The sequence below is a fragment of the Desmodus rotundus genome, chromosome 4, assembly GCF_022682495.2.
Source record: "Desmodus rotundus isolate HL8 chromosome 4, HLdesRot8A.1, whole genome shotgun sequence".
Taxonomy (NCBI): Eukaryota; Metazoa; Chordata; class Mammalia; order Chiroptera; family Phyllostomidae; genus Desmodus; species Desmodus rotundus.
In genome coordinates, this window is record NC_071390.1 from 173,685,209 (window position 1) to 173,799,491 (window position 114,283).

The 114,283-nt window shown below is 44.8% G+C and overlaps 2 protein-coding genes and 1 long non-coding RNA gene across 3 annotated transcripts; 1 reads left to right on the forward strand and 2 right to left on the reverse strand.

The window, feature by feature from the left end:
* Positions 1-5,020: 5,020 nt before the first annotated feature.
* On the reverse strand, positions 5,021-65,096 carry CD38 (CD38 molecule). The gene is made up of 10 exons (XM_053923488.2): positions 65,022-65,096; positions 64,723-64,902; positions 39,416-39,726; positions 15,055-15,184; positions 13,398-13,533; positions 11,540-11,625; positions 8,658-8,731; positions 7,111-7,203; positions 6,681-6,767; positions 5,021-6,144 (listed from the first exon to the last, which is right to left on the reverse strand). Exons 1-10 carry the CDS (start codon positions 65,094-65,096, stop codon positions 6,081-6,083), a joined length of 1,236 nt encoding a protein of 411 aa, XP_053779463.1. The 3' UTR covers positions 5,021-6,080.
* A 1,051-nt stretch (positions 65,097-66,147) lies between these two features.
* BST1 (bone marrow stromal cell antigen 1) lies at positions 66,148-95,099 on the reverse strand. Its single transcript, XM_045182832.2, is given in 11 exon segments — positions 66,148-71,572; positions 71,999-72,148; positions 73,592-73,650; positions 76,560-76,646; positions 79,912-80,004; positions 80,335-80,411; positions 81,697-81,779; positions 85,587-85,722; positions 88,419-88,545; positions 89,741-90,012; positions 95,034-95,099. Coding segments are annotated over 10 exon segments (1,032 nt in total). The 3' UTR covers positions 66,148-71,572; positions 71,999-72,116.
* Positions 95,100-96,495: 1,396 nt separating this feature from the next.
* Positions 96,496-102,885, forward strand: LOC123477983 (uncharacterized). The gene is made up of 3 exons (XR_006653071.3): positions 96,496-96,780; positions 101,095-101,190; positions 102,691-102,885. It is a non-coding gene; the product is annotated as an uncharacterized lncRNA (long non-coding RNA).
* The last annotated feature ends 11,398 nt before the right edge of the window (positions 102,886-114,283 follow it).

Consider the following 114,283-nt stretch of genomic DNA (forward strand, 5'->3'; position numbering starts at 1 on the left):
TAGAAGCTGGCAGCCGGAACAACACCCACCTTTGGCCCCTTGCTCCCAGCTCATCAGTCCAGGCAAGCTGTGCCCGGGCAGCACTGAGTTCCATGGCCCAGGGCCAGACGGTCATTCACTCTGAGCAACCAAGAGTGATCTGAGACTAAGGGGCTCCCTAAAAGGCGCTCTCCCTCCCACACTCTCCTTGGGTCTGATGACTCCGCCCATTCAGGGACACCCCTGGAAGGCAGCTCTGTGGAAACTGAGCTGATGATTAGGTAGCATTCACAAAGGGAGATTTGTTCTTGCACCAAGGGCTTGGGTTAGCAACCTGGTTTCTTCTCAGTCTTATCCTTCTCCAATGTTCTTTCGGGAGTACTTCAGACTGTTGTACCTTCTGATGTCATTCTGTGCAGGAGAGCCACACACCTTCACCTTCACCAGAGTGGCAGGCCCTGGTCACCAAGAAGGGCTTGGACTGGCCACGCCAGGGGAAGTTGTTGAACTCACGATGGGCGGCGAAACGATAATTACAAATGTCAAATTCGTAGATTTGGTGGTGAGGTGGGGGGAGGGCATCCGTGGATACCGTTTGTCAATATCCAGCTTGGGAAGGAAGCCGGTTCTTAGTGAAAGGTCTCAGGAGAATACCTGGCCCAGTCCCCTCAGGTGGACAAGTCCTAACCTTCCAAGGCCACTCAGACCTTGTGAGAGAGTGTGTCTGACCCCACTGAGTGCCAATCCTTACCCTCTTCTCCATTACTCCCAGGGTCTCAGCTTCTAAACCAAGTAAGCTTGTCAGGGAATTTCCTCTAGAATAAAAACAGGTTCCAACATTTTTTTTAATTTAAAAAATTAACCATAATAGAGCTCTTCCTAAGTATCAAGCACTATCCTGAGATTTATACTTCTACCATCTTGCTTAATGCCCAAGACAACTCAGAGGTGGGCACTATCACCACCCCATTTCACAGGTAGAAACACTGAGCTCTGTTCTAAGACTTTCCATGTGTCAAGCCCTGCACATCAGGTGGCTCTCTATAGCCATGAACCTGAGGCTTCACGTGCCATCCACCAAGAACTATGCACCATCCACTTTGCTTACTTGTAGTCTCAGAAACAGCAGTGGCCACATCTCCCAGTGACAAAGTGACAGCTGAGTGTCCTTGGGATAGGAACGACTTCTCTAAGAGCCTTCCAAACCTGTACTGCCCTTCTGGAGAACTTGTAAGCTCCTGATATTCTCTGGAAAGTGTATTTCCAGCCAGAGTTGTGTTCTGTCGCTGCAGCTGAGATCACCAGCTGACACTTGTGTGCAGTGCCCAGTGCGATGCGTGTTAGGGTTCTCTTCTTTGCACGTCTGCACTTTGCATCAAGACCTCAAGTGTTTCACGTTTATGTACCAATTGAGACTTGTACATTTCACTGTGTCCTCACAGACGCCCGGGGCGGGGGGTTGGGGTCTCAAGGTGTGTTTCTCAGTACAGAACAGAGGTGTGTGTTGTGATTCCCAAAGCTGAGTTTCTTTTTTAAAAAATATTATTTATTTTTAGAGAGATGGAAAGAGAGGGAGAGAGAGGGAGAGAATCATCGATGTGAGAGAGAAATATTAATCAATTGCCTCTCGCACAAGCCCTGACCAGGGACCAACCCCACAACCCAGGTATGTGCCCTGATCAGGAATCGAACCACCAACCTTTTGCTGTGTAGGACAAGGCCCAACCAATTGAGCCACACCGGTCAGGGCTGAGATTCTTAATAAAAAGCAAACAGCGTTAATCCTTCTTTGATTTTGATGTCTTAAAAGATAAAGAGGGGTTAGTGAGAATTTTGGGGTCTTCAACAGACTGTAAGATGGGGCCACCTCCCCCACCCACAAGACATGCCCAGGACAATGGCCCATTGTCTCCCCAGATGCCCAATCACCTGATCTTGGGGTGGGGTCAGTGAGAGGACCTGCTGCCTTCGGCATGTCATCACCGACTTATTTAGTTCTTCCTTCAACTCCAGAGATAACTGTTGTGGAGCTTTTTCCCCAGCTTTATTGAGGTATGATTGACAAATAAATACATATTTAAGGTGTACAGTGTGATATTTCAGCATATGTACACTCTGTGAAATGATTACCAAAAGTAAGCTAATTAGCATATCCATCACTTCACAGAGTTGCCTGTGGCGTGTGTGTGGTGAGAACACAGAGATCCACCCTCCTAGCACATGTCAAGTATGTAATACAGACCTACTCGCTACAGTCCCCATGCTGAACATTGGGGCTCCAGAGCTTAGCCATCTTATAGCTGAAAGTTTGTACCCTTTGGCCAGCATCTCCTCAGCTTCTCCCAGAGCCTGCAAGTGAGATCGTGAGGTATTTGCAGAGGGAACTGTTTTTTAAAAAATGACTCCGCACAGTCTTTTTATTATTCTTTTATTGTTTATATGATTCATTTATGTCTACTATAAGCATATTCCAAACTGGAGATTCACAGGTGTTAAGGAACTTGCCTCATGGGTCACCTGTCTCTTGACTCCATGGGTTTCACTACCTTGTGCTGCTGGCGCTTCACTCAGAAGATGAGCACGGCAATGTGCAATGATGTGAATCAAGTTCAAGAATAAATTCCTTGTGAGGCATCCGTTCAAAACCTTCCGTGCTTTGTGAGTGTGAACTGCGGGCCAGCTAGCCACTGCCTCTCAGGGAGACACCCAGCTCTGATTCCTTGATGGGTCATTAAAATATATGCCTACATTGAAACGATGACTCTTAGTCATATAAATAATTGTTTTGTTATTTAAAAACTGTAGAAAATATCTGTTAACACTGCATTTATAAAATGCCTTTTATAGTTATATCATACTCTAGGTTTACTTTAACATTTTACTTTATACAATTTAAATTTGCCACACATAACATTTATCCAATGCATGTAACTGCTGTTTAAAAACCCACAGAAACAGTATGGATTCTCCCTGAGATACTCAAGTCACAGTCTTAGGAATTGTTTTAAGGAGAATGGGATGCCAGGAGGTAAGTGGACACCTCTCCTGCTGTGTCCAGGGCTATGAACAACACGCGACGAGCATGTTTCAACAAAAGCGAAGGGCACAGAAAGCTACCAAGCCAAAGAAAGAATGCATTTTGCCACAATATACACCAAGCTTTGTCTGCCAGGTATATAAGAGACATGGATATGGTACTAAATATGTCTACACCACAGTGACCCTGGGCAAGTGACAAGAAAGACCCACTGAAATCAGAATCACTGTGGACTCAGACATGGTTTTTGTATCATGGAAGTGTATATGTATACACGATATGCACACACATGTGTGTGTATACCTTTTCAAGTATTCAGCCTAAAGTTCCAGAGCTGTGTTGAAAAGCATGTCTCAAAAATAAGGTCAAGAAGCATTACAGAAGGAAAATAGTGAGCCTTCAGGAGTTAGAAAAGGGAAATTAGGTCCTGAATTATTCCCACAGCCTCCAGGTCAAGTATGATAGTGAGTGTACATTGGGATAATCCAAGGGTTTTCTGGAGCAAACAAGAATGCAGTGTGGAGACGGGGGTAGAAGGCTTATGAGTAAACTCTGAGGTTTATGACCAATCGGTAATTCAGTAAAGATGTCACTTATAGAAAGAAGGACATAGAGGATCTATTTATATATGTAAGCCTGAAAGGCCATAGAGCTAGAGATGGCTGCACGGTCAATGGCAAAGATACACAAGTTGGAACTACAGAGAGAGAGGAGACAGAGATGGGGATCATAATAACAAAGATACAGAGGTAGTGCCATGAGGAAAGAGCTCCCCAGCCCTCAGCCACCCCCAGAGCTCCAGGGCCCTCTGCAGCCCGTTGTGAAGACCATGGGACCAGCCTCCCTTAGTCTCCACCAACTTTGACTTGAACACTCAAATGAGTCTTCTTGGAAGAAGCCTCTTGCAAATTGATTTCTCCCCTACCCATTTCGTCTTTGCCAGAGGATATAAAGAACAAAATTGTTCTGACATAGGCAGCTACTTCCTGGTAGATCCTGGTGAACAAGAAACGTACATTTAGAGAGTCCAGAAATCACCAAGCAAGCCTAACAATAAGGCTGGCACTGTCCAGAGAGGAAGACAGTCTGGTCACCCAGTGGATTAGCAGGGACTTGTTGCTGAAGGCACTCTGCAGGTGGAGTTCATTGAAATTTGGGGCAAGTCTGAATCTTAATCAGAGCTGGTCCCAAGCACCTAGCCTCAGGGCCAGCCAACACTACATCGCACGAGGTTGGAGGTTGTATTTAAGTGGAGAAGGGGCTGCTGAGGAATCTGTGGACTGACCACAGTGGCTGTAGCTACAAGGGCTCCTGAGGGAAACAGGATTGCCAACCAGTGGCAGGCAGAAAGAAGTCAACCTTGGTTGAGTACTCATTTACATAGGAGGCACAGTGCCTTGTCAATTTTTGTCCTCTCCTTTAGTTCTTACCACACTTTAATGGGACTAAATTTATAATCCTTATTTGAGAGGCCAGGATACTAAACTTCAGAAACATTAAGTATTTCATTCAAGATCACAGAGTGATGCCAAAATACGAACCCAGAAATGCCTTACTCCAAAATGTATGCTGTTTTCAGCAATCCTAGTGGGTTCCCTCAAGGAGCCTCAAATTAGTTTAATAATTTTTTATTCAATGCATCTATATTTAAAATAAAACTAAAAAATCTCCAGATGTTTGAAAATTAAGTAACACATTTCTAAATAAAAATTAAATCAGAAAATATTTTTTAAATAATTGATAATGAAGAGAGACAAATCCAAACTTAAGAACTTCAGCTAAAGCAGTACTCAGAGGAAAATGTATAGTACTGAATATATGTATCAGAAAAGAAAATGAGCTGGAAAAAAATCAACGATCTAAACTTCCATTACAAGACGCTGAGTTTAAAAATCCAAAGATATTTTAAGGAATTTCTTTATCTTTAATAATAAAGATAAGAACAAAAACCAATAGAAAGACAAAATTTACAAAGCTAAAGGTTGGTTCTTTGAGAGAATAATAAAAGTGATAATTCCTGATCAAGGCTGACCAAGAAAAAGAGAGAAAGGGACAAACCGAACTGCCAGTGTCAGGTACAACACGTATTTTAACTACCGACTACATGGGTAAGATACTGAGCATGAGGAGCAGGAGGAAAAGGAAGAGGAGGAAAAAAATGTAACATTTTGAAGCCATCCAGAACAATTACATTCCAGATTCTATTGTATTTAATTTAATCCACCATGCGTTTACTAAGAGAGAACATAAGGCACTTCCAGTTTAGTATTATAGGCCTAGAAAGAGAAAGTGCATGTGGTTTGGAGTCAGACAAAGCTGAGTTCAAATTGGCCTCTACCTTGAACTCAGTGTATGACTTTAGGTGAATTTATTACCTCTCTTCCACTTTTCCTCTAACAAATGGGAGATAATAATATCAACCTCACAGAACTATTAGAAGGGTTAGAAGTAAAGAGCCAAGCACATGAGTGGCATACAGCCTACAGAACATTTTCCGCAACATGACCCATAACCATAGCAGGATAGTTTATCTGTAAAAAGGGTACAAAAACATATCCTAATACAAGGTCATTCATTTGGAAATGTAACATTTTCTGAAAAGCTGAGGTATCTACCTTTCTTTGCTTACATGGTCCAATAAGAGAGGACTGGTGTGGTCATTCTTCAACAGAAAAGATGTTACCAACACACAAACAACATAAAAGCAACAGCTGAAAATCACAATCAGATAACTTAAGAGAGTGTTTGAGATCTTGCTCCCCAACATGTCTTCAGGGTTCAAATAAACTCTTACAAATTTTTTAAAAAATAAAATAATATAAAACTTTAATTTTAATTGTATATAATAATTCATCTTTTCTTGAATGTTAAGAGATCAAAATAAAACTATTCCAGTAACACAAGTTATTTTAAGACTTTGGCGGGGAAAGGCTTCCATCTCCGGTGTTGACATGGTGACAGAGGAGCCCCCAGGTCCCCACCTTTCTGCCAGCACGTCTCCGGCATCGCGCACGGCCACGTACACCACAAGGGCTCAAAGATCCAAAACCGCCATGCCGATGGCTCACATTACAGAGCTGCAAAACCGATGGTCCGGATGTCTCACACACTGGAGCAACTTGACAGGCCTGCGAGACAAAAGTGAAAAAGATCTAGTGGCAGTGTGGTCCACCCGCAGCCCAGTTCATCCAGGGAAGGAGGTGTTTCTCCAGCAACAACAGTGTGCGTGGACCCCTCCGCACTCCCACAGCTCATCTCCTGCCGTGACAGCCTGGGGAAGGGCAAGTCCAGGAGTGAATGACTTGGAGTGGGGCCCAGTTTAGTTTTATTGCACTTGTGAGGCCATAAAAGTAAACACCAAGAAGGGGTGTTTGTTGGTGGTATGTGGAGATGAAAACAAATATCCAGCTCTAACATGGCCTAGCTATGGGCTACGAGTGTCAGCTGACAATCAAGAAAGAGCAGAAGCAGCAACCTGAGGAGCGAGCCCCATATTTTCTTCATAAGGTCACTGGCCGTGAACACTTCTGGGTTAGGCTGGGGGCATGGGTGGAAAGGAACAGAGGTCACCATAGGTCACCATCCCAGGTCACCATCAGGGCCCAAAGGAAAACGCCTGCAGATGGTAAGAAGGCTATTTCTTCTTCAAGAACAAATCAATTACCTGTAGTCGTCCTGGCAGGTAAATGCAATATTCCTCCTTTCTAAAATCAATTTCAGATCATTGATGAGGGAACTCGAGCATGTGTGACTAGGAAGGAAAGAAGAAAGTGTTAGAACAACAAGATCTGGCAAACATTTCCTGAATCCGTTCCTTCTAGGTAGCAGGCCTCTACAAAGCCCTGGGATAAGGAGGCGAAGCAGAGCTGCCTCTCAGAGGTCACAGGCCAGCGGGGAGCCAAAGGTGCAAAGTGGGTCGATATCTGTCATGGAGATAAAATTGAGCAGTTGTTGGGATGGGCTAAGTGTAACTAAAGCCCCATCCCTTTCTGGAGCCGGTCTTTTCGTCAGTGCCTTCCTGTAACTGTGAAATCTTTTGTGGACTGATTCCTAAAATGACCCTGAGAATATACGGGTACAAAGTAGTAACACACCTGTGAGCTCCTTCCAGGTCATGCATCACCCAGGCTTGTAGTGTGGGAACCTTCTCTGGATGCAAATTATGGATTTCCACACGTCCAAAAGTGCTAAGATAGAAGGATAGAGAGCATTGTTAACCCCAACCCAAACCGTTCGGGTGCCCAAAGCCCCTGGGAAAAGTCGGCAGGTCGGGTGCCGTTGTTTAGAACCCACCCTCTGGAACTGACGCTTTACTCTTTCCGTGTGACCCTCCATGAATTAAGATCCTCTAAATAAGATTCTTAATCTGTTGATGTTAATTCTTTAAGTACTTGCTCATTCAAGAGTGGGCCTCAGACCAACATAAGGACATCTCCTGGGCACTAGTTAGAACTAGTTAGAATCTCAGTCCAGCACCCCCTGCCACACCAGAAGCTGAAGCTGGGCAATCCCGGTGTGATCCGCACACGCGGGCAAGTGGGAGCGCAGCTTTGAGAGTCCCTGATGCCCGGCTCTACCCCCACGCCTAAACTCTTCCCCCTTAGTCTCTGGCACCTGGCACTCCTATTGCAAGTACTTAGGTCCCTCATAGCAGATTATAAAATTCTGGAATGTTAGCACTTTCACCCAAAAGCCCACATACAACGTTGAGGTTAAAAGAAGACAAAAGGACAAATGCTTCTTTGTACAATTAAATATTAAAGCAGGAGAGAAGGAAATTTAATTTGAAGCACCTAGAGGGTTCCTTCCTCTTCATCTAGCCCTGTCCAGGGAAAGTTTGGAGAACAAAGACTCCAAAGCTAATGCATGTGGTGAAAACCTAAGTATTGAAGCCAGCAGGGAAGGAAGGCGTTGGCGTGGCCAGTGGTGTGGATTAACTGAGACAATCATAGCTGATACTCGTTGAGCACTTTCTTTTTGTCAGGCACAGAGCTCAGCATTTTTCATACATTATTTCAGCTCATCATGCTGTCACCATCACCCCAGCAGGTACATATACTACAGGGGCAAAGAGGTTAAGTGCACCGCCTAGCCTAAAGTCACCTACGGAATCCATGGTGAGCTCTGGAGTCCCACCTTTAACTAAATCACTTGCTGACAGTGTCTGCAGAGATAATGAAGGTCAAGAGCACAGCACAGCTCCTGGTGCTCCCAACAGTGGTTGTAGTGCTGAACTGGGGCTCACGTGTTCATGCAGGAGACAGGGGCAAGGGCAGGTTTTCGTGGGTGGTAATGATTTAGGCAGAAGGCGGGAGGGGGCAGGTTATATGGGAAGCAGTGTGAACAGAGGGAGGAAACAGGCAGCATGGAGTGTCATGGAAGACGAAGCTGAGAAAATTCCACCAGGCCTCAAAAAGTCAAGATGGGGAGCTGGACAAGTGCAAGGACCATTCAGACCTCTAGAGGATTATACACGACCAAGAAAACAGACAGAAACATTCACTTAGAAAGACAAAAATTTTACCCTTTTTTAGCCCAAATCTTTATTACCTTAAATGTGAGATGTGTATTTTTCTGTAGCTGAACTATCAAATAGGAGGCTGAGCTAACCCGTGCAAATAGAATGCAAAGAAATAAGTACCTGTTTTTATCAAAGGTGTTACTGATGGACCCATTGAGCACCACCTGGACCATACCACAGGCATTTTCTGCAAACTTAAAAAAAGAAAGAAAGAAAGCCCACAATGCCGCAGCATGCAAACTTAACCAGCACACCCCGCAGGTGCACCCCTAATAGCTCTTAGCTTTGGCTGGCTGAGGGGGAAGAGCCCGCGTGGTGCAGCTCAGCATTGCCCCGTCTATGCACTTCCATCCCAAACCACCAGAGGGATTATGCATCATGTGAGCGCTCTGGAAGCAGCTGCTTTGATCTGTGCTTGCAATGAAGTCCCACATCTGAACTCCAAGGTGAGAAGTTCAGATGAGTAAGAGGAATGTCGCTGGAGGAGGAAGATAAAAGCTCTTTCTTGGTGCCATTAAACTCAGACACTGCATATTTCATTTAGGGAGAGGGGTAGATGATTTGGGGATAAGGGAAACGGGGACCCCAAAAAGGCAACATTGAGGCCTGCACAGGTACAAAAAGAAATGGGGGCCCCGGCTGGTGTGGCTCAGTGGATTGAGTGTTGGCCTGCAAACCAAAGGGTCGCTGGTTCAATTCCTAGTCAGGGCACATGCCTGGGTTGCAGGCTAGGTCCCCGGTGCGGGGGGCACACAAGAGACAACCACACACTGATGTTTCTCTCGTTCTCCCTCCCTTCCCCTCTCTCTAAAAATAAATAAATAAAAATATTTTTTTTAAAAGAGAGACATGGGGAATGAATGAGTGAATGAATGAATGACTATTGTTAAGCAGAGTTTTATTTCCTCATGCAACCAACATTCAGCCAGACTCTTTGCAAGGCACTGGAGAAAACAAAACGAGCAAAACAAAGCAATCTACCCGCTTCCTCCAGGAAGCTCATTCCCAGGTCTCCTTCTCATTTTATGCCACCATCTCACACGACAAGCATGAGCTTCATGTGAGTTTGGTCTCCGGTGCTGGGAGCTCTGTGAGCCTGGCTGCGTTGCATGGCACGGAGTGGGCGCCCCATGCACATTGGTGAAAGGAGGAGGGGAGGAAGAGAGGACGCAAGAAGTCCAAAGGCTCTGTGAGGGAGATTGGGAAAGAAATAGAGAAAACAAAACAGAGAGCTATGAAAGCTGGGGGATGGACAGGATCTCCCCTGGTGAAGGCTGAGGCGGTGCGAACTGGAAGGCCTAGGGGCTTGGGAGAATGGTGGTGCTTGGGGGCAAACTGCGGTGGATTCTGAGGTTGGATAGGTACGTTAGTTCAAGGAAGGCCATGTGTGCTTTGCCAAGAAGTCTGGCCTTTAGTCTGCACGTGATAAAATGCCACTGAACAATCTGAAAGGGAATTGCTGGGGGGTGATGAGCAGAGGCCCGAGGCCCAGTTACCATCAGTCACAAGTGCTAACTCAATCGAGCACTTACAGGGTGGCAAGCACTGACCCCACAATACCACAGTACCGTGTAATCCGCAAGAGTCCCTGCAGAATCAGTATTGGATCTATTTACCCCAAGGTCACTTGGAAGTGAGAAACTGGGATGGGTTTCAAACCCCAAGGGGCAGAGCCTCCATTGTCAGAAAAAGAAAGGATCTAGGCTGATAAAAGAAGGCTGCCTGTGTACACGGGCAGGTGAGTGAGTGGCCACCACGGAGGTGCAGTCACTACAGTTGGTCAGGTGCACCTTCAATCCCCATCACCACTGTGCACCTAGCTCTGAGGACCATATGGGGAACATAAGCAGGTGCTGGCCACATATGTAAAATGTGACTTGGCTTTAAAAGTTTTTAGCAACAGCACTGCCTCCAAACGTATCATAGAGTGATAAAATAGTTTTCTCAGAAAAAGCAAGAAGCTTTTCTCAAAAACACAACAAAAAACTATATGGTGCTTCTGATTTTTCACAGCACACAGTAGGTACTCAACAAATGCTTGTTAAAGGAACGTATTCTTAGTTACCGGGACAGTAGTATCATTTTAAAATATTGCAGTAACCCCAGGGGGCAGGCACTACTTGTATCCCCGTTTGACAAATGAGGAATGGGAAGGTCAGACAGATGGTTAGAGTCTGTCCAAGTTGAAGTGGTCTCCTCCCTTCAAATCCCAGACTACCTCCTTTGTCTCTGCCAGGGTCTACCTGAATCTCCTCGAGGTGGGCTGGGCTCTCGCTCCAGACTAGCCCACTGATTTGGATGAGTCCCTTACTTAGCCTCTGAGCCTTCATTTCCGCACCTGTAACCTTCCCTCAGCACTAATTGTGAGGACTAATGAGGACTGGCAAGCCAGCTTAGAGTGACATCAGAAATAGAGAGAAGGGGATGGGGAAGATGGCAACTACTTCCTGGCCTGGATTCTGGATCTGGAGTCGGACAATTTGGGATCCACTCCCAGACTTACCTGCCCCTCACTGTGTACACTGAGTACATGGTTCACTTACCTCAGCTCTATTTTTGTCATCTGTAAAATGCTGTCATTCTCATGGCCCCTACTTTAGAGGGTTCTTGTGAAGATGAAAGGTTTTGATCCCTGTGCCTGGCACACAGGAAGTGGTCTGCAGCTATAACTTAGTAAGACGGTTCCAGGAATCTATGGTTGGTCAATACCTGGACCAGAGGATTAAACCGAGCAGGAGATGCCTAGCAGCCAAAGCCAAAACATGGGTAAGAGCAGGAGTTCTTCAACTGGTGCCCTCGGGCCCTCCACGCATGCCCTAAAGTTACACATGAAAATCTTCTAGAATGTACTCAGGAATATTTTCCTCAGGGAAGGATTCCCATACTTTTGTTCCTAAAAGGATCTGTGATCCACCAAAAAAAGAATTCAAGCCAACCACTGGCTAGAAGACCTCTTCCTTCTTTGGTCTCCGAAATTCTAGAATGTCACTTTGGGCACTCACCCGCTTGGACACCGTGTCCCAGAACACAGACACTGTGTTGTTGCGGCAGTCTTTCCTCCAGTGGGGGCAGGACTGATAGTTTATTTCTGAAAAGGACAGTTTACGGGAAATAATTAAAGTGCAAAATCAAAGATTTAATTAAGCTGCACTCTCCCCTGGCTGTTTGATCATAGTGGAGGCGTCATCAGCCGGCCTCCCTGCCAAGGCGGAGGGGGGACAATGGACACGCCTGGACCCAATTTAACTAAGTGCCCCCTGAATCCCGTCCAAGTCCTTACCTTACCCTCCAAATCCCAGACGGGAACACAGTGACCAGCTTTGAGTCATCGTTCTGGGAAATTGCAGAAAGCTCATCTGACAGAGACAAGCCCCCACTATGGTCCTGGCATGCTGGAAAAATCAGTGATAACACTGGGCCCTGGGGCAGAGGGGGGTTCTCCCGGACCAGCCCTGGGTTTCTGGCCAACAGCCCCCTGCAGACAGCTTTCCTCTCCTCCCCCCTTGACCCGCACCCTCAGGCTCTGGCTGCCTCTGAGCCATCCTCCACTCCGGGCCAGGCCGGGCCGGGCGGGCAGCTAGCTACAGCAGGTACAGAGCAGGAGTACATGCTTTCTACGTCACTCCTCCCCAGGATGCCTGCCTTCGTGCGCAGACTCTTCCCAGTTCTTTTTGATGTAGAATCGACCAATAAGATAGTGAGATATTTAAAGTGTGCAATGGGATGACTCGATACACGTATGTACCTTGTGGGAAGATTTCCCTATGTGAAGAACACACCCATCACCTCACATATTTATCTGTGTGCATGTGTGTGTCCATGAGAGAACACGCAGGGTCTGCCGTCCGAGAAAATTTCAATTATGCTGCCAGTGTTTTCAACTGTAGTCGTCATGCTGTACACAAGACCCTTGGACCCTTACTCCTCTTATAAGTGAATGTCTGTACCCTTTTACCAACCTCTCCACATCGCCCCCACCCCTGCCCCTGGCAACCACTTTCTACTCTGCTTCCTAAGCTCATTTTTTTAAGATTCCACCTTTAAGGGACACCACACGGTGTTTGTTTTTCGCTAAGGAAGCTGACCAACCAAACCACACCCTACAACACGAGACATACAAACACATATATGTGCCACATGTTCTTCACCCGTTGCCCCTGACTGCACAAACACGTGAGTGTTACATCCTGGGGACAAAGAGGAGTTAGACAGAGCCCTGCCTTCCGAGATCGCGTGATTCGGCAGAATCGAACAAAGCAGAGAAAGGTCAGTTTGGGTTGGGGGCAGGGGTAGCCCCCTTAGGGAAGGAAGGTTGATGTTGAACTTGATTGGGAAGGGTGAATAAGCGTCTTCAGATGGATGAGACAGGGGAACGTGCTCCATGCAGAGGTGTGACACAGCCCTGCGGGTTTAGACTAGTAGCAGAAGAGCGGAAGGATGAGGGAGGGAGCTGGAAGATGAGAATCTGAAAGACAGAGGCCAGGCCATGCTAAGGAGTTTTAACCTTATCCTAGAAGCAAAAGACAGCTGTTTAGATTTTAGGTTAGAGACAGAACCAGTCCCACTGAGGCGGCCAGTGGGGGCTGACCGGCGGGAAGACAGGACAGTCTGAACCAGACGAGGTGCATTAGTGGCCTGGACACAGGGAGTGGGGGCGGGGAGAGGGAGGGAAGGATGAACACATGCACTGGTCCGAAGAACAGATTTTACATCGGGCTGGTTGTCAGCGGGGCACAGATGGCATTAGGGTGGGTACCTGGGGCCACGTCCACCACACGGATCTCTCCGGGCCCCTAGCAGAGCCCACGGCTCCTTCACGCCACATGTCCCCGGACGACCCCAAACGGCCCAGACCCTCACCAGAGGAGCCTGCGTCTCCGCACCACCTGAGGCCGTCAGCCAGGTAGCCCAGCAGCGTGTCCTCCAGCGTGAACATCTCCTGCTGTACCTGTGTGTACTGATGTGCCAGCTCGCTGGACTTGCTCCAAAAGACGGCCTGAGAGGGAGGACACACAACCTGTTACGGAGATCGATGCAGCGAGCCCAAACAAACCAAAACGCCAAATCCACACCCTTCTAAATGGAAGGCAAACACGGGAAACAGAGTGAATCACAGGTAGTCAGGGTAGGGGTTGCTCAGTTCATGGCTGTGTGTGCGTGCGTGTGCATTCTAGGTCACAGTGTAAAAGGAGCCTATTGTTCTGGGTTGCCGTGAAAAGAAGTCTGAACCACTGATCAAAATCTTGTACCAAACAGAGGACCGGAACACATCTGGAGAAGCCATTTGGAAGTTGCGATTATCTGCCGAACAATTTTGTCTCTGTGCGATTTACTGGGTGAGAAGTGCCCTTTGTTTCTTAAAGAGCTCCATACCCTCTGCTTCCTTTCCCAAATCTACCCCACCCTCACAAAAAAAAGAAAAGAGCAAATACAGGGAGTTTTTCAGGGTCCCTGGTAAAGGTACAAAAAGTCAAATTTCAGAACACTCTTCAGCTCCAGGGATCTCCTCCTTCTGACTCGGAGGCTGTGGAGGGCGTGTTTGGGAGCCTGGGTCCTGGAGTCACAATGCCTTACGAGGCCCGGAGTCACTGCTTATTAGTTGTCACTGCTTATAGGTGCCTGACCCGGGACAACCAGAGCGTTGTCGCAAAGCCTCCCTTTTCCCATCTGTGAAATGGTAACAAGAATAATTGTAAGAAACTCTTGCGATGCTGAGGAGATTGAATGAGACATGCAAATAAAGTGCACAGTCCCCTGTCTGGGCCACAGCCCCGTGTCTTTGTTTACCAAGCCGCTCTGGGGTGCAGGGCCTGTGCTTGGTGCACCCAGCAGGAGCTCCTTAGGGACTCCAGCTCCCTAGTGACAGGATGAGAGGCTGTAACAGGGCTTGGGGGCTCCACACAGATGACTCAGGGCACGCTGCATGCCGGCTTTAGACAAGATTCACCCCATCGCAGACTTCTTCCAGTATAATCAGCGTATGAAAACCCAGGCCTCTCTGGCTCCAAACCTTATGCCAGTTCAACTGGTCGCTTTCAACAGCAACAAACTTGAGGAGTCGCTGGTCACCTAAACTCCCCAGGGTTCACTTTCCTCAGTGGTGACAGGGGGATGGTGACACCCGACCTGGCAAATGCAACTTGGTGGTGTTGTCGTTATTGTTGTCACCAGAGGTCAAAGGCGACTTTTGTAATTACACAAAAATAAACAATAAAGTTGGGTTATTTTTGTTTGGGTGGGATTGGGTTTCCTGTTAGGTTTGTACTGCCTGATTTTTAATCAAGTGTCCTTTCCTCTTTCGGAATCCCCATTTTTCTCTCCCCTCCCCTCCTCCAACGTCCTAAACCCGAGTCATACCCTGGTCTCCCACTAGCCCCACACACTCCATCCCCACCAACCACACCTACACCCTCACGTCCCGATTATTCTTCCTTCCTCCTGGCCAAAATCCGGACCTGTGACCTCTTCCCGCTGGCTTCCAGCCTCAGTTTTAAAATCAAGACCTTGACCCAGTTACCTTGTTGCAAGGTGTGTCTTGACTGGTCAGCTTCATCAGTGGATGGTAGTCTTGTTCCCTAGAGCTACAGGGGTCCTTAGAAAGAAAGGCATTCTGGAACGCCTTCGCTATCTCTTGGCAGTCTTTGTGGCTGTGAGATAAAACATGGAAAATAAAACCAAGCACGAATGATGAGATTTCAAATATATTTTTGGAGCATAATTACCCTTCCCCCCTCAAAATCTCACGTAGGACGCATGTACTGAGGGCCACACAGTTCACACACATGGCCTCATCTCGTTACACATTTTCACAGGTGAGCACTACTGTGTCTGCCCTGCAAAGCCCCTGCCCCTCAGGGAGCTCACTCTCTGGTTAGAGAGACAGGTAGGATGCAAACAGGCAAACAAGTTAACGAAATAAGTGCAGATGATTATAACTACGCAGGAAACCAGCTGGGGATGGATGAGAGCAAAATACCAAAGCAATGACCACTTTAAGGAGGCTGGTGAGGAGCAGCCTCCTTGAGAGGTCATTTAAGCTGCGACTAAGTGATGAGAAAAAGTGTCTTCCAGACCAAGGGTGTTGCATGTGCAAAGGCTCTGAGGCAGAAAGGAACTCGCTGATTTCGTGGAACAGAGAGACGAACAGCAACACCACAGTGTAAGGAAGCAAGGGGGGCAGGGCGTGGTGGCCGTCAAGTCAGAAAAAGAATCGAGAGGCAGGCCACTTAGGCCTTTTGGACCAAGGAAAAGATGTCTAATTTTATTCTAATTACAGTGGGAAGCCACTGGATGGTTCAAAGCACAGAAATGGCCTCATCTGATTGTTGACTTTTAAAAATCACTCTGGGAAACTCTGAGTGGGCCTCATAGAAGGGGAAAAATATCTGAAACAGAAATTTTAACTCCAGGTCCCCTGCAAACAGGCCCTGGCAGGGGGGAAGCAGCAGGCCAGGAAGAATAGATGGGGGGACATGGACAGCCGGGGGGACTTTCCTTGTGTGTCTGTGTTAAACAACTGCTCATAAGCCCATCAGTTTCTCGGGGCAAAGAAGCAGGTTCCCCTGGGAGCGTTCGGTTATCAATGTCAGGACAAACTCCAGTCCTCAGAGTGGGACCCCAGGTGCAGCGCCGGGTCAGGCAGCTTGACCTGGGGACCGAAAGACAAAACCTGTTTTCTACTCCCTCTGAGCCTGCTCTCCCACCACAGAGCACAAGCAACTTGGGCCACGGCAGAGGGGCCCCTGCCCCCCCGACTCAGACTGGCTGCCCCCGTAAGCCAAGAATCGGAGAGTGTCAGCATGGCACAGGCCCTTCCACGGAAGCGACCCTGCCCACCTGCTCTTTTGGGGACAGGAAACAGGTCAAAGCCCTTTTGTTGATGACAAGAATGAAGGCCCATGTGTCCTTGGGAAAGTCACCCAACCCCCTCTCTGCCTATTTCCTCATCTGTGGAGTAGCTACCTAACACAGATGTTCTGGGATTGAATAAAACACATGTTAAGGCCTTTCACAACAGCTCCCAAAACAGAATAGGGGCTCAATCAGCATCAACATTCTCTCTCCTTCCTTCATTTTTGTGCCCCTTCCTAGACCTTCCTGAGGCGAGCCGTCATGCCCAGCCAGCAGGGATGGGCATGGCCTGTGCCACCATCTCATGCTAACCTGAGAATGTGGCTCCTCCCCACAGGGCCCTGGAGGACCATCAGTACGCTCCATGCCTGGGGTGGTAAGAACGCACAGCTGCTTGGGGTCAGATGTAGGGCACAGACCCAAGCCACAGGATGACACCCCTGCTTGTCTCCTTGTCCACAGGCAATGTAAGTTTCTCCATGCCCTCAGTTTTAGATGACACACACCCTCACCTTAGTAAGAATCAGCCTAGAAAATGTAACTGCTTTGATGTGAAGCAGCCAAGGGACAAAATGCCAGACTATCACCCACTGGCTGGGTAGAGTGGAGTAATAATAACAACAACAACAACAACAATAGGTAACACTTATTGAGGGTTTAATATATGCTTTACATGTATATCTCACTAAACCTCGTAATGCTTCTATAAGCCAGTATATCAGGATTTTATTTAAGTTAATAAGACCAAAAATTGCAAGAATTTAAATATGATAGAATGTTATTTCTTGTTCAGATATCAATCTGGAGGTCAGTATCTGGGACTTGCATGACATTCCACATATCAGAGACCCATCTGTTCACTCCAGAATGGCTGCTCTAGTTCCAGCCATCACAACTATCTTCCAGTCTAGAGGAAAGATTACAGAAAAGAAAAATGAAGAAAAAGAAGAAGGAAGAGGAGGAAAAAGCAGCAGCAAAGGGCATGTGCCAGCTGCCTTTTAATAACAGAAACTAAAAAATGTTCTTACTATTTGCTCTTATCTCATTTGCTAAAATGTACTCACATGGCCACACGCAGCTGCAGGGGAAGATGAGAAATGCAATCTTTAACCACACTGCTAGCATCGCCCTACAAGGCAGCCTATTCAACTGCTCCAGCCTCAGTTTCTTCATCTATAAAAGGAGATGGTAACACTTGACAAGTGGGAGGTTTGCGAGGATTAAACGAGGCAACACATGGCAACCGCCTGGCGCCCGGGAGAGCTTTCTTCCTGGACGCCCCTCAACTTCCCCAGTCTGCACAGGACATTTCCACTGAGTCCCTGCCTGACTTCAAAGCTGTGCCAGGACCCCATTGTCCACCTGGGTTTCTCTAAACGTTATACACCTAAAGAAAAAAGTTGCCCATTTTGTACTCTGGGTCAGTCAAAATCAACGGGGCGCCATCCTGGGATATTGAGAGAAAAGCTGTCTGGTGGCTGTTTCACTTCAGGGGATCATGTTTGAATTCCATTCATCAATTCAGTGGCCTCATCAGCAAGTCCCTGTTCTGGATTCCAACTCCCTCCTAAATAAAATTCTTCCACCTCTGTCCTTAGCTGCCTCTGCGGGCTTGAGGTTGGACCAAGTGTAGAGAAGAGTGATCTCCCTGAGTTGAAAGAGAAAGAGATCCCTGGCTGGTGCTGCTCAGTGGATTGAGTGCCAGCCTGTGAACCAAAGGGTTGCTGGTTCGATTTCCAGTCAGGCCACATACCTAGGTTGCAGACCAGGTCTCCAGTAGGGGGTGTACAAGAGGCAACCACACATTGATGTTTTTCTGCCTCTCTTTTTCCCACCCTTCCCCTCTCTCTAAAAAAAATAATAAATTAAAAAGAAAGAACAAGAGAAAACTTTGCACAACAAAAAATCTGGCAGAAAAGAAATTAACATGCACTGAATACCTACCATGTACCTGATGCTTCCGTGAGCCTCTTCTCACCCAATCACCCAAGACTCGATGGAGTCTCACAGACAACTCCCAAACCTCCAACGTTATTTTTGTGCTTCTCTGATACATGGACCCCAGTTCAAAAACATTACCTTCAGTGATCAAAAACCCTCAGGTTAAAAAGTTAACGAGTCCCTGGTTTAGAAGGAGCAAAGGTATAGAACAGCGGAGCTGAAACAGACCTTGGAAGAGTTTATTACCCAGCTGTCTTCCCTTCCTCTGTCTTAGAGATCAGAGACTCCTCTGGCCCCACAGGTAAGGAAAAAAATGGACAAAGACAATGAGAAGTTTGGGGCAGGCTTTATGAAGCTCCTTTTTATCCTTAAAATGAAAAGCAAACATTTCACCCTGGATAGGCGAGTCAGCATTTCTACTGGCATAGATAGATTGATAGGTAGAAGTTGAGTTAATACTAAAATGATAGATAGACAGACAGACAGACAGACACAAAGGAATTAGGATGGCAGTGTGCAGAGATGCCTGCAGTACTCATTCATACATGTCATCGCAGCAACGGGCCTCAAGATCCCAAGTTTGGCTCTAAAACAGGAGAGGCTTTCACTCAGACATTTGCAAAAGTCCACAGTCCTCATTTTGTCCCCCTGGGCAGAGCAGGGTTCCATCAAATCAAATGGCAGCCAAGCAAAAGCCGTTTTGAGCCAGTAGGTCGGGGCCTTGGGATTCTGTGTCCAGCAGGGATGGAAGTGGGTCTCTCTGACTGGAGAGGCATCATGGGAGGAGTCAGGCCCATTTCTGCAAGGTCAACATTTTGTTTTTCTTCAGTGGTTCCTTCATTCCAAGATTAGAGGCCTTGGCGGTGCCACTTTTAGGAAGACCTGCTGCTGAGGGCAGGGACTGGGAGGTGGCAGTTGTTAGTCCAGGGACTAGTCCCCAGAGCTCAGTGTGTGCCGGTGGCCCATCCTCAGGGCCCACCTGAACCAGAGGGGCTGTTGAAGGTCCCCTCAGTTCTGGCCACGGCTGAGGACCACCTGCAGCGCTTGGGAAAAGATACAAGGCCATGACTCCGGACCCACAAAGTCACAGTGAGAGTAGTGGAAAGAGTAGAGCCTGCCACTTCCCCACAGCTCCCATTCCCATCCCGCCAGCCCCTGGACGTGGCCCTTCCGCCTTCTGCCTCATGAGTTTGACTGTTGGGGGTACCTCGTGTAAGCAGAGTCATATGGAATTTTTCCTTCTGTGTCTGGTTTATTTCACTTAGCACCATGTCCTCAGGGCTCTTCCACATCATGGCACGTGCCAGGACTTCCTTCCTTTGTAAGGCTGAGTAATTCCATGTAGGTGTCCACTACACTGGGTCATCCATTCGTCGGCCAAGGACACTTGGCTGCTTCCCGCATCCATTCTTCTGTTCCACGGATCCTACTTATCAAGGGCCCACTATCAGCCTCACAACAGGCACAGGACTGTAAAGAGAAGTAAGTACTATTTCTACCCTCAAAGTACTCACATTAGGGTACAGGACAGAGAAAGAACAAAATTAACTTCAATTAGAGGGCTGGTGACTTGCCCGAGGCACTAAAAGGTGAAAACAATAAACAGAAGATAGAAACAGGATTAAACAAAACAAACAAAAAAACCCCCACTAAGTGCCTCCTCATCCTCCTTTCAAAAACGGCTTCCCTTTGTTTGCTCCACCAGTCGCTGGGACAGGCGAACCCTCTCTGTGGCTGTGAGTTACCATCGATCCCTCTCCGGCTGTGCTTCCTTGGGTGTGGTCCAGAACAGTTAGAGAGGTGGAGCCAAGAAGAAGGGGGGTGGCTTCATAGCGGGGGCTCTGCCCAGTGGAATACAAAGCCCCCTTTAAATGAGGCATCTATACACAGCTTGGAATAGCTTGGGGAACGGTTATTTTCTGGGGAATGAAAAACTAGACTTCAACTTAACAGAAAACAGAAAAAAGGAGGCATATCACACAGGTACTGGGGTTGTCTCTGGGAAGAGGAATAAAGGGGAACTTCCACTTTTGCCTTGCATTGCTCTTTATTGTTGGTTTAGAACTAAAATGGATTCATGTATGATCCAAAAAGGAGGGTTAAATTTTTTAATTACAAATAGAGTATGATCACAACCAACTTTTAAAAACCGAAGGAAGAAACCCAGAGTAATCAAACCATGTTATAAAAAGAGTTGTATTTAGCTGCTCTGGGACCTGACATGTTGTATTTTCTATAAAAAGCATATATTAGATCAGGGTTCAAAACAAAACTTTCATTTTCTTAAGTTGCTCGAGCAATTAAATCACAAAAGTTTGAGAATCTTGGAAGGTCTTAGAACGTGGGAACCTCAGGCCCAAGCCCCCTAGGTCGCCACCTGTTACTTTTGGGCCCTACCCATGTCTCTGTCTACAAGGTGTCTCTTCTCATCCCTCATCCAGTGAAAGTCAGTCACCAGGCAAGACGGCGTTGGTGCCCCAGCCCCAGTAGCCAAGGCCTGACGTTGTAAAGTAAGGGTTGGGGTGGGGTGGGGGTAGGGCCGCAGACTTCTCCCAGCAGAGTCTTCTCTCCGCTTCAAACACTTGCTCTAGCAAGATCTCATTGTCAACTCACCCGGCACAGATCATACCCAGAATCAAACTGCATGAAAACTGTCAAGCAGACAGGTCACTGAGAGGCACAGACAGAGCACGGAAAAGACAGCACAGCCTACATATCCCGCTGGTGCTGCCTGCCTTTCTGCAGGGGACACACCCCGCCTGGCCCAGAACAACAGGTAAGGCCACTAAGTGAGGCTGGGTAGGGTTCCTCACACAGCTGCAAGGACTGAAGGGAGGACCCGCCTCCGCTGTGTTCCCCAGAGAGCTCTCTACAGGTTCTGTGCTCTTCCAGGAGCTCATGTCTCCCAGACCCTGAATTTACTTTCTATAAGGAATCCTTGGCCCAAAGACCTCCTGTGGAGGTAGTCAAGAGACAGGGCTCATTGTTCTAGTAACTATCTTTAGTGGAAATACGTGGAAGCCCAGCTGATAAGAAGACTAGCCCGACTCCCTTGCCTCCCTTTCTTTCCCCAGGATCCGCCCTTTTTACAAGTTAAGTAAAGCCTCGCAGGCCAGCTGCTTGCTCCTTCCTCCCAGGGACCGAGAGTGCGCAAGGTGGTATAAGGAGAGGCTGGAGAGGCGAGAGGGAAATGCAGCCCCTGACACTCTGGAGCCGGCCTGGCACTCACCACAAGGCCTTGGTGTTCTATTGAACATAATTCACGAGCACCAGTGTCGGAAAAGGCCACTGTGTGACCACGATAGACCGCAATGTCAACAGATAAAAGCAACGTCCAAATGACAAAAAATGACCAAACATCCTTTTATCATAACAGATGGCGCCTGCTGCTTCCTTACCAATGACAGCGTCAGCTTCGTCTCATCCCTCCAGCCTGGTGGACACAAATTACTGAGATACCCTATCACATCCCTTCTCCTTCCTGGCAGCATCTATGCAAAAGCAGCCTCCGTGAACCTTCCTCAAAAGTCTCCTAAAACAAGTTCAAAGCCTGTAAGTCCTTTCTAACATCCTTGGACTGAACCCTCCCCACCCCAGTGAGTCCCCATAGTGAGTGCTCAGCCTTCTTTCAAAGAGCCGGGAAACCCTCCCTCATTCAACTGCAGTGTGTTCCTGGCGGCCTTAGGTTGGACGCATTGGTGGTAACCAGCAATCTCAAATGGGGTGGTTCACAAAGGCCCGTGGAAACCAGCGTGCTTGGCAGACGCTCCAGTAACAGCTTCTGAAAGCCTCGATTTGTTAGTAAGTTTTCTTGTTGAGCTGGAGTCTTAGCCTGATATCAGTTTTCTGCTTGCAGAGTGGGCTGGGCACAAATATCAAGATTCCAGGTCAATGGCCTATCTACCCCTTCCTGCTGCTCTGCTCCTTCCCACAGACCCCAGACAGTTCCTCATTTACCCTGTTCCCCATGAGGCATGCCCTCTTATTCACATCTCACCCCTTCTCCATTCCTCTGGCCTTCCAGGCAGGTTGTGTTCAGGAGCCAGAGGCAAGAGGTAGGAGCAGAAGGAGGAAGGGAGTGTGCTGGGCAGGTGCTAAGTGAGTGATTTACACTCATCCCGTCTCCATCCCACACTAGCCCTCTGGGGAGGATGCTAGCACTACTCCTGTTCCACAGCCGCTAATGCTCGGAGAGTTTCGAAACGGGTCCAAGACGAACAACAGCCTTCCATTCCAAACTCGGCTCTTTCTTCCCACCAATGGTGCCTCCCACTGGAAATGTAAACTCATGGCCCCACTCTTACAGTGAGGTCGTTCCTAACAGACCTAGATCACAGGAGAGGCTGAAGACCAAAAGAGGGCATAGGGTTCCCAGGTGATGGATGGAGTGAACAGGTTAAGAGGGGATGGGGCAGAAAGGGTGAAAAGGCAGATTATTTGGTGGTTAAATCCATTTGGTATGTTGTCGGCCTACGTCAGGGTTCACAGCAGTATGCTGTCATTTCTCTAAACCTACACCCTTCCCACAAGTAATTATATTTCAGTCCCTGTCATTAAAGCAACACCACCTTCATAATGTGCTGCTCACCAGGGAAAGCTCGCACACCCTAAATCCTCGTCCCTAAGGGCACGTAGGTCTTGAGGGGTAATTCCATTCATTCGATGAACTTTTCCGCTGACAAGTCCTGCACTGCCCCGTTGTCTTGGCCCGAAGAAAACAAGCAAGTTCACTCAATTCCCATTATTTCTCAAATTTGAGGCTGCGGAGGTGGGTACTGAAGGCGAAGACTGCCACCTAGTGGTAGAGGTGAGTGATTGGTGAGACTCGTGGAGGCACTTGGGATTTTTTCAGCCGCCTTAAAATCAGAAGACTCTTCAGGCCTAAGGAAAGCTTAGGCTGCATTAATTCATTAATTCTGAAAATATCCACTAAGAGTCTAGCATGTGCTAGGCACATTTATGAACATGTGGGATGTACCAGTAACTAAAACAGACAAAGGTCCCTGTCCTCGCGGGAGTTCACGTTCTACCAGAGCAGCACTCACACTGAACAGGAAGCCATAGAGCCCCTTAGACGATTTCAAGTTCCACGGAAAAAAATAAAACCAGAGTGAGATAAGTGTGTCCGGAGTGATACAGAGGAGGTGGCAGGGTTCGGCATTGAACAGGGTGGATGGTAGGTGATATTTCAGCAAAGAATTGAAGGAAGAAAGGGACGACGTAGCCATAGAGACATGCAAGGGAACAGCATTCTGGGCAGAAGGAACAGCCAGTTCAAATGGGAATGATGTCCATAAGAACCACTTACAGTGAGGACATCACTTTAAGGGGGTATATATCTTCCTTTTGTGAATCTCCTTACTTTTTTTGTTAATTGTGGCCTAGTCCACTATTCAGAATTCCACTTTGGGGTTAAGTGATTTTGTTTTCTTTTGTATAGTTTTTTACTTTCCCCAGTGCCTGGTTTACTTTCCTACAAGGGGCATGTTTTACTTTTATAATTAGGGGAAAAAAAGAGTCATAGAAAGGAAACAGAATGTTATTCTCTTGCTCCAAGTATTCTTCAATTTTGTGACCCAGTTTTCACTTTCTTTATTGTCTTCAAACACAAGATTCTCATTATCCCCTGTTCCAGAGTGAACATTTACGAGTGATACTTTTTTGAAAAAGATAATCCCTTACTCCGCCTCTCGTATCAACTACAAAATTCCATGACTATTGTCATTCCTCTCCTTCCAAACTCTTTAAAACACTCATACACACACACACAACTCAATCAACTCGATTTCATCTGTCATCCTGTTTTGTTCTCAGAATCCTCTCCATTCATTCTTCCCACCATCCTTTAGTTAAAGAAAAGTTTGCCTTGCTAATTTTCTGACATTTCTAAGGGATTCCTTTAATGACAAGAAAAAACATGCCTGACCAATTCTGAATTTATTTATTGCAAAAAAACCCCTCAACTAACCTGTATTTAACTGAGTCACTGTATAAACCAAGACTCCGTTCTGTCGGCGCATTTGCTTGTCTTTTATGTACTTAACAGGCTGCTCTCTGGTATACCCGGGAACTTTCTGTTCTCCTGACTTGGCTGTTAGCTACCTATTTGTTATGCTTGTTTTTTAATTATATAATGTAATTAAAGTGTACATAAACAAATTGAATAAGTGGAAAAAGAACCACTATGTTTCCCAAGTTGAATGTCCTGTAAAAATGACCACAGGTGGGTCACTTTAAAAAGTGTGACTGGATTTGATACCGGTAAACCAGTTGTGAAAGACCACAGGATACTCTACAAATCTAGACGTATTCTTCACTTAAACGACTTCTCAGCCTGCTTGAAAAAAGCTACCCCTCAAACAAGCCCTGATTTCTTCCACCACGGACCTCTCCTTACCCACCCAGCCACTATCCCGTTTCTGTTCTCTTTTCCAGTAAAACCCTCTGGGGAAAGAAAGTGAGGAGATGGTGAAATAGCATGCTGTCGATCCTCATGGAGGCTGGGTAACAGGTAAATGGGGGCTGATGTGTTTTCTCTAGTTTTACACGTTTGCAAATTTTTGTTACAGAAAGTTCCAACCCTACCTGCATTTTCACTGCTTTTCATCGCCTTTGCACAAGGTCCTCCTTTCTCCCAGGATGCTCTCTTCCCCAGACATTTCTGGGCTTTGTTCTCCCTCTGCCTACAGGTCTTTGCTAAAATGCCAGCATGCAGTGAAGCCCTCTTTCTTTTATTACCGTATTAAAACTCTAAACACTCCCCTACCCCCAGCTCTCTCCTAGCACTTCCCATCACTCACCAAGCTGTCTGTTGTTTTGTTTCCTTTCCTGTCCTCCCCACCCTGACATTAGAATAGGAGCTCCTTGTGAGCAAGAATTCTGTCTGGTTTGTGCACTACTAGATCCCCAGGATCTAGAAGAGTTTGTGGGGCATAATAGGAGCTCAATAAATGCTTACCGAATAACAAAGATATTTAAAACTTGGAAACAAGGCAAGAAGATGAGCTGCATGTCCCTCCAACAACGTATTGGAGCATTATTTGACTGGTTATCCAAGAATTCGTTATCTAGCAGAACAGATCTTTGTTTGTCTTTGATACTTACTATCGAACTTTACAGAGTTAGTTGGTAACTTGGAGATCTTGTCTGTTGGAGATGCAAATAATTCCTGAGTGGCAGAAAAATATCCCCAAAGGCTTTTACTGCCCTGTAGAACATTGACCTGTTTTACAGCTAACCAATAAATGCGATTGTAACATTCCCTTTTAAATACTTATAAATACTCAGTGCCTCCAAATGTTCTTTGGACTGACTTTCTCATTCATTGACTCATAAATCTTTGACATATTGATTCCGTATGTTATGAAAGACGTGCTCTTAACTTTGTGAAACTTCTGCTTCAATAAATGAATTCAGATTGTGATGAGCTTTGGCTGCTATTTCAGACCCTTTGCTATCTGGGGCTCTGACTCTGCCTTGTACAGCTACACAACGCACATCTGACCCTCTTGCGACAGGACCTTTCTTGAATCAGTGAGGGACACTTGCACACCTGTAATATCTCCCGTCAGATTTCTCCAAGCCAAGCAACCTCAGGCCCTTGAACTTCTTCATCGAGCTTCTCATCCTGCTGCCCCTGTAACAGGGTGCACTCAAGGGGCCCCCCAAAGAAGGATTTATAATGGGGTCCAGGACTCAGGGTGCCCAGGAAATATTAAAATATATATAGGATGTCCTCACCCCTGCAAGTCTGAACCCGGGGATGGGACACAAGGAGCAGGGCCATGGAGTTATTTTGCATATCAACAGTTTTGCAGATAACCTCTAGAACGGTTATTTAACATATCCATAACTTTTGACTGGTTTCATGGATATGTTAAATGGCTGTGACTGTACTTGGAGCCAGGGGGAGGGGAGTGACTTCCACCCAGGATGTAACTGGGAGGCAGCTCCTCCGGGTTCCAGTGCCTGCGTGAGAGCTTTCAGGTAACTCTCTTCATACCAGGGAGCCATGCCTGCCGGGACTCACTACGTAGTAGCCCAGAAAAGCTGGAAAAATAGGGAATGCTGGCAGATGCAGCCAATTGTGGGAGGAGTCAGAAATGGGGCTGCAGAGGAAGATTGGCGCTGGGATTTAAACCCAGGTGCTGCAGCTGTGAAAGGGGGCCCATGCAGCTTTGGCGAGAGGAGAGAACCACATAGCTTTGGGGCTCTTTGCCACTAGAAAGCAAGACATAGCAGCAATGTAGGACTCTCTCTTAGCAGTTTGGAAGAATGCAGGGAAGATGCTGCGGGAAGGAAAGGGGTGAAAGGACCCTTGCTGGTGGGCCATGAGAAGGTGCCATGTGGGTTTGGATTAAGAACTGGAGATCCTGGCAACACAGCTGATGGTGCTGGGAACCCAGGGAGGCTGCCTGCTGAGCACGGATTACTGGGAAGAACTGGGGGCTACCTGAGCCACAGGCTTCTATTTCCTTTCCTGAGATAAGGTACGCCAGACTGGGCAAAGCGGGGAAGGGAGGACTGTGTGTGTTTGTGGGTATTTTAAGAGACTTCGGAATTTTAATGAAGACATTAAGTCATTACTCTTAAATCTGTATAACCTTTGAATAAATAATTCCTTTCCTTTTCACCAATCTCTGACATTGAGAGCTATAATTTCCTGGTGGTGGGCAAGGCCAACATAGTACAGGGGGACCCCAGGAGAAGGGGGATCCATCCGGTAATAGTATCTCTTTCCCCCACCCAGTCTGTTTGGTAACACCCCTACTTCCTGACCTGCTCCTGACCAGGATTCTGAAGCAGCATCGCAAATAGATGTCACTTCTTGGAACAGCTCCAATAAATGAGTAGCGTCTACGGGCCGGGCTGTCAAGGGTTTTAAGGCTGAACCCTGGCTCACCCACGGTGCTGTGAAGAATCAGCAAAGCCTCCCACTGACACAGGATTGGGGGCACAGCATGGGCACTCCGTCCCTCCTGACTTAGTTCTAAGAGGTGAGATAAACCACAAAGAACATGTCCTCGTGACCAGGCTACCTGCAGGGACCTGAAACACTAAGTCCCATTGTCCCAGGAAGAAAGTCGTCCTAAAGTCCTATGAAAAAGCACTGCGCTTTGGCACATTGTCTCCCTAAAAGGAAGAGCCGAGTGACCGCACTGCAGCCTCTGGGAGACAGAAAGAGTAGCCTCTGCCTCCCCTGGAGACTGCGGACGTGCTAACGGAGCTGGAGGGGCTTGCCCCAGGCCCTGAGGGCTGCGTAGAGCACACTCTTTTGAAAGCCACGTGACACAGTGGCCCCAGGCTGTGTTGTCAGTTCAGAAACATGCCCTACCACTTTCCAGTTCTGGACCTTGGGCAATCACTCCACGCCTCAGTTTTCTCATCCGCCCATCGGGTCTGCTGAGTCCAAGGACAGGAAGAGTTGACTTTCAGTCCCCACTGTGCCAAACTACAAGACTGGCCTCCTGGACATAGGACCAATGCAGCCACACAGGGACCCGGCCCCAAAGGCCCCGTGTTTGGAGTTCAGTGCTCTGCATTTGCTGTTCTTTCTTTTTTGAAATTCTTTCTTTTTTGAAATTCTTTTATGCCTTTATTTTCAGACACATTAGCTTGTGTCTTTTTAAAAAATTTTACTTGGGTGACATTGGTTAATAAATTTATACAGGTTTCAGGTATACAATTCTATAATACATCATCTGTATATTGTGTTGTGTGTTCACCTCCCAAAGTCAAGTCTCCTTCCATCACCATTTATCCCCCTTTACCCTCTTCCACTGCCCCCACCCCCTCTCCCTCTGGTAATCACCGTACTATTGTCTGTATCTATGGGTTTGTTTTTCTTTAATCCTTTCACAGTTTTCACCCAGCCCCCCAACCCACTACCCCCTCTGAAAGCTGTCAGTCTCTTCTCTGTATCTATGAGTTTCTATTCTGTTAGTTTATTTTGTTCATCAGATTCCACATATGAAAGGATTCATATGGTACTTGTCTTTCTCTATTTTTCACTTAGCATGATACTCTCCAGTTCCATCCATGCAATAGCAAAAGGTAAGATTTCCTTTTTTATGGCTGAGTAGTATTCCATTGTGTAAATGTATCACAACTTTTTTATCCACTCATCTACTGATGGGCACTTGGGCTGCTTCCTAATGTTGGCTATTGTAAATAACACTACAATGGACATAGGAATGCATATATTCTTTTGAATCAGTGTTTTGATTTTCTTTGGATATATTCCCTAAAGTGGAATTGCTGGGTCATAAGTCAGATCCATTTTTATCAAGTTTTAATAATAGACTTGTTTCTTTTGCTTTTCTTTTTTAACTTTATTTTTATTGATGACACTATTACATATGTCCCCATCTTTTCCCCCTTTGCCCCCTCCACCCGACCTCCACTCCCCCTTCCTTCTAGCCATCACCACGCTGTTGTCTGTGTCTGTGGGTATTCACATATTCCCTCATTTGTTTATTGTTTCTTTTGTTTCCCTTGCCCAAGGAGATACATCAGAAAAAATATTGGGGTATTTGGGGTTCTCTGTATACAGCATCATGTCATCTGCAAATCATGACAGTTTTACTTCTTCCTTTTCAATTTGGATGCCTCTTATTTCTACTCATTGTCTGATCACTGTGGCTAGAACTTCCAGGACTGTGTTGACTAAGAGGTGAAAGTGGTCATCCTTGTCTTACTCCTGATCTCAAAGGAAAACAAGCTTAGTTTTTGCCCACTGAGTATAATGCCGGCAGTGGGTTTGTCATATATGGCCTTTATCATGTTGAGGTATGTTTCCTTGCTGATAGTTTTTTATCATAAAAGGGTGCTGAATTTTATCAAATGCTTTTTCTGCATCTATTGATGTAACTATGTGATTTTTAGTAAATGTGGTGTATCACGTTTATACATTTGTAAATATTGTACCAACCCTGCATCCCCAGAATAAAGCCCACTTGATCATGGTGTATGATCTTTTTAATGTATTGCTGAATCTGGTTTGCTAGTATTTTGGTGAGGATTTTAGCATCTATGTTCATCAGGGATATTGGCCTATAATATTCTTTCCTTGTAGTGTCCTTATCTGGTTTTAGAATTAGGATAATGCTGGTCTCATAAAATGAGTTTGGGAGTCTTCCTTCTTCCAGAATTTTTTTTTTTTTGGAATAGTATGAGAAGGATAGGTATTGGTTTTTCTTTAAGTGTTTGGTAAAATTCACCTGTGAATCCATCTGGTCCAGGACTTTTGTTTGTTGGGAGTTTTTGATTACTGCTTCAATTTCATTAGTTGTAATCAGCCTATTCAGGTGTTCACATTCTCCCTGATTCAGCTTGGAAAGATTGTACGTTTCTAGGAATTTAACCATTTCATGCAGATTGTCCAATTTGTTGGCCTATAGTTGTTTGTAATATTTTCTTACAATCTCTTGTTCCTTCTGTGGAGTCAATTGTTACTTCCCCTCTTTCATTTCTGATTTTACTTATTTGGGTCCTCTCTCTTTTTTTCTTGATAAGTCTGGTTAAAGGTTTGTCAATCTTATTTATCTTAAAGAAAAAACAAAAACAAAAACTCTTGGTTTCATTGATCTCGTAATTTTTAGACTATTTTATTTATTTCTACTCTGATTTTTATTATTTCCTTTCTTCTACTCACTTTGGGCTTTATTTTTTTCTAGTTCCTTGAAGTGTAAAGTGAGACTGTTTATTTGACATTTTCTTGTTTCTTGAAGTAGGCCTGGAATGCTATGAATGTCCCCTTTAGGACTGATTTCCCTGTGTCCCATAGGTTTGGGGTTATGTTTTCATTTTCCTTTTTTTCAAGATAGCTTTTGTTTTCTTCCTTAATTTCATTGTTGACCCATTCATTTTCACTAACATGGTATTTAGCCTCCATGTCTTTGTGTGTTTTCCTGTTTTTTTTCCTTGTGATTGATTTCTAGTTTCGTACCATTATGGTCAGAGAAGATACTTGATGTGATTTCAGTCTTCTTAAATTTATTGAGGCTTGCTTTGTGTCCTAACATAGTTTATCCTAGAAAATGTTTCATGTGCACTTAAAAAGGATGTATATTCTGCTGCTTGGGGGTGAATGTTGGGGAATTCTCAATAACTTTATCTTTGCTTTCGTGTTTTGGGAGAGAAGTCCAGCTGGACACTGATGTGTACACCAGGGGCTGGACACCTTGGCTCATACATGGTCTCACCTGGACCTGTTTCTCCACCTTCCTGGAAAGGTTATCTGCCACCTAATGACCACTGCCACCATCTGCCACCATCAGGAGCCCAAGAGCAGGAGGGTGGGGGTCAGGCACACCTTCCTCATGTGCTGAATTGCAGGGTGCAACCCCGGGCATCTCTGGGGGTCTGCTCTGTTCCTGCAAGTACCACTGTGCCCAAGGGAACATGACATTAGATATCAAGTAAAAACCACCTGGCAGGTGAAGCAAAAGACCTCAGAAAGAAGGAAAAGCTTTCTCCTGCTTTTCGAACAATGAGTCCTGTGTTTTCATACACGCATGGCCCCACAAATCACCTTGCCAGCCCTGACTCGCTGAAGGATATTGCCAAATTTTCTAACCCCTCTCAGCCTCCATTTCTCCATCCATGAGATGTGTCCAGACCTTCCTGACAGGATTGTGATCAAATTTTTAAAAAGCCAATTATACAAAGACATTGTACACAACCCATAAACATTGATTCCCAGCCTATCTTCCTTCAAAATTTCTCAGTGAACTTCAGCAGCTGTTTTCCAAGGATTTTCCCTCCAAGCAGGAAAGGAGGAGGCAGAGGAGGCACCAGTGCTCCCTGTGATGAAAAACAAAAGTTTTCTCTGGGGAAGACCCCACCTCTTCTCTGGGCTCTTAATCACGGTACCACAGCAAGGCTGGCAGCCAGACTTCAGCAGGGAACACCATGGACCTTTCTAGGAACAACATACCCACCAAAGAACACAGAAATTGCATTTCTCCTTCTTCCTCTCCTTTATTCTCTGCTCTCTCTCCCTCAGCCATTGGACATGCTTGCTCCAAGACTTCCAGCTAATCTCTCCTTCTAGAAGATCCTATCCTCAGAGCTACATTTGTTCAAATGTTTTGGTAGCACCCCAGGTCCCGCAGGCCCCAAACTCAGTTGATTGGCATGTGTGCTCTACTCCACCCTTCCTTCTACAAATAAGTCAGCTCTGGGGTTGACTTCCCTCTTGTACCCACAGCAGCACCCAGGCCCCATGGCTTGGAGCCTTGTTTCACTTTCCTTATTTACCTTCCACATTTAGTCAGGTGCATCTCAGACTCTCCAGCCTCTGGTGTCTGTCTTCGAAACCCAGAATGCAAGATGGGATTGAAGGAAGGTTGATGATCACAGAACTGATCACTGAGGATGCACAGGTGAGCGTGAGGCCATGCAAAGCTCTGATGGAGTTCAGGGTCTAACTGGGAATAGACGTTGAGCAGGTGGCCATTCCATCCCTCCCAAAAGAAAACACGCTGGAATTTTGTCCTGTGCAAGTATGGTCACCCTCACAGTCCCTTGTGTGCTGAGAAAGTCCAGGTAGTGAGTGGTCCAACCAGAGGTCCAGACCCTCCCACCAATGGGACATTCCCGAGGTCCCACAACCTTTAAAGAGTGTTGGTCAATCAAGTGGCCCAATCTCCACCCCCCACCAAAAGTAGCATCTTATCCATCTCTCGGGCTCTGTTCAACAGGATAACACGCACTATTCAGAACACACCATAGCTGAAATTCTGTTGTAAAAGGAAGACCTCAGATGCTACTTCTTTCATGGAGTCCTTCCTGGCTCTGCCCCACCAGCTGGTGATGCTCATTTCCGAATCTGTGTAGCAATGTGCTGGCACTTGGCTCACAGAGGTTCACATATTTTCTTGCTTGATAGGTACCTGCATGTATCTGAGACATCCCTATAGGATCTAGCAAAGAGCTAACAGCACAGAAGCACCCCACTCCTGCTCCCTGGGGCTCCTCTCGTCCATGTACAAGCTATTTGCTGTCATAGATCATGCTGTCCTGCAGTATTCAGTTTCCAGGCCAGTCCTCCCCCACCACCCCTCCAGGACCCTGGGGAGCAGGACCTGTGTTTTCTTCCTCCCTGAAACCCCCATGCCTAGCCCCAGCACCAGGCACCCAGTAAGTCTTTACTAAGTGTTTGCTTTTTTGTACATCTTGCACTAATAAATTGCAGTGAGTAGAGGTTAATAAAATGCTAAAGTCATTAAAATGAGAGACACAAGGAAGTAAAATTGAAGAACTGGCCCCAAGAAATCTTGCTAGAAACTTTGAAGAGGAAAGAGAAGCAAAAAGAAACTGTGAAATGAAGACACGGGAATCAAAGATTCTGTGTGAGCACAGAAATGATCACTACAAGACAGGGTGAGATGGATGAAGAGTTTGTTCTGATTAAGTGTCTCACTGTGCATTTGTTTCAACCAGCACAATGTGGACCTTATTTCAATTAAGCAAGCACCTTTTAAGAGACTATAATGTGATGAGCAATGTGCCAGACAACGAGGGGCACAGAATTGAATGAAACAGTCCCTGCCCTCCAGGGCCCTATCACCTCCCGGGGCAGGAATGAAGAGAGCTGTCGTAGAAGGGCGGGCTCCCGCCCCCAGACAGACAACAGCTATCAGGACGGAAGCCTGCAATTCATGGACAGGGCTGGGTTTCCCCAAGGAGAGAAGGTTCATGCAAATGAAGGCACATCATCTAGGTGCCTCCCTTGAGGCCCTCGTTACTCTGGGCGCTGGCTCTCCATTTCTTCCTTCAGGCTCCACCTCACTCTTCCATATCCCCTTGGTCCTGATATTGCCCGGATACTTGGTACTCCCCACAGTATCAATTTGCTTTCGTGAGTCTTGGGCCACATGTCTTTCAGGTTGCATATGCCCAGGGCCATCTTGGTCAGAAGGTAGCTCCTGTGTGTGAAGCTTTAGACAAGATGGCCAGGTGTGATCTCTTCAGGAGTTTTTGGTATTTAATGCTCATGGTTTAATTCAAAAAGGGCTCAGCTTGCCAACAAGAGACAAATTTCAACACTAAAAAGTTGGTAGAAAGTGAGTTCTGTGGGAGTTAGAGATCCTGGGACAGGAAAACCAAAGAAAAGGAACGTGCAAAGGAGAGGAAGTTCTACAGCCTACAAAAAACAAAACAAACAAAGAAACAGACAGGATACCACAAAGCCATTAACACAAAAGCAAAAAAAACAATCCAAGTGCCCAAAAGAGAAACTGAGGGATTTCAGAAGTGATGGTATTGAAAAGTTTATCGAGGAGATACATTAATTATGGGTTTCTTTATTTCTATTACTTGTAATATACTAGCTTGTATGCCATTCATTTAATTCAACCCCATATTTCAGCTTATTATATTCCAGGCACTATTTCAGGTCCGGCAGGTATTATCACTCAACAAACGCCCTGTAGACTCCAGGAGCTTAGACTCCAGGTGACATGTGGCAGGTATTTGTCATTTGTTTAATCATTTTTAAAAATTTCATTGTTCTTCAGTTACTGTTGTCCCCATTTGTCCCCCATTACTCTCCCCTGCCCTACCCACCCCCACCACCCACATTCAATCCTTCCCCACCCCATTGTCTTTGTCCATGGGTCCTTCATACATGTTCCTTGACTTGACCCTTCCCCTTCTTCACCCCCCCCACTCCTTATCACCTTCCCCCTCCCCTCTGGTTACTGCCAGTTTGTTCTTTATTTCTATGTCTCTGGTTCTATTTTGCTCACTTGTTTGTTTTGTTGATTAGGTTCCACTTATAGGTGAGATCACATTTTTAAATACAGTTAATGAAAGGTAATCAAGTAGAAAGAGCAACAGATATAGCAAGAAAAAAAAAACAAAACTGAGAAAACAAACATGAAGAAGGGGTAAGGCCACCCTCAAAATCTATGCTACTCCCCTGTCTAGGGCTGGTGCTTCCGCATCTTTTGAGTCTGGGCTGAACTCGTGACTGTTTCACCAATACAATGTGATGGAAGTAAGTGCCAGTTATGGGTCTAAAGCTTTAGGAAGACCTGCCAGCCCCCACTTTTAAGAGTTTAGGAACTCTGAAGGCATCCAGCTGCACCAGAGAGAGACCACATGGTGAGGTCACAGGAGATGGGAAGCCCGGAGATGATGCAAAGAGAAAGAGAGGCATGACCATCCAGCTGAGCCCAGGTGCCACGGCTGCATCCTGTGTGATCTTTGAATGTTCCAGCCAAGTTAGTCCTTCAGATGCCCACCGCCCCAGCTGACACCATGTGAGGCAGGCCTCTGTGCTGATTCCAAACACCCCACAGACCCATGAGAGATAATAAATGCTTGTTTTAAGTCACCACATTTTAGGGTAGTTAATGATGCAGCCATAGACAATCAAAATAGGAAGGGGTTCCTGGGGTGAGGTGCTACATAACAAAAACCTAAAACATGTGCATGATGGTTCCTTTTATGTGTCAGCTGGGCTAGGCCATGGTACCTAGATATTTGGTCCAACACTTCTGGATGTCTCTGTGAATGTATTCTTAGATGAGATTAAATTTAAATCAACAGACTTTGAGTAAAGCCGATTACTCCTCATAACATGGGTGGGCCTCATTCAATCAGCAGAAGGCATTAAGGAAAATGACTGACACTGCCCACCCCCCACCACCAGAAAAGGGAATTCTGCGAGCAAATGGGCGTCAGACTTGAGCTGCAGCGGGAACTCTTCTCGGGGTCGCGAGCCCGCTTGCCTCCCCCACAGATTTGGGACTTGTCAGCCCCCACCATCACATGAGCTGATTCCTTAAAGTCAGTCAGGATTTCTCTCTCTCTGTCACTCTGGAGAACCCTGACTACCATAGTGTGGCGCTAACACTGGGGACTGAGTAGCAGGCATAAGCAAGGCCTCAAGGACACTGTTTATGAAGGCTGGACAGCCACAGAGGGAAGTGTCATCGGAGGCTAGGAGAAAGATGACCCATGTTATGTAGTGGTGGAAAGTTTAGTAACACTGTTGCCTGCACTAATGGAGCAAAAAGAATTTACAAATTTGGCTAAGGAGATTTCCAAGAAGATTGTTGAAAGCGTCCACTTATTCTTTTCAGCTGTGTATGATAAGGTACAGAGAAAAAGAGAAAAATGAACTAAAGAAGAAAGAACTGTTCTTTTTTTTAGCAGAATCAAGAGAAATTATTTCCAAGTGAGGTACTGCTGAGTTGGAAAATAAAACTGCTTGTCATCCCCCATAGTTCGCGATAAAAGAATATCAAAATAAGCAATGGCCTCAAGGCAAAGATCACATCCAGGGCACTGAGAGCAAAACACGTTCACAGAGTCAAGACTTCAAGGGCGTGAGTGTAAGCCTCTGAGATATCAAGGAGAAAGAGCAAGACCCAGCCTGTTCGGCGTCCCAGTTGACACCAGCCTTTCAGCTGACCCCTCCTAGGTGTCATTCCCTCGAGTGACATCCGACCTATCTGGATACGACAGCTTCGTTGGGCGCTCAGATGACTTCAGCCCCAGTCAACATCGCAGACAGCAGAGGAGCCGCCTACTCAAGCCCAACCAACCTACGGCGTCATGTGAAATCACCACATGGTTTATGTTGTAAGCCACTAAGTTTTGGGGTGACTTCTTACACAGTAATAGATAAGAAAACTACCAATTATGGATCCTGAAGAATAACAAGGAAGGAGGCCTATGATAATTCCGTTATTAACCCAGCAGTGCCATAGTTTACTATCTGTTATCTGTACATTCAGTTTTACTGTATGTAGTTACAATTATTATATCTGTGACTTTTATGCTGGTTTTGTTTTGCTTGGTAATACATAACTATCTCATTTTATATATAGTTTAGATAAAGACCTACAAAGGTTAAAAGAACTGGGTCAAAGTAGAAATACCAGGTTAAATAATTGACATAAATTGCTTTAGCCCAATATAAAAAACTAGGCAGGAGAGAGTAATCTGGCAAGGTATAGATTTCCTAATTTATCAGGGATAAGATTGCTGATGTTAAGAGGGTATGATTACAAGGGCAATAGTGTGCCAAAGTTTCAACAACATAGAAGGACGGAAGAAATTATTCATCAGTCATGACCTTGAGGTTAAAGTCTCCCAGGAGACAACAAATTAAATTTGATTTAAGGACAACAGGCAGAGAGAAAGAAAAAACCATATATACATATATATATAACAATATATAAAGAACTCCCATAAAAAGAAACAAGCAAGTAGCTCAGTAGAAATTAGTAAGAATCTGAACAAGAAATACACGCACACACAAACTCTCTCTATATATGGCCGATAACGGTATAGAACGTGCTAAGACTCACTGGCAATCAGGGAACAATTAGACGTTACTTTTTTCATAAGGAAACATTGTTGGTACTACCCAGCGATGATGAGACTTTGGGAAAGCATGTCCTCTGGCAGATGGTGAGGGGAGTATAAAGTGGCACAGTCATTTTGGAGGGAATTTAGAAATACTTATCAAAATTGTAAATACACATAATTCTCCCTTTGATCCAGCAATTCCACCAGAAATCTGTCCTACAGAAACATAAGTACACAAAATATCTGCATGAAGACGTATGTGGAGACTTGTCTCTCCCAACGAGGATGGTAGCTTCGTGATACTGCGAACTTTGTATTGGATTCTATATTGTTGGTGGCTAGGGCACTTCCTGAAACATGGCAGACGCTCCACAAATATTTGTTGAATCAGTGAATGGGACTGAAAATTGGAAATTAATTTTCTGTCACTAGGAAATGTTTACAACTACCTTATGGAATACTACGAGCTATTAAAAAAATATGAAGTAAACCTATGTGTACCAGCTTTGGAATGTCTCTAAGACCAAGTGTTAAGTTAAAAAAAAAAGAATAGTAAAAAGTTAAAAATAACATAAATTCCACCATTAGAGAACTGATTTACTAGATTGTGATTTAAATAAATGTAAGTACAAGGCAACCATTTAGAAGTTGGCCTTGATCTACATTCATTGTTGAAAGATGTCTGTCATGTTGCATTTCCAAAAAATTTTAGCATTTTCACCACTTAGTACATATCAGGATAATTGCTCCTAGTCCTCATAATCGCTCCGTGTGGTAGGTATCTCATTCCATTTTATAGTTAAGACCGCCATGTGCAGCACAGAGAAAGTGAGTTCATTGCCCAGAGTTCCTTTGTGACAGAGCCAAGCCGTGGGACTCCAGAGCTCCTTGCCCAAGCCGCACAAGGATGAGTTGCCCGTATGCTCAGGGTTAAGCCTGGTGACTCAGCATAACTATGAATAGCATCCTCTTTCTTTTCAGAATGCCCCCAGACAGGGACAATGACTGCTATGGTCGCTCTGCCACGGCAGGGACTGAGTTCATTCTTCGGAGCCAGGTTTTTGCAATGTGCTCCAACTCCCTACCTCTGTCTGCTCATGTGGAAAAGGGACAGCGATAGTCTCTGCCTCACATGTTGTTAAGGATAAACGATTTGATGTTTTTAAGTGCCTGGCACATAGTATCATATACAAGTACTAACCCATTTATAGTACGTGTGCATGTACATGACATATCTGCATGTTCAAAAAATACTAGCAGAAGATATCCCGTTAACATTTTAAATGCATGTGCATGCATACGTGTGCACATGCTGAACATATGTTTTTGCCTATGTGTACACACACGTGCTTGAAGGTGAGCGAGCATCCCGACAAACATTAAAAAGCCACATGGCTTCTATGGTGCATCCTGCCTACCATGTGGATGTGCCGACCAAAGACGACTGAACAGCAAACACTTCTAAACGTTAAATTAGGGCGAAAATAAAAAGATGGCTTTTTTCATTAACAATTTAGATTGGATATCACTTAATTTCGCTGGTACAGTGTCACAAGCTGAAGGAACACCTCAACTTCTAGTTTCTCTATCAATTAACTAACTAATTATTTGTAAACAAAACTTAAGGGACCCTGGCAACCGTTGGACTTGAACAGTTGGATGAAGACCTGGGGTATCTGCATTAGAACCCAACCCTTGAGCGCAAGCAGGGAGGTGGAGAGGCTGGGGGATGGTGGGGGGGAGGGGAGATCTCACTGCTCCCAGCCCTGAACTGCAGGTGTCTCGGTGGCAAAATTGTGCAGTCTCTTAACTCGACAGCTTAAAATTGCGGCTCTCCCTGCCGCCTTCGGCAGGCTGAGAAGTAGCTGTGACTTGCCAGCGTGTTGTACTCTCTGTGCAACTTCACAAATGCGCGCTGCCGCTGAAGCCGTGCGCTGGGAATGGCACTCAGGAAAGTGGTTCGCTTTGGAGAGAGATCAGCAGCTAGCTGGGAGGGGGCACGAGGAACCTTCGGAAAGGTCCCATCACTTGGTGTGGGCGGTGTTTTGAGGGTTTGGACAGATTCATCGAGCTGATTAACATAATCATCGTGTAAATGATAGCTCAGTTTTTGAAGGTGTTATTGCTTTGTTTTGTCTTGTTAATGAGTCCGTAGTTACATTCACTGCACGATGCGCAAGAGGCATCCGGGTGCTGTTTTCTATCAATGAATGAAACTCTTTTCAGAGCGGCCCTGCTGACGCTATCCCGCCACCGCAAGCTCCAGAAGCTGCTTAAGGAGATGTCATCTATTACGGTGCTCAGAGACAGTGAACGGAAACCCCAACGAAGTAGAAAATGTCACCAAACCCCCATCCGACCCCCCACACACATCTGCGGTGGTTTTCCGTCCCTGTAGTGGGACCGGGAGCCCTGAGGCGGGCTACGGGTCAGGACTGCCCGGGCTCTGGGCACCTCGCCCAGAGAGCAGGCATCTCTGCCAAGTGTTCACAGCTGAGCTTGCCGGGCCAGCGAGCTGCGCTCACCGCAGCACGCTCGGTGCCACTGTCCCCCACCGCGCACCCAGCTCCTGCAAGGGATGTGAGGAATTGCAAGCTGGGTGCTTGGTGAGCAGCACTGCCCAGCAGGCAGGCTCTCAGCTACCCGAAACAGAAGATGCTTTGTTTCAGCAATCCAGACAGCTCCCCAGCGCCCGGTGCCCAGCCGTGCGCAGTAACCACCGCACGGTGCCCAGCCGCGCGCCACTGACGCCAACTCACCTCAGCTCTGGCCGCTTGACTTGAGTGTAGGTGTAGCATCGCCCCAGAATGATCTCGGGAAAATGCGGGGTGGTGCCCGTCCCGTTCCACTCCTTGTGCGTGGGCACCTGGCCCAGCTTCAGGACTCCGACCACCGCGGTGACCGTCACCACCACAACCAGGACGCACAGAAGGACGCCCACCCGGATCTTGGCTTTCTTGGTGAGATTGCAGCAGGGCTTCTCCCCTGGCACGGGGCTGAGTCTGTGGTCGGGCTCTGGGTCCATTGCAGGGTCGGTCGGGCGAAGTCGGAGGACAGGACCTGCCAGAGGCTGGGCAGGAAAAGGGAAGAGAGCTGCCCCTTTGGGAAACTGCACCTCCCCTTTTATCTTTCACTTGCCTTTTCTGCGCTTCCTTTCCCACCCTACCCCCTCCTTCAAACTTCCCTGGCCAGCTGGACCAATAAGAATTTAAAGGACTTCAGACGACTTTAACAAAAGGGGAGAGGCAGCCACCTGAAGCTTGCCCTGCAGATGCCTGCAAACACCCTGTGCTCCTGCACCTTTCCGCCAGCTCCTTTGTCAGACTTGGACTTCACCCTTCGGATGCACTGCTTCCTGGGAAAGGTGAAGGCTGGCTGCCTTCCTATGTACCTATGAACCAGCAGTACCTTCCACCTGCCAGGGATGCTGTACCTCTGCTTCGTAGCATTGACTATGCCTGCTCAGCCCCCTTTAAAGGCTCCACCTAAGCCTGAGCACTTCCCTCAAGTGGCATCTTGGTAAAGGTCTGGGTTCAAACTTAGCTCCATCACCCAGTTGCTGGGCGAGGTAGGGCAAGTCACTTGACCTCTCTGTGCTTCAGATGTAAAGTGGGTCAATGGTGTTACCCACTTCACAAGGTTGTGTGAGGTTTAAGTGAGTTCATATCTGCGGCATGTTTAGTGTCATGCCTGGCACATGGGAAGCATTCAGTAAATGTGTGTTATTCTTACTTGCTCTGTGAGCGTGTGGAGGGGATGTCATTCTGTCATCCATGGGTCGTCCTTAGAAAAGTGTCTGGCGTGCAGGGAGCACTCTCAGTAGTGATTCCATAAATAACCGAGTGGCTTTTTCCCAGACTTCCTCTGCTTCCCCACTCTCAAGGTTCCTTAGCACGGGGAGACCCAGACACTGGGGTCGTGCGGGGGTGGGGGGAGAACTCTGCCACCTCACAGAGCGAAGGTAGAGAGCATAGCTTTAGGGATGGGCAGGGTAATGGATTTGCTGAGAGTGACATGTGGACATTCTCTTTTGACTACTTCTCAGTGAAACGAGAAGGTCCCCTGCTGAGAGTGTGTGGGGTGCTGGGGAAGCCACAGGAGGCGGAAAGAGCAGATGGGTGGGAAATGAGAGAGGTTCTCCAGGTGTCATGAAGCGGTCAGGAAGCTTAACAAAGGCCGGACAGTGAGGGCGTGTTTTTTGTCCAGCCACTTCTGCTTAGAAGAAAAGGCAAGAGTAGGCAGAGAGTTCATTTTCATGGGGCGGGGTTTGCCTGCTTATTGAGAGTTGACCAGGGTGCCGAAACGAAGCCGCAGAGTCTGTTGAGGCTTAAATAACAGAAATTTGTTGCCCCGCAGTCTTGGAGGCTAGAGATCTGAGGTCAGGAAGTCAGCGAGGCTGATTCCTCTGAGGCCTGTCTCCATGGTAACAGATGGCTGCCTCCGTTCTGGACACACATGGTCTTTTCTTCACGGGTCTGCACACCTGTGCTCCCATGTCCTCTTCTTGTAATGACACCAGTTACGTTGGCTAGGGCCCACCCTAGAGACCTCGTGTGAACTTCATGGCCTCTTTAAAGGCTCTGTCTCCAAACCCTGTCGCATTCTGAGGTCCTGGGAGTTAGAACTTCAACACGTAAATTTGAGGGTGGGGACACAATCTGGCCCAAGGCACCGGGCAAGGACAACACAGTGAGAGACAGGCAAGGGGGGTGAAGGTTTAAGCATAGATGGAGTTTCAATAATGGAATGTGGCACCGAAGTCCCACAGCAACTGAAGTGAAGACAAAAGAAAGGTGACAGTAAAAGAGGAGGAGGTCCCGAGGGGGCCAAAGAATTGATAAGAGGAGGGAATAGCTCCACTTGCAAATCGCTCCGTCCGAAACTGAACTGCTGATCTTTTCCTGGTCTTCCAAACTGCAGTGAACGGAGCCTCCATCCCTCCAGTTGCTCACGCTATGACTTTCTGAGTCTTTGAACCCTTCCTCCTCCCTCATCCCACACATCCACCTAGAAGTTGGTTCTTTCTGTCTGATGTTAATGGTATTTGATATTTAATACTAATGGTAATTAATGACATTGAATATTCATTATATATCCACTTTACTCGCCTCCACTGCCACCAGCTATTCCAAGAGAAAGTTATCCTCTCTCTCACCTAGGCAGAGCTCACCTGGACCTGAACTTTCTTTTATATTAAAGGATATGCAAGGACCAACCTCAGTCACTGTGTAACAAAGCTTGTCGGCCATTTCTTAATGAACTGGGCTGTCTGATATGAATAGTTTTCTGGTTTGTAGAACAAAACACTGAAGACCTGCCACAAAAACAACCCCTTTAGAAAGGGTATTTGTCTTTGGTAATAAATATAATAAATACACATGGAGTAAATACACATGGAGTAGAAGTCAAATAGGACAAAGTGAATATGTGGAACATTATTCTTTCTCCTGCTCTGGACTCTCCTCTTACTTTACTAATGAACAGGCAGCCTACCTGTGAGTACCCATGGATGGAGAGATACACTTTCATTGCTTCATAAAAATTACGGCGTATTGCCGACCCAGCTGTGTGCCTGGCTTTCTTATAGAGTGAAGTACTTAGAGGATCTTACCTATCAGCACATAGCGCTCTACCTCATCTCTCTAAGTGGCCCCTGGTACTCCATCGTCCATACCACGGTTTATTTAACTAGACCCATATCAATGGGCACCTAGGTTTTCTACTCGTTTGTTACCACATTAAATACTGGAATAAACATTCTTGCATCTACATATTTCTTCACGTGTCCAAGTGCGTACAGTCCTCAAAGTCTTCCTGGGTCAAAGGGCACAAACTTTTAAAATTTTGCAAGATACAGTCAACCAAAGACGTTGCACCAAGAGACACTCGCACCCAGACAGTTACACTTTCGGTTTTGTTTTGTCTTAATTTCTGGTTATGAATCAGTAGTAACTTGGGAGCACTTCAGCTTTTACTCTCTCCTTGTGTTCAGTGTTCCTTTATTTTCTCAAGTCTCTGTTCGACTTGAGAAAATGAAATCTCAGAGGACCCTGCAATCCTTTGCCCTGCCAAAGTCACTTGGTTGGTGAGCCCGCTCACTGTGCTCCGTCTTTCTGCAAGTTCAACTACAAAGGCCCAGAGTCCTGGTGTGCCTTGGCAAAGAAGACTGCAAATGCACAAGTAACCCCATCCCTGCACTCCCTCTGGCTGTGGCATGATTCAGGGAAAGTTCCATTTTTCAATTGGCTTTCTCATTTGTCCAATGAATTCAGTATAATGCTTCCTCAGCAGGTTCAGGTGGGGAGTAACTGGGATAATACACACACTGAGGACAGGCTGGGCACTCGACACGTGGTCACGTTGTTATTGTGAACTTATTTGCACATAGCTACAATACACTGGGGCTCAGAAAAATGGCCTAATCTGGTGTACATTCAACACATATTAAGACCCAGCCCATGCCAGGCACCGTGGTAGCTTGCTGGGGGCACAGAAGGACACTGTCCACGAGGAAGCCGGTTAGGTGTCAGGGCTTTCTGGTCAGGTGGCCCTGAGTGGGCTCTGCCACCTGGACAAGGAACAGACCTTCTCAGAAGGACAAGTTTCTCTGCTGCAGAGTGGGCTTAAAATTTTCTGCAGGCATCACTGAATTTGAGGATTGACTCAGGTGATGTACACAGAGAACTTAAGCTGAGTGTCTGACTGCTAACAAGTGTCCAACAAACAAGCACCAATACTGGGACGGCTGTGTACAGGCAGGAGAGAGCCAATATGTCAGAGAGGATTTCCGAAGGTCCTGCAGAAGATGGTGACACTAGATTGGGGGTTGACAGGCAAGCAAGGATTGCAAAACGTGGGAAAAGGCATTTAAACACCACAGCGGGGAGAATTGCAGGCTGGATGTTGAGACGTCTAGGGCACAGAGAAGTGCCTTCCTCCCCGTCACACAGCCAGTTAGTGGAAGTGCTGGCTCTTGAATGACCTTTCCTTGGTCAATTTCATTAGCTATTTTCAAATCATTCAAGTAATACAATCACATTTTAAACATGGGAAACGGAGAAAAGAAGAAAAATGCCCCCCACATCCTGTTCCAAAACCCAAAATCAACTACCATTAACATTTTGGTATCTCCTTTCACAATCTTTTTTCTCATCTTTGACAGCTGTATAAGTGGTTATAATATATACTATTTGATGATATGTATATATTTCATACATATGTGTGAATATATAAATTATGCTCTTTCCACTTCACTGTGCGTACATGACCCCTGCCGGGCCATGTCTCCTCGCCCAGAACACCGAGCCCAGGCCCAAATCCCAACTCTCCCACTTAGCAGCTCTTCGAGCCTGAGCATCTTATCCTGCATTCTCCCCGTGTCTCAGGCTTGCTGTTAGCACCTGCGAGTGTAAGGGTAAGACAAAGAGCTGCCCACTTCCCTGGTAAAGCCCTAGAAATGGGGGCTCCTCCTGTCCTCAAGCCTCCCACTCGTAGGTGAGCTCCGTGAGAATAAGGCCGCTGCCCTTCTTCGTGCACAGAGCTCCGAGCATGGACCAGTGCCTGGTGTGCTGTTAGCACTCAGGCAACGGCTGCAGATTGAACAACTCCCTCTCCCACATGCACACCCAGCAACTACAGACTGACCATCCCCCAGGGGCAGAGAAACTAACATGTCCAGGGTCTTCATCACATTCAGCAGCTACAACCCAAACATCAGCAAGGCCCTACTGCTCATCTGCTGGGCAGCGAACCACAGTTTTGAAGGGAGAAGAGGACAGAGGCACAATTCTGTAATGCTGCTTTTCCCTCCTTCCACAATAGTTGCCCGCGTCATTGAATGGCAAATACTTTGTGCACAACACCCTACAAAAAGGCCATCATGTACACACTTTCTTATTCCCATATTGCAGATGAGGAATCAGAGGCTTACGCTGGCCACCGTTGGTTGATACAGAGGGTTTTGAAGCCAGACAACCTTATTTCAAACCTGACCAGCTAACCCTACCTCTCTGCCATTAAGCAGCGGAGAGTTAGTGGGCACCCACCATGTGCTGGCCAAGAGTTGACAGAATTCAACTCTTCTTGCAGAGGATTTATGGTCCAAAGCAGACGCTTCTGGAAACATGTTCTCGGGCATGAATCCATGGTAGCCTTAGGCTCTGAGCAGCACTGGGAAGCTGGGGGCGGACTTGTTTTCCTAGGAACGCGTTTGTCTACACAACACGTTTTGTACCTCCGCACGTCAGAGTGCCACCAACAGACAGTGAGTAGATGTTGAATATAAAAAAAACCTCAGGAAAGTGTACTCATTGAATCAAGCCTAGCACAGCCTGCAATCTGTTTTTTATTTTGTTTTGTTTTGTTTTCTAGCGGTCTTATGGAAAGGAAAGCTGCGTGATTTCTCCTCCCACATCCTCATCAAGGAGACAGACATCGTGAGAGGCTTTACAAATATGGACTTCTTCAATCTCCACAGCAAACCCATGAGGTAGGGAGTATTCTTGGCCCCATTTTACAGGGGGAGATTGAGAGCCAGAGAGAATGAGTGACTTACCTAATGTTACTTGGCTTGTAGATGGTGAAACTGGGGAACTGAGGTTCAAACCCAAGCAACAGGCTCCAGAATACGTCCTCTTCTCAACCATGCTGCCTCTGGGCTGAGCAAATGCAAACACACAAACTCCACTGAATTTCCGTCACTTCAGAAAGTCTTTTCCATGAGCTCTGAGCCAATCGCCTTGGCCTGGGGCTGGCTCACTCTGATTAGATTAGGTCTCAGTCTTCTGCTGCCTGAACTGGGGAGTGGGAGGTAGACCCTCACGAGGGCTTAGAGTGGTGCAGGGGAAGTTTTCCAGAGAAAAATCAGGATATTATCACCCAAAAAGGGTAAATAGATGCTGACTTTCAACAACAGAAAAGCATACTCACTGATGTCAAATTTAGCCCATTCATAGCAACTTGGGCAAAATTTATATATTAGTCATTTCATACACACATTTCAAACATTCCAGAACACCCCCAAATTCATGCTAAGATTTGCTCAACAGCTTTTCTTTTTTGATTATGTTTTATCGATGATGCTATCACGGTTGTCCTGGTTTTCCCACTTTGCCCCCCTCCACCCAGCACCCCCCACTCCCTCAGGCAATCCTTCCATTGTTCATGTCCATGGGTCATGCATATAAGTTCTTTGGCAACTCCATTTCCTACACTGTACTTTACATCCTGCGTGGCTACTCTGTAACTGCCTATTTGTACTTCTTAATCCCCTCACCTCTTCAACCATTCCCCCACACCCCTGCCATCTGGCAACCCCAAAACACTCTCTGTATCAATGATCAACAGGTTTTCATATGGGGTGTTTACTTGACTCACTGGGACATTTGTGCTTTCCATTTTTATATTCCAACACAAAGAGACTAAAGGTCAAATATCTCAGCTGGGGGGAGGAGCACATACTTGAATATCTAAGAGGCAACCTTTCAATGTGTCCCCAACCCAGCATTCTTCAGAGCAGACTAACAACAAAACAAAAAACTCAAAAAAAAGCCCCAAGGAGAATTCACTGAAAGTAAGGATACTGAATATCATTCACTGATTTTATTTTGCTTTTTAAAAAAATAAACAAGTTTTTAGAGCAGTTTTAGGCTTACAGCAAAACTGAACGAATGTAGAGTGTTTCCATGTCCCCTGCCCCTACACATGCGCCACCTCCATCACTACGGACATCCCCAACCACAGAAGTACGCTCGGTATCATCGATGAACCTGCACTGACACATCATAGTCCACCAAAGTCCACAGTTTGCAGCAGGGCTCACCCTTGGCATGGCACATTGTATGGGCTCTGACAAATGTATAACGGCATGTATCCACCATTGCAGTGTTATATAGAATAGTTTCACTGCCCTGAACATCCTCTGTGTTCCACCTACTCATCACTCCTCTCCCCCTAACTCCTAGCAACCACTGACCTATTTACTACCTGCCTGGCTTTGCTCTTCCAGAATGTCATAGAGTCAGAACCACATAGTATGAAGCCTTCTCAGACTGGCTTCTCTCACTCGTAATGTGCATTTGTCTCCTCCCTGTCTTTTCGGGGCTGGCTAGGCCATTTTAGCGCCAAGTGATATGCCACAGTCTGAATGTACCACAGTGTTTTAGCCATTCACTTGCTGATGGACATTGTGGTTATTTTGTTTTGTTTCTGAGACTAGAGTGATTTCAACCTGATAAATTTTAGAATTCTGCTTATTTTGCTAATTCATGAGTAGTCAAAGCAAAGTTCAAACTTATATTTTAGAAAGACACCCCTTTTTGCAAAATAAGAACTCTACAAATAATTTTTCAAGTTATAGAGATTTTGTTCTCCTATGTAATTTTAAAATTACTTGTGACTGCATCACTCAGAAATAAATGTCATAAATGTTAATAATTTGGTATGATATATGCGCATATCATTTTCCCAGAATTTTTATCCTAGCATTTAAACTTTATATTACATGATATTTTACTTACCTTTAAGTGTTTTTCATATATAGTTTTCTAATAATGCATATCTTCCACATTATCATCATACCATAGTTTATTTCATCATTATTCTGATTTCAAATATGTCCAGTCTTCTCCTGTGTTTTGATTACATCCTAAAAAAATCCACTGGGCACAGCTCTTATGATTTTTTCAATAAATTTCTGGAATTTGAATGTAAATATTATTATTGATGTTAGAATAAAAAGGACAAAATCAAAAGAAATTGGAAATTAAAACATATCTAAAGCTATAATCATTAAAACTCATACAGGATAAAAGCAGCTCAGCTCTCCAAGTTACATTAATTATTGAGAACACTATCAAGAATCTAGAAATAAGTTCTTTTCTTTTTTTAATTTTAATTTTGTATTGTTATTCAATTACAGTTGCGTGCCTTTTCTCCCCATCCCTCCACCCTTCTTTTCTTTTTTAAAATGCATTTATTACATAGTTTTTTTCTGATCAAAAGTGTAATGCATGCCTTTTACAAAATAATTTGAAAATATACACAATATACAAATTTGTACTTATAGTTATCCTTATTATCACATATATACATACATATAATATATAGTTGCATACATACACACACATATACATACTAGTTTAGATTTAAGTTCTTAAAACCATCCACATAAAAGAAAATGGATTATTAGCACCAAAACAATGTCACAAAGGTTCACTCACTCATTCAGGTACACATTCCCAAACTGGGCACTGCGCCTGTGCTATGCGCCCAGCTGTGGGCCAGATGCAGGAATGTAAAAGACCTTCAAGATACTGGCGTCTGCCCTGCACAGCCCACAGTCTGTTCTGGAGGAGTTCTTACTACCTAAGGATAACTGATCGCAGTGCCTGCCGTGAAACAAGCCTAGGGGCAGAGGTGTGGCAGCCCGAGGGAGGGACTGCTGAATGAACGAAAGATGGAACTTCACTCAGGTCCTCATTTCTAATTTTCTCATATTTTAGATAGTCTCAAAGCTTGGTTTTTTAGCTACCAAGCCATGAGCAGCCTAAGATAAGGGTAAAGAAATTACTTTATTTTTTTTAGTACTTTAATGCATAGCTGTTTTAAGCCAAACGTGTATTATCTTATACAGTATATTCTCATTTGAATTTCACACTGAGTTAATTGGTTTTTCTCTTAGAGCAAAAGAGTGGCACAGGACCCCTAAAAGACCTCTTTCTCAGAATTACACAAGGCAGAGTAAAATTTCAAAATCCCATTTTTAATAAGCATCCATTACCAAGAAAGGAAAGAAAGAACTGCTTGTCATACTTAATGTTCCAAAAAAATATTTTATGCATGTTTACATACATAAGAAAAAATTATGTTTTCACCAGACAAGCATATTCATTTATTCAATTTGTTTAATTAACATTCACGTTGATTCACCGTATGCCGCACTGTGTCAGCAGCGAGCACGCCAGGTGAGAACCCTTGCCCTCAGCCTGGCGGCTGTGCAGAACGTTAGAGTCACTAGAGGACTAGACAGTCCAACTCCACGTGTCTACCCGAGGGAGACGTAAGTGCACATGCACACCAAAGTGGATGGGAGTGTTCATTGCAGCATTGTCATAATAACCAAAACACGGAAACGAGCCGGAAGTTCATCAATACGTGAGTGTGTGGTCGACCCATTCGGGGGAATATCACTCAGCCACAGAGACACATGGGGGTGCGTGGTTGCCTAGGGCTGCACGTGGGGAACTAGGCGTGACTGCCAGTGGGTACGGGGTTACTTTTTGGAGTGATGAAAATGTTCTGAACTAGATTCTGTGGTGGTTGCATGACTGTAGATGTTCTAAAAAACATTGAATTGTATACTTCACAAGGATGAATGTTCTGGTATGTGAATTATATAGATGTATGTGATGTATGCATAGACATATGGTATGTGAATTTATGGCATGTGAGTTACACAGATTTAAACATCAAGGAATTTTTAAAAATCCATGCCCTTACGTAGTTTCCATTCTGTAGTACAGTTCCCTCCCACTTCTCCTGGATCTGATATGAAGACTGCCCACTTCATATTTGATGCCACTAGGGAAAGGCCAGGGGAAAAATGAGACAAAAAAGAGACGTAGTTCAGAGTTATTATTTTATGGTGCTACCCACTGAACTGGTGGCTTTGGGCTCTGTTCTCTGTAACTCCTCCTGGGCCCAGAAGCAGGAAAAATTATTTCCATAGGCTGAACTGTTTGTATGCTGCTTCTTATCACTTAGGAGGAGAAGGCGCAAAAGAGGGAGAAGAGGAGAGGGAGGGAAAGAGAAAGAAAAAAGGGAGGAGGAAAAAAAAGTGAAAGAAAAGCAAAGGAAGGAGGAAGAGGAGGAAATAAAGAGGAAGTGTTAACTGAGCATTACTATATGCCCAGTATACTGGCCTCAAGGAGTGAGGGGGGTTTTTGGACACTGCCTTTGGAGCCCTAGAGTTATCTGTCACCGGCACAGCCCTTGCCCTGGTGGGGGAATTCAGGGCTCTCAGGTTGCCTTGCCTTTGTTACCACAAACATATGATCTCCTGGGATCAAAAGCTGGAATCTTCACAATAACTAAGACACTTGTTTCCTTGGAAGTGGGCGGGGTATATATCTGCACTATCAACCGGATGACTGGATTCTTTTCAGATTGCTTCTCAGCTCAAGGCACCTATAAACACCAAGAGACGTTCGTCACGAGTGTGAGCCAACGCTCTACGTTGGCTGAAGGTTCTATCTGGACTCAGCATTTATTTCCCTCTTTGGAGCTTTTTATTTGGAAATATATGTGGCTGTTAAATTCATGGCTAGGCTATAGAGATCCAGCGAAGAATCAATATATCAATACATCAGTCTTATAAAAGTACTGACTCTTTGACCCACTGGCCCCATTGCCTGGATTTCATCCTACACATCCCTGCCCACACGAAAATGATGGCTATATCGGATTATTCACTGTAACATTGTTTATAAGAGAAAGTGATTCCAAACCAACCAAGTGATGTTTCCAACAGAGGGTGGGTAAAATAATCTCTCCCAAGGAATATTATGAAGTTGTAAAAAATGGCGGGGAATCTCTCTAGGATATATTAATAAGCAAGAAAAGGCAAGATACGCTGTATTGTGTATTGAATGTTCCCTCTTGTGTAAGCAAAAGTAGGGAGTAATAATATTTATTCATAAATGCTTGTATTGCCACAAAGCATAGGGTGGAAGGTAAGGGACAGGAAGGCTGACGGGTGGGAGCGCAGCTTTTCACGTGGTTTTTATTTTTGACCCATGTGTCTGTTTTGCCTTTTCAGAAATGACATAAAAATCACCAAATACAATCTAAACCAAAAACAAATACTTATATTACAAAAAGGGACCATTGGGGACAACACATGCTTCGCATGATATCAGGCACACTTATCAAATGACCCTTCAGTGGAGAAATAACAAAATTAAGTGTGTGTTCAGCTGCATCCTTTGTGGTTTCCCACGTGACTTCAGAACCACAGAGAGTAATTGGTCTTCCTCTCCACATTGGTCTTCCTGCAGCTGGTCCAGGGGTCCTGAGAGTGGAGCCAGAGACAGGAAGTGCAAATGCTTCTCATCTGACCCTTAGAGAGGAGCACCGGTAGACACGTGCATGACTGAGAGAAGATATTTGGAAATTCAGAAATATTTCCAAGCTAAACATGCTTGTGTCCCTGGGTCCCTTTAGGCTGGAGTTTACGGTGGGGTCACAGTACAACCTCCCTTCCAGTGGCTTATTTCTGTGTGTCATCACAGGAAGTATTTCATCTCTGGCCGCAAAAGGCTGCCCACGGTGCTGTGGCTTCCATCAGGATTCTTCTTTCTTGCTCAACCCCCACTGGTGATGTCACCACCAATGAGGCTACAAGCAACACATCCCCCAAATGACCCTCCAGATTTTCCACTCTTCTCCATTTGGCTTTCTGCCCCAGCGGGCTCTCCCAGAGGGAAGGAGAACTCCAGCTGCTTACTTATTTCCTGTCTTAACCATTGGCGTTGTAACAAAATACCACAGACTTAAGACAGATTATAAACAACAGAAATTTCTTTTTCCTAGCTCTGGAGGCTGAGAAGTCCCAGATCAGGCACCAGCGTGGTCGTGTTGTTTTTCTTTTTTGGACCCCTGTTCCCAGTTTGTAGCCAGCACTGGCTTTCTGCCAGCTCACAGGATAGAGGGACCAGGGAGCTCTGGGGGTGGGGCTGCTTTTAGACTGGGCACTAATCCCACCCAATATGTTCCACCCTCAAGACCTAATCCCCTCCCAAAGACCCCATCTCCTAATACCACCCTCTTTGGGGATTAGGATTTCAACTGAGGTGGGGGTGGTTGTGCACAAACATTCAGACCATGGCATTTCCCTAAGCTGGCCCCTCCTTGTGGGGATTGCCTCACACTTGCTTGACTCACTGCAGGAGGTCACTGCTCCTCTCAAGGTAGCCTGTCTGTGAGACTCTTTCTGTCCAGATTCCTGTAGCCACGTCATTCATTCTTTCCCTCAGGCCTTGGTGCACGCCCGCACACCAACACTTTGTTAGACCCTCCTCAAATGACCCTAATTTGAGTGTGTCAACTGGCCCTGACTACAGGCAGTTTGAGTTTGTTCTATGAAAATCAATAAAGGTAAATCTCATTTAAAGTGAAGTCAGGAAGCCCTGAAGGGGAGCTCTCACACACTACTTCTCCTCACAGCTTACTTTGCGTAGGCTGGCCAGAACGGGACTCTACATACCCCAGCAGGAGGAAGATTTTTCTCCTTGCCCAGCAACAACCCAGCCAATGAGAAACCACTACATCGCAGCCGATGAGAAGTTTCACAGCTCTGAGCTCTACTCCCTTCTAATGAATAGACTTTCATTAAAAACGGCCCCTCTGGAAATAATATCGAATGTCAACTGTAATGGAAAAAAAACCAGGCCCTCCTAACTTCCTTCTTTCCTCTCTAAAAGAATGCTCCATTTCTTTATTCTCCAGACTTCTTGTCGTTCCCCATGGTTTGCATGACCCAATGTCCAATTCCTCTGCTCTTCCAGAATAAATTCATTTTGCTTGTAAAATGACTGTCTTTTTTAAAAAGATTTTTGATATGTTTATTGATTTTAGGGACATAGGAAAGGAGAAAGAGAGAGAAACTTTGATGTGAGAGAGAAACATCTCTTGTTTTCTGCCTCCCATGTGCTCCTTGACCAGGGATTGAACCCATGCCTAGGGGTGTGCCCTGACGTGGAATCCAACCCTCAACCTTTTGGTGCATAGGATGGCACTCCAATCATCCAAGCCACACCTGCCAGGGCCTGGCTATTTTATTTTCAATGTTGACAGTCCCATCACTGCCTTCAGTGACCACCTTTGCCTGGACTCTGGCCTGTGCTATGCTGGATTACTCTTTGATAGCTGGGTGTCCCCACAATGCTGTTTGTGGCTCTGTGTCTCACAGTGCTCTCTCTCCTGCAGAAGGCTGCCCGTGGCCTTTTGTGGGAGAAAAAGCAGGGGTGTCCAACCTGCAGCCATGGGCCACATGTGGCTCAGGATGGCTATGAATGCAGTCCAACACAAAGTCATAAATTTACTTAAAACATTATGAGATTGTTTTTGTGATTATGTGTCACAATGTATTTAATGTGTGACCCAAGACAACTCTTCTTCCAGAGTGGCCCAGAGACGCCAAAAGGTTGGATACCCCCTGCTTAAGGCTTCCCTAACAGAGAAAGGTGCTGCTAATAATTATACTGGGACAAAGGACACCAATTGGACCAACCAAGATGTTTGGTCTCTACACCTGACGGGTGTGTGCACACAACCAATCTCCACTACAGATATAACGATAACCATCGAATTCTTCTCCACTTTCTAGAGCCTTTTTTGTTATCTATCAACTTCTCCTACACACGGACTTTTGCAAGCTCCATGGAGTCAGCCCAGGCATATCTGAACCCCAGAGACAGACACAGCTTTGTCAAAAGTTGGAACATGAAGCATGCCTGAGACTTCCCCCACCCTCTTCCCCGGGCGCATTTCCCTAACCTCTCTCTTTCTCCTCAGCTCCAAGGGCCACTTTTTTTTTTTGCCTCTGTCCCTTGTTTCCTGAGCCCGCTTCTTCTACAGCGCTCTTCTACTGATACCTCTGTGGCTTTCTAGACTAACCTCCTCTGACAGTTTGAGTCTTGGCCCTGACTTCCTTCTCCAGAACTCAAGTACCGACGTGGCATGTTCGGGGGTGGCATATTCTGTCCCATTTGGGGTGCTGCAGAGAGGCTCTGGATCTTGCTGATATTTCAGCCTATGCCCCAGAAGACACCATGGTTCTAGCAGAAGGACCAGTTACATAATTTGTGCAAATGCAAGATGCTCAAATGACAGGGAAAAAAGTGCAGCTAAAGTTACTAAAACATACAGCTTTTTTCTTTAAAACATATTATTACTAATAAAATATGGCAATGAGTAGTAACATTGCCACAATGTAATATTTGCAACTACATTATACAATATTACAAATATTACATTGTGGCAATATAATTACAATGTATTACAATTGTGATTGTAACAATGTAATATTTTGATATAATAATTTTATATAATTTTAATGTGATACAATATATAATACATAATTTTATATAACACAATAAATAATACTTTATTAATGTGGCATCTAGATTGACCATAAGATTTCTCTGCTCACTTTTCAGCAAATTCATTTGATAGGTCATCAAAATTCATTCTTGTGGCAACTTCATTTTCAGTCAGTATAGATATAGTTTGCCAGCCACTCTTGGCAAATTCAAGATTCCAAATAATTTTTTTATTTGTGTTTTGAGAAGGATTTTGTACTGATACAACTGTTTCTAGAACTGTGAAATACATATTATAGATTCAACAGCAATTAAATAAATATGATAAATTATTTCTTAATATAAATTATGGTGCACCTAGAGCTGATGGCTTGCAGAACAATTTTTCTAAAAAGATTCATATTGCACACCTGTCAGGATGGCTATCATCAATAAACCAACAAACCACAAGTGCTGGTGAGGATGTAGAGAAAGCGGAACCTTTTGCACTGTTGGTGGGAATGCAGACTGGTGCAGCCACTGTGGAAAGCAGTATGGAGATACCTCACAAGATTAAAAATGGATCTGCCTTTTGACCCAGAGATCCCACTTCTGGGAATATATCCAAGGAAACCCAAAACACTAATTTGAAAGAACGTAAAAATCCCTATGTTCATCACAGCGTTATTTATAATTACCAAGATATGGAAGCAGCCCAAGCGTCCATCAGTAGATGCGTGGATAAAACAACTACTGGACATTTACACAATGGAATACCACTTGGCCATAAAAAAGAAGAAAATTTTACCTTTTGCAACAGTACGGATGGACCTGGAGAACATTATGCTAAATGAAATAAGCCAGTCAGAGAACGACAAATACCATATGATTTCTCTCATATGTGGAATCTAAAGAACCAACTGAACTAACAAGGAAAATTGGGACAGACTCATAGAGAGCAGGATGACAGCTAGTGGGGTGGGGAGGTTGGGGGTAGAGGGATTGAGCAAAAAGGAAAAATGACTCATGGACGTGGACAGCAATGTGGTGATTGCTTGGGGGAGGGGAGTGGGTGGAGGTGGAAGAGGGGATAAGGGGGATAAATGGTAATGGAAAAAAGACAGAAGATTAAATCAAAAATAAATTAAAAGATTTAACTCTTTATACAAGTCAGGTCTGAATTTGGTTTAAAATGGAAAGTTACACAATGGCATTTTGATGGGGCCTCTGATATTTTCTGTAGCTTGTGAAAGTCATGCAACAAAGAAGAAATGACTTCATAACTTTTATATAATTCAAAATGTTTCTTTAAACATTCTGGCCCTGGCTGGTGTAGCTCAGTGGATTGAGCACGGGCTGCAAACCAAAAGGTCGCTGGTTCAATTCCCAGTCAGGGCACATGTCTGGGTTGCAGGCCAGGTCCCCAGTGGGGGTTGTGCGAGAGGCAACCACACATTGATGTTTCTTTCCTTCTCTTTCTCCATCCTTTCCCCTCTCTCTAAAGATAAATAAATAAAATATTTAGAAAAACATTCTTTCATTGTGCCTTCAATTACAAGGAAAAATTAATGTTAAAACTGTCTTCCTTATTAATAATTGGCTCTTCCAAACTTCATATGAAAATGTCATTTATTTCTGTCCATTGTGGCCATCTTTAAATTCCGTTTTAGATCTAAGCCTGGGAATATTTGCTTTGCAATGTTGCGACAGTTTTCAAAACCAGAGATTCTGAACTCGTTGAAAAATTTCAATACTCTCCAAAAGGCTTTCTTTGTTGCAAGTTCTGTGTGTGTGTTTGTTTCATAATGATTTCCTGACAAAACTGACTGCCTGAGTGCTGGCAATTTTTGGCACAGATCTCAGGCCAGAGTTAATATTTGTGCAGATGCCACAATCACCGGCTTGGGGACAAACGGGAAAGTGATGTCCCGTCACTGCTGTCATCCTCCCATCTCTACTGCTGCTGTCCATAGCCACGACAGTGTAGACCAGATGTCCTTCTGGGATCAGCCCTCAGCCTGTGACTGATGGGTGGTCAAAGGAGTCAACCACACCTGTGCCAGGTGCGACAACTCTGAAGTATGTCTGTACTCTCTGCAGGATTAAGCTGCCGTTGCCTTTACTTGGCACCCCAGATTGGCTTCCTGCCCTCCGGCTCTCACTTCCTACTTCTTCACCAGTGTTTGCTGGGATCACCTCCTAAATCGACTACCTGGACTATTCTCTGTCTTGGGGAATAGTCAGACCCACTTCTAAGTTGTTAAGCTAATCAGCGTGATTCTGTAATGGGGTGCAGCCAGGGCCCCCCAAAGGGGCAGTTTGCAATGGGGTCCAGAACTTGGGGTGTCCAGGAATATAGGATATCCCCAAGTTTGGCTGGAGGATGGGGAGACATGGATCAGGGCCGTTGAGAGTTATTTTGCATATCAATAACAGCAGGCCAGCTTCATACCTGATATGCAAAAACAGTTATTTTGCATATCAATAATGGCAAACTAGTCCTCCAGCCTGAATAGAGCCAGAAGACATGCATAACTTTGACCCATGATGTAACTGGGAGGCTTACCACACCTGTGCAAGAGCTTGGAGATGGTTAGCTCCATGCCTAGGGTCCACGCCTGCCCACACTTACTATGGCAGCCAAGAAAGGCAGAGAATACAGGAGTGCTGGCAGGTGTAGCTGGTTGTAGGAGGAGTAGGAAATGGGGTTAGGAAGGAGGTTCTGGGCTGGGATTTAAACTAAAAGGTGGGCCTCCATGAGGGACGGGGGCTATTGGAGACCGTGTGGAGAAGAAAAGGGGTGAAAGGACCTTCGCTGGCAGGTCATGAGGAGGTGCCACTTAGTTTCGGATTGAAAACTGGAGATCTCAGCAACACAGCTGATGGTGCTGGGAACTGAGGGAGACCTGCCTAGCCGAGCACAGATGACTGGGAGGAACGGGAGAAGTGAGCTGCAGACTTCTGTTCTTTTTCTTCTGGAGGAGAGTACGTCTGATTGGCATGTTCTGAGACTGGCCTGACTGGGCAAAGTGGGGGAGGCAGCACTGTGTGTGTGTGTTTGTGGGTGTTTTAAAGGGACTTTGGGATTTAACGGCAACATTCCACCATTACTCTAAGTATAACTTTTGAATGAACAGTTCCTTTCCTTTTTACCAAACTCTGGCATTGAGGGCCCCAATTCCTAACACCTGGCAGCAGGCAAAGTACACACAGTGACAGAAAGATCCCGGGGGAGAGAGCTTGTTTCCATAACAGTATCTGGGCTCTCTCCCCCATGGGTTCCTTTCGGTAACAATTCCGTGGCTCTCGACTTCTCAAGGAAAAACAGCTGAACAAAAACCCGGGGAGAAAAGATCTCCTCCTCCTCCTCTCTAAGAAACTGTTTCTTCTGGGCTCTACACAGCTGTACCCACAGAGCTGAGGATGTTAGAAGAAAAGGTAGTATTATTTGCTCATGTTGTGCATCAGCAAAGCACGTGGCACCATCATGCCCCAAGCAGACCGTCCATTATCCTCCCAGTGTGGCCACTGACTTCTGCGGACTGTTGAGTCATAGGTCAGCAAATATTTTCTGTAAAGGGACAGATAATAAATACTTTCAGCTTTGCTGGCCTTCCAGTCTCTGTCACAACTATTCAAATCTGGTATTGTAGCTTGAAAGCAGCCACGGATAAGTGAATGGGTGTGGCTGCATTTCAATAAAGTTTTATTTAAAGACACTGAAACTTGAATTCCCTATCTATCTGTCTTGACTTTCCTCTTTCCATCTCCTAGTGCCCCATCAACTCCTTCCAGGAAGGAAGAGCTCCTGACATGATTGCTAAAAGCAAGGAATTCTTGGGCCACCTTTACTTCTGGGCAAGGCTACCACACTCAGATGTGACGTCCTCTGGGCCCCATCCACCTCACCTTGGACAAGGTAGGCCTCAGGTGGGAAGCCTGACAACCTAATTGTTAAATAATGATAGCTGCTTTCCAATCTGTGCTGGTGTGGATCTATAGCAGCCTTGTTTGGCAACTTCCTTGGAGGAGGTGGCAGCCAAGTTCAGTCCTGTGTCCTTAGATGTAATACCTCCAAGAGTAACTATATCTCCTATGACTACTAAGCAAGATAATCAGTGACCAGTGGCTGAGCAAGATAACCAGTGACTGTGTACATATGTTAAATAAAGAAAATGCAAACATTGAAGACAAACTCAGTAGTTGAGATCATAAACTTTAAATTTTGTACATCCTAGTCTACCTGTCTAGAAATAGTTCCAACACACCTCCTCATGTTCGGGATAAATAGTCATTATATTTTTGGTCTCCATGCTTTTGTTCCCTGAGGCTAGACTGCTAGACTCCCCACTCTGTAATCCCAAAGCACCCTGTGTCTCCACCACACACACACAGAGAACAGTTACTAGTTTAAGTATCAGTCAGTGAGGGTCAGAAGTGAGTCTCTTTCTCCCTCTCTCCCTGCCCCTTCCCTACATCCTATTAACCACAGCCCCTGGAAACAGAAACTTCACTCTAATCACAATTCTGTACGGGTCTCGCGTCACGCAGAATCTGGACAAGTTTAATGGGTTCTTCTGAGAGCTTTCAACCATGTGCTGTCTATTCCCAAAGAGTAAAACCTTAGGAGCAGTGCCTTAGAGTTACGTCACATGGCCAGAGCAACATCGTGCAGGTGCAGCTGGTCCAAGCCAAATGAACCCCTTCGACTTCTGCACAGGATGGGAACACATGCACTTACACTGGCTTGTCAACGTGCATTTTTCTCCAATAAGACATTTGGGGTAAATTCATCAGCTATCCTTAACAGCTACATAACAAATGGACTTTCAAAGGACCAAAATAGCATAACAGTGAAAAAATATGCTTTAGATAACCCACTGCAATTCACACTTTTGGGTGGGGGGAAAAGCAACTAATTCCTAAAATGCTGATTTAATACTTAGACACTTCTTATTTTGGGGACATATCTTTTTTTTTTTTTTAATATATTTATTGATTATGCTATTACAGTTGTCCCATTTCCCCCCCCACTCCACTCCATCCTGCCCACCCCCCTCCCTCCCACATTCCCCCCCCATAGTTCATGTCCATGGGTCATACTTATAAGTTCTTTGGCTTCTACATTTCCTACACTATTTTTACCCTCACCCTGTCTATTTTCCACCTATCATCTATGCTACTTATTCTCTGTACCTTTACCCCCCTCTCCCCCTCCCACTCCCTTATTGACAACCCTCATGTTCTAGTTGTTTGCCTAGTTTGCTCTCGTTTTTGTTTTATGTGTGGTCGTTAATAACTGTGAGTTTGCTGTCATTTTTACTGTTCCTATTTTTGATCTTTTTCTTAGGTAACTCCCTTTAACATTTCATATAATAAGGGCTTGGTGATGATGAGCCTCTTCAACTTGACCTTATCTGAGAAGCACTTTATCCTCCCTTCCATTCTAAATGATAGCTTTGCTGGATACAGTAATCTTGGACGTAGGTCCTTGCGTTTAATCTTGGGTAATGTAATTATGATGTGTCTTGTTGTGTTCCTCCTTGGGTCCAGCTTCTTTAGGACTCTCTGAGCTTCCTGGACTTCCTGGAAGTCTATTTCCTTTGCCAGATCGGGGAAGTTCTCCATTATTTGTTCAAATAAGTTTTCAATTTTTTGTTCTTCCTCTTCTCCTTCTGGCACCCCTATAATTCGGATGTTGGAACGTTTCAAGGTGTCCTGGAGGTTCCTAAGCCTCTCCTCATTTTTCCAAGTTCTTGTTTCTTCATTCTTTTCTGGTTGAATGTTTGTTTCTTCCTTCTGGTCCATACCATTGATTTGAGTCCCAGTTTCCTTCTCATCACTATTGGTTCCCTGTACATTTTCCTTTGTTTCTCTTAGCATAGCCTTCATTTTTTCATCTGTTTTTCGAATAGATTCAACCAAGTCTGTGAGCATATTGATAACCAGTGCTTTGAACTGTGCATCCAATAGGTTGGCTATCTCTTCGTCGCTTAGTTGTATTTTTTCTGGAGCTTTGAAGTGTTCTGTCATTTGGGCCATTTTTTTTGTTTGTTTGTCTTGGCGCGTCTGTTACTTTAAGGGGCGGAGCCTTAGGTGTTCACCGGGGTGGGGTAATGCTGGTCGCTACGCTGTGATGCTGTACGTGGGGGCGGGGCCGAGAGGGAGCAATGGCGCCCGTTTCACTCTCCTCCGGATTTCAGTCTTTCACTCCGCTACCCACAATCAAACTGGGCCCCTCTGGTGCTGGTTCCCGAGTAAGTGGGCCTGTGCACACTCTAGGCCCCTGTGGGTCTCTCCAACAACCTCTCCTGTGAGGCTGGGAGTCTCTCCTGCCGCCCCAACCCCCAGGGGCGCTTTCAATCAGAGGTTTGAGGCTTTATTTCCCTGAGCTGGAGCCCTGGGTTGCGCAGCGGTCTGCTTCTCTGCCCGCCGTTCGTCCGGTTTATCTGTGGGCGAATGTGGTGCCGCAATGTGCTATCCGCCACTCTGCCTGCCCCACTCTCCGCCACTCTGAGTCCGGCCCTCTGGGTTTATCTGTGCAAATGTGGGACCGCAGGGTCTGCTAGTGCTCGGACTGCCTGCGCCATTTGTCCCACACTCCGCCAGTCTCAGTCCCGCCACAGCCACGCGAGTCCTCTCCACCCCAGTGCCGTCTCCGCCCCTCCTACCAGTCTGGATGAATGATTATTTTCTGTTTCCTTGGTGTTGGTCCCCCTTGCTGTTCGATTCTCTGTCGGTTCTGGTTGTGCGAGGAGGCGCAGTGTGTCTACCTACGCCGCCATCTTGGTTCTCCGGGACATATCTTAAATAGACTCTACCAAAACAATACAAAAACATAAGGCTGTAAGTAATGAATAACTGTATTGATATTAGCATAATTCAAATTCTGCAACATGTTTCATTGAATATTATTTTATTAAATTTATTGGGGTGACACTTGTTAATAGGGTCATAGAGGCTTCAAGTGTACATTTCTATGGTTCATGATCTGTATATTGCATTGTGTGCCCGTCACCCAATATCAAATCATCTTTCATCATCATGTATTTGGCCCTCTTTACCCTTTACTACCCCGCCTCATACTTTTGTCTGCTAAGCACCATACTGTTATCTTCGTCTATGAGTTTCAATTTGATATCCCACATATGAGTGAAAGCATATGGTACTTAGCTTTTTCTAACTTACTTATTTCGCTTAGCATGATATTCTTGAGGTCCATCCATGTGGTCACAAATGGCAGTATTTCATCTTTTCTTATGGCTGAGTGGCATTCTATAATATATGTGTATCATATCTTCATATACATATAATGTTTTTATTGATTTCATATATATGATGCTTTTTATTGATATTAGAGAAAGAGGCAAGGAGGGGGAGGGGGGTGGGGAGAGAGAAAGAGAGAGAGAAACATTGAGGTGAGAGAGAAACATCAATCCATTGCCTCTCATATGCATCCCAACCAGAAATCAAATCTGTAATATTTTGGTATACAGGATGATGCTCCAAAACACTGAGCCACCTAGCCAGGGCTGTACCACATCTTCTTTATCTAGTCCTCTATCAAGGGACACCTTGGTTGGCTCCATGTCTTGGCCACTGTGAATAACGCGGCCAGAAATGTAGGGGTGCGTATATCTTTGCCAATAAATGTTTTTAAGATTTTCAGGTAGATATCTGGAAGAGGGATTGCTGGGTCACACGGTAAATCTATTCTTAATTTTTTGAGGAACCACCAGACTGTTTTCCCTAGGGGCTGTACCAGTTTACGTTCCTACCAGGAGTGAGTGAGGGTTCCCTTTTCTCCACAACCTCTCCGCCACTTGTTATTGCCTGCCTTGTTGATAAAAGACATTCTAACATGTGTGAGGTGGTATCTCATTGTAGTTTTGATTTACATTTCCTTAATAGCTAGTGAGGTTGAACATCTTTTCATATATCTGATGGCCATTTGGATGTCTTCTTGGGAGAGGCATCTGTTCGGGTCCTTTGCCCACTTTCTAGTTGGATTGTGTTTCTTTGGTGTTGAGTTGTATGAACTCTTTATATACTTTGGATATTACCCCCTTGCTGGAGCTGTTTGCAAATATCATCTCCCATTCAGTTGGTTGCCTTTTTGTTTCGATAGAAGTTTCTTTTGTTGTGCAGAAGCTTTTTAGTTTGTTATAGTCTCATTCATTTTTTTTTTTGCCTTTACTTCCCTTGCCTCTGGGATCAAATTCATAAATTGTTCTCTACAACCAAGGTCCATAAGTTTAGTACCTTTGTTTTCTTCTATGTAATTTATTATTTCAGATTTTATATTTAGGTCTTTGATACATTTTGAATTAATTTTTGTACATAAGGACAAAGAGCAATCTAGTTTTATTCTTTTGCATGTGGCTTTTCAAATTTCCAGTACCATTTATCAAAGAGGCTTTATTTTCTCCATTGTGTGTTTTTGGCTCCTTTGCCAAAAATTATTTGTCCACATACGCGTAATTTTATTTTTGGGCTTTTAATTTGGTTCCATTATCTGTGTGTCTGCTTTTCTGCCAACACTATGGGGGTTTTTTGTTTTGTTTTTTATTGTAGCTCTGTGGTATAATTTGAAGACAGGTAGTGTGATACTTCCAGCTTTGTTCTTTTTTCTCAGGGTTGCTTTAGTTATTTGGGGCCTTTGTGATTCCATACAAATCTGATGGGGTTTTTTGTTCTATTTCTCTAAAAAATGACATTGTGATTTTGATGGCAACAACATTAAATCTATGTATTGCTTTGAGCAATACAACCATTTTAAATATGTTGATTCTTCCAGCCCATGAACAGAAAATATCTTTCCACTTCATTGCGGCTTTTTCAATCTCTTTTAACAATGCTTTGCAGCAGGGGTGTCCAAACTTTTGGCATCTCTGGGCCACTCTGGAAGAAGAACAGTTGTCTTGGGCCACACACTAAATACATTGTGACACATCATCAGAAAAAAAAAATTCACAAAGTTTCAAGTAAATTTACAATTTTGCATCGGGCGGCAGTCATAGCTGTCCTGAGCTGCACATGTCCCGCAGACCCCAGGTTGGACGCGCCTGCGTAGTTTTCACCATAGAGGTCCCTTACATCCTTTGTTAATCTATTCCTAGGTATTTTATTCATTTGGTTGCAATTGCAAAAGAATTTTTTTTCATTCTTTTTCTGAAGTTTCATTGTTAGTGTATAGAAACACAGTGGGTTTTTGTACATCGGTCTCGTATCCTGCACCCTTACTGTGTTTGTTTATTGTTTCTCATGTTTTTTGGTGTGATCTTTAGGGTTTTCTATGTACAGGATCTTGTCATCTGCAAAAAGTGACACTTTTACTTCTTTCTTCCCAATCTGGATGCCTTTCATTTCTTTCTCTTGCCCGATGGCTCTGTCTAGGACTTCTAGAACTAGGTGGAATAAGAGTGGTGAAAGTGGGCATCCTTGTCTTGTTCCTGATTTCAGAAGAAAAGCTTTCAGTTTCTCACCATTGAGTATGCTATTGGCTGAGGGTTTGTCATACATGGCCTTTATTATGCTGAGGCATTTCCCTTCTATAACCATTTTATTGAGTGTTTTAATTACAAATGAATATTGTATTTCATCAAATGCTTTTTCTGCATCTACTGACAAAATCCTATGATTTTTATCCTTTCCTATCCTTTTAATGTGGTGTTTTATACTGATTGATTTGCGTGTGTCGAACCATTCTTACGCCCCTGGAATGAAGCTCACTTGATCATGCTGTATTATTTTTTTAATGTATTGTATTCAATTTGCTAGTATTGTGTTAGGATTTTTGCATCTATATTGATGAGAGATACTGGTCTGTAGTTTTCTTTTTTGTGTTATCCTTGCCAGGTTTTGGTATCAGGGTTATTTGTTGCCCTCATAAAATGTGTTAGGAAGTATTGCCTCTTTTTCAATTTTTTGGAAGAGTTTGAGAAGAATAGGTTTCAAATCTTCTTTGAATGCTTGGTAGAATTCACTAGTGAAGCCATCTGGTCCTTAAGTTTTATTTTGGGGGAGGTTTTTGATGGTTGTTTTGATTTTCTCATTGTTTCATCAATTTATTTAGATTCTCCAATTATTTATAATTCAGTCTAAGCTTACGTATTTCTAGAAACCTGTCTGTTTTTTCCAGGTTTCATTGGTTATTAATGTGGATATTTGGAACCCTCTCTGGGTCTTAAAATGGCAGCTTCCACTTCTCAACAGTACTTGTGCCCTTCTTGGGAATACTGGGTTCTAGTTTGCCCCCTTCCTTGGTGCCAAATGTCTCCTGTGAAGTGCAAAGCTGAGCTCGGCATCTCAAAAGCCTATTACTTAAGCTCCAGAAACTGCTAAGTCTTCCATGAGGATTCATTTTCATGAGATCCACTTTTCTGCACTGAGGAATTTTGGAAAGACTCAATAAACGGAAGAGTAAGAGTTTGGAGGTGGATCAGCTGTACTTTGGGCTGTGGAGTCGGGCCATGAATACTTATCAAAGTGATAAGTCACTCACGTCTACTTAGCACCCTGGGCAAATATCAATTCCTATTATGTCACGAATAAAGGAATCAAGAAAGCTGGTCTCCACCTTCTGACCAGCTGGTCTTCACATGTCTGTTTACATACTGTACTTTTGAAATATCCATTGGTTGGCAAGGGCTGCCATAACACAGTGTAAACTTTGGCGGTTGGGGACACAATTCAGGCTGTAGCAAACGTGTTCAAGGTGAGTTCCAGACATGTGATCTGTCAGGCAGCCACCTCACGTGTCTCAAAACCCCCAGAAGAAAGTCGGCATGTTCTTATTGAAGTCCTGGGCCTTCCAACATGTATTTTATGTCAATATGTATACGAAATCAGTATGCACTTTAAATCCAACATGTATTTTAAATCAATATTCAGGAGTGTTTTTAGGATTTTTTTTTCCTCATTCTTTTCTCCTTTTTTATTTACGAGCATCGTCAGATGTCTCAGAATCTAAGTGCTCCGCCTTTCACATGTCCTAGCTCTCCGATCTTTGTGCGTGCCCTGCCTCCGTGCCCCGCCTCCGTAATGTAGGCACCAGGCACATCCGATGTGTCTGCCACGAAGGGCTCACAGACATCATTACGCTCTTCCTCGAGGGCCTGAAATTCCTTTCCAAGCTGGGCTTCCATTTCATCCAGTTTCCACCAAAGCTTGTGGGGGAAGTTGACAGGGTTCAACGGGGCGAGGCAGGCCTGTGATCAAGTCAGGTTCCCGGAGCTCTTGGCCTCCACCCCATGGGAATGGGAGGCTCTGGTGTCTTCAGACTCACAGGGACATCAGTATCTTTACCACCACAGTGTCCACTTCCTCTTCGGGTCTGAAAGTCCCCTGGTACCAAGTCCATTGTGCTAGAGGGACAACTCTTCGGGTGGCTTCTGCAGAGACCCAGAACAGGAAAGGCTGGAGCTCAGTTCTCCCACATGCCCACCCAGTTCTCTCTCTTGTGCTCTGGGGCTTTCCGTTAGCATTTCTCTTGCGGTCCACTGCCTGACATTTATTCACTCACTCAGCAGATATGCAGCTGGTACCCACTGTGCACCAGGCGTGATGCTGGTGCTAAACACATCAATTGATGATGAAACAGAGCTGGTGTGTCACTGCTTCTGCTAAGGCTGGCTGCCACCCTGTCTGCCCAGGCCAGGAAATCTCTCGGGAACACCCACATTGCGTGCATGATCTTGGCCCAGTAATGAAAGCTCTGTACTTCAACCTTTTCTCCTCTATAAAACAGGGTAATAGTAGAAGTGATCTCACAGAGATGGGTGAGGATTAAAAAGGGCTTGCATAAAAGTACTTAGCCCAAGGCCTGGGCTAAGTAATGATTCTGTTCTCCATTGCATTTCTGATGTCAAACACAGCTTCATGCATTTAAACGTATAAACACATATATGTGTTTGAATAGACATGGAGAAAACTCTTCTGCTTCACATGTAGTATGACAGGCATTTATTTTTCTATATCATTTAAAGTTGTTCAAGGTAGCGGGTGTTATTACTTTTATACTTTACTTCAGATAAAAGTAAAGTTTCTTTTCATTCTTTAAAAAGTAAAACATTTTCTTTTCCGTGGAACTCAAAATGGCAACATCTAATTAAGTCCCAGGCCAGTGTGCTGTGAATGACTAAGTTGACTGGTAACCTGGCAACCCAAAGGCAGGGGACACCGTGTCCTCTGAGACTGGCTTAAGAGACGCCCTTGGCTGGGGCTTCCGTGGGATCAGCCTGCAGAGCTGGCTACCCTGAGACAAACCATGAATCGGAAATCATTTGGGACCTTCTCTCACCCTTTCTAGGTATGCCAAGGTCTTATGCCACTTGTCACCCTCTCTCCTCACCCACACTGGTAATATGTCACCCATTTTGAACATTTTATTGAAATGTAGCATAAATACAGAACAGTATGACACAGAATGCTTTTAATCTTCTCTCATACCATCCCTGACCTCCTCCAGCAAAACTCACATTAAAAGAAAAGAAAATTAAAGTATCACCCATGCTCTGCTTTCTTCCCTGAAGTTCATTCACATCTCCATTGTCTCATTAAAACTACATGTGGAGTGACCACTTTCTCCAGGCACGGCCAGGCCAGGGGTGCGAAGATGGGGAAGTCCTCAAAGTCACAGTCCTGAAAGATGACCAGACAGCGGAGATGAACCATGTTACGGGACTCCACAGAAGGCTGGGGAGCGAAGGAGCAAAGTACAGCGAAGGTTCTGATGGGCCAGAGGATTCAGTGAGGAGTTGGGGCTTTGGGTGGGCCTTCAAGTCTGCCAAACAGATGGCAGAGCAGGAAAGCAAGTCAATCCAGGGAGGCCAGCATGCTGAGACCCCAAGGAGTGAGAAAGCAGGGCACCGGGTAAGGGCAAGCTGCCTGTTTGATGGCACCCAGCTGGGTAGAGCTTCTCCAAGAGGCTCACCCCCCTCTTAAAACTCACATCAGCGGTCACACCAGTGAACGTGCCACAGCGTGCCAGTTCTTAGATTTTGCTCTTCCACAGCCTTTCTTTCCAGAGTCTGCTGAACCCATTCTGAGCTGAACCTGTTCGCAGCCCCACCCACAGCACATGTCCGCAGTGTCCTGCCACTTCCTCCCTCCCCAGAGTGCTCTGGCTTCAAGGGAGGAATCCACTGTTGCATCAGGTGTGTGAGTGTCTGCAGGGCGTGGCAGCTGGAGGCAGGAAAGTAGCTTCAGGAGGCAACGCTACCTGGTACACGTATCCTGGTAAGGGAGTGCTAGGAAGTCACAGGAGGGTTAACACATTTGGTGCAAAAACATTGTGGAGCAAATCTAGGATCTAAAACAAAAGGTCAACAACAAAGAACAATCATTTATTCACCAGATATTTATTGAGCATCTTTTATGTGCCGAGAACTGGGCCAGGAGCTGATTATGCGACAAGGAGCAGGTTAGTCCCACTCCTGCAGAGGCTGCTGTTGGGACCCACCACACGTGGCCAGTTGCTAAGGCAAGCAGCTTTCCTAATAAGGCCACTGGGTGTCTACCGTGATTGGCCAGGCCTGTGCCACTATGATGGTCCCCCTGGAGGCTAAAGGAATATCTCTCAGCCCACAGATTTGTACCAGGGCTCCTCCTGCTGGACATTTTTTACAATTGCAGGTCTGATTCAGTTTGCATCCCAAACCTGTCATTCAAAATTAATTTTTTTTTGCTTTTAGATAAATAATTTATACAAGGATACATCTATTTTTATTTCAAGGAAATAAATAATACCAGACAAAATACAGTAATAATGAGAGTCTCCTTTTATCTGTTCCAGTTCTCTCTTTTTCCCTAGAAGTGACCACAGTTAGCAATTTGGAGTTTCTCTTCTCAGACCTCTTTCTGTCACTCATGCCTATTATCATTCACAAGTAGAAATATAGTTTTGTCGACTTGTTTTGTTTTCTATGCCTGAGTCCATATTCTCAGATCATTGGGGGTCCGATGGCCCACCGCCAGGAATGTGGTTGACCTGAAATAAGGTGAAGACTCCAGAGAGCTGGAAGCCTGACGCGTCCAAAGTGCTCAGCAAGCCCTGAGGACAGGTGAGAAGAGCCACCTCATTCACCTTGCACATCCCGCAGCGGGGGCGGTAAACTGAGGCACTGGTGCCAGAGTGCACCACTTTCCTGCTTTCGGAACAGCAGCGCCCAGGGCAGTGGGTTTGCAAAAGGGACCTTTATGTGATCTGTGTCCATATAGAGTGTACAGTCTGCTTGAGGAGACAAGGAGTAAAGCCACCAAGACGTACGTCAAACTGCAACACTAAGGATCAGCTGCCCTGTTAAAGCCTTCCAGCGACCTTACGTTCTTTGTCTCAAATCTGTGGCTCTCCAGGCTAGAAACCAATCCTCTGTCCACTCCGTCATTCAGTCCTAAGCGCCCGCCAGGCTCTGTTCTAGGCTCTTGGACACATCCACCAGTGAACAAAAGCAGTAAAGGTCCTGCCCACCTGGAGCTTACGGTCTAGCAGGTGGGTGATGGGCAACACAGAATACACTTAATAAGCAAATACGTCAGGAGATGATTAAACACCATACAAAAGAAAAAAGAACAACACGAGGGGTCTCGCAGAGTTAGAGCTCATGGCGCAGGCTTTCATTTTAGACACTGAAGTCCAGGTAACCTCGTGGAGGTGAGATGTGAGCACCTGCAGGAATGAGACAGGTAGCCACATGGGCAGCAAGGGAAGGACTTCCAGGCAGAGGGAGCAGCGAGGGCAAACTCTCCGAGGTGGGAAAGTGCCTGGCATGTTCCAGGAGTCCATGGTGGCTGAGACTCAGTGCAAGTAAAGGGAGCAAGGAAAGAAATCAGAGAAGTGAGGGGTGGGGGAGGGGGGAGGGGAGGGGCTGCTTGGCCCTCACTCTGTGGGACACAGATGCAATTGCAGAATCATGAGCACACAAGTGAGGTGACTGAGTTTTTAAGGGACTATTCCCTATACTTCATGTGTGTTTAAAAATGTCCCTAGTAAAAACCAAAAAGTTAACTCTAATTGCTGGGTTGCCAAGAGGCCATGGGGGTGGGGCAGGTGGAAGCAGGGCCAGTCGTTAGGGTTCAAGGCCATAATCCAGGTGGCAGACCACAGCAGCTCACAGCAGGCTGGGCAAAGCAGGCTGGATTGTGCAGCAATTTTGTAAGTCGAACCAGCAAGGGTGAGGGAAAGGAAGGAGTGACGGGTGGGTCAAGTGTTTGGAAGGGCGTTTGTGGACTTTTTGAAGGGTGGGCTTATTATCAGTTGAAATAGAAGACTATGGGTAGACCAAGTTCAGGGTGGGTTAGTTTCCGGCTGCGGCTGTAGTAAATTCAGTGGCTCAAACAAAACAAATTCACCCTCTTACAGCTCTGGAGGCCAGAAGTCAGAGAGCAGTTTCACCAGGCTAAGTCCAGGTGTCTTCGGCTGGCTCCTCCTGAGGAATCTCCCGAGGGGAGAGTCTGGTTCTTCGCCTTTTATCTTCAAAGTGCCTCACCCTGATCTCCCTTCCACTATCACGTGGCTTTCTCCTCCTCTCCTGAGACAGTGTCCCTCTGCCTCCCTCTCAGAAGGACACTTATGATTACAGCGAGGGCTCACCTAGATAATCCAGGATAAACTCTGACCTCAAGACCCTTTATCGCATCTGCAAAAGCCTCACTTATAATGTAAGTTAAATTCCCTGGCTTTGGGAATTAGGACCTGGTTATCTTTGGATGCCGTGGCTCAGCCTTCCACAGTGGCTGTCTTCAGGAGCTCAGTTTGGAGTATGTTGCATTTGAAATATCCAGGAGGCATCCAAAGGGGAAGATTGACTAGACTGTTGAACGTACAAGTGCGGTGTCCAGTAGAAGGCCTGAAGCGCATTTCTTCCTGTGGGAGTCCCCAGCAAGTTGTGATGAGATTTAAGGCCATGAGACTGAATCTAACACAGATACTCAATTTCCCAGCCTCCCTTGCAGTTGGAGCACAAACACGTGACCAAAACTCTACGGACAGGATGTACCCACATCTGGGTTCACCTGTGCCTCTGGGAACACAGTGTATCAAGACAACAGGTACCATTCAGGGTCCATTCTAGCCTCGGAGGTGCCCAAGGCACCAGCTTTCCCAGACAGCAGTGGCAGAAGTTCTAGAAGCATCCAGGTGTGAGCATCACAGGTGTTCTCTAAGACCAGACAGGCTGCAGTGAGTTCTCCCTTGGAGCAGTTCTGGGCGGGACTCTGGTGTGACCTCCAGCCCTGCCTCGCTGGCTCTCCCAGGAAGGTTCTGTGAGTGACCTAAAATCCTTTACTACATCTCATGTCTGCTGAACTACCTGGGGCTGATGGGTGATACTTGCAATTAAGAATTTCGACCAAGGAGCTCCCTGCTTGAACTTTAGGAACCAGAACGCTGCGCCTATCCCAAGCTCTGCGGAGTCTTCCTAGTTCCTGTCTAGAAAGGAAGTTGGGAGCTTAAACACACTGTTTTATCCAATCTTCACAACAAACCTGTGAGAGGGCTTCCATTGCTTTTAGTTTTGTAGATGAGGTCATTGGACTCTGACTGCAGTGCTCTTACCCTGCCCAAAGGGTTGGTGTACCCAGACTGTGGACAGATGTCTTTAGGGAAGTAGATCAAAGCCATCCTGAAATGCAAGTTCCAGCGAGGAGCCTCTGGAAGGCCAGGCTAGAAGTCTGGACTTGGTGGTAAGGAACCCTGAAGGCCTTTGAGCAGCAGGAAAGAGACGGTGGGTTTCATTTTCAGGTGGACGTCAGGTCCTTTACCTCTGTGAGCAGACTCCAGAGTAATGCATGGCAAACTCCCTGGAAGGGAACAGCAGAGTGTGGGAAAGGCCTTCAATTCACCAGCCACCCCAGGAGTGTTAGCTCTAAGGACACATGCAGGTGACGGTGATCTGTCCTCCCAACCGCCAAAAGAGCATCCTGGTTGCCAGGGTGAATTCTGGAGCCTCGCAGACCCGCTTCAGGCCCACTCACTGCTGGGTGGTCTTGAGCGACTTCTTCATTAGCTTCTCTGAGCCAGAGTTTCTCCACTCCTGGAGTAAGTGTAACAGAACCTTCCCACATTGGTTCAGATACAGGTTTGGTTGCTGTGGAAATGACCCCAAAGTCCCGTGGATAGACAAGACAGATGTTCATTTCTTTCTCAGTAATGGCCCACGTGGCTCCAGCCCCATCCAGGGAGCATCCAGCCATGCCCCTTTGGGGATGGCTCAGCGCCGCATCTTCTGGGCCCATATAGCTGCCAGGAGGGAAGGGGTCCCCCTTTCGGGGAACACACATTCCTTCCTATCAAGTGCTTAAGCCAGAAGTTGCATGTATCACATGGTAACAGTGAAAAGGGAGGCTAGGAAGTACACTAGTCATTCTTGGCAGCCATGAATGCTACTACAATTCAAAAGTTCTGTTACTAAATGAAGGGAAGAAGAGCTACATGGGGCTGATGAGCCGTCTCCATTTATCTACCCGTCTGTCTAAGGGACCAGTGATAAGGATGAAGGAAACATTCAGTGCAATGCACACTGCACGATGCCGGACATACAGCTGATGTCCAGCCCTGACTAGTTTTCTTCCCATGGTCGACGGACGAATGAATGGATCCTATAGACACTCATGGAGCCCTACTATGTGCAACTGTTATACGGCACACATAGGAAGTTGATGCAATGTCCATGTCAAGAGAGGCAGACAGGTGGTCTGGCATGAAGTGTAATGTAGCAGGAAGGAAGGAAACGCTGTCCCCAAGTTGCATACGAAGTCCTGGGAGCACAGAGAAGGGAGTTTACAATCCACCTGCAGAATCGGGGAAGCCTCGCAGAGAAGGGACCTTTGGGGTTGGGTCTGCAAGGGTAAGTAAGGCTTTAGCAGACAGAAGGACAAGGAAGGGAAACCTTCCTGCTGACACAAATGAAGACAATAAAGCACTACGTTTACCCCTAAGTCGGCCTAGAACTAGGTATGGGTATAGGTCCAGGTCCGGGTCCAGACATAGGTAACACCCATGTTTCGTGCCGGGCCCAGCCTCTCAGTACCAGTGTGGTGGCCGGACCAGCCCTGGTGGTTCTTCTTGTGGCTGCAAGATGCCCTTCAGCAATAACCAGCAGAAAACTTTGGAAAGAAATGTTTATTGCTTTCTGGACCTGAAAATTACCTGGCACACCTGGGGCCACACAGTGAGGTCACGGGTTGTGAGTAGAGAACACATGTCTGGGGTTCTGCTTTAACTGGGGTCATGATGGGTGGGGGCTTAGGGTTTCGGGGGCTCACCCTTCACTGCGTACACAGGGGACTCAAAATGGGGCTGGGCGCTGGCTCTTCAGTCGGTGGCTGGCAGCGTCATGCAGTTTCCCGTCGTGGACGCAGACGCCTGTCTGAAGTGGGCGACTCAGAAATCAAGGCCTGAGTCAGGCACGTTCGCTACAAAAAAGAAAAGAAAACAAGCAACTGTCAGGGCCCACACCACACTCCAGTGGTGGCAAAGGAGGGGAGAAAGGAGCACCCCCCTTAGACTTTGGTGGGAGTGCATGTGGATGAGACTTAAAACCATCAAAATTTAAACTACACACATCCTCTGACCCAGCAAGGTCACTGCTGGCATCTGTCCCACCCATATGCGTGCAGGAGAGCTCACGGTGGATAACCGAGGATTCCATCTCAGCATGGTTTATAACAACGAAACAGCTACAGCTGCCACCTGACACTAAGTCAGCCTGTGACTGGACAATGACTAATGGCGCAGCGGCCACCAGGCAGAATACTCCGCAGCCCCTGCAGACTGAATCAGACAGCTGGAGCAGAGCAGGAAGGACACCCTTACACCGTTTAATGAAAAACGCCCGCTGTAGAACAGTACGTCTAGCACCGTTGCTTTCTGTACGAAAACAAAGGCAAATAAATGCGCAAAAATGTAAGACCAAACCAAAACCAAACAAACTTACATCTGTGTCTGGTAAGATACGTGTATGTTGAGCATTGAGGACGTACGGCAAGAGATGGGCCAAAAATGTTCAAAGAAATTACTTCGAGAAAGTGGAGTAGAGGGAAAAGAAATCCATTGCTGATGACAGGTGAATACTGGAAACCATCTAAATGTCCGCCTGTGGGTGAGGGCCGAAGTGCGTCAGGACGCAGGAGCCCGACAGACACCACAGAGCTGCTGAAAAGGAGGCGGCAGCTCCACCCACAGACATGAAACAGCACCGAAGCACACGGCCGTGTGATGAATCCAGCTGCAGCCTCCTGTGTGTGCCGTTATTTACATGCGTAGTGCCGTGTAAGAGAAATATGCCTGGGTGTGTGCGTGTGTGCGTGTTGTTAAAGGCACAGACTATTCTAGAAGGATACACAAGGAACTAGCAATAGGGGCAAAATAATATTGAATGTGACCTGTAATTGAAAGAAATTAAAAAAAAAAAAAAAGAAATAGTGGTAGCGTCTGGGTAGGAAATTGGGTGACTAGAAATAGAGGAAAGAAGATGTTCTCTTTCTCGACCATTTTATAGCTATGAATTTCAACCCATGCATTACCTTTTAAAAAATAAGGTAATTTAAAAACCAGTTAGGATTAAGAAATAGATTTTAAAATTTATTAATCCTTCCTGCCGCCCCGTGCCTAGCATTTCTGCTGCATCAGGGCAGGCCGGGCTCTGCATTCATGGCGGGAGGTAGGCTCCGCCGGCAGGTGTCTGCCACCCCCACACCAGCCCAGCAGCTCATGCTGAGAGAAGTGCAGGGCAGAAGCAAACCTGACTCAGCGGCTGGGCATTTTGCAAAACTCACATTGCAATTCATCAGTGTTCTCCAAAGAGTAAGGACTGGTTATCTCGGGAAGCACGAGGTTGGGGTAAGATATCTACTTATACTTTAAAGCACAGTGAAGATGTGTGCTGTGGTCCACGTACTTTAGGAGCTTCACTGGGCTATGGAATGAAAAAGCAATGATATTTCAGGGATTGTGTAAATGGCTTTCATTCACTAAGCAGTTACGGTGTGTCTGCAAGGTCCTGGGAACACAGAGTCTCTGACCTCAAAGAACACAATTTTGTTTTTATTTTTTTAAAAGCTCATTCCAGCTGTTATATTTTAAAGACTTTATTTACTTATTATTAGAAAGAGGAGAAGGGAGAGATAAAGAGAGGGAGAGAAACATTGATGTGCGAGATCATATTGCCCCCAACTGGGGACCTGCCCCAAAACCCAGACTCATGCCCTGACTGGGAATTGAACAGGTGACCTTTCGGTTCGCAGGCCAGTGCTCAATCCCCTGAGCCACACCAGCCAGGACCTGTTTTTCTTTGTAAATATTAGGCAGCATTTTTAAAATGCTCATTATGTACCAAGAATTACACATCCTACATAAATTAAGCCCCTTCCTCAACAACTACATGGAACAGGTGCTGTTATCCCCATTTCATAGTCGAGAAAGCTGTCCACAGGACTTGCCCAAGTTCTCACAGTGGCAAGTTGTCGAGCTGCACTTGAACCTTGCAGGTGCACTTCTGTACAGATGTACTTCGGACTTGGAAGCACACGGGTGATGGCTGATGTCCAGGCACAGGAAAGAAAGCTAAATCGCTCTGCACGGTGGAGGGGAAGATGTGGGGCTCCGGGGCAGCTGGGAGGGGAGGAAGAGCAGCAGAGAACAGGAGAGCCACATAGCGGTGGCACCCTGGACATCAGGAGGGAGGCAGGCTAAGAGAGGCTCTCATGGCAGCACGACTGGAGGGGACTTTAGGAGAACAGGAAATACATTGTTCATTCAGTGACATGCTGTGGGACTCCTCCCGGGAACATGCCTACTTTTCAGTAAAATCTACACAACACAAGTATTTTTTTTATGAGAAGAGTTATTCTGTTTTGTCCCCCTAAACTCATGGAGTTTTACTAAGTCTGGTTCAAGCAGAGACCAGCCAGGAGGCAAGATAAGGTATGAAAACACAGGACCTCGCCAAAATTGCCAAGAGGCAATGTCACCTGAATTTTGTGGGGCAGGAGCTCTCTGTTACATGGAGCTTGGAGTTTGATTTGTTAACCTTTGTCACTTAAACTTTGTTACCTCCTCTGTGCTCCCAAGAGCAACACAAAGCCCCACCTTAACACAGATGGAGCCTGTGGGCTGTACAGAAATGGGAGCTGGGGCAACTGAATCAGGCCCGCAAGGGAACAGCCCTAAGGCCCGCTTAGGTGGGGAGGACACCAGGGAAATAACAGCAGGCTGAGGCCCCGAGGGCAGCTGGGAGCCAGAAGGAGACATGGACTCTGGCAGGGCCTCCCTCATGGGTGGATGACTCATCAAATGACAACCTCCTAGCGGACATTCCTGGACCAAAGCAAAGTGACTATAAATGTGAAATTCTTACCCACACTTTTCCCCATCTTTGAGCTGTTTTAAAGTAAGAATTAACTTTTAAAAAATTCGCTAAGGTCTGGTGCACTAAGAACGGAGGAGTCCCACAGCAGGGAGAAAAGAACACACTTCAAGGCAGCACAAGGCTGGGTTCCAAACTCAGGTCTGTCTGTCACTGAGTGGTGGGTAACCCTGGGAAGCTTAGCTAGCCTCTCTGAATCTTACTCTACCCATCCATAAAAGGGGCTACTTACATAACACTTAAAAACAGACAAAACTAACCTACCACCTCTCAGTCTGGCGAGCGGTCACTGCCGTGGGCAGGGAGACTGAAGGGGGGCCCAGGGGAGGCCCTGGGATGCCAGTTTCGTTGTTTCTTGGTCTAGGTGCTGGTTCCATGGGTGTGTTGAACTTGTTGAAAATTCATTCAGCTGAACACATATGGTTTGTGAATGAAATTTTCTGTACATAGGTTGTATTTCAAAAAAAATTATTAGCTTTCATTTGTCTTTAAAAGAGGGGGATAACAACACTTGGGTTTTGAGCTTCCTGAAGGCATTAGCAATAAAAATGGGTGAGTAAAACATACAGCTTCAAGCTGTGGAAAAAGAAAACAGCTTTCAGGACTCATTCTCTTGGGGAGACATGAGCTGAGGAAGCCCCACCCTTCCAGGGGGCTCTGCTCAGATGGGAGGATTATTCAGCCTCTGAGGCTTTTCAGAAGGCAGCAAGCAGCAGAGCCTGCTGAAGGTCATGGGCACCGGACAGGGCTGCAGATGTAATTGGCACCCTGCCATACCCTCAAGCGTGCGGGAAAACCACTAAGTCCTTGAAGTGCTGGACCCCAGGCTCTGAGGCACCAAACAGGCCCGCATACTTACGCGAGGAATTCCCAGTAGAGGGCAGGGCTTCCAACCATCTCAGGCTTCCAGGCAAACTTATCTACATTTCCAAGAATCAGAAATGCCCTCAAATGCTATCTGATTTTAAGTATATAAAGTTCCCCGCTCACAATGTGTTCACTAAATGGTAGCTAGTACTATTTTCCTACTGGCCTACCTGGCCAAGTAGGAAAACCTGGTCAAGATGCTCCTACCTGTGAGAATCTCGAATGCCAGCTTAGCACCTATCACGGGTAAAGGTCCCACAGGTGGCATGCTACCCAAAGATGCAGGCACAATGCTTCCTGTTCGCAGGTTACTCACTGTGCCCTTAGCAAGTGAACAGCAAATGGGACATGCACAATGACAAAGGGCTGCTCTCTGTCTGTCTGTTCTGCAAGCTAAATACAAAGGGCTTTGGACAGAAGTGTGGGAGCCAGGCAGAACCCTGGCCAGAAGACACACTCAGTCCCCCCACCCAGTGACAACCCAGGAGGTTCAGTCCCTTGGTCCTTAGAGCCGATCCCTGCAAAACCCTTTCAACAGCCCCCTACCCTCCAAAATTCCCAAATATATGCACTGGTTACAAAATACCACCTACAGGTGATCATTAATACAGCTGTACTGAAAACCCATTTCCTTTAGTCTCTCCTCCAGGATTTTCACGCTGCCTTCTCCACAGGATTCCCTAAAATGTAAAAATATAATATTACGTAAGAGGAGGGAAGAAGTTTTTTCTAGATTAATTAAAATTTATTTTGATCATGCACTCCTGGTGTAGTCTCCTCTCGGGAGAAATACCGTGGTACCTCGGCGCTTGTCGTTAATTCGTTTTGGAACTCATGACGAGTGCCAAAACCGACGAGTACTAAACAAGTGACAAGTGATGAAGCATTTTCTCTTGCTGGGCGGTGTCGTGACTCATACAAGTTCTAGCAAGTGTGACGAGTCCCAAGCAAGCGCCGAGTGCTGAAACATTTTTTTCTTTTCAAAACACAATGAGTACAGGGTTTGACCAGTTCTGAAGCCAACAACTACCGAGGTATGACTGTAACTGGGAAAGTCCCTGGACCCAAAAGTGCTGCTGGCGGTAAACCCATCCACCCCAAAGGGGCTGGTCTGAGCACCCAACATCTAGTCCAAAGTCTGCAGACCAAGTGACAGCGCATTTCACAGCCCCACCCACCAACACACCTCTGTGACGTGCCTCTGGCTGGCACAGAGCTGTCTACCACCTTGTTCAGCCTACAGTGTATTAAGTAAGCTTTAAATGGCAACAAAAACATATGAATCAAAAACAGTAGAAAAATACAAATAAACAAAAGGGAAAAAAACCCAAATCTCACATTATCAGAGATAACTGCTAACATTTTGATGTATCTCTTTCTAGACTCCTAAAATATATTCCTGTGAGACTGTTAAAATATAACAGTGGGGTTCTGCTACCCGATGCATTTTGCTTTCTGCGTTTGCCCGTGTCTGTGAACCTACATAAATACCTGCCCTGATTCTTAACCCGGCTGTGCTCTCCCTTCCATGATGGGAACGTAATTCATAAGACCAGCTCTCTCTTATTAAAGATCAAGGTTCATTCCTGGATTTCAATGTCATTGACAGCACAAATCTTGATGATGCTTCATTTTTTCTCACATACATCCTTAATTATTTGCTTTCTTAGCATAAATTCCTGAAAATAGGTTTTCCAGCACCAAGCTTCTGAACACATTTTAAGGCTCTTGAGGAGCACTGCCACGCAGAACCTCAGGCTGAGCGCCGCACGGAGTATGAGATGCCCACGACCCCGAGTTCTCACCCACAGGGGTTCTCGCCCCGCCCCACCCCGCATCATAATTAAGCAAAGGGATGCATAAAGGCAAACAGCTCTGGTCAGTAGACATGGTATTCACATCATGGGCAGGATCCTGCCTCAGTTTGCTTGGCATGGGAAGGTAAAAAACTTGCCCACTGTAAAGTGGACAGACAGGGAGTGTACAGGGAGGACATGAGTGACGGAAGGAAGCTTTCCCAGCAGAGTGGAATCTCAGGCATTGCATGAGTAAGAGGGCAAGGTGTTGAGTGACGTCATGTTTCAGAACCTTGCCAAAATCTGGGATGATGTCTTTCTCTGGGCCAAGCTCACTACTCAGAATTTTTTAGTAAGCAGCGACATGGAAGTTTCAGAACACCTAGACACAGGGCTCAGTCAAGGGGTTATTGTATGATTTATCTTTAAATAAAGGCATAAACACAATCAGGTATGAGCATGTTGTTTTGAGTTCTCTATCCATGTTTTTTTCCTGAAAATCTCACCAGTTCAGGACCCCCGCTTTCTTAGCGCATGACCTGCAACTCCCCCTTTCCACACAAATGTACAAGCAGGTGTTCTAATACCTTTATTACCCATCTCTCCTGCAGCAGAAGTGATGGTCTGAGATGACATTCCACTGCAGTTGCCTTGTGTCCTTAAACGTAGGTTCAGAGGACCAGCTTTCTCTGATAGATACATTAACCCAACAACAAGCATACTGTTTAGACAAAGAGCAACTTCTCACAGAAATAAGAAAAACAATGCATACTGTTTTTCATGCAACAACAGGCATAATTTGTCTTCTGGAAAGAGAAATGCAAGGGGATAAAAATCACTCATTATATGATGAATCTTAGAGGGCTCTGGGGGCCTGACGTGGGGAATTTGCCAAGATTCTCTGGAATACACTTTCAGTAACACATCCACTCACGGGGTCGGCCACGCTCTCCTCCACCTGACGCCAACATCCAGGACCAAAGCCCCAGCGTGTCTCTGCAGCAACACCGTGGCTGCGCAGCTTCAACCAGGTTTAGACTCACTGGCTTGTCTTTGAACCAATTGTATTTTAAGTTTTTCATCTGCAGTTTTGCTTTTAACTATGAAAAGGATGAGTTTAAGTTTGCATTTATATAAACTCAAGTGGTTTCCCAGAAAATATGGATTGTAAAAGTTTCTTTGGCCAGTTATCTGAGACCTAATTGTGGAACCAATTGTTACATAGTCTTTGAGCCAATTCACAGAACTCCTGGTAGGAGTTTTGGAGCTTCAAATGACCAAAAAGAGAAACTGGCCTTGACCCACACAAACACATGAGGAACTCTCTATGGAGAACTTTTCCAAGCGTGGGAAATGTGGCCCAGCCCCCATACAGAAAAGCCAGTGGGGAGCAAGGTTGGTGGGCAGGACCCACGTCCATGGATAGGTTCTCCCGTGGGAAATCAGGCCTGCATTGTACCTTGACTGCTGAGACTTGCTCTTGCTAAAGCTCCCTCACCCTGAATTGAGGCAGCAAATGTTTACTGAGTATCTTTATCTTCCTAAAATCTGAGCTAGACCCTCCAGGTATGGAGCATAACCGGTTTTCAACCACTTCTCCCTTTACATTGCAAATGTCCTTCTTTGATGTATTCAGCAACGCCCTATCCTTTGTCTGCAAAAGATAACCACCCAAAACAAACCTTTGCATAGTAAAGGAGGACCATCTTTGATGTAAGGGGCCTAGAAAAACAATAAAAGCCTGTCAAGGCAAGGGTGGGGTGCTCTCCTCTTGAGAGAGTGGCCACGCAGTCCCTTTTCCTCCACGGGACTCGGTAGTTTGTGTGTATTTGTCTATTGCCACCACAACACAGGATTCTGTGGGACGGGATCCCTATCAACTCTCCTATCAAGACTGCCCAGGTTGCTCAGAAAGGAACGCGACTTCCCTTGGCTGCAAGGAGTATCTGGGTAAACAAGGGTTTCTCTCTGGACTCAGGACTGGCTAGTGGCATTTCCAGAGAGTCAAGCCTTTGCTTTTCTCTGCCCACATTAAGAACAGAGAAGACTACTGTTCCCGCAAAAATGAAAATGTGAATAGGCTTGATCATATCACATCCAAGAAAAGCATGTTTGCACTATTATCCTCACTAAGAGCACCAAAACTTACAGGTTGGGTCCCCCGATTTCATGCATGACCCAGATCTCAATGCGTGTGATTTTATCCTTCTGGAAGTAGGGAACTTCAAAATCTGCAAAAAAACTGAAAAACAGGAAAGACACTCCTTAAAGTACCAAAGCAATATGTTACTGTCCCCGTTTCATTGGTAGCTGATTTACACATTACTTTTGTTTTCAAGCTTTTGGGGGTTATTTTTCAGCTTTAATCTTTAGTTTCCTTATTTTATTCCTGCTTTCATCATCTATTAATGATGTATAAACCTATCTCCAGTCTTCAGGTCTTTTGATTGTTTTGCTTTACCTGAGCAAAGCATTAGATTGGGAATGAGGACCATTCTCTTAAGTCTGCATTCAAAACAACTAGTTAAACATTTTGGTATCTCTGCTGTATTTGCTGGTGCTGCATTCTTACCCTTTTATGGGGTAGGCTCCTGTGGGCTCTGAACCATTCAGCATGATGTGGAGCACACCAGAACTATCCTTGGCATACTGCAGGAAAAAACGAGCACTTTGAGTAAATTGACATATCTATTTTCAGCTGTAAATTGGCTAAATTTTCTTAAATTTTTATTTATTTTGAGACAGACAGAGAGAGATTTGTTGTTCCACTAATTCATGCATTCATTGGTTGATGCTTGTATGTGCCCTGACAAGGCATCCAGCCTGCAATGTCAGCGTATCAGGACAACGTTCTAACCAACTGAGCTACCTGGTGACTGATTTTTAAAAATTGACAATTGTCAATACGAGCAAGGGTGTGATATATTTGATATTTCATACAGCTAGAAGGGATGAAAACTGGTATATCTTGGAAAGCAAACTGCTTCGAAGTGTCAAAGACTCATAGACTCAAGTAATTCCATGCCTGGGGATCCACCCTAAGAAAATAATGCAAAACAGTGTCAGACTCCAGCAGTGCATCAGCTGGACTGGACTAGGTCATGCTGCCAGCACAGACAACCTCCAAATCACAGTGGCTTTAAACACCAGAGATTTATTTCTTGCTCACACTACATGTTCATCACAGGTCCCTTGGGGTTTTGCTCCCTGTGTCCTCACTCGGGGACCCAAGCTGATGAAGTCTGCACATCTGCCAAGCCACTGGTTATCAGGAAGGAAGAAGGGGAAAGTGGCAAATCACAGAGCCGTTCCTAAAAGCTTTCTTCCACCCACAAGTCACAAAGCCACTCCGACGCACACCTCACTGACCTGTGTAAGTCACAGGTAAGTAACGTCAAGAGGCAGAGGAGTGCAAACCATGTGCTCACATGAGCCAGAAATGTTTGGCTGATGAACACACAACACAGTCTACAGATGATGTGTTGCAAAATTGTGCACCTGAAGCCTGTACAATTTTGTTCACCACTGTCGCCCCAATAAAAAAATATTTCATGAAGAGCCCTGGCTGGTGTGGCTCAGTGGCTCAAGTGCCGGTCTGTGAACCAAAGGATCACCATTTCAATCCCCAGTCAGGGCACGTGACCTGGGTGGAGGGCCATGTCCCCAGTAGGGGGCACACAAGAGGCAACTACACGTGGATGTTTCTCTCCCTTTCTCCTTCCCTTCCCCTCTCTCTAAAAATAAATAAATAAATAAAATCATATATGTATGTTAAAGAGCATGTACCAACACTTAAAAAAAAAAAAGCATGTTGCAAAGGTGATATGTGAGACTCTGAGTATAATGACCTGGTGGCCCAGTCTCTGAACCCCTCCATCCCATCTCCACAGGACCCACCTGTGCTCAGCCACCCAGCTGTCCACCCCAGGATTACCTGCATGGAAGCCCTTTTTCAGAAAGAATCCACAGCATTGTCTTCGCAATCCTCTGATGTAGGACAAGACTGGTAATAGAGTCCTGGGGGAAAACAGACAAACCCATTTCACCTCGAAGATTATTTTGGGAAGAATTAATTTAAAATATTTGGGGCTCTGCAAAATATATTTAGCCTGCATTCTGCACAATGTGCTCAGGTTGAGTAGTGACAGTTGTGCCCACTCAGTCCACAGGGAGCCCAGCGAGTGACCACCCAACCCACCTATGGAGACATCCGCCATCTTGCTCGGCTCAAATGTAAGGCAGGCAGAGAACTAAGCAGCTGGCTAATGCGCGAGCCTGGCCAACCACCACCATGTTGGCTGGTTTATTTCTGTACTGGAATGCTAATAAAGGGATTAGAAAACAAAAACACAAAAACTTTGCTTTACTGGAAGAAGTGCCTTCTCCAATTAGCCCAGGTCTTGAAAGTATTTAAATATCAATATAAGAAAAACAGGAAGTGAGAGTCCTTAGCCAGAAAATAGATATTTCATAACATTTAAAATATACATGTTCAAATGTATTAAACTTCATTAATTTTAAGGACAAAATTCAGCAGATATATGGTATTTGTTCACTATTTACTCTACTAAAGAAAGGAACATGCTGATTGACAAGTTGTTCAAGGGAGAACCAAGCAGGGAAAACGTTCTACCTGAAGGCAGGTGATGTGTTTCAGGCGGTGCGGATGCGGTTGCCTGTCATGTTTTCAAGGAGATGCGAGGCCCATTGCACGACTCAAGAGAACATCATTGCTTAACATTACTTGAGAGAGTGGTAACTACTTCTTTGCATTATGCACTCTAGAATTCACACTGGTTCAGGTTATCATCTCTGCGGGCCAATGTCCCAATTTCTCAGAGATCTGTGAGTTTCAGAGAGGTCTCCTGCATGGTACCTGACACAGAGGACCGGAAGCTAACTCTCCAGCTTCCCACTGCTCCTCCCATCATTTCTGACAGCCATGGCTTCAGGTGGTGTTTATCCCAAGAATAATTCTGGACTTCCTTGTTTTATACTTTCTTGCTCGTAGACTATAAACAGCTGGTGGATATTATTAATGGTCATTTACCTAGTTGAAGAATTCTCTCTGTTAAAAATACTTTATTCTCACCAGTAATATATCTAAATTACAACAATAAAAACCATAGTAAATATGGATAAGGAGAAAAAGTGCATGGCCTCAAATTCCCAGAAAGAACTGCTGTTAACGCTTGGGGTTTGCTGTCTTCCTGACTTTTTTCACGTGTATGTTTTCATAGATGTCTGTGTGTATATTTTCTATTTGAATTAACTTGACTTTTCACTTAAAAATATTGCTATAAAGTCTGATCATCGTTGCTTACGGCCCCAGGATCCACCATATGAACATCCCATTATTTTGCTGATCCTAAACTCTGCCCTTCACTTCCCTTTTCAACAAAGACCCCTGACAGGGTGGCACAGGTGGAATCAGAGAGGTGGGGAACGGCCTTGTGGTTTCCTGGGACACTTGCTCGGAGCTGCTTGACTCACAACACTTGTGACAACAATCAGGTCTCCGAGCTCTCCAGACTGGATGTCCTACAATTCAATGCTGACACTAACTAGTCAGAGTTAGCACAGACACCACAGGTCAAGGGCTCAGTCCCCCAAGACTGTCCTTCCTTCAGACACCAGCTGCAAGTTGACACTTCTAACCAACTGGCTATCATTTAGGGGTTCCCACAACACCCTTATCAGGTTCTGTAATTTGCTATAAAGGCTCAAAGAACTCAGGAAGACACCTTCTTTATGATTACTGGTTTGTTATAAAGGATACAATTCGGTAAGAGCCAAGTGGAAGAAATGCACAGACAAGCTATGGTGTGAGTGGGCACATGGAGCTTCTATGGCCAATCTGGGAGCATTACCATACCAGCATCTCCACATGTTCACCCACCCGGAATCTCTCTGAACCCCTCTTTCAGAGGTTTTTATGGAGTTTTCATGTGGGCACGGCTGATCAAATCATTGGCTATTTGGTGATTAACTCAACCTCCAGCCCCTCTCCCCTTCCCAGAGGACAGAGGATGGAGCTAAAAGTTCCAACACCCTAATCATGCCTTGGTCTTTCTGGTGACCAGCCCCCCACCTGAAGCTACCAAGGGGTCCCCAAACACCAGTCATGTCTTTGTCATACAAAAGACACTTTCATTATGTCTCAGATTCCAAGGGTTTTAGGAGCTGTGTGCCAGGAACTAGGGGACAAAGACCAACATTTATTTTGTATTATACCCCACTCTCCCTTCCTTTATACTCTTTCCATCGCATGCCTCTGCCATTACCGCCACCCTCTACAGGATAATCAAACTGAGGCCTCCAGGTTACTAGCCACTCCCTGGTCCATTGGAAGGACAGCCACATCCATCTGACCTGTACCCTATAGTGCGTCCCCTCTCACAGTGAAAGCCAGAGTCCTGGCAATTTCCCATGCCATCTGGGCCTCCTCTAGTCGTCTAGCCTCACTACTCTTCTCTTTACTTCCTGACCTCCCTGCTGCTGCTTAAATATGCCAGACACACTCCCAGCTCAGGGCCTTTGCACCTCCTGTTTCCCCCACTGTGAAATGCTCTTCCTCATCTCCTTCAGGTCTTTGCTCAAAGGCCCACTTCGCAGTGAGGCTTTCCCTGGGCCTATGTGGTGTGGCAACACCTCCTTGCCCCTCCTCCCCAGCCCAGCACTTCCTATCCTTCTTCTTTGTTTTTCTCTGGAGCCCTTATAACCTTATGGAAGGCTATATAATTTACACGCCTGTTTATTGTCTTATCTCCCGCCCCCCAACAATGTAAGGACAGCTATTATTTTCCTGTTTCATTCTGTGCTGTGTTCCCAGTGCCTCGAAGCGGAGGGCCTGGCACATAGTAGGCATTCTACGAATTTTAGTTGGATGGAGGAATGAATGGAGGAAAATAAACAGAACTGAGCTTAGGTTAACATTTAAAGTTGACTCTAATACACACAGAGGAAGAATCTCCAGTCTTTGAGAATGGAACACCTTCCCCCCACCTCCTTCCCCTGCTGGCCTTTCTCCTGCTCATAGTTCAAGGCTCATTCAGATCCAAGAGCCTCCAGAAGCCTCCCGGAAGCCTTGGGCCAGGCTGGTGTCTCAGTCCGCTCCCAGTCCTTAGCACCTGGTCCTTCCTGTATCAGAGCACACCACAATGGGGGAAATATCCCTCACAAGGCTACAAGCTCCCTCAGGGTGGGGACGCTATATTGCCAGCTCTTAGCGTGGGAGTTGGATGAATGAGGAGAGTTGTCACTAAGTCCACTAAGCCAGTTCTTGTGACTTTAACTTTCACTATGATTTTAATCTTAAAATATCTGCTGGAGGCCTGGAGTGGCATTTGAGAGCCCAGGCTTCTCTTTCTTCAAGTGATTTAACCTCCCTAAGCCTCAGATCCCCCCTCTGGAAAACGAGGAGAGTGAGGTCAAGCTGGGCAGGGTTGAGAGCAAGTGCTCTGGAGTCAGACTGCCCGACTCTGCTGCTTTCTAACTGTGCGCCCCGAGCAAGTTTCTTCACTTTGCTGTGCTTCGGTTTTCTTGTTTGTCAAAATAGGAATTAGGACCAGACCTATCCATTGGCTGTCTCCGGGATTAAACCAGTCAATATACGTAAGTGTTTAGAACAGACCTAACAAAAGATAAGTACCATCTGCTGTTGTTATTATTAATTGTTGTTATTACCACCTACTTCAGAACATGGGTGGGGGTGACGATCCAATGAGGTAAATGCGTATGGACACATTTAGCACAAGTGGCAAATGCATAGGAGACAAGAACTCTTCCTCGTCTTGTGAGCTGTGCAAGGAAAGGGAGCCTCACCGGAGGCATTTTCCTGTCGACACCAGCTCAGCAGATCTCCGACCCTGCCATACAGAACATGGCTCACAGGCATGAAGCAACGGATGTTCTCTGCATAGCTGGTAACAAGGAACTTGTTGTTTTCCCAGAACAGGGACTAAGGAAAAACAAACACAGCGTGAAAATAGAAAACAAAATCAAAGCAAATTTTTTTCAGGCACAATATCATCAAGCTCAGTCAGGCAGCCCACTTCTCATTGTCTCCGACATACCTCACAACAAATGCCCTTTCCTCTCTCGGTCGTAGTTCACAGTTCAGTGCGCCAGGGCCTCTTTCCCCTTTAGTCCAAGGGCGTCGTGCAGATATTCGTGAAATTTTCTCCGTAGTACAATATAGAGTGTGTGTCTGCATGTGTGTATGCAGATCCCTAGATTTAAAAGATCAAGGGACCTGGGTTTGTGATACACTAGACATGTGATCTTGACCAAAGCATGTAAACTCCTTGTGCCTCAGTTTCCACACCTGGACAATGGGGAGCATGAGCCCTTCCTCTTCTTCTACCGCTGTATTTAGGGTGATAGGCAATCGCAAAAAGCGCTGCCTAAGGTGTAAGGTGCCTCGCAAATCTATTGCTTTTACATTATACTTTATAATATAGTTCCCTATAAGCCAAGCCCCTGTAAGTTCAATGCCCCTGGTATTTTCAGTAGCTAGAATTAATTGGTTAGGACTTTGTTCACATGTTGGCAGCTCCTCTGTTCTCACAAATGCAGCTCAGTTGTCCGGGCACTGTCTCTTTGTCAAGCAGGAGGGGAGAACTTCAAGAAGGTGAGGAGAATTTATGTGTGTCTTGCAGAAGGAAAGAATGTCCCCAAAGTGGCCGTGACCAGTTGCTGCCACCCAGAAGTCTGGCCGCCCAGAATGTTATCTGTGACTAAAGAAACAGACTTCTCTCTCAGTTCTCTGGAACTACCCCTCCCCTACTCCTTAGCTGCATAAAAGCTCCACACTGTGCCTTGGGGGACAGATGGATTTGGGAGATCTTGCCCTCCCAGGCACTCTGCCAAACTGAATAAGCCTTGCTCTGTCTCCAAGCACCAGTGTCGATGTTTGGGCTACTAGTGCAGTGGGTACATAACCTGAATTCTTGAAGGTCGTTCGACAATACTCCCTCTATAAAGTTATAGTATTTTTACTCAGCAATTCAACTTCAGGATACATCTCCAAAGAAACCCAAAACACTAATTCGAAAAGATATATACATTCCTATGTTCACTGAAGTGTTATCTACAACCGCCAAGATTTGGAAGCAAGCCAAGTGTTCATCAAGAGATGAGTGGATAGAGAAGAAGTGATACATAACAACGGAATACTACTCAGCCCTTTAAAAAATGAAATCTTACCATTTGGTACAACATAGACGGACCTGGAGGGTGTTATGCTAAGGGAAATAAGTCAGACAGAGAAAGATAAATACCATATGATTTTACCAATATGTGGAATCTAGAGAACAATATAAATGAGCCCACAAAACAGAAACAGACTCACAGAAACAGAGAACACACTGCTGGTTGCCAGATGCGAGGAGGGTTGGGGAGCTGGGCAAAAAGGGTGAAGGAATTAAGAAGTACAAATTGGTGGTTACGGAATCGTCACAGGGACGCGAAGTACAGCACGGGGAATACAGTCAATAACACTGTAATAATTACGTAGGGTGCCAGGTGGGTACTTTACATATCGAGGGGTCACTTGGCCAAGTACATGACTGTCTGACCACCATGCTGTGCATCTGAAACTAATATAAATTATTATGCCAACTGTAATTGAAGATAAAATGTAAAAGCTAACAATAATAAAGTTATACTGTTTTCACATGAAAATAATGCAAATAGCGATACCCTGCTCACTCATTCTCTCATCGGATGCTCAGTAGTCCAATGGGCCCCTGCGGGGACTGGCAGCTCCCTGGCCATTCTGCTCCCTGTTGCACCCGCAGCCCTCAGCACAATGCCCAGCATGTGGAAGTAGCTCGGTAAGTATTTACCGAGTTCATTTACTGGAACCAAAATCCATACGAAAGGAGAACAAAGTTTATGGCTCCCCTGTCACTGTCAGGGAAGTGGCAAGGTTCAAAATACTTAAAAACCATGTTTTCAGTCTATTACATCTCTGAACCTCCTGGCTCCATGTACCTGCTTTTACAAAGGAAAAAAAAAATCAGTGTTAAGATTTTTTTTCATTTGTAAACATCAACGTTACCTGATTTTACTATTAAAAATCAAGTTAAGAATTATTATATCAGAGAAATAAAAATGACCTTTAACACTCTTTCAACCGAAGGCACTGTTCTAAGAAAGCACTGCACACAGACTTTCTCATTTACTCCGTTATATTAGACCTTGGAGTGCAGCCATGATGCACGAATGTGGTTTTCTTAAACTGGAACTGGACAGATGTAACCCGAAGGCCCATTAAAAGGAGAAACTGGTCGTCTGGGAGGCTACTTGATAATGAGCGCTTTCTTGAGCTAGTCAAGGTTCAGGCCTGTAGGCTCATTTGGGACAGAAATTGCTCATAATTGGCCCGGGGTGGAGGCCCAGAAGGAAAGTATGACAGTATCCTAAAGTGGTTGTGCCTTGCACTGACTTGTTGACTTAGAAAATTTCCTTCTGCCCAAACACACAGGAGACTCAGGATCGCTGGTGAAGGTAAAGCCACCTTCCCACCACCAAGCTCCACAGGTGCAAATGATTTGGGAGTTTGTGGCCCAACGTTTCCGTGAAGCTGTAGGGTCTCGGGAGACTGCTCACCTCACACGTCTGTACAGAGAGCCATGTTTGAAAGGGCCTTACCTTGTCTCTGGGAATGGAGTGCCTGGAGAGGTTTATGAAAAGGTCATAGTCAGAGGGAAACACAGAACAGGGGTCCTTCTCCAGCACCACGTGAAAGGCTTCCCAGACGGCTGTGCAGTTCTTGTCCCTGGGCAAGGGCACAAGTTTATCGAGGAAAAACACTGCATCACAATGCGCTTGCTGTATTTCCATTTCTCTCAAAGTACACCAAGAACTGTACTAGTCATTGTGCCGTACATCAACTCTGCCCAAGAAGCATACAAAAAAGACAGGAAATTGTCATGGCTCATGGCTTAACCCCACTTCGGAAGAAGAAAATAAACAATTTAGGGGATGGATTGAGAAATCTGACTGTGGAAGTGTCTCTCAGGATGTACCACACACACTTTTCAGAGCTAAGGAATACTGTCTGGCCCCAGGCCCACGGAAAAGGCACCAAGCTAGAGGGTGACAATTCCAAAAGCTGAGCAGGCGCCCAGCTTCATTTAGACAATGCAGCCCATTGTGCGGCTGGGGCCAGGTGAGGTCGGGCCAAAGCGCAGGACAGTGTGCAGTCAGGAGTGAGCACCAGGTACTGAGGAAGTCTGCTGCACCGCGGGGTCCATTCCAGCTTTCCAGAAACATTCCCCACCCCCTTTGTAACTTTGTTCCTCCTGTTGGGTGGGGAGCAACATGGGGGTTCCTTATAGTATTTCTGACTTTTTTCCCCCTCAAATGTGTCACTTTAAAAACAACTAGCACAAGAAAGGGACGTTATAAAAACAGGAAAAAATTAGGTCCAAAGAAGCAACAAAAAAGTAAGAAGCACAGGGCTGGCAAAAGAGACTGTAACTTTTAAAAAGTCCTCTGGATTAGATTTGAAGTTTGAATCCCTAAAGTGCCTGGACTCAGGTACTACTTCCGGTCCTGGGTCTGCTGGTCCTGGGTCTGCCATCCAAAGTCTACTCTCCCTAATCCTCACCTCTAGACCGACCCCCCCCCCCCCACGCCACACACCCTGCTTCATCTATATAAACACACACACAAACACAACGCTCACCTTCAGACCCTACACACTGACCCTTTCACCTCCACACTCCCGAGCTTGGCTCCCCTGACCTAAGAACCCTCCCCCTCCCCCCACCGCGCACCCCTCTTGTCAGAACCCCTTACTTCCCTCACACCCCCGACCTTTAGACCCCATTGCTACCTCCATACAACCTTCTTGAGTCTGGAGTGCCCAGTTTTCCCTCCCGTGTCGCCCCCCGCCCACGCACTTATTTCCCGCCCCCGCTCCCAGTCCCCTCCTCTTCCGCGCCCCGACGCCCGCCTGCAGAGCTCACCGCAGCTGGGGATTCTGCAGTGCGAGATACTCGGCGCAGCGGCCCAGGAAGATGCTTTGCAGGTGCTGGGTGGTACCCTGCCCGCTCCACCGCGAGCAAGCAGAGCCCGCAGCGCCCGCAGAGCCAGCAGAGCCAGCAGAGCCGGCCGCCAGCAGCAGAAGCAGCAGCATCACCAGGGCAGCGACCAGGGCAGTGCGCACCCCTGCACAGCCACGCGGGCACTCTGAAGAGCCTCCTGGACTCACTTCGTCTTTTGCACGAAGACGCCCCGCCTACCCCACCCCACACCACCAACACCCGCACGGACCTGGGCACCGGAGAAACGTTTTTCTGAGTTACTGCCTAGGCATTTTACAGTTTGCCCGCCCTGTTCTCACCAAGAATCTGGACGTTTAGATAAGGACTTGGGTTTAGGATACCCGCCAAAAGATACCGCTTTGCTTTTCTGGGACACCATTTAAAATAACCACAAAGCCCTGGCTCGTGTGGTTGAGTAGAGTGAGCACCCCCCTGCGGACCAGAAAGGTTGCAAAGTGTGATTCCCCATGCCTGACCAGTTGGGGGCGTGCGAGGCAACTTCGATGTTTCTCTTTTTTTTTTTTCCCTCTCTAAAAATAAATAAATAAATTATTTAAAATAACCACCAAGGGTTAAGCCCTTGAAAAGTTAGTGGCCTCCGCCCTAAGTACGGAATAGGTGTTCGTTACCCCACTCTCTGATAACCTACTGGTCTGGAAGGGGTGCTGCTTTCCTCTGATTTGTGCCCTGAGCTTCACCCCCGTCCCAACCCCCGCAGGAATGTGTAAGTAATACATCCTTCCTTTGTGTGGGAGTATTGATTGCACCTTCGAACAATTGATATACTTAATTACACTGGATGCTGAAGGCGTGTGGGTGGCTAGCGCCTCCTCATCGTGGTCATAATGGGCATAATCTTAATTTACTAATCACGGGCTGCCTCGTCAACATAACACAACACCCTTGCTCCGCTTCTTTTCCGCTACACTTCCTTTTTCGGTTCCAGGACTGAGCTGGGACATCAGCGGGGACAGGACAGCTGCTCTTCAGGATCTGGCCTGAGCCAGGATGGTGAGAGCCCCCAAAAAGGGAGGTGGGAAAACGGGAGAAAAAAGTTCACTCAGTAGAGGGAAGATGTTTCTGGCCCCAAACTATGACCACTTTGACAGGCAATCTCTTTTCCACCAGTCAAGTGGGTTTTGTTTATTTTCGGGAAATAACTACAAAAACTGATATTTATTGAGCTGTTCTATGTGCTCAGAAGTCTGCAAACATAGTTTTCATTTACTTTTCACAACATCCTCTGAGCTGGCTATATCACCCCCATTTAACCAATGAAGATAGCAGGGGAGGTAAGTAACTCGTTGAGGTCACCATCGTGGAGATCATCAGGTTAGAGAGCCAGGGCGCCAGGAGTAACAGAATCGCACGTGGAGGGCCAAGCCCTCAATCTGTAGTGACCAGAGCTGCGAACTCTGTCTGGCAGGTATTTGATATACATGGGAAGTGGCTGCAGGTAGGTCTGGAGGGTTCTGTAACATTTTATTTCAATCTCTTGTTTTGTTTTTAAAGGTTATAACCAAGCTTTGAAATGTATTGGGGCTTGCCCAGGTGGACTTCAAAGTGATTGGCTGATGATTGCTTTTTGCCTTTCATATTCTGCCTTTTTAAATGGGAATGGCTGTAAGTTATCCCTACACAGGTCCCACCATTGTATTTCTGGAGCACAGAACTTGCCTCCTAGTTTCTCCACTCCACAAATAGAGGATTTTCTCAAGGATGGGTTCTACCCAGGACTGCACCCACACCTAAGAGACTTGAGACTTTTGAGCTGATGAGACACATTCTGAGATTGTGGGCTTGAGTTAATGCTATAATGGGCTGAGACTTCAGGGCACCTTGGAATGGGTGGATGAATGTATTTCTCATGTGGGATATGTCTTTGGGAACCAGGGGATATGCTATGATAGGCTGAATAATGGTCCCCTACCTTACCCCCAATATGCAGCCTTGCACAGTAAGGGGGATTTCACATAAGTAACATTCACTGACAGACCAAGGCCTCTAGGTCAGAGACACAATTTATTACTAATGGCCAAAAAAACCCAGCCAAATCAGCATTGTCTGTCAATCAAGTCCCCATGCCCCAATTCCCAGAGCATCAGAATGTGGACCAGATGTCACCTCTGCGTGCAGTAGGAAACTTGAGCAGGAGTGTCCACGGACTGCGGGCCACATACACCCAACACAAAATAGTAAATGTACTTAAAACATTATGCATTTTGTGATTACATGTCACCATGTATCTAATGTGTGGCCCAAGACAACTCTTCTTCTTTCAGTATGGCCCAGAGACACCACAAGTTTGGACACCCCTGCCTGGGGTTTAATGGGGTTGCTGGTACATCTTCCCATCCTCTCTGACAGAGCAATTACTCATTACTCCTGGCTTGCACGCACATGTCTCTGGGGAGGGAGGAGAGGGCGTTATCTTCAGTTCCCTGGGATGTCTCTAGGGAAAGAGATGTCTCCACCTTCACTATCTTGGAATGTCTCCTTATACAAATATTCTTCACTTAGATGCAAATACTTTTAGAGAATCCAGACTGCAGAAATATGAGCTACTCATGGAAAATTGCCTTCCAACCTCTATTTGAAGAACCAAAAGGGTGGGGAAAATCTATTACCTTTAATAGCATAGAAACCTGCAACAAACAAAAATAATAGAAAGTCTGAAAAATCAAATATTATAATAATGTTAGACTGTTGGAAAGGAATTGCTAATCTACGTGACTTTAGAAAAAGACCATGTCAAAAGAAACATCGCCTTGTGGGTCAGGGAATACCTAAAGAAAGGCAGACAGAAGGTGAAATTAGTTTGAGGAAGACATCAAGCAATATATGTTGCTTATTAGCAATAATACGAGAAAGCAACATCAATCCATGCCATTTACAAATGCTTGTAGAGATTATCTGACAAAAGGAGATTTTAAAATGTAAAAAAGACAAAGAAATTTGCCACACATTTAGTATTTATTCCTGGGAAGATGACCTCGTTACAGGTGTTAGATGTTAAGTCATGTGTTCTTCATGAAGTGTATATTGAATACTCACTATGCATCAGACAAGATGGACATGACCTTTGCCCCCAAGGAGCATTCATTCCAGGTGGCGGACTAACAGCCCTAGTAATGAAATAAGTATTACAAATCAAATAAGTAATACAAATAAGTATTACAAAAATATTACAAACTCTATGCTGCAAAGGAGACAAAGAAATAAAGGGGAGGATAATGAACGATGTACCCATACCCAAACTCAGGTGGTTAGGAAAGCCCTCCTTAGGGAAGTAACATTTACTTCAATCAATTCTCGAAACAGCAGAGTGAGTCTCTGAAGCCTCGTGCAGGTCACGTGTCTCCTCTACCTAATCCTTCTGCTGTCCGTTTCACTGACAAAAACCGAGGCCCCCTAACAGCCTAACGAGCCCTTTATGATTTGGTCCCCAAACAGTTTCCTGACCTCCTTTTTGTAGTCTTCTGTAGCACTTACTATCTTCTGAGTTTTATAAAGCGTATTTATTATATTTATTGTTTCTCCCCTTGCCAGAACATTAGCTCTACTAGAGAATGATCTTTGCTTTCATTTTGTATCCCACATTCTCTAGAATAGTTCCTGGACTCTAATATAAGTTCATGAAATTTTGTTCAGTGAATATAAAATTACATCGTGATTTTAATATTTAACAAAAATAAAAATGTAATGACGTTGTCACATATAATGATATATTAACATTTAAATACAACATAGAAAAATACGACAAAATAAGAAACACTATGAAAACCAGGCAGGGTTTATTTAATGTGACGAGCGTGTTGCCTGTTGACAAGCTCATCCCAGTCTGGAGCACAGGAGGACAACGCCACCCGCACATCTGCTACACCCTTCAATCCACTTCTTTCCTTCCTTCTTAACTGGTTAAGACGCAAAACCCTAGTTCACACAAACTAGTTGTTGTGAATGGTAGTAATAGTAGGATACTCTTTCTACTTAGCAAAGGAAAGTCTTCTTTCATCTTAATCCAAAATGCTGATAAACTTAATGTTCAATAACCATTCTTCAATGTGTATGACCCCCTGAGCTGCAGTAATTCACTCTCTTCTTCAGGCACCAAGTTTAACTCAACTATTGATTCTGGGTTTCGAAAAGCAAATGGATCTTTTACCCAACAGTTTTCTCTTAATGATTCAAATTTCTCTTCTGGAAAGAAATGATTAAAAGCTTGAGATAGAGAGGTGAGATGTAACAGTATCTCTAGTTTTCGTTCTTTCAAATTGATTTCATTAATAATATTCTCTTCAATATGTTGCAAAAATCTTGGAAACATGTAGTAGCGAGGCTGACTGCTTTTAAGCCTGGTTTGCCATAACAATAATGTCTTCTGGAATCCTTGGATATGTTCAACATGTTGAACTACATCACTGTTTTTCCCTGTAGTTTTAAACTTAGCTCATTAAGGATGCCAAAAATATCAGTTAAATATGCCAATTTTATTACCCAAATGTCATCTTCAAAACTACTTGCCAAATGAGATTCTTTTTCCAATGAGAAAAATGTCAATCTCCTTCCTGAGTTCATAAACGCTGCTTAGTATTTTCCCTTGAGACAACCAACGAATTTTGGTATGATGCAGTAAGTGGGTATGATTACTTCCAAACTCTTAACAAAATGTTTTGAGAAGTTGGCTATTTAGCAAGTTCCCTTTAATAAAATTAACAACTTTCACTGCATTTTTTAATACCTCCATGAGATTCTGTGGCATTTCTCTGGACACTAAAGCTTCATGATACATAAAACACGGATTCCACACAGCACCATTATTAGTAACTTCTAGCAACTTTTTAACTACTCTGCTATGTTTTCCAGTTCCATCTGCTGTTCTGTCACATGTAATTCCTTTGCAGTTTATCCAGTTTCATTTATATTGACCAACAACACACTTTACCAATTCTGTAAAAATGTCTAAACCACTTGGGTGTGAGGTTAAATTTAAACAACACAAAAAACCCTCCCTGAAATCACCTTGCCATGCGTATCTGACACAAACGCCAGCGCTTTCATCCAGCTGGATCTCAAAATCTATACCATACTGTACCCGGGACATAAGCATTGTTTCTGAATGCTCTACAATAGTACAAATTCGAAGAGATATTGTGTTATTACTGGGTATAGTTTTTCATTTATCAGCTGATCTATCATCAAAAATTGCACGTACCATATCCAAACATGCTGGAAGAATAATGTTTTCAGCAACTGTGTGAGCCATTTTCTCTTTTGCCATACGGTATGCAATTAAATATGATGTAGGCCAAATCTGAGCTAACGTCGTCTCCTCCGATATCCTTTAAATCTGAGCCGCATCCTACCTTTCGAAGTTTCTCCTGCATCACACATCTCCACACAATTCTACATCTTAAGCTCTAAGACAATGGAAGTTCTTGAAATACCTCATGTACTTTCACGCTTCTGCTTTTGTGCTGACTACATATCCCCTTTGCCTGCAATACTCTTCTCGCCTTCTTAAGTCATTTGAAATCCTATTCATTATTTAGGATTTAGCTCAAATGCTAGAGCATTCATCTATTCAACTAATAGTTAAGTACTTAAAATGTGTCAGGCACTGGGGATACAAAGCAATAAGACAAATAATGGTATATTCCTATAAGGGAATGCCTGTTCAGCTGTTGCAAAGAATTAAGAACACTTACATGACATTGACAAACCTTAAAAAGCATGAAGTAAAAGAAAGCTGCAAAAGGATATATATGCATTACTGATTGTTAAAATTATGCAAAACAGCACTATATACGTAATTAAAACATAAAGGTATTTAGGAGAGTGGTTACGTACGAGTGGGCACAAGGGAACAGAATGGGATTAGGTGGAGCACACAAAGGACTTCAATTACTTCCATAATAATTTATTTCTCCAGTGGCAAGTACACATGTATTAGTTTTATTTCTACCTTTGTCGGTCTAAAATATTCTATTTTTTAAAGGATGTATAATTCCCTCCTGAAGACACTGCAAATCTTTCTCGTAACCTATAATTTAAAATTTCTTCCATCTCTTGTATTCCCCTTTGGTTTCCCGTATTATCACACACACACACAGAGGCCTGAAACATGGGCACTTCCAGGTACGAGTTCTGGATGGATCAGAATGTAACCCTCCCCCCAGGATATGTTCCTAACCGTTCCCTCCAGTCCTCTGGGAAGCTGGCTACCTTTTAAGACCTTCAGGCTGGGCCTTCCAGCGGACCCTGGAATGCCTGCCCTCTGATCCCGGATTGCTGCCCTCTTCTCCAGACAGACGTCAATTCGTTCTTTGTGCAAAATCTGAACGTGTCTCCCACACAGGAACCCTGGAGTGTCTCCCTTAGTGTATTCCGGCCCTTTGCCGTCCCACGTTGCCTTCGTTCCTTCTCACCACCATCCCAGGTCCGCAAACCACACGTCTCTCTAGATTCTGCACGCCCCCCATTGCCCACACACCACCACTTCCGGCCTCAGCCCCGCATCCAAGGATACCCCACGTCCAGCCGGAAAACGGCCGTCTCGGCTCTCCGCGCAAGCGCAGGAATCGGGGCGGGTTCCGCTTTGTCTCCTTCCCGAGGCTCTCGCGGCAGGCTAGCGGGTCATCCTACTCTCGCGTGAGGTCTTTGAAAACTGCGGCGGGAGCCATTGCTGGCCGCGGAGAGTCGGGGAAGTTGCAGACTCGGGTCGTGGTCTTTCGGTCCAGCTGCAGCCGAGCAGACCAGGCTCGTCCCGCGGAGGTGCGGCACCATAGTGGCAGAGAAGAAGCTGCTGCCGATTAAGGAGGCTTTGCAGCGGGCGCAGCAGCGGCATCCGGAGCCAGGCCAGGCTAGTGGAGGCGTTGAGCTGCACCTACCCGCTGTCAGCACGCCCCTGCCACCGCTCGCTCTCCGGGGTCCAGCCAGTACTGCTAAGAGCGCACTCTGAAGTAATTTGACAGTCTTGCAAGAAAAGTGTGGATAATTTAGAATTTTAATATTTTAACTTGTTTCCTTAGAGAACTATATTTAATGATCATAGTAGTCTTGTGTCTCTTGAGGGTAGAAGTTCACTGATTTTTAACATGCATCTGCCTTTCATTAAATAGATTTAAAATATGTATTAAATAGCCCTGGCTGGTGTGGCTCAGTGGATTGAGTGCCAGCCTATGAACGGGGGTTGCCGGTTCGATTCCCGGCCGGGCGCGTGCCTGGGTTGCGGGCCAGGACCCCAGGCAGGAGTGCAGGCGAGACAAGCACGCATTGGTGTTTCTCTCCCTCTCTCTTCTTCACTTGCCCCGTCTCTAAAAATAAATAAGATCTTTAAAAAAATACATGTAGTAAATATATGTATATTTCTGTTTCTACCCTGTAATAATTTTAACAACGCATTTCTTAATAACAAAATTCGGTGCAAGCAACTTATTTGTTACAAGCCAACTATCTTTTCAGGTTGATTATATTTATTGCCTTTTGTTATAATTTAGTTTAAGAAATAGGAAAAGGTTAGATACAGATGTTTTCGTTTTAACTCTAAGGCTTCACACAACTTTGTCAGCATTTCGTTACCTCAAGCTACCACTTCTTTTACTAACAAGATTACACAGAGACTTTTAAAACTATTTTATTAGCAAATACTTACTCTCCATGGCTCAAACTATATAAATTTGAGCTACATGAAAGTACGTAAAAAGAACTACATACAAATTACATAAAACACCATGCACTGAGAAGACTCGCCGAGTCCCTAATGCCCATCCAGGGCTGTTCCTCGTGGCCTCCCACAGGTAGCCACCTGTAATTAGTCTCCTGTTCATCTTTCCGGTCTTCCTGCAAATAGAAGCAAATGGAAATGTCCATTCTTATTTCCCTCCATTCATCCTTCCTTGCATTTTTCAGCACTTTGCTTTTTTTACTTAACAGTATATTCTGGATATTTCTGTTATCACTAATTAAACTTCTTTCTTCTTCTCTTCCTCCCTTCCTCCCTCTCTCCCTTCCTGTCCCTTTCATTCTTTCATTTTTTACCTGCCTCCTACCTATTCCATCCCCAAGCTACCTGTGCTTCTACCCAGTTGACTACAAATTCAGGGATTCCCACAACCACCCACCCTCTTCCTCAGGGGCGATAATTTTTTTAAATATCTGACAATTCAAGAAAGTGCTGTACTTACTATTATAGTTTTACTATAAAGGATACGGCTGAGGAACAGCCACATGGAAAAGATACATAAGGCAAGTACAGGGGGCCAGGAGTGCAGGGCTGTCATTGGCTTGTCGGGGTGTGCCACCCTCTCAGCACGCTAGTGTTTTCACCAACCTGGAAGCCTCTTGAGCCTGGTGGTTTTGGGGGGTTTTTATGGGATTTCACTGAGTTGGTGAGGTTGATTAAATCACTGGCTACTTGAACTCAAATCTCGTCCCTGTCCCCTCCCTGGAAATCAGTGGGTGGGCCTGAAAGTCGCTGCCCTAGAATCTAGCTGGTTTTTCCGGTGACCACCCTGTGTCGGGAAGCTATATAGGATCTCCCAAGGGTGCCAGTAGTTCCCTCATTAGCATAAACTCAGGTGCTGTTGAACTCATGAATAACATAACACACTGGTATCAGGAAATGTCAAGGGTTCAGGAGCTTTGTAACAGGAAATAGCAATCAAATATATATTTATTATACCACAAAAAATAGTAAAATTAACACATAATACCCAACATCTAATTAGAAAATAGAATGTTGACATAGTTTACTGTAAGGCTACCTAGATGTATCCCAAAAATACATACTGTGTTTTTGTTCTTTTCATACCTTCGTGGATGGAAAAAGGCGTTCTATGAAAGGTAGCTTCACAGGGTCAGGAGATCGTGTATTCCTAACTGGGCAGGTCCAGGTGGTTAGTCAGGCCCCAGGCATGTGACTTCTTTAGAAAAGGCTCATCTTTGCCCCAAGCAATTCTTGTCTGTTGTTTCTCTGCATCTAGGTTAATACCCTTCAAAACACCTCTTTTCAGAACCCTCACGAAAGCACATGGTCTTAACGACTTTGTAGTCAGTTCCTGCCTCACTTTCCACCACCGTTGTGTATTCTTCCTTACCTCCTGTCCTTAATTTCAGATGGATAAGCGGAACTGTAAAACTGTTATCTCTGGGCATTTGAGATCTTGCTTCCTGGCCTTTGCCATCAGTTTTTACTCAAACAAGCTCATAAAAATTCTGTTTTTGCCATTTAACACTGTTTCTTAGAATTACCCAAATTTACACATGTAGCTATAGTTTATGCCTTTTCACTACTAAAGAGTATCTTGTTTTCGAAGTACAGCAAATTGTCATTATTCATTATATTGTGTACTATTAGGAACTAAACTGTCATTGGCATTCTCAAACATGTGCAAAAGTGTGGCTAACATGCCTAGAGGTAGTGTTGTGGACTGAATTTTTCCCAAAATTCGTTATGTTGAAGCCATAACTCCCAATACCTCAGAATGTGATCACATTCAGAAATAGGTCTTTTCATGGGGTAATTAAGTTAAAATGAGGGCTTTGCCGTTGGGGGAGGCTAATCCGATCTGACTGGTGTCCTTATAGAAAAGGTTAGGACCTACAGGGAGACACTGGACATAGGCATGAAGAGAGGAAAAGCCACGTGAGGAAGAAACCCAACTTGAGGACACCCTGATCTTGGACTTCTAGTCTCCAAAACTAAGAAAGCAAATTGCTGTTGTTTAAGTGACCCAATGTAGAGTAGTTTTGTTATTGCTGTTATGGGAGAAACTCCCAGAAACTCGGCTCCCATGCAGTGGAGAATTATAGATCAGCAAGTCCATTAGCATGCAAAAGGGGTTTATTGGTGATCCTACTCAAGGAAGAGACGGGGGCCTAGTTAAGGTGGATAAGGTGGAGGGGCAGTGAAAGGCACAGGTTCAGGGAAAAGCAGGATTGGGATGGTCAAAGGCCGGGGTGGCAGAGGCTAGGTGGCCTGAGGCTGGGTGGCAGCTGAGCTAAGAGTACCAAGCCTGAGGGTCCTTTGTTCTGAGGACTTAATATAGTTGGCTGGATGGGGTGAAGAAGTTGCATATTGATTGACAGGTAAAGGTGGGGCCAGCTTCCCCATGGTGAGGGGAGCATGAATACATAAAGGTGTCAATGGGCTTCTTCCTTTGGGCACTATGGGCCATTTCCAGCCCTTCAGGCCTTGGGATGAAAGCACAGTTTCAAAGGCCTTCTTTCCCAGAGAGTAGAGAAGGTTGGTAGGATTTCATGGACCTCCCATGTTAGCGCAGTGTTTCCTGTGATGTTGGAACGAACACCTGGCAAGATATGGACCAGGCTCAGTCCTGCTGAGTTAGCAGGTGAGACACGTCTCCCTCCTCCTCCCTGCCTTGGTTTGCTTCCTATGCTACCCAAGACTGCCATCCTAGCAGACCAATAGTTATAATTGCCCGATGGTAGGATTTGCACGTGTCCTGTTTAATTAGCAATGGCGATATTTTTCTAAAGTAGTTGGACCAATTTATAATCCTACTGGTAGTGTACGGGCATTGTTATTCTACATTCTTGACCAAACCTGATAATTAATCAGATTCTAGTTTGTCATGTCTTGTGCAAGAGGAATGGATGGAATCTTATTGTTCTGTTAATTTTATTTTCTTTATAACAAAGGGTTGAATATCTTCATGTTTCTTGTTTCTATATCAATAAAATGTCTGCTCTAGTGTTGTATTCTTTTCTGTTGTGCTGTTTTTTTTTCTTACTGCTAGGAGTTAAATGAAAGTAAGATTTATCCTTTTTTTTCCCTTGTTATTTTTTTTTTTCACCTCCAGAGAGAGGAGAAAGGAGGGAGAAATAGAGGGAGAGAAACAATGATGGGAGAGAGAAACATCGATCAGTTGCCTCTTGCACGTACTCTGATGGGGCCAAACCCACAACCCAGACATGTGCCTTGATGGGGAATTGAACCTGTAACCTTTTGGTTTGCTGGACGATGCCCAACCAACTAAGCCACACCAGCCAAGGACTCTTATATCTTACTTAAAAAATTATTCCCACTCTCAGAATAAAAAAAGATATTCTCATATTTTTGATGAATGTTGTACTCTATTTAGCAATCAATATGTGCATGGTCCTGAACCTGTCAGATGTGAGGATAGAGCTGACTAAGGGTGTTTAAGTGTCGGAAATGGCTTTGATAGGGGAATTCGAGAGTGAACAATTTTAGCTTTAGTTATAGTCCATAGGCTTAAGTGATTCATGCATATGGAAAGCTGTTGTTCCAGGAACTGGAATACGTGACCAATAGGACTCCAGGAGGTGACAAGCAATTCAAGCAATTCAACCTTTGTGCCCCAGAGGGTCTGCAAGCAATCGAGAAGGTATTTGAGCCATTCTGTTCCAGGGAGGGAGGTGACCGCAGATAAAGAATTGTTAATCAGTAGATAAAGAAATACTAGGAAAGTCTCTACTGGACTGCAACTCTTGTCTGGCTAACCTTTTTCCAAACCCCTTACCTACCTTCTTCTTCTCCTTATAAAAGGTCAGCTTTAGATGAGATGTTAGGATGGTTTTTAGGGTACATAACCCACCACTTTCTCAGATTGTCGGCATCTGAATAAAGCCTCCATACAGAGCCAATCCGTGTCTGTACTTACTAGTTCTGGCAGTGACGGGGAGCAAGAATGCTGATTTTTCAGGTCTCATGTTTTACCCCAAAGACTAAAACAGAATTCCTTTCAAGGTAACTTAATAAAAATCAAACTCATAAGCCTTTTAAGAAAGCATTTCTAATACAGAATGGGGGCATTCAGGGTATCTTGGAAGGGGTTTCAGATGAAAAAAAATGTATGGTAAGTTGGTATTTGGTTGTATTATTTTTATAAGTTTTAATGGTTTATATTTTTTAGTTTTACTAATTTATTTTTTAGAGAGAGGGGAAGGGAGGGAGAAAGAGAGGGAGAGAAACATCATTCAGTTGCCTCTCATATGCGCACTGACTAGGGATCAAACCTGCAACCTATGCACCCTGACTGGGTAGGGGTCAGCCGGTGACCTTTTCACTTTGTGTGATGACGCCCGACCAACTGAGCCACACAGGCCAGAGCGGTTTATTTTTTCCGTGGATATAGGTTGCGCTTGGATAATGGGGTCTTCAGTGACTACTTTTTTTTGTCTTTTAGTTTTCTGAAGAGTTTATACTTAGTTCAGAATTCCATTTCTTCAACAGGACTAATGATGTATTAGGCAATGTGTACAGAAAGTTAATAGATTTGAAAATTATACCTTTTTTTACTATTTTGAAAATTTTCAAAGTAGAAAATAGTAAAATGAACCCAACAACTCAACACCTAGCTTCACCCGTTGTTAATATCTGGCCAATTTTTCCATTCTACTCCCTCCCTTCCTGCCACAGAAACATTTCCTGTGCCCCCATCCCACTCCCAGCCAGAACTGTTTTAAAGAACCCTGGTTATCATAACATTTTCATCTAATAGCCAGCATTTGGATTTTTTACATTTTCTCCAAAAAAAAAAAAAAGACTTTTCACATGCTTGTTTCTTTGAACTAGGATCTCAACTATGTGTATACATTTCATTTGATTGATTTTTTTGTGTGTGTCTCTTTTAATATACATCAGGAAGTCCCTTCAAGTGTAGATGAGTAAGTTGAAGTTTGACTTTTTGGGGTGTGGGGCAAAAATAGTTCTTGTATGGTGGTTTATAAACACTATCGCTGTCATATCAAGAGGTGGAAATCTTCAATAATATTTTGAAACAGTGTCCTAATATATATGAATTAGGGATTATAAAGCAAAATATAATTCCTGTAAACGGTATTCCTCTGTGGTCTTATCATTTCCAACCTTTCTGTTTTTACAGATGGGGAAAAGAAGGCCCAGAGTTAAATATTTGCCAGAGGCCAGACAACTAATTTAGTAGAGGTAGGGTTCTTTTTCACCAGCCTGCTTGTAAATTTTTGCCTGAGGTGTATGTGCCTTATCTGAAGGTATTTGTGCATCACAAAGAAAAGGTGGTCAGGATGGCATTTCTGCCTGTCCAACTAGCGTGGTGGCTGAGAAGGTAAGACGTAAACTTTCAGCATCCTTGAGTAGTTCTGTTTTGCACTGCCAATGTGATTGCCAAGACTTGAGTTTGAAAGTAATAGAGAGGGGTCTTAGATAGGACCTAAGCCTGAAGCCTGGTAAATCCAGGATGGGAAGAATGAAAAAAATCTTAAAAAAATTTTTTTTTATTTTACTGATTTGAGACAGAGAGAGAGAAACCAATTTGTTGTTCCACTTATTTATGCATTTATTGGTTGATTCTTGTATGTACCCTGACCAGGGATTGAACCCTCAACCTTGCCAACTGAACTACCTGGCCAGGGCAAGAAAATCTTTATAGGCTACAATAGTAATTGGTTATTTATTCCTGAATAATTTTTATTTATGGTATTTGTTCACCTCATTTATTTTTATACTGGTATGCTTTGTTTCCCATGTTAGTTCCTACTTGTCTTATAAATGCTGTCAATATTAATTTGAAGAAAGTGAATTATGTAACAAAATACAGGAAGTAAAAACTAGAGGGAAGTTACATTCCTCTACAACTTACATAACTGACCAGATACTGTAAAATCAGTGATGCAAAAAAATCATCTGCAAGCCTGGTTACGCTTCACTGAAATGTCTTAGAGTAGCTTTATCTGGTGGGTAGAAGTAGTCTCTAGTGGCCGGCTCACTGCTTTCTTTTTCAGTGAGTGACTCCTAGTGCACTGAGGGGAATTTGCAAAAACAATGATTGTAGGTATCTGACAGATTATCTTTCAAAGCTTTTATCTTGATCACTTTCTAACAATAGAAATGAGTTAGATGATGGGAGAAAGGAAATCTTTATGGCTGAAATAAAAGTTTCATGAAACTATACCTTCATGAGAAAAAAAAGTGATCACATAAACTTTTCTAATATTTAAATGCAACATAGAGAAATAATCCCAAATAAACACAATACAAATAAAAAGTGAGGATTATTTAACGTGAATAGGGTGCTCCCTATTCGTAAATTCATTCCAGTCTGGAATACATAAGGGCAATTCTCACATATTTGATACCGTATGAACCCTGCTTCCTTTGTTTTTAATTGGATTAAGTATTAGAAGTACTAATAATTAGTGCTGCATTCTACTGTGTAATGGGAAGTCTTATTTTCCCCAAAAGAAGTATAAATTTAATGTCTGGCTCATGATCACACTTTACTGTTTATGGAAAGTAAGCTGTAATTCATATTCTTTAATTACCAAGAATAACTCCATTTTTGATTCAGAGTTTTAGAAAGCAAATGAATCTATCTAGATATTTTTCTTGAAAGCATCAACTTTTTTTTTTTTCTGGGATGTAATAGTTAAAAGTTTGAGACAGCCCGGAAACAATTTTAAAAAAATAAACAAAATATGTGAAACGATTTAACTCCTTAAATGTTTATTTCATGTATATTTACTTATTTATTTTTTATTGTTGTTCTATTATAGTTGTTCCAATTTTCCTGTTGTTCTCCCCTTCCCCGTGCCATAGTCAGTCCCCGCCCTGTTGTCTGTGTCCTGTGGGTCATTCACACCTGTTCATGACTAGACCCTTCCCCTTCTTTCCTCCCTTATCCCCCTTCCCCTCCCCCCTCCCCTCTGGTTGCTATCAGTCTATTCCTTGTTTCCCTGTCTCTGGTTTAACTTTGCTAGTTTGTTTTGTTCATTAGATTCTTCTTAAAGGTGAGGTCATATGGTATTTGTCTTTCACTGCCTGGCTTATTTCACTTAGCATAATGCTCTCCGGTTCCATCCATGCTGTAGTGAAAGGTAGGAGTTCCTTCTGAAACGATGTTTTTAAAGACATTGGGCATCAAGCAGTGAAGAACCTGAAGTTAAGAATGTGAACTTTGAGTGCAAGGAAACAAACAAGGTGAGTTCTATGATTGCTCCAGCTCACTGCCTTAAGAGAGTCTCCAGGCCATAGCACAGGGAGAGGGAGCACAGAGAGAGCCTGGTGGGACCCCTGACTTGACACAGTCTTGTGACACCTCCGTGACTAGAATTTGCAGCAAGAGCACTACAGGGCAGAGAACTGCACAGAGGACTCGAGAAATCCGGAAAAACCTCCCTTGAGTGTTCAGATGAGTACTGCTCAGGGTGTGCAGGTGAGGAAATTACCTGAAGCCAAGGAAGGATCCACTCAAAAGCATTAGAAGTAATACAGTCCATCTCAAAAACGGCTGGGAATAATGGCAGTTCCCACAAGACAGACTGGAAAACATCTTTCCCATCAGGTAAAGTATACAGAAGGGTCCTGCCTCAGGTGCGAGGAATATTGGAGCTAGGCCGAGCACTGTTCTGTCTTACCTTGTGTTTAAAGCTAGACTGAAAGCATCAAATTATTTCCAAGTGACTGTCCCAGGACACAGATTTATAGGAATACAAAAATAGCTAGTGCCAAAAAAAAAAAGGTAAAATTCTCAATGCCTGGCATCCAATCAGAGCTTACCAAAGATGCAAATGTGCAGAAAAACAGAACCGTTATGAGGAGACTATTGAAACTGTAGAATATGCATGTATTACATTGTAATTATTCCATATGTTTAAAAATTTAAGTAGAGACATGGAAGATAGACATTAAACTCTAGAGATGAAAATTGTAATGCCTGCAATATAAAATGTGGTGGGATTAATCGCAGGTTTGACATCACAAAAAAGAAGATTCATGAGTTTGAAGACATTAATGAAAACCTACCCGAAATCAAGCACAGGAAAAAACAAGACTGCCAGTGAGCTGTAACTACCTTCAAGGAGTCTGCTATGCCTGTAATAGGGGACGAAGGGGAGGGGGAAGAAGTTTGAAGAAAAAGCTAGAAAGCTTTTAAATTTGATAGAAACTATAAACCCATAGATCTAAGATCAATGAACCCCGAGCACAAGAAGCATGAAAAAGCTACACCAACGCACACCAATCGAACTGCCGAATACCAGTGATAAAGACAAAATGAGACGCGGGGGGGGGGGGGGGGGGGGGGGGGGTTGGCACTGTTTGCAAGTACGTTGTAAACAGCTGCAAAGGTGAGAATGATACTTCTTTTAGAAAACAATTCAGTTGATACGTCAGTAGACAAACATTTAGTGTTTTAGAAAGGATCCGGACAAGCTCAAAATTTTATGCCCAGAGAAAATACCTTTCAAAAAGAGACAAAATACTTTTTCAGACAAAAGCTGAAAATTCATTAGTAGCAGAAACGTAATACAAGAAGTGTTAAAGCAAGTCAGGTTTCCCAGGCAGGAGCCAGCAAACTATGGTCTGCAACCCGTTACTTTACTGTCTGCAATATTAAAAAAGTTTCTACATTTTTCGAAGGTTACTTGTAAAAATACCAAAAATATCTTCAAGAGACGTCAAATGCTTTATGGGGGACAAAGCCACCTCCAATTAGGAACCACTGACTATACCCCAGTTAAAATGCAGAGTTGGATTAGATTTTTAAAAAAGCAAGACCCAATTATATGTCACTTAGAAGACAGAGATAGGTTAAAAATAAAAGGATAGACAAAGAGATATGGTAACACCAATCAAAAGAAAGCTGAAGTGAGTATTGTTAGACAAAGGAGATTTCAGAACAAAGAATATTGCCAGGGATAAAGAATGTAAAATTATACAACCACTTGGAAAGTACTTTGGCAGTTTCTTGTAAAGTTAAATATTCGTCTATCATATGGTCTAGCCATTCTACTCAAATATTTACCCGAGAGAAAGGAAAATATTTGTCCATGCAAAGACTTATAAAAACGTTCACAGTAGCTCTATTATTTCTGTAATAACCAAAGTTAGAAAGAAAATGCCCATCAACAAGTGAATGAATTGGTACATAATAGAACACATACAATGAAATACAACTCAACTATAAAAAAGTAAACTATGAATAAATACTACCACATAGATGAATTTGAAAAAAATCACACTAAGCCAAACAAAAGGTACATTCCATGTGATTCCACTTATACATAAAATCCTAGAAGATGCAAACTCATTTATAGAGACAGAAAGGTCACTAACTGCCTGGGGTAGAGCGGGTGGGGGAGGGGACAGCAGGAAGCAGAGCTTACCAAGGGCACCATGGGTCTCGGGTCTCGGGATGGCGGCAACATCTTGATTCAAGATACGGTTTCCTATGTTTACGCCTTTGTCAGAACATCACATTCTACATTTCAAATGCATGCAGTTCACTGTATGTCGTTGATACTTCCATGAAGCTTTTCTAAAAGTTGGTATCAAAAAAGTGAGAGTAATAATATCTTTAATTTTATTTCCTTCTAGATATCTTAATGTTCTCTTCCATATGTTGGGAAAATTGGGAGAGCATGTAATAGCTAGGGTGATTGCCGCCATGACAATAATGCCTTTTGGGACCCTTGGGCATGTTTGATGTTTAAATAAACCCCTGTAGTTGTAAAAGTAGTTCATCGGGAATGCTGACAATATCAGGTAAAAGGGGATATTTTCAGTTGGATACTGTGTTTGGAAATGTTTGCCAAATAATAATTGCTTTTCAACTAGAAAAAAAATAGTTGACCAGTAATGTTGAATATTTAGTAAAAATAATGTTTATGTGTTTTTCAATACATCAGTGAAATCAGTAGAATGCCTTTGGATGACAGATTTATTATATTTATGTTAGTTGATAATTAAAGAAGCCAGGTATTGGGTACATGGTGGTATTCACTATACCATTGTCTCTATTCTTGTATGTGTTTGAAGTTTTCCATCATGAAACATTTTTAAAATTAATATTCCCCAGCAATATGGTGTCTGTTATCAATAAATCCAATTCAGTTTTGTGTGAAGTTACATTTCTACAATGTAACGTAAGCCAGTGCTTGCCTGATGTTGCTACATGTACCCAGCATTCTCAAGCCGTTACGCAACTTGCTCATGTCAAGTTGGAATTTTGAAATCAGTGTTTGGTAATACTGAAAAAAATGTGCTACTGTGCTGTCACTCTGTACAGTTTTTAATTAATTAGCTGAGATTTAAATTTATACACACCATACCTAAACATGCTGGAAGAATATATGGGAGTCATTTTCTGTTTCACAATATGCCAAATGAGGAGACAGAAACCAAAATATCCTAGTCAATTTCTGTTCCATTGACTATTAATTAACAGTGGCTACAGTTAATCATGGTATTTGTGGCCACAGGCACAGTCCTTGCTCAGGCTTTAAGTAAGTTGCTCTGGTATTTTCTACTGAAAAGATTTGCTGGTTTCCACCCCCAGGCAGGTGTGTGTGACCTGTTTACAGAAGCACTATCCTGTGCCATTTGATTTGTGTGTAGAGGCAATATGAGACTTTGCTCAGTCTCATTTGAATGCAATGATGAGATTTTCCAGATCTACATGTTAAATAGGAGCGTATAGCTACTTAGTATCAAAGTCATAAAAATATACTTGAATATGTGTTAAAACTTCCATTTTAGCCAATATTGAATGCCTATGCAATATGCCAAAGTGTTGTGCTAGGAACGTTCACATCTGTTTTCTCATAGATTGCCGTGAGGGTTAAAGAACTTGGCCATGATCATGGAGGTTTTTAGTGAAGGACTCAAAGAAGAGAACCTCACTGTTGCAACATAAAATGCCTTTGCACTGCACCATGATTCAAATCATTAAGAGTGAGATGAAATTTTCATGATTAATAGTTGCAATTCGCAATAATACTAATATGATTTATAAGGTTCACATTAAACTATAAAGTATTCAACATTTAGTAATTTCTTTTGAAATGAAGCTTATTTAATACCAGTGAACCGAAAACCCTACTAATATTCAAAACCCTAATTTATTTGGCAATTGGATGAATTTTTTCCACTAGTACCACATTGCCCAAAAGGCTGTGTTTCATCAAAACAACAAGAAATATCTATTAAAAATCAGAAAAGTCAAATCAGCCTAAAAGATTTGCATTAAATAAACAAGACAGGTAACCAACCAGACGTTTTTATTTTTTAAAGATTGTGTCAATAATGTCTGAGAGGCAGGCCGGACGCCTGACCCTCTTGCGGGTCCTTGCTTCCAAGATGACCAAGAAAAGAAGGAACAGCCATGCCAAAAGAGGCCACAGCCGTGCACACCCTACTCGCTGCCCCGGCTGCGCCCGCTGCATGCTGAGACCAGGCCGTTAAGTTCGTCATGCGGAGGAACAGCAGAGGCCACAGCCGTCAGGGGCATTTCTGGGACATTTCCCAAGTGTCTTTGGCACCTATGTGTTTGCCAAGCCGAATGTGAAACTACGTGACGATGGGAATCGTGCCATTCACAGCAAGGTGGCAGGGATCGTTCCTGTGAACCTGGGAGGACCAAACAGCCCCCACCCCGATTTAGACTTGCGGGTGCTGCCACATGCCCTGCACCGAAGCCCATGCAAGGAGCTAACTCCCTAAGGACTGAAGAAAAGGTCTCTGGAAAAAAAAAAATGTAAATTGTACTAAAAAAAACATGTGTTGACAGAACTTGAGGCAATCTGTCTGCAATTGGCCGCAAGGAAAGTGACTCACCTTCCTCTTGCTTCATCCCAAGGGTGTGGCGTCTGTTTTGAACAGTTCAGCGAGACCCAGAGGCCTCTGGAGGGCTGCTTTGGAGAACATAGGTGTGTGCACTGTGGCCAGCAGGGTCCTAGCAACCGCTACATCCACCTCGGCTGAGCGCCCGTGGGTTTGGGTTTTTGTTTTTTAATGTCAGGATTTCTGTGTAGTGTTGAACTGAGAGCCAGGGAGTCTCATCCTAAGTTTGTATTCCTCTCCTTAGGCAAACTTTAGTTCTGCTGAAGTGGCATGCAATTTTACTTTTTATTGCATGTTTAAAAATGTTTATTGAGGCCCCAGTGTACCCACAGCTCCATGCAAGGCAATGGGTTGGTGAGGGGAGTGGGAGGAGGGGACAAATAGCTTGGAGTGTATACCTGGAGCATTCCCTGTGGGCACTCTGGAGTTCGGATAATTTTAGATACACCGGGCATACTGGTAAAGTGGCCCCACAAGAGTTTTGCCACGTTTACTGAGACAGCTTACATAAGGCAGAACATCCTGTGGGAAAAAGGAGTGAGCTAGACCAATACTACAACCATGGTCGGAGTGAATGAAGGAGGGCTTCTGAGTATGACGGTAGGGCTGTAACTCACCTTTGCCCTGGCTCAGATGCCTGACAGTGTATCCGATGCCCAGGGAGTAGAGGGTTCTAAATGAATATGCTTGAAAGCTAATTCACTCACACACAAGGCTGAAGCAACCCTCCTTTGGGACCCCCCAACAGTATGTCGCAAAGAAGAAAGCAATTCTTTACTACCTTTGAACCTAAGCTTATGATGATAATCTTAGAATACAGGACCCAGAGGAAGAATGGAAGAGACACAGTGGCTCATTTGTCATCTGGGACAGCAGTCTAGCTACACTGGGAGTGACTTTGTTACCAAGCATGTGAGAAACATCCCCGGGGACACAGAAGTGCTTCATATTAACAGTCAGGAAGTTCTGCTGAAGTTACAAGTTCTGCTCTTGCTGGCGGGGCAATGAATCACTAAGATTCACAGACTAATGATATTGTGACCTCATTTGTATCTGAGGCCTGGTAGGACCTGGGGAACTATGGGTTATGTAAAGAAGAACCAAACAGTGTCCCTACTTTCAAAAAGGGCCCACTTTAGTGGGGAAAAAGACATATTCGTAAATGTGTCTTTTGCATAAATAAAATGCGATGCACTTACTGTAAGCTGAGGTAATGCACTAGGTGCCTTATTGAATGGCACATAAGAGTGTTTAGGTCCCATTCTGTAAAAATTGGGGCACCATTAAATGTTTTTAACTAAAGGAGAGTTACTTATCAGATCTATATTTTTGAAACATTTCTGAGTAGTTGGTTTGGCAGAGGATTGAACGTGAAGTTGAAACCAGGGAGACCAGCAGTTCAAGCAGAAGTCAAGTACAGCCTAAACCAGGTCCATGTCAGTGTGAGTAGTGGAGCGGGGGAGGTCAGACATGTTTAAGAGGACTACATATCCTATTAAATATTTAAGCGATGGACAGTGAAAGCTTTTAAAATAACTCCCAAATCTCCGGAGGCAGTATCATGTACGTTAAAAGGTACAGACTCTCAGGCTAGCCTGCCTAGATTTGAATCTTGTCCCTGCTATTAATGGGATAGCCCTGGGCAAATTATGTACCTTCCCCACCTCAGTTTCTTCATCTGTAAAGTAGGGATGACGCTAGTGCTGAAACACTCCATACAGTCATTGTGAAGAGATAGAACTTAATACCAAAAAGTACTGAGCATAGTGCCTCGTACTCACGTTTGTCTGCTACCATAATTTTAGCTAGAGCAACTAGCTAGAGTGGATGGACGGTGATAACAATAGGTGGATACAAGCTTGGGAAAGTCAGGGGACCAAGAAAATGGTGAGTTCGCTTTTAGACATTGAATCTGGAGCTTCTGACACACAGTGTTCACTAAGTAACAGGAGGGAGCAGGTTTTCTAAAGCACTTGACTGTGTTCTGGGCGCTGTCGACAACTGCTTGCCTGCATAATCTCTGTTAATCCCCCTATAATCCTGTCAGGTAGGTAGTATTGTTTGCATTTGACAATTTCTGTAGCAGAATAGTGAGCAGGTTTGTGGCTTAACAATACTGACGAAGGTCTCGTTCCTAGAAGGTGCAAGAAGTCCTGACTTACTCTGCTGGGTGTAAGTAGGAAAGTAGGCCAGCCGAAATTTGAACCCAAACAATCTGATTCCAAAATTGGCATGCTGACCCACTAGAATGGTTGGAACCATCTGAAACCTCTGACCCCTAATATCTCTTAATACTGGAGTCTATTAAGATATGGTGTCCTAATTCATAGTGTTAGAAATTTAATAATAAAAACCTGTCACTTATTAAATGGTTACCACGTGCCAGGCAAATTACCACCTTCAATCTTCCCAATAACTCATCAGAGGCATCATAATTAATATTTTACAGCAGAGGCAATCAAGACTCAGAGCTGTTCAGAACTTGCCCTCAGTAGTATAATCACTAAGCAGCAGAGGAGAGGTTTGAGCTCAGGTCTGCTTATTTCCAAAGTCTCCACAATCTACAGCAATGTAGCTTCCAAATGTAGCTGTGTTACATTTAGTGTGTTGCATCGTTGTGTTTCATGATACCATGAGTCTCATGAATTCTACAACCAACTTACCAAGTTTGGAAAACTGTTTTAGTTATGGAAGCATAGCTAGTAACTGGAATAGTATTTGTCAAACTTTAACATAGGGATCACGTGTAGATTCTGAGACCTTGTCCTGAATGAAATTTCCAAGGGTGAGTCTCAGAAATCGAATCTTTGAAAGGACCTGATGTGACTTTGATCGGGTCCCCTGAGGACCATACTTTGAAGAGCACCATAAGGGATGGGGCTAGTTCAGGTAGCCTTGGCCTCTGCGCCCCCCGCTTGAAGTCTTATTGCACTTGCATTGTCAGTCCACACAGCGTATTGCCTCTTGATTATTATTTTCAATCTTCTACCATTAATTTAGCCGAGGGAAGCACTTAATTAAGAACCTCGAAGCAGGGTGTCCTCTGCCTCCTGTTTGGCTACGTGTTGTTTCCCGCTCTGCAGCCCTTTGCACGGATGAAGCTCCCAGCAAGGCTATGTGGTAGGACTTGTAGTGGAAAGTCAAGTGCGACAGCTGCACAAGAGGGCAAGGCCGTTGCAGCGCAGGGAAAAGGAGAGATCTGGCGTCAAGTCCTGCTCGTGCTTCTCGGGAGCATTGGTTTGCTCCTCTGTGAAGCTGGGCTGCCGGAACCTACTTGGTGATGTTGAGAGATAATGTGGTATGCAGTTAGTCTTTCAGTTGCAATAATGGGTGGCTATCATCAAGGAATAATTTACCTTACTTTCGGAGGGGCAGATCATAGAAGTATTACGCTGCATGTACAAGAAGGTATATCATTTCTCAGGAATGTACAGAAAGAGACTGGCAAGATTAAACAAGTTTAAGTCTGCAATTCTCCATGTATAACAACATTGCTTTTATTGCAACCCATCTTATGCTGACTCAAACTGGACATTCACACTTGGCCTGTATTTCACAGCCATCTCTTAGTCACTGTGTCCTGCAGACTATGACGTGCTCTTTCACTTCATGGGCTAGGCGGCCAGCTTGATGTAGCCCCAGGAAAGAACCTGAGCTCGTAAGACTCAGCGGATTCTTGATCCCCAGAAACTGTGAAACAATAAATGTTCTGAGCCACCACGTGTTGGCATAATTTGTTATGTGGCACTAGATACCTAATACCATGACAAGAAGAAAAAGAAACCCTTTATCTTATTTCAGCCAGTGACATTTTGTCCCGCAGCATCCAAATTTAACTCTGAGGCCCTCCCTCCTCCAGTTAATTTGTAGAATTAACCTAAAGAAGCAGCTTTCAAGCTGTGTGTTTGGCGTCTTGAGAACTGAGAACTGGAGGAGACCAGAGAGAGCAGCTTGCCCAGTCTCTGCATTTCACAGGTTAAAGTGAGAGCTAATGTTTAGTGCTTCCTATGTCAGGGCATCCTGTGAGGTATCTGTCTCATTTTATAGGTGAGTAAACCAGGTCTATACTCCAACCACTTTGCTTTCCTCATTCCACTGTTACAGAATGCCTTTCAGACAGTTCAATTACAAGCATATATCGATGTTTTAATACAATCTTACACATGAGGGAAAATATCTGTAGCATCCAAATAATCACCTTGGTAGAGACATTTCAGGAAAAGTGAGGGGAACAGATCATAGTTAAACTAGTTACACAAAGAAACGAATGGTTGGCTAAAGCTCAAGTACCTCTTGATGGACTTATCTAGATGGCCGGTGACTGATTTCCCATAATAAGTAAGCACTTGCCCGGGCAGTCCTTTTTCCATGTGTTGCAGATTAATATGTAGTAATTACTTATCACCCCTCATCACTCTCAAAGGCACCCAGACCTCATCTGTGCGAGTGTGTACAAATGAAGAAACTGAAGCCCAAACTTGAAACATCTGTCCAAGGTCCCATGGGTAGGTGGGTAGTGGCAGAGGTGGAATTAGAACTCAGCTCAATGTTGTATGTAACCAGCTGTTCCCCTTCCCCACCCCCCACCCCGTAAAAAGCTATGGGTCAATTTATGGGAATCAAAGATCTGTAAGATACTCCTGTTTCTTTCTGCCTACATAGCTCTCAGCATTTAAAATTTTCTTGGGAGTTAACTTATGGAACTAGCAATATTTTTTAATTCTGTATTTTAGGTTTCTGAGGGTTATTTTTCATTTACTGTCATGGGAAGGAGGAAACAGCTGATACTTCCCTGAATACTTTTGTTCCCTTTCTGTAAGCAGGAATTAAGCAACTACCTGCCAGATTTTATCATTACAATGAATGTCAGCCCAACACTT

Bases quoted from the DNA above. Each gene is read 5' to 3' on its own strand.
- CD38 (XM_053923488.2), bottom strand. From the start codon at position 65,096: ATGGACTTGGTACCAGGGGACTTTCAGACCCGAAGAGGAAGTGGACAC. The intron at 7,204-8,657 runs GTACTTATTTCT...CTTCTATCTTAG, and splicing joins AACACCTTTGATAAAAACAG to CACTTTTGGACGTGTGGAAA. The intron at 6,145-6,680 runs GTAATTGATTTG...TTTGTCTCGCAG, and splicing joins ACCTGCCAGGACGACTACAG to GCCTGTCAAGTTGCTCCAGT.